General features: G+C 37.3%; 2 protein-coding genes and 1 long non-coding RNA gene across 4 annotated transcripts; 1 reads left to right on the top strand and 2 right to left on the bottom strand.

The window, feature by feature from the left end:
* Positions 1-615: 615 nt before the first annotated feature.
* NUBPL (nucleotide binding protein like) lies at positions 616-85,327 on the bottom strand. The gene is made up of 11 exons (XM_032691329.1): positions 85,255-85,327; positions 84,344-84,491; positions 78,668-78,702; positions 66,181-66,271; positions 54,145-54,184; positions 53,964-54,054; positions 34,228-34,321; positions 21,108-21,193; positions 15,455-15,575; positions 12,303-12,385; positions 616-2,789 (listed from the first exon to the last, which is right to left on the bottom strand). Exons 1-11 carry the CDS (start codon positions 85,285-85,287, stop codon positions 2,727-2,729), a joined length of 885 nt encoding a protein of 294 aa, XP_032547220.1. The 5' UTR covers positions 85,288-85,327; the 3' UTR covers positions 616-2,726.
* Positions 85,328-92,503: 7,176 nt separating this feature from the next.
* LOC116788570 lies at positions 92,504-96,990 on the bottom strand. The gene is made up of 2 exons (XR_004357687.1): positions 96,886-96,990; positions 92,504-96,133 (listed from the first exon to the last, which is right to left on the bottom strand). It is a non-coding gene; the product is annotated as an uncharacterized LOC116788570 (long non-coding RNA).
* DTD2 (D-aminoacyl-tRNA deacylase 2) lies at positions 96,577-107,168 on the top strand. Of its 2 annotated transcripts, none has more exons than XM_032691525.1 (3): positions 96,577-96,684; positions 102,453-102,522; positions 104,546-107,168. In XM_032691525.1, the coding sequence occupies exons 1-3, from the start codon at positions 96,577-96,579 to the stop codon at positions 104,869-104,871; spliced, it is 504 nt and encodes a 167-aa protein (XP_032547416.1). In that variant the 3' UTR covers positions 104,872-107,168. The 2 variants fall into 2 exon arrangements, with proteins under 2 accessions (XP_032547416.1, XP_032547418.1); XM_032691527.1 differs by lacking the exon at positions 96,577-96,684 and adding an exon at positions 97,015-97,176.
* The last annotated feature ends 5,564 nt before the right edge of the window (positions 107,169-112,732 follow it).

Raw genomic sequence — 112,732 nt, 5'->3', positions numbered from 1 at the left:
TGTGGGATTTTCCAGTGTGTAACTGTAGCTCACAGTGCTACAGACTGTAATAATTCTGTGCCAGTAACCCACGATCACAGCAATTTTGCAGCAAGTCTCCATCGCTTCTGAGCAAAGAGCACCTACCCATACACATCAGGAAAGTCAGGCCCTTTTGTTAGGATTACCATTTTTAGAAAACAACTTACTAGTACACTAGGAAATATCACTGAGATTAAAGTAAAATACTGGAGTTGAAAAGAGCAAACAGCACTGTGTGTCAAGTCTATAATCTATATTTATAAACTATAGTTAAATACCATTTTCTCCTGCTAAATCTCCAACTGATCCAAACACCCCCCCATACAACTTACATAAAAGGTTTTATGAATTACAATTTCAAATGTAGTATGTTGACTAGAATTCATTCATATATACTTGACATATATACATGTAATATAAAAAATATGAATATGTGTTTTTATAACATTAAGCAGTAATAACACTCTGTTAATGCCCTGAGAAGAGCTGGGAAACAGTTTTTCAGTTATGAGAATGAGGGAAGTAAAGCAATACATTCTCATTTTAAGTTTGATTTGACCATTGCTACCCTTAAACGCACTTAAACCGACTCTGTACAATTATGTATATTTATTGAAAATGACTGACAATTTTCAACCAATAAATTTACTACATTGTGCAATCCTTCCACAAAACTGTTAACTAAATATGAATTTTCAGAGACTGGCACAGAAACTATGTTTAATCATTAGAACCAGTTTCTTGATAAAGGCATTCAAAATAGTTCTGCAGTTGAAAGATTCAACAGAGCAAAACCACAGTACTTAATTAAAAGGGGAAAAAAAAAGAGAAAAAGGAGTAAAAATAAAAGGACATTTGAAAGCAAATTTCATCCTTCAACTAACCCAAGAAATAATGAGAAAAAAAACAAAAGGGAAAGCAAACAACTATCTATCTGTATACTGACTGTTCATCCAGTCTCAACATGAACTGGATGTCAGAGACATTCAAAAACTTTTTAATAGAATGAAAATAACAAATGCTAACAATTCAGACTATATCACTGTCTTAAATTAAAAACCAGTCAGAAATCCCAGTTTTTCAACTGAAATTTATGGTTATAATATACCAGAACCACCACAGGATTACTTAGAGACAGGTAAATCAGCAATTACGATATGTAAAGCAAAGTGAACAAACAGAGATGAAATTTAATTTTAAAAAATGCTATCAATAAAGTATGAAAGGGCAGAACACAAAGCCAGTTTTAATTTTTGTAAAATATATCAGACAGCTGAAAGGAAGTGAGTATTTTTGTAAATTTACAGGCCTGGGATAATATACTACTGAAATAACTGATCACTGCTATGAGATTGCACGGGGAAGGCTGAAGGCGAAGAGGTTCAGAGATTGACTTGAAGTAAAAAATCCACAGTTTTGGACTATGTAATTTACATATTTACAAAATCACCTAAGCTTGAAATTCAACTCATCATTTGTGCCTAGATTTTCCATGCAAATTGAGTATATATTACTTAAATATTCTTAATGTAAATCTATACCAACTTTTATGCTGTATCACTTCAATAATAAAAAACAATTCATCCAAAATCCTGAATAAGTATTTGGAATACAGGGAAAACCTTGGTTCCTCGGAGGTCAACAGCAGAACTCCCCAGTATGGTTAAATTCACAGTATGGTATGGTTAACATGTATGTTTAAGATACTTGACTACGTAAATGAAAAAGCCTAAATGTCAACTCAAACATCTAATTGTAAATGGAAACTCATACCCTGAAGGCATAATCTTTCACTTCCACACATTAACACAAAAATAAAGATCAAAGGCAATGAAAAAACAAACCAGAAGGCCATGCAGTTTGAAGACCAAATATTTCTTTACTTCAAAAATATATCTTTATATTCAAATTCCAAGTTGCTGCACTGTAGTAGGAATATGCAATCACAAATTTAATTTATCTTGATCATTTGCATTTCCTGTCAAACTGAGCTCAGGCAAAATATCTGGTTTTCAGTGAAGACCTCGGTTACCTGGTCTTCTGTCTGGGTTCATTATAATGCAAAACAGTCAAGAAATAAGCCTCAGGGTCATGTAATCCATTCTTCACTAAACCATGAATTGCCTCATGATTGAACTTGATCTGATAATGAATAAATCTGATCACCATTCACCACAAGAACTCTTCAGAGTATATGTGGAATTTTTTAAATTTTCTTATAAAGTGAACACACAAAAAGTACAGCAGTTGCACAACTGACTTTTCTTCTTAAAATCTTACAGAACTTAAGGTCAGTTTGATAGTTAACCATGTAAAAACTTAACCAAAATTGAAAGAAATTAAGAGTACTGAAAATTTAAGTTTTTAAGCAGGATTAATCCTTTGGCATACCTCTCATCATTCTCCTTGAGTGCAGAGGCTGGTTTTCATTCATAAAAGAGCATACGTGAAAAATGCTTGATGATGGTATAATTCAGCAGTTAAATACTATCTATCATTGTTTGCACACTTCAATCCCTTTGGACATGGACAAGCAATGATTCAAAAACCAGTAAATATCACAATCTTAATTTAATCTCTGGTAAATTAACTCCTAAAGAAGTTCTTAAAACTAAGGTATGGCCTCCAAATTATTAGGTACCAGGACTCTTCTGCATTGGTTGCAACAAAGATGGCTTTTTTTGCAAGTTTCTGTGGTAAATACTTCAAGCAGGAGGCACTGGCAGTCTTCTTACTATTTCCATAGCTATCTTTAGATAGGCTTTAGCCTGCAAAAACAGAAACATATATTTAGCACCTTTCATTTCTATAAAAAGCAACATTTTACATCTCGTTAGTTATCTGTTCTTTCGCACACCTTCAAAGAAAACCAAAGATATTTAAATAAATGGGTTCAATTTAGTCTGTTTTCCGGAAAAATGATGCATTAATACATAAAATAAGTACAAGCATTATTTAAAATACTGGGGGAGAGGGAGTTTTTAAAATTTAACTCAGTTATTATTCTAAGAATAGAACCTGACTGAACAATTTGTCTTTAAGAGCAAACAAAGTCAACAGTCTCCTGGAAGCGTTGAGGAGGAATAAGACTCTTTAGTCCCACAGGTACTATTAATTATAAACTTCCCTAACCATGACAACCAACATGCACCATGCATAGGACAGAGAATCAGAGAAAACAAAAACATTAAAAAAAATTTTTTTTGAGACAATTGATTAATTACAGACTAGACTGCACTACAGAATTTCCTATTCAGACTTTTAAAATGAAAGTATTTTCAAAAAAAGAAATCTTTCCCAAAGACTGAAGTGGGGTTTGGGAGCAGAGGAAGGACTCCTCTCTCTGAGCAGTGGCAGAAACAACAACTGACCATAACCCCCATTCCCCGTCCCCCTGCACCACTGGGGGGGAGGAGGGAGAACACAGAAGGAGGGGTGGGGGGAAGGTGTTTTTTAAGACTGTTTTATTTCTCGCTCTTTGGCTCTTATCCTGTTCATAATATTTAGGTACTATCCTGACTTTGAGTCTGTTTTGCCCATGAAGGTAATCAGTCACTGACCTCTCCCAGCTCTTATCTCAACTCATGAATCCTTTGCTGTTTTTTTCTCTCTCCTCTGTCCAGTTGCAGAGGGAGAGTGAGAGAGTGGCTTTAGTGGGTACCTGGCACTTGGCCAGAGTCAACCCACTACATCAACCTACTTCTCCATCCTCTCAAGTAAGTCTGAATATGGTTCCCATATTGACAACTTTCCCTGTTTTACTAGAAGAAATTCCTACAGTAACCCCAAATGCACTGATCCTTCCTGCCTCCTGCAGCATTCTCAGACAGCTCTAACCATGAATTAGACCTTGTATCCTTGATGAGCCTTTAAAATAGAAAACGAACTGACACATGCCAGAGGTCAGAGCTTGAGGGGAAGGGAGGGAAGGTCACTGGTCTGAACCGGGTGTCAACCTTTTGCAGGGACATGCACTATTCACATCTCCTCTTTTCTAGGGATTGCTCCTAGCATGTAGGGTTTTCTTTTCTGGCACTGCCAGCCCCAGCACCTCAGAGTCTCAGTGCTCACATCACCTTAAAACTAAAGCAGTGTAATTTTCTGAGTTTGCAAGGAAGGCAGACAGCAAGGTAGAATTGTTTTCTCCCATATGCATAACTTTGTGGCAAGAATTATAGAATGAACTATAGAACTTAATTCACAACCATGAAATTAAAACACCTACGGCTACAACTGCAGTGCAGTTGGGTAACACAGCTTGTGTGCAACACCCACCTCACTCAGATACTAATTCCCTGGGTGGTCCAGCTAGTCCCCAACTAACCACTCTCCTAGATAAGATAATGGACTAACTTGAAATAATGTGACTGACTGAAGTCAAGCTGCCTTTGCAGTTAAATGTTTGACTAATTGGTCTAGGAGCACTCCAGGTGGGAATTTTGAACTCTTAAATAGTCCCGCAGGCAGCTCCCACTTTGCACAAATCAATTCATGCATCTTAATGAGTCAATTAACAACCTGCAGAGAAAATCTGGCCCCTTCTAGAGACTGCCCAGGCTATTTTTCTGCTCCAGAGTTGACCAAACTGTACACAGAATTATAAATCCACCATAAACAGACTTGATTGCTTGTATAAATGTTATCCTATGTCAAGATCCCAATAAGCTTAAGATTTTTCTCCCCAAAAATACTGTCAGTGAGTGTCTGAATAACAATTTCCCAGTGTACACTGACTCCTTATTTGCCAAGCAGCTGATCTGCCACTTTGCAACAGGAGGTTCCTGGTACAACTCCTTGTAGCCAGCATGCCAGTGTTACCTAGCCCTACAGTTATCAACAACTGGTCTTACCTGCTAAACATCCCTTTTTTTGTGTTTTCCTAGACCACTACTTTGTCTGTTGCACAGACTAGTATCTCATACATGTCAGTAGAGAATCCTACCAGTAACCTGGCTTCAACAAAAATCAACTGTTTCGAGCCTTAGTTTCCTACCTTTGAACAAATCCTTTAGCTAGGAGTGAGGGCTTGTCTATCAATCAACATACCTGAAAGGTCTAAATGGAATCTTGGTGACTGTCAATATGCAGTACATAAAAACAACTCTACGTGTATTGAATAGTTTCTCCTACTCATGATCTTTTCAACGTGGCATCTGTAGACAGAGAGCACAGTTCAGCTGTTTACTTTGTCATTACTAAGCAAAAGAAGTCAGGCTGCAACTGAAAATGGACAGGGTTTATTATTTCCTTTCTGGGTGGAAAACCAGAAGAGAAAAAGTAAAGGATGAGTTCTTATTCATCACTCACCATTTTCATTTTAATAGGATAAAAGCAAACTTTACAGGTCAGTTATTCCCTTTATGTTTGAAAGCTCTAAAGGAATGGTTTACAGACTTTCTGAAAACCATTTTTTTTGCCGATGGACAACTTTACATTCAATAATACCACAGCGGTTATCATTCTCCCTGCTTCACAAGAATGAAGAAGTGCATAGGAAGACAGTGTCCTAAAATCAGACCAGACTTGTTTATTATGAACACTGCCTAGATGGCATCTGAGAGGAACACAGGGAAGAGTAGAAGTAGAGATGGAAGGTGACGTTCATAGAGTCAAAAGAGCTGCATAACAGCCATGTGAGAGACTGTTCACCTCTCAGACACTGGTACAAACACTGTCAGAAGTGTACAGTTCTTAGGACCTCCAGGGCACAGCCAACGATGAAGTGACTAATGGCAGTATAGATGGTGGAGTAGGAAATGGAGAACTTGCAACGAAGTTCACCAGAAATAGACTGAAAAGTCCTACTTAGCCTAAATAATCAGAGAACATCCTGATTCCTTACTCTGTAATGAATCTGTATTATCGTGCGATAATAGACAGCTAGATTTAAACTGCAAGGCTATTTATTAGCTCATCTAATTAAGTCCTACAGTAATCTTAGAGAAATATGAGACTTTCAGTCATGGCATTTCATTCTCCCTAAAAATCTTATCCGTGAGGGAAGTATGCATCGCTGCTAAGATTACTGCAAACAGACTGCACAGGTCACAGCTGAGACTGCCCTGTTCTTATGGATTGGATTGGATTGATTTGGCTTGACCTGCAGGTTTGCCTTCCACTGAAGTGCAGCTCTTAGCCTGAAACCATCTCACTTTAGTGGCTTCCAGTATCTGGTGCAATTGCCACACAAACACAAAACCCAATTTACAGTCAACAAAGTCAAAACACATAGGACCTGATATGACATTTGCCTTCACCCAAACCACTGCATACAAACAACTTCTGACCAGCAACTGAGAAAAAGCATACTGATACATCACACAGTTGCAGGTCTAGTACGCCAAAGAGTATAAATCCCAGTACCAACATGGTTTCTAACTTCTATTGCAAGACTCCAAGATTATTAAGATGCTTTATCCAGCCATCCAAAGGAGAATCTATGCAAGTCCTCACTGTCTGGAATATCAAATGTTGTGGATGCTCCTATACCTTCAGATACGGAAAAGGAATTTAAATGTGCTCAACTGAGCTGTTAGGGCTTATACTTTACTCATTGCTAAAGGAAGCTAGCAACCATGAGCAACTAATTAAATAGTGACTATCACATACTAGACTTAGCTGCCATCTACATGAAAATAACAGTTGGTAGTTTTTGTTCTTATTAGCACTCTCTGCTCAACCACAGTCCATTTTCCAGTTCAATCAGATTTTTAAACAACTTTAATTTCCATGGAAATTGCTTGCTACTTTGACACAACTCCAGCCTTCAGTGCATGACTGGAGCTGCCCTCTAATGTCTGTATTTTACTGTGGTCAACTCAGAAGGCGCTAAAAGCGTGATGATAAACACAGCTTTACATAAGCTGCCACTTCAGATAAAAGCTTCATGTCACCCAGAGAAATTCTTGATTCCTGCAAGAGGTCCGGAGCCTTTCCCACTCTGTCCTCCTCTGGGCAGTTCTACCATAAGATTCTTTTTTGCATGTACATTGCAGCTTGGCAGGAGTTGCCAGAAGTCTCAGCTCAGAGAAGAGACTTAATGAGACAATAAAAGTCAATCCACACATTATAACATGAAATTAAAGAGGTAGGCAAGTAAGCTGCATTTATGAAACTAAAATCTTAAAGAAAAATCCCTAGTGCTCATGGGAAATTTCCTGTTAATCCTACATAATAGCAGTTGCAACAGCCTAGCCACTCTCTTGAGGGAGCCTCAGAGAGTGATATCCCAAGGTGCCATTATGCATATACATCACTCAGATACCATTACAGACATCTAAAAAGACATCTTGTCCAGAAAACATGGTTAAGTAGAACAGTGCAAATCAAATGCAGCACAGTAACATCCTTCAAACAGACTAACCTACCACTCAGAATTTCCTTCAGTGGAGAGAACCATAAATGAAGTTCTGATAGTGTACTACCTACACCCCGAATGAAGGAATTGAACCTACACATACCAAATGTTACTGTGATCATTCAAAGGAAGCCTTGATAATAAGGCATATTATAAATCATATCATGCAGCCTTCTTTGGGGTTTGCTTTTCTTTAAAGATATTACACAATAGATTGACCACTCATTAAATGGAATTACTGATGACAGCTAAACACCACCAAATATGATTCTATGATTATTTGCTACCAGTACTTCAATTTTTCTCCAACTATTTCTTGCAAGCTTTAAAAGGCTGTACATTTTTACCCTACTTACACATCACCCTTTCACAGAGTTCTACAGGAAAAGTGTTTCTGAATACAAATTTCAGCCGTCTCTTTGGATGACACCACAGTAAGGCTTATAACATTCTGCTCTAATTGAAAAGGGATTTTTAACCAGACTTATTTTGCTCTGTTATGTCAAACTGCGGATGCCTTGTGTCCCTGCTTTCCACCTGACTGGGCTTTTCCTCTCCTCTTATAGATAGTGTGCAATTTTTCGGACTAAAAATCCTTCACCAATATACATGAATATACAAAATCTGCAAGAGGGCTGAATATATTCCACACAGTTAAATGTGTGCTAGATAGTAACAGAACTTCCCTCAAGAAGTATGTGGGGTCTGTATTATATACTGGTCTTTATCACAAACTGGATATGATGACATTAAGCATGTTTTTCAGCCACAGGTCCTGGTTTCCTTGCTCCAGGACAAGGTTAGCTGTTCTATCCAAGTCATAAATTCCTCACCACACTGCGTATAACTTCGTGCACACATGCAAAAGGCTGTGCAATATGGGGATTCCAACACTCTACCTATATATAATTGTGGTGGGGGAAAAAACAGTTTTCCCCCTGAAGTTATAAAATGGTAACCCCCAGGGGGTGGTTTAGCCAATGAGTGCTTCTGCAAAATATAAACATATCACCCAGACCGGAAAAGAAGGTTGTAGTAGTTGTTGTAGTTGGAGAGGTGGCCATGTTCTGAGGCCATGAGGAGAAGGGGCACTGGCTTTGCTTCTTTTCACCTTTCCTTGCTTTCCCAGTATACTCTACCTGATTTTTATGGAACAAGAGGGTGAACTCAGAATTTTTCCTTAATAGATTCCAAATGCTTTCCATAACAACATGTGGCAAAAAACACTAAGGAACTAACTGACCATTATGAGTTTCCTGGAATTTGATTTTTTTCCCCCCAAAAGCAGTCATCTTCTCTATATTTCGTCATGAAGTGTCACTATGTCTTCAACAACGAAGAAGGGCGAAAAGGTGACATCTAAACTTCATTCTTTCATGACTTCTCTGCTTCTTGAATATATTATCCCTGATGAACCTTAGAGGTGTTATCACCTCTCCTCCACAATATTTTTTTTAAACATCTCATTCCCAAGACAAGAAGATGAGAGACAACATCTACTGCTGGCTTCAGCCTCCAGCATGTCTCTTCCCTGAAATGTCTATCCCAACTTTTAGGATGTGAATGAACACACTGGTACAGCAAATGTATTTCGTACTTGTTTGAGCTGCTTCTTCAGCCTTAAGGCAATTGGGACTCTGGTGCTCAACAGTCAAAGACAGCCCGTCTGTTCTACCAAGGTATTAATAATAAATCCACTGTGCCATGAAGGCTGTGGTACACTCAAAAGCTTCTAGCAGGAATTCTGCACAAGATAACCACCACACTCTGGGTTTTGCACTCACAAATGGAAGAGATCTTAGCAACCCCTATGTCTTCTCCCAGTGTTGATGGAGAATTCACTGGGCATTTAAACAACTCATTTGGTGGAACAATGACTGCATTGCAATTAATCATGTTCTGTATGTCTTATCTGCAAGCTTCAGGATGCCTCTTCCAAACACCTGTTTTGCTGCTGGCTCCTTCCCATGGTCCATAGGAGGTTTCTCTACATCTGAGCATAATCAATTTCACCTGGTTTCAGTGACTCCTCATTTATTTTCCCTAATTCTACCTTTTACCCTACTTTTTTCCCCCCATTCTACCATTTTAGTACCATTCATGATTTTCCTTTACTAGCTTTTGCTGTTTAGGAACTCTTTTGTATGTTTGAGTGAACGAAAAAATGAAGCCTTAGGCAGCCAATCCACCTTCACAGCCTGATAGAGGAGAGAAATGCTCAACTAATATCCAGAAGGGTCTGTTAAGTCCTCACTGTTGATTAAACTAAGAAATTATTAGCTTTTTGTAGAGGACCTCTGGTCACTCTCAACTGCTGCATTAGGCTGACATGCGAGTACAGCCATATTCAATTTTCTACAGCACATAACAAAGTTTTGTCAATGAAGAGTGCTAAGAAAAAGCCACAATTTAAACAACTAAGCTGACAGAAACACTAGCATAGGCAATGTTATACCAAGAGCAAAATCATTTTACCAGCACTATTTATTTCTCCCTGAGAACTGCCTCAAGCTTCACCAGAAGAGAACTCCAGCCATTAAACCTTCATTTCTTTAGCTATATTGTCAGCCCTTTCCATAAGTAGATTATTCTTGTGTATTCTGTGCCTTCCCTGAGGAACAACTTTCTAAGTTCAAACATGCACAGTTCTACAAGTAATTTTCTTTTTTAGTTGTTAGCAATTTCTTGGTCATTTGTAAAACCTCTTTTCCACTAACTATATATAAGCTTTAAAATAATGAGTTTACACAACTTTGCTTATACATTTTGAAATTCTAGTGTAGAGTTAGAGCTATACTTTCACATATCTGCAAGGCAAGTTAAACCCCACAGCAGACATGTAAGAAAAAAAAGTATTAACTGGCATATTTTAGAAACACCCTTTATTCTAGGCTTGACAGAGCTTAGAAGGTGTGACAGTATGCTGGGTTTCTAAAAAGTAAATCACCATCCTTATTCCCTACTGTCTGAATCTGCTGGGTATCATTTCAGGTCTATGATTCTGTATTTGATTTGTGTGTTCTAACAAAATCAGCTCAGAATTTTGCATAAAAATCCCCTGCACATTTAAGAGACAAGAGTAGGGATAATTTCAACAGATATTGTTCTCTGTCTGAAAACTTGTGATTGTTCATGCATGAATAGCCACAATTTTAGTTTACTTGAGAAACATGGTGATGAGTGTCATGTATTAAAGATCAGAATCTAACCTTATATGACCTGTTCCACCATCAGTTATGTGCTAAGAATTTAATTTTTCTTCTTTTCTTTTAAAATATAAGAGAACAACAATATTTTTTTCTGTCTTTAAAATGAGAAGCAAACCAGGGATAAAGGGAAATTCTTTTTTATTCTGTAGAGATTAGTGACATTTAAGAAAACCTCATTCTCTGAGAAGAATGATTATCTCACAGATGCAATGGCAGAGAAGGATATTAAAGAGTTTTCCCCAGAGTCACACATATTTGTAAATCTTTATTCCTCTTCATATTTAACTTAATTGCCACAAATGGTGATTATAACCCATCCTTTTGTTATCAAGAATATAGTTCAAGGACAAACAGATGGCAACACAGACTTTGTTGTGTTTTTTTATTTTCAGAATGCTATTCTCCATGTCTGAATTTTCAGATCAATAGTCCAGCAAGCTACAGACCCTTGGTTATTACAGATTTCTGATACTGAGAGCTGTGAGCCCTCCATCTTAGTTTGCTCAGCTGTTTTATTTCAACTTTGACCAAAGCCATGCATCCTTCAAACCTTCACACTGTTGATCAAACTTCCCAGAGAGAAACTACCACATGGATTATAAGGATTCCTTTTCACAAGGACCTGAACTCAAGATCACTACATTACTCCACAGCATGGGCCTTGCCCAGGTCTAGTAAAAATATTGCATTCAATTAGAAATCAACATGCAATAGTGCTGCTGCTTCTCTCTCAAAACAAAATGATGTGTTACAATTTTAAGACTGTCACTGTTCCTCCAGAATCCTGATCAGTGTTATTAAACACTGGATTGACAATGTTAATCCTGTCCTCCCCTTTTTCTTAATCTTCTAAAACACTGGGAAGGAAAAAAGTATTTCAGCATGTGCCTAACAATCATATTAAAAAACGAATGTACCATCGGTACAGTCTACCTTATCTTGAATTAATTCTACCATCTATTATCAGCATTAATCACTTTTTTTCACTATAACATCTAAGCAGCAGTCAAAAGTGAGGCTGCATCATGCCATATACTATGCAAAGCACCCTGTCCCACAGAGCCTGGCAGACAAACTCCAGCAGAGGAGAAAGAAAACACCAGACAGGAAAATGTTACTCTATCAGTATTAATGAAGTTCTGTACGTACAACTGCTTTTCTTTACAGACTTGTGTAATTGACTCTCACCACCTCACCAATTCCTACTTTCCACAGGCAAGAAAATATTATGGTAAATGCACAGAAAAATCCATTTCCTTCTGTGTGTGAATTGCTCCACTTCCTGCTGAAAACAACTCAGGTACTGACAATGCGCAGGTTTTGTTCCAAACATCTTTGGATAGGACCCTTTGACAGTTTCCAGGCTCAGCTACCAAAGGCTCAACTGACAGTTTTAGAGGACCTACATTAGCTGCAAGGTCTCATGAGGCTTGACACTGACCTTCCTCCTCTTGGCATGCCAGGACCTGGATCAAATCTTCATTATACCGAATGATTCAGCCTAATTAAACAAAACCAAACCCACAGAAGCAGAACGGATGACCAGCATTCCAAAATCAAGGGCTTGAGTTACTTCATGATACTACCTTCTTTTATCTTATTTCCTTAAGTTCCATTCCGATACACATTTTTCGAACAGCAATACCAAGAAGCCCTCTCCACTTATTTTCGGAGGGGGGCTTTTTGTTGCTTTAAGTGCAATGCACCGAACTTACAGCATCACTTTGAGGCTGAGCGATCACAACAGGCTGTCCTGAATCACACGACTCCCGGATATTAACATGCAGTGGAATGTCTCCTGCATCAAAAATACCAAGATACACATATGTGAAGATCTAATACTTCTCAGATGTTTCTTTAGAATAGCCCTGAAGGAACTTGATATCAAATTTCAGTTCAGTATATTCTCTGAATTACTTAATCTCCAAGAATTAGCATTTAAAATGAATACTGGCTGCAGTACAGTTTCCTTACATCCATAATAAATAATGCCAAACTATTTTGGACTTTTCATGCTCTGAATAGGAAGGACCATGCATTGTCATTTATTAGAGAAGGCAGGGCTTTTTGCCTCAAACATACAGAAAAACACAGGCTGAGATACAAATTATTTTGCATACATTAAATGAATTGCCTGAGTTTTGGGAAAATGCTCATCATGCAACTTACTCTTCAGCCTATCTCCTCATTGTATATTCTTTTCTGTGCTGTTTTAAGATTTTAATCACTGTTCAAAGACTTCTTTGAATACTAAATTTCCAAATAATAGCATTTGTTATTGCCCTTATTAGGCCTTGGATTCAATTCAAAGGTGGACAGCTATCCAGCTCATTCTTCTTTCCAACAGAAATCTTCTTTATATTCTGTTTTTATAATGAGCAGGGAACTGTCAGAGAGGAAAGGAACATTCTAAAGGAGAATCAATTAGCAGCTCTTTTCCATTCTGAAACATACTTTCCAAAACAAAGATTTCAGCGCTACAAAAAACTTGGAGGTTCCTATGTTTAGTTCACTGCTACATAAAAAATTATAAAGTGAATTGAAGACCAAATTTCTTTCAGTGGAAGACACAGCTACATTTTACATCATGGATGGATGCAGACAGAACAGCCTACCTGAGTTCAACCCTGACTGATGTCAGAAACTGTATTAGTTTAATTTGTACACTTTATCAACATTTATTTAACTCAAATCAAGCCAGTGTAAATTACTGAGGTTCAGTGTATGCAGAAAAAGAAACATTAAAAATACTATATGAAAATTTACAAAGTTTAAGAGAGAAAAAAACAGAATGCAAAGGAAGCAGGAATACAAGCAAAACACAGTTATGGTCACCAAACTTCAGAAAAAAAAATTTCAGAGAAAGAGAGAGAAAAATCAGCAGCACAAAACTCTTTCTCACAAACCTTATCACACTTTCCTTTAGGGAACAATAAAAAGACAGGAGAATCAGAAGTATATGAAATAATAAACTACACCTGAAAGTGTTCTGGCAACTGCTAATTGTCTTCTGTCACAAACAAAAATAAATGAAGTATTCGGTAAAATTAATAGCAGCCGACTCTGAGCAAGTAGAAGGAAAATACTTTTCAATCCTGCACATTGTTACCTTGCGGAATTTGTCAGATGTTAGCTTGTCAGGTTTCAAAGGAGCACTAGATTCTTATTTAAACAAACAGAATAGCCATGTTGCAAAATATAAGCAAAATAAATTTAGAAATAGTAATTTTAAATATATATATTTTATAGATATATATGTAAAAATAAGTTCTCAAGGCTTTGGGGCAGAATTCAAATAACATTGAAATAAAACTTCCATTTGGGATAGATTAATGTAAAATCTGTAAGCAGTAATTCTTACAATACCATATGGTATTATTATATAATGGTCATCCCTGGAAGGAGGAGTGCACTAATCAGATCAAGCACTGTGATTCTAAATTTAACCCTTGAGGCATTATTCTTAATCTTAGTGTGGTCCTTCACTGACAGTTTGAAGTTAAACTTCACTCTCATTTTCTTCATATTATCTCATCTATTCCCTGCTAAATCTGTACATCTCTCACATCACTCCTAATTAAATACAATCACAATCAGTTCTTCCCTCATAGGAAATAACACAAACCACCTATGGGACCAATGGCACGGTACATCATTTGTGCCTGTGTATCTAAATGCATGTTTGATTCAACTGCTTGCAGAGCATTTGCATCCATCCACATAACCAGGACTGCAGAAGCCCCCTTGGGCCCCAATCACAACTCATTATATATTCAGAAAACGAAAAGATAGCCCAAAAGCATGTCTTTAATTATGTGTTGCCTTGCTATCTTATGTCTATGTCAGACCTTGATGTTTCTATGTTGATCTTTCTAAGTGAGCTTCCTGGTTCCTTTTAATGAATTAGCTATGGAAAATCATTGAGATAATTACAGTAATACATGGAAACACATCATTAGTGCATGCAATTATCCCATTTACCAACTTAATTATGTTGAGTTATATTCTTTACTTACAGCACAGATTGAACCATGCCTTTTTAAAATAGCGATGTATATTTTCAAGATTCATGTATATTTTAGCTTATAAGTATGCATTTAATTGTGGCTAATCACACAATCATGGAATGGTTTAAACTGGAAGGGACCTTAAAGATCTCCTAGTTCCAAACCCCCTGCCATGGACAGGGACACCTTCCACTAGACCAGGTTGCTCAGAGTCCCATCCAACCTGGCCTTGAACACTTCCAGGGATGGAGCATCCACAGCGTCTCTGGGCAACCTGTGCCAGTGCCTCGCCACCCTCACAGTAAAGAATTTCTTCCTAATATCCAACCTAAATCCACCCTCCTTCAGTTTAAAGTAATTCCCCCTTGCCCTATCATTGCCTGCCCTTGCAAAAAGTCTCTAGCTTTCCTATAAGCCCCCTTGGGATGCTATAAGGTCTCCACCAAGTCAATATGTAACAACTAATTTAATTTAAATGAAATAAATGAGGAAACATTTATTGACATTACTGGACAGAGTTTAGGTCTGTCCTAAGACCAAAGAGAATTCTTGGTTATTAGTAAAAATTGCTGTATAAGCAATTTCAGGTAATACAGCACACTGATATCAAAACAATTCACGTTCTGTATTGCTGGTAAATACAAAGAGATTTAAGATACAATTCAAGAATTTTCATAATCAGTCAGCATTGCCATTACAAGAATCACAAGGAACAGAGCTTACTACTTATTAGTTCTATTATATCTGAACACTGTCTGAATATAGAGTAATCTAGGATTATACAGTTCTATATTTCAGTTCATGCTTCACACACACCATTCAATTTTTCTTGAAAAATAAAAACATTTCTATATTCTTACCCAAAATATCCAACCCAAGGGTTTTTGCTAGATCTCTTACACCATCAGCTCCAAAGATATGTGTCTCATGCTTACATTTAGGACACTGGAAAACACTCATATTCTGAACCAGTCCTAAAACCTGTTAAAGTAAAGGAAAGGCTATTCAAACCTGGCATTCAAGCACTGGTATTTCCATTATTCATCTCTGACAATAAAGAATAGATTATCAACTATAAATTCACACAGAGTACTCATTTAAAATAGGAATCAGACTCATTAACATCATTATCAGCTCTTATTAGTCATCTCAGTTGCATCATCACTTGTGCATTATTTCAATTTTATCACATTTATACCTCTCAAAGACTAACAGATTTATTTGTAATGAAAAGTACCTCTTGCACAGGCCTATCTTGCCAAGAACCCTCCCTCCAGTATTTCATTTTCAAACTCTGAATACTGGAAGAATTTCCATGCTGTGTTTTACAGTTTTGTACCATGCAGTTTCAGGAAACACAAAATAAAAACACATCATTACGAGGAATTACACAATCAGATATGCTTTTAAGGTATTTTTATAAATTATCCTGTAGGGAAATGTTTTCCAAAAGAACCAGATTTGCTATTCTTCTGAAGAGCAGAAACACATTTTAAAGATCAAACATAAGAAATAGTTATGTGAAACTAAGTGGCAAAAACCACAGCATAACAATCTAATACACACATCCTGGACACCTTTCTGTTGAAGCCAGGTGTTCAACATCATCCTTACAAAATATGCCAAATGAAAATTTGTGAAATCATTCACACAAAAAAAATATTCTTTCACAATATACAATAATGCTAATGACAGCACTGATCTCATTTTGTCCACCTAGTAAACAAAACTCTTCACTAAGGCAGAGGAGAATTTCCAGAAGTGATAAAACAGCATTCAAATGCTACAGGGTGAAAGTTCCTACCCATCTGTTAATTAACACAAGACCTGCTTTAAAAGGTTACATGTTACAATACTTCATTTTCAGATTTATGTGCTATCTAGATATGTCACACAAACTATGGCCAAGTTTTAAAAACGTGAATATATATTTTATATTGTTATTTACTTTGTAGCACTTTGTACTTCTACATTTCCCTGAGCCTTCTAGTTTTGTGCTTGAACAAGCTGGCCTAGTTATTAGAGAAGAAACATAATCACTACACTAATGAAGCATATCTAAAAGGATGCACCAGTGTTCAATGCAACCAACAAATATAGTTATTTAATTAAAAGTAAATGTACAACTCCTGGCACCAAACTTAAAAATAAAAAAGCATGTTATTTACAATATCCTAATAAAAATTTCCTTATCTATAAGCTAAAATTATCAAAAGATGGTCACCTGTTTTTTCTATACCACCATGAGGTGTATTTTCTTTACTTATGTAAAACTCTCAGAGGGTTTTAAGCAAGGAACACTTTAAGAAATAATAAAAACATTAAAAAAAAATTACCCATTTTCAATTTAATACCACAAACTGACTTTCCCCACTTTCTACTCTCTCCCAGAGACTGCGAGAGGAGCAAGAGGAACAAGTTTCTATTTACTGGCACATTGCTGTAGGTAATTTTCTCATCCAGTTCTTAAACTAGGAGAGACACGACATACTACGTGTCCAAGGGAGCTCTACAGCCACAGCCTTCTATGGATGACCATTGAGCAGGCATTCATCCTGCTCTCCTTAAAGTCGAGTCATGGAATTTTCTCTGTATTGGTAAACTGAAGGACACAGGAAGGAGTATGATTTGGCAAAAGAAAAATATTATTTTCACCAGGATACAGGGAAGCCATTTTTGACAGCACAGGAGAAAAAAAAAGATAATTTGAAATGTACACTTTGATTAATTCATTTTCAGGTATCTTGGAGTTTGAACTTTCTGTTGTCTTCAAAGTAGTCACATGACATTTAGAATTCAGCAAATTTACAATCAAAGAAAAAGTTTTGTAGTCTACTATTTGTGAATAGTTAAGGACTATTACAACCATGCTATTAATTCTTTGACAACCTTATAACTAAGAAGTCTTTCTGCCACAGTTAATGCAAATGCTGAAATACAGCTGTATCTCCAATGCTGTATCAGTTTTAGAGGCCTTATTTACTGTCCTTTTTCTTTCCATTTCAACAAACCTTACTAAAAGCAAATAATGTTCTAGCATTACACAATAATCTTTTAGTGTTGGTCCTGTTTGTCAACCAATGAGTATTGCATATTTATTAATACATAAATTATTCTTCCAGAGTATGATTTTTTTTTAATATTAAAATGCAACTTAAAAATACTAACTTCAATACAAAATTTGTGCAAACACACAACTTTCCTGCTGAAGTATTTTTACCATGCATATTTTTGCACACATATTTAAAGAAGGAAAAGAGTTCACTATGATCTTCAGAGTTTTTAAATCTACAAAGTAATGCATCTTGCTTATGAAGTCAGTAATAACTCTCATTTCCCTGCTCAAATAATAGACTTTTAATAGATTCAAAGCAGCTGTTACACAAACTATCCCGTAAGCATGTGAGAATACTATTCCAGTCCTTAGTGAGTTCCTTTTCCTGTACATTTCTTGGCAAACTTGGCTCAGTAATGACATGAAAACTAGTATTTACTATATGAATCATAATGCAGGAGCTAATCTATTGCAGCAGAGGAGAGTATGGTTATAATGCATGGAACTGAATTTCATTTAGTCAAATCGTTATTTTAAATGGTGAAGAGACATCTATCAAGAAATAACAAGAAATGAAGAAACCTTTCATTATGAGTTATCTGCACACAGTTTCTGAATGTTTACATATTTCTTGTGCTTAAGTAACCTTTTGGTTACACAATAAACCATGCCTAAATCCAAATATACTACCTTCTAAGTTAGAGAAAACACAGTAAGAAAATGAAAGCTCTCAGTATTTACACCAGGAGACAATAAACCCACTTAAGTCATTCACTGTACTCAAGGATGGATGGTGCTGAGGTCTGACTTCAATCTGATGGGTTACGGTTCCTCAGTCTGCCATCAACTTCCTACGTAACCATGAGTCAGTCACTTCACACTGTAGTGCTTCAAGTTAACATGCACAATATTTCTGTCTTCCTACCTTTCATCTTATAATGAGCAATTTTTGGCTTTAACATCTGCTCTCGGTATGAAGCCATAATCTTGGCTGGCTACTCTGGATACTACAGATATACCAGAAAGAACATAGCCAAACAAGCAATTTTAGTATAACTTAGAAGGAAATACATAGCTGAGTTTATCTAAGCAGTTTTTTGAAACCTAAAAGATCCACAACGTAACCTTCCAAAAAAGTTGCAGATTTAACTAAAACCCTGTCTTTTTCTTTCAGGGATATGATTGATGAGATAAACCATACTGAACTGAACTCAACTTCAGCAGGTGAAAATAGGCAATTTTTTCTCTAAATACTCAAAGTTACTCACTCTGAGTCACCCTCTGGAATGCAAGAAAACGTTGACCAAACTCACATAATGAGCAAGAATCTTAAAAACTTGTTCTGATAGGAGTCAGCACCACTTAGCAAAACTCCTTCTGTACTGGAAGTGTAGGTGTGCTCCACTGCACAAGAGATGACATTCCTCTTTTAACAACCATGTCCTAGGACTGAAAATTTTGGGCTGTAATCCTGGTTTTAACGCTCTCATTGCCAGCTTTTCATCAGTTCCTTCAGTTATTCTACTTTAATTTTGATATTGTAAAGGACAAACAAACAACATTAACGATTGTGACTTTACTGTGGTAACGCTACATGTGTCATCTGAGTCTTTGATAACTCATGACAGTAGGTATGAGAGGCAGGTGGTATATGCAGACCTATATGTACACGGGAGAGACTGCAGTTCATTAAATATAAAAAAGCGTAATTCTGTAACCTACGTACTCTCTGCTTCTTTGAAAAATAAAATCTTTGCAAGTACTTTTTTAAAGATTTTAGAGATTAGAATTTTAAAGATCAGTCAATTATATAATCAGGATACATAATTTTAGCACAGTCCCACAGATTCCACCTCTTTGACGTAAACCTCAGGTTTGACATTTTCCATCAGAAATTATGTAACTACATTTTCTTTAGATCCTCAGATTTAGCTGACACTTAGAAATGGAATACATAGGCAGGAGTTGCTTTAAAACAGAAGTAAATGATGCACCTGTACTCACGTACATTCAAAGGCAGAATAAAATGAAGCAGCATCATGAAAAAGCCAAGACCTCATGACTGGTTTAAGCCCATTCAAACTCAACATCTGGCATAACAGCTTTACTGGTACTTTCATTTGATTTAACAAGATCCGAAAATTCCAACGAACCAAAACAGATGATACTTAATATCTTATCTACCACTAGTCAAATTAATGTTACCTAAGCCTATCCTAGAACGCAGGACTTTCTTAGAGGCCATTCTCTTCAAAAACATTGAACAAAACAGTCTTAGAAAGCAATCTTGGTAATTGCTCATTAAAACAAAAGCAAAATTCAGCAGAGTGCTGACTTGAACACAATGTAAATTGAAGAAAATTATTTTACATAATTTTAGCAAACCCAAACACAGAACCAAAACAAAACATTCCATATCTTATTCTTCTTTTTTTTTCTTCCAGCAGTAAGTTATAAATGCTACCATATTTTTATTTTGATGCAAATATGCTTAAGGAATAGTTAATAATAGTGAATTTATCAAAGTATTTCTTTTGTTAAGCTAGTCTGTAAATTAAAAAAAAAGGGAAAGCAGTCACTTCAACTTTCTGTTGCATTTTTTAAATTAACAAAGCACTAGCTATGAAAGAAATTTCCTTTCTTAATAAAGAGCAAAAGTAACCTTCACACAGGTAAGCAAGAAATCATCTTTTTCTCTTTACAGTTTATGATAATGAAGCATTTCAGTTTTTATTTTTTCATGAATGCCCATTTCAAAGGAAAAATTAATCTCTACATAAACATACTCTGAAGTATAACATTCAGTGACTTAGATACTTATAGCACACATAGAAGATATCTAGTCAAAGATGTCATCAGCCTGTTTAATATTTTCTCCTAATTGTGGATATTCTTAAATTTTGTATTTCCCAAATAAGCAGGCCAAGATATAAGCTACAAACCACATGAAAAATAGTGATTATACAGCCTTCTACTTGTCATGATAGTCACAGAGCCCTTCAAATGGCAAAGTGACAGTTCTAAACAAGCTTATCTCCCCAAATCTTAAATCTTCTTAGAATATACCAATATATGATTTTTCTACATTTCAAGAAATTTCAGATTTTACACTCTAACACAGACAGTGATGAAGAGGACATATAATGGGGAGATAGTAAGACAGGTTTAATTGAAAAGCACACATTACTTCATAGGATACTCTGTTTAGCAACCTGATCCATTCCACATGATTAAACAAACTGATTTAAAAGAAATCACATATTATTATGACCTCAGCCTAAGAAAAAATCTTTCTTTTCTGTTAAAGCAAGTTCCAAGATATAAGATGGATTCCATTCTTTTAACAAGAATTTACGAAATTCAAATGATTTCTGAATGTTCACCTATTGCCTTATATGAAATTTTTTTTATGTTTTGGGGAAGAAAAATCTACTGATATTTTTAACATAGAGGCTTACAGGTACGTGGACTTTTCTAAACATTTCAGCTCCTTTGCATGCATCCAATAAAGCCACGTCTTGTGGCGTGGAGATGATCACAGCTCCTAGGTAAAGAAAATATGAAATCCCATTTAAATGTGTATTATTAATTATATTGCTAAATATTTTGATTATTTAGTACATACTACTACTTCAAAGTAGTCACACATTTATATGCTTTTAAGGAAGAAAGTGATGGCACGTTTTTTATAATGCAATGACCAAAATAAGAGATAAGATATGAAGTAATAAAAATAATTTAAATATTTTCATCATAACTTTTTCTATGTAGAAACCATTTATATTTTCTAAATGAGAAAAATTATCTACTGTCCTATGACGACGGATAGAAGACAATGCGGTCCATATGCTGACAGGTTGCAGAGGTGGTACTCTGGGAATATCTACACAGTAACTCTCTCATGCCGTAACTACATTTGAAAGCTTTTAATTTAACAATAAGCCTTGTCCTAAAATCAAGAGGCAGCCGCCTGTAATCAGACCAGACCTGGATGCCTTCTGATACAAGCACTGACAGGCACAGTCTTGAAATATGTCACACTAGACACAACACCAGTGACTTTGTAGGAATGGTAACAAAAAGAGGCCAACTCATGCACACTTGCACTAGGTTTGAATCAAGTGTAGTGTTCAGACTGTTCAGACATGGCTACAGGTTATCTGATAATTAGTACTTCCAAGAGTTATTAAGCATATAAAACAGCTAGAGTTCTTTGTCAAAGATTAGATTCTAAACTAAAGTAAGCCTACAGGTTACTATCATATACTGTATTAGTGTATTATTGTATTACTTCTTGATTAATACAGCCTGCAAAAACAATAGAGACATTAGAATATTCCACATCACTTCACAAAGAGCATCTTTTTCCATACGTTCAGGGGTTTCAAATATTATTTCCTCAAAACCATTCATGCTCATCCCTATTTTAGAAAAATGCAACGTGCCAGAGGACATTACTGGTCAGTTAATTAGCTTTGGTTTCACTGTGATCATCTAGTGTCAAAAGTATCTGTTACAGAAAAATGTAGAGTGACATTAAGCCAACCACGAACAGGAAATTTATGTCAAACTTCACACTAACAGCCACTACAACAGACAATTTCAGATGCTTGAGAGAGACTTCACTACTGGGCCTGCAGTTTCCAGTCCTTGGTGTACACAGCAAAGAAAGAGGCAGGTAGATATCCAGAGGCATACAACCTTGGCATCACTGGCAGGGGCTGGAGCACCAGAAACTTTGGCATTCTGAGAGCACTCCTGGCTCTGGCAGCACTGGGACAGGGAGCCCTGCCCCTCATGCCATCCACCTCCTGCCGGGTGGCACCTTGCCTGCCTGACAGCCAGCCAGCCGTTTCCAAACACTGCCTGACAGTGCATTTGAATGTTTTCAACCAGCACTCTTAACCTCTAATTTGTGAAAGAAAAATACTACCTGGCACCTCACTCCTGAAAAGCTGCCAATCTCTGCCTTACATAGTATTATAAACAAATCCAAAAACTGAATGGCATATGTAATGTACCAAGTAAATGCAATTTCCCTATTGTTCGCTAAAACTCTGGCATTCGAATAATTTGCTGGTTTTGCCAAGACAACCTCTTTCCAACAGCATCACAAAGAATAATGTGGAAGCCATTCAGTTACATCCAAGCCACCTTAGCTCCTCATTTCACTAAACACAGGGTTACACTTTTCAGCCAATACTGAAATGTAGGGTTAATTTCACAAAATGAATATACCTTTCCCTAAAAGCACAGGCCACAGCTAAATAATTTAGACTCCTTGAGTTTTCTGTATATTTGTAGAACAAGGATCTTTCAATACTTGGACAAAAAGCTTATAAATGCTTTTTTTTCCAACAAAATTGGAAATTTGTGCCTTATGTGTATACAGTCACGTTAGTTGCTTCACACCTTTATTCACACTCTTCTTTCAAGATGCTGGCTCAGCATTCCCTGGATCTTTGTGTAGAAGCTTACGTGCAGTCTGGTTCATTAGTAATTTTTTTAAGAATCTAACAATTGGCATGGTATGAAGGATGGAGACTATGAACAAAAAAACACCCACTAGGACCACAAGCAGCTTAACTGAGAGCTATTTTTGACTAACAAATTCTCATCCAAAGGGAAAAAGCAAAAATGCCAAAAAGACCCAGTGGCACAATGCAGAGTTTCGGCTGCCACAAATACCAACTCTGTGTACAAAAACCCTCTGGTTTCTGAAATATATGAGTTAAAATTATGCTCATGGACAATTTGCATGGCTTCTTCCACAGATGAAAGCCAGCATGCTCAAGAAGCTGCTGTTGAGGGTGTAATAGATGTTTCTCTCCTATTTTCCTTTTCACTCTGAGCTGGATTACAGACAAAATTTATTCACAGCCAGCTTGTACTGACTTATACCAATGCCCTATAAAGTAAGTATTTTTCTCTTTCTATGGTACAACTGCTAGTCCAGCAAACCCAACCTGAAGTTCAAGAATTCAAATTATTTGCAGCATTATTTCCTTTACTTGCAACTGAATATGGCAAATGAGACTTTTCATGGTGCTCCCCTCCCTGAATAAGTTTGCATATGTTTAATTCAGAAAGTGATTAAAATCATAAGCAAGAAAGAACACAGCCCACACTTTCCTTGCTATCTTGACTCTACACGGTTAAGAGGACTATCAAACAGTAAAGTTATTTTAATCAATAAGGGAATGAAATATGACTGCATTTGTGTACACAGTGTCTCAAAGCAGTACGTGCAATGTTTACAGAAGTCTCTGTTTGAATGAGACAGACTAAGGCTGACAAACTGAACACAGAAACTGCAGAAACTATAATGCTATCACATTGTACATTAAAACATACTACAAATTCTGTGTTTGCAGTTGTGTGCAGAAGAATAATTTCTGTGCCTTGAGCATACTAAGGACATCTAAGTAGAGCACACTTATATTTAACTGACTCATCTACTTATTCAAGCATTCCATTTATTTTTGTAATTTCACTGTATGTCAGTTGACAAAAAGCTGATGCATGTTCACCAAATCACACAGAAGCTGTGGATGGGTAGGGCTGGAAAGGACCACTGGAGGTCATCTAGTCCAACCTCCCTGCTTAAGCAGAGTCCCTTAGAGCATGTTACTAAGGATTCTGTCCAGATAGCTTTTGAGTATCTCCAGCAAGGGAGACTCTACAACCTCTCTGGGCAGCCTGTTCCAGTGCTCAGTCAACCACACAGTAAAGAAGTTCCTCCTCATGTTCAGGTGGAACTTTCTGTACATCAATTTCTGCCCATTACCTCTCTTCCTATTGCTTAGCACCACCAAGAGGAGCCTGGCTCCTTCCTCTTGACACCCTCCCTTTGGCTGTCTATATACATTGATAAGATCCCCTCTCAGTCTTCTCCTCTCCAGTTTAAACAGGGCCAGCTCCCTCACAAATCTTTCCTCATAAGTGACATGCTCCAGTACCCTAATCTTCTTCATAGCCCTTTGCTGGCCTAGCTCCAGGAGCTACATGGCTCTTTTGTACTGAGGAGTCTAGAATTGGACACAGCAGTCAAGGTGAGATTGCATTAGCAAAAACTATGTTAACTGACCTTAGGACACATGATATATAGAGATAGAACTAACAGTATCCTATAATAACATTGATGTTTCCCTTTCTTTTTCAACCCCAGGTCCTCAGTCCTCACAAAAAGAAAGGTGTGCCAACACAGCACATTGGTACTCATCCTTGGGTGGACTGGTGTTCAGGAAATTACAAGCGTTTAAACAGCCTATAATTCCTGTGTATAGAAAATATCACCTATATTCAATGCACCATTAAAGTTTGCATTAGATACTCTGAATTACAAAGCATAAAGTGAAATCTCACCAATCCCTAGCTATAGTCAATTTGTACCCAAGCAAAAACCAGAGAGGTCTAAAAACCAGCTGATAAACAGCAATGTAGAAGGTCTACCTTAGGACGAAAAGGATCCCTATAATATATTCTTTCTTCCCTGTAGTGTCTTTACAGATAGACCTCAGGACCAGGCTAGGTGCCTCTCATCCAAACAGAAGACTAAGGATCCCTCCACACACAAGTATCAGACTGTGTCTTATGTCACCCTCTTAGCAAACAATGCCACCGCAAAAGCTGGGAAGTGTAAGTGACCAGGAAGACTGACACACAGAATTCTGGAGGATAAAGACAGAATAATGAGATCTGCTGACTGACAGGCACTGAATGCTCTTGGCAAGAAACCACATGCAGGCCTCAATGCAGCTGTAGATGGTCTGATCTGAATGCACCACTCATGCGCTTTTTGTAGCTTTTGCTACCTTTTCCAATGCATTAATTTCAAACTTCTAGGTGAGACTTTCCAGTTATAAATAGCCTGGTTAACCTCAATCTTCTCTACAGTGGATCTCTTCAGAGTCCCTCTGACCTTCTATTATATTTCTTTTTACTTCATAGGTAAAATGTGCCTGCAAATACAGATACACTTTGCACTTGAAGATGCAGAAAAAGGTCTTGCAAGAACAAATGATAACAGATAATGATAACAGATAAACTAACGTTAGAAGACTGTTCATCTCCTTGGATAAACTTTGTAAAGAAGTTCCTTTAGTTTTTGTGTGTGACATCTCATCACAACTAGCAACTTAAAAGAACCATTGGTGTGATTTTCCATTACAGGGTCCTCACTTCAAACTCATAACATAGCTCAAAACTTTCCCAAGGGCTGGATCCTCCAGCTTGCTGTGTCACACCTCCAGTGTACTCACTGTTTTCTTTTTGGAGGAGTCATTGAACACCTGTTCAGACAGTGTATGTTTCCAACACATCCTCTCCTGTCCAAGAACTAGCAAGTAATTGTACATAAGGACACTACTACTGACTTGCCCACGAAAAGAGAACAGAAATCTTAGAGCAAGATTCTTCCTTCTGCTAAGTCAAACTGTGAGTGAAACCAATGAGCAGATGAATATCACAAGCTGGATAAAGCTGTCATCCTAAAGCTAAACTGCCCTCATCTAAACTGACTGGTAAGTATTATAACATCCATTTCACACTAGACCACATGGAAAAAGATGTGGAAAGACAACTTTCACTGTGTTAAATGTATTGTTTTGGTCATGGCAAACTGAATACATATGTCACACTAATGCAATTTACAATGAAATATTTATTTAGAGAAGTGAAAACACCGAAAACATTTATAATAACATCTGTGAACAAACACTATCTGCAAAGTACAGGCATAAAATAAAAAGCTACTCCCTCACAGACACTGCCACTTTACACTTTTCCTTAGCCATTGGAATGAGCATTTTCTGCTCTACTCCCTTCCACCTCCTGCTTTCAAGGGCATGTACCAATCATGTCCAAATTATTATGAGGACTGTAATAGGCAAGAGCAAAGTCCAAACAGTCTCTCTGACAAATATGATTTTTTTAAAAAATGAGAGGTCTTAATCCAAAGAGGAGAACTGTGTAAAAGAGTAATTCTACTGCAGAAAAATGACAACAGTGAGACTACTTCAATCAGCTCCCCAAACCACTCTGTTCTTTACCTTTTTCCCCTTGAGGTGGGGATGGTAAGGAGCAGATCTGAATATTTATTTTTTTAGAAGAAATAGCTAGAGGAGAGAACACAGTAGCATTATTCATATAAATTTCTCTCAGCTTTAGGAATTGTCAGCTAAACACTAGGTTCATTTGTTCTTCCTGTTCAGAATGATTGATCTAAAAAACAAGGCAATGGCAGCTAATCTAGTACTTAACAAACACTTAGCCGCTGTTGCCAGACCTCAGAGAGCCTCAGTTTTCAAAGCTGTACTTCACAGCTTTTTTCCTCAATATCTGGAAACTATTTTTCAGGAATGATAAAATTTAAAGAACTTGCACTGAATACTATCCTTTCATCTTCCGCAGGCAATGTGTGTTACATCAATTCTATGAGCCAGGAGTTAAATTTATACTGAAAGAGTATGAGGTATTAATGTGTAAACTCATACTGTATTTTGGTCTCTAAATTAAGTTTACAGAGTCTACTGAGTCTGGCAGTTCATAATGAAGTATCAAGAGTGTCCAAAGCTAAGATACCCCTGACGATAATTTGCATTTGTCAACTACATTTATTATGCCAACAGAAGCAAACTATTTCAGCATGCAAATTATTTTTGGATGAATATAAAGAATTGTTTTAAAATTCCCACTGGTGTGACTAAGGTTTTCTTTGCTTTTCAATGTATCCTAAACCTACACACCTTTCCTTTCCTGCAGCTATTTAAAATATCAAAATACAGAACAAACAAAGAGTAAATCTACATCAAAAGCTGGTATTAAAAATATTTGCCATTCAAAATTAGATCAAGTAAAATTTACTATTACCCAAATGGCTCCCATAAAATAGCTTCAAAAATTTACTGCAATAACTAATTATGTATCTTCACTACAGAAGAAGAAAGCAAGCTCAGAAATGGAGAAAAACATTGTATATTACTGTTAAACTAAAAGGAAAGAAGATCAGATGCGTTGCCACTGTGGTTTGCATCAAAGGAAGAGATACGCCACAAGGGGCAAACAAACACTTATACAAAGAGCAATGACAGAATACTGATACACCTCTAATCTTAAACTGTATGCTACACACAACTTGTACTGCAGCACTGGGCTTTTTTTGATCATTTCTCTTTGGAAAGACAAGAGAACAGCACCATACCTACTCAGCTTGCAATTTCAGGTAATTTAAAAAGACACCTTTATTCAAATCACAATTCTTTCTCATGCTAAATCACACTTAGTTTAATAAAACATCAACAATATTTTTTTTTAAAGCTGATTTCAAATTCTCATTTTACAGTTTTTAATGTTCATTTTTGAAGAAACCATCTAATCATGACCTGAACTCCTTGTTCTTGTACATTATTATATGTTGAGGAAGAATTTGGTTCTCCTGAGTGCACACACACTGCTATAAAATAGCTGTGCAAAGGCTACACCCTGGTCTGTGTGACACTGACATAAATATGCGTAAATAGTTCAGTTCACCAGTTTGGTGTATCACATTACATTAAGAATTTAAAAATGCCAAATGTCTTCAAATTGGTGGCATCCCTCTGCTCTTTCCTGTTCAACGTACATACTTGAATAGAAATAAGACTTCTAATGTTTAATCAGTAAAGATAAAAATTACACTTTTTGGTTTTATTTAAAATTATCTATCAAACCATTACCATCAAAAGAAATTCTATTAATTACAATTCTTTGAAAATTCATATTTGAAGTAACAAAAACTCCTTTAATAAATATTTCAGACTTATCTGAAAAGGGCATTCAGAAAGACTGCACCATTTATAGGATAAGGCAATAAAAAGATTTAAAATCTGAAAGGTGACGAAAATAATCCCCTATATGACTAGCAATGGCAATGCTTCTGCTTTTATGGAACTTGACAGAAACATCAAATAGCATTCACTTTGCTTTCATTTTGCTTATCTTGACTAATTGTCTTTTTTATTCTTATTAAGAACCTTTTTAGAATTTATTACTGTAAGATTATAATAATACATGTTTTGTATGGAAAATAAAAAGTTAATTCCAAAGGGTGGGAAAATCAAGAGCATTGAAATAAAACCTGAAGCCTTTTACCTTTAGGTCTCCTCTACACAGTTCAGTTCAACACTCATTACTGTAATTATTAAAAGATTGCTCATTAAGTTGTGAAATTATTTGGTTGTGTCAGTCAGCTGCCACTGGACAGGTGGGAAGGTGTATACTTCTAATGGTTTTCAATGCCATGGCATCTCAATATCCAAAGAAACTTTAGCAAATGAAACAATTCCAGTATTAACTTGGAACTGATTCTGTCAGTTGCAACAAAGCCTCTAGAGCTGTCAAGCTGTCACACTTCACCAACACAGACCTCATTTTAACGTTTATAATGAAAGGGCAGTAGACACCCTAACTGATTTAAGTCAGCCCCCACAATGCAGCTTCTCCAGCAGAAACACTTGTGAAGGGCTGAGACTGCCTCCTGAACAGAGACGCCCTTGCTGCTCCTCACACAGCCCTTGTACTCTGAAGGGAGAGAATGATAAACTTCTCTCCAGGCTTTAGGGAGGCTTATCCTCCATTTCCAGTAATAGTTATTAATTTTATTTGTGGTTCCTTTATCTAAATAACCAAACAATTACACACACTTAGATGTCTCAATTTAACAAGCCTTATTCTTCATAATTAGTTCACACTATATCTTGATATCGAGCATCATAATGTCATCTGAAACCCTCTGTTTTTAAAACGTTTTAAAAGCTGGAAAACGTGTAAGGATGTTTCTAACTTTTTCAAGCATGCGTGTTCCATACATGATAAGGAAGCCGTTTCTGGCAGTTTTGTTCATGCAAATGATGAAACAGAATAAGAAAGTAATACTAAATGCAAATTAAGTAACAATGGACACAAACAAAGCCTTTTTCTCCATAATGACCCTGGATTTCTATTTGGAAAGCAAACTTGCACCTGAGGAAAGCAGTGGTGGTTGCGCAGAAGTATGTATGACATTTTCAAGTTACCGTATCATTTTGTATCTACTAGTTTGTTGAAGAACAAGTGCAACATGAGCAAAGTTACAGACAATTAAAGAATAATATGCTAAGTAAGATATTCTCTTTAATGACAACTGGAATTATAAGGCATATCTTGTTGTGTTGCTTTTACCAGTTAGGTATTGCTCTAGTCTCTTTTCGAGTCTCTCTTATTGTCAGATGTTGCGATGCTACAGTTTTTGATGTCCCAACTGGGTAAACCCACCCCAAACAAAACATCTTTACCAGTACTCTTTCTCATATTCATACTCATTATGCACAGAAAAATCTGTAAGTGGCTGGCAAAAATATGTGTGCAGGTTTTGTAAATTTATTTAGAGGCAAAATAAAAATATTCTACACTGCCTATCCCTAGGAAGTACAGATTAATAACGAAGAAACCATAATGCAAACACTGTATCTCACATATGCATGCATGCAAATCAAAGAACAACTTTCATGCAAATTAGATAATGCCCTTCTAAATTTACTTAACTAAGATATATATGTTGCCTCTGAGGAAAAACAGAGAAATTATTCCACTAATATCATGACTGTCCAAGGCATCTTCAAAGGATAAAGAAAGAAAGAACAAGAAAACTGGAGAGGGAACAGAATGGCACATCACCAAATATTTTCCACAACAAAGTAAAAGACAACATAGGGCTTAGAAAATATGAATTGCAAATGGTGTCCTCAAGCCAGACGAATTCTGTGGACTGCTCCAAAGATATGATCATCAAGATGTGCAACACTATCTTCAACATCTTTGAAAGGAACTAAGTTGAAGAAAATAAAAGCATGCTAAACAACACCAGGGACTGTCAAAGAGACAGAAACCAAGTAACGAGCAAAAGAAGAAAGCACAGTTCAAGCTGTACAAAAAGAACCCTTGCAATGAGGGTGAAAAATAGCCATAATAAACAACAGAGAAAATTCTTCATAAATCACAAATTCACTGAACCAGTAAGAACACAGGGAATTAAAAATCCTATCACTCCTTGTCCGCTGTATTTGTCTTCATCAAAAGCAGAATACATTTATTTTTTTTAAACTGCAGAAGACTTCAGCAGGCTCAACAAAACAAACTAATGGGAAAGACAAACGTAAAGTGATACTATCACTCCTAATTTTATGAAGTTAGGATTGACAAAGTAATAAGCTGAACTGAACAACTTCAAGAACAATGTGAAGATATTTCAGAATTCAAATCAAAATGCTGTCTTCAGTTAGGAAGTTTTAAAAGCCCATACTTGTCCAAATAAATAAAAAAAAAGCTAAAAACTATGCCAGGAAGCTCTAGTGAAGAGTTTAAAGAGAGACATGGGCAAGAATATATCCCCTTTTATGGCATATCAAGAAAATCTGCATTGCTTGTTGTTGTTTTAAACCTGTTTTCCCTTTTTAAAAATCAACATTTTGTCTACTTTGACTTGCCTCAAAACCTGATTTAACAGGTATGAATACCACAGGTTTCTGACAATCACATGGACAACTAATGAAAACACAGCATAAAAATTATTTACTCTTAATTCTTCACTTTGTTACATCTACACAAGAATGTGGACATTACTACACTTAGCAAAAAAATGCAACTTTTTAAAAATTGTTTTGCCTGAAGATGTAAGTATTATGAGAAAAAAAATTAAAGTTTCTATTTACTGATATAGTGTATCAGCCAGAAGGATTTTATGACCTTCCAAAAGCAGACATCAGCAAAATTCAGAAGAAATACATGATTAAAGTAATTTCCATCTCCTCTTTGTCCCAGAGGACCCAGTGTACCACCACAACCACTTACACTCTTGAAGGCAGTGTAGAGTTCTGTGCGGAAAGGGCACAACAATCCCTTGAAGATCCATAGTCTAATGACCTTTTCTATGTTAAATCAGGACATTTAAGTGCACTGTAGGAAACATAAATTATCAATATCTACTGTATTTAAAAAAACCAAACAACATAATTTCCAAAGATAAATCCACAACTCTTCAATTTCATAATTTTACATGATTTGATGAAATTCTACTTCACCAAAAACTTCTGTACCACTGTCATGTTTCATCTCATTGCTTAAAATACCAGGAGTAAAAGGTCCTCCTGCTTTCTACTCACACATGCAACCTACTAAGCACTGTATTTAAGAAAATGGGTATGAATCAGCTTGCTTTTTATCATATGCTCCAGGTCACAGATAAGCTGAGGCACTAGAAGCCTCCTCTTCTTCTTCTGGGAAAAATTTGTTACATTCTTCATCACAACTCTGTTGATACGCTCCCTTCCACCACTCAACACAATTATAGGCAGCAGAGAGAACCTCCCGTGATTATTAACCATTTTAGGGCAATTATGTTATGGCTGAGTTAGCATTTGTCTAAACATTTGAGTTTTATATGGTAAAAGATTTATATTTTCCTGAACTTGACATCATGGAAGATCATGAGACACCCACACAGCCTTGATGCTAAATTTAACTATTTGTCAAAAAATCTGTCTTCTAGATATATCAGCAACTGTGGTTATCATGTTCGACTGACTGAAGCTGAGACATGCCTGCGTTAAGGAAAAAGCTACAAGGTACTGCCTGACTGATAAAAGACTCCTTTCAATTCTGCAGATGTCAATGTCCTCTTAATGGTTTTGCTGTGAAAGCTGGATGTGTGTCCCAAAACCCACTAGCTCTAGTCCCCTTAGAGATGGCACTGTCTTTTACCTATAGCTCTAGCTAACTCTTTAATCCTATCCTATGAAGCTTTAGAGATTCTTTATTAATTAAACTTATAGACATTCTGGTAAGAGTTCTACATGCAAGTGAAACATTTCTACCAATTTAATGTTTAGTGGTTTCACTTCAGTGTGTTACTGACACCACAGTGCAGAGATAAAGGAGCATTGGAGGGAAACAGGGCCTGTGCACAAGCCAGTCTGCACTCAGAAAAGAATGAGAGCAGCAAAAGATGCTTACATTTCAGGTTTGTATTGACATACTTGGCTGATACCATTAAAACCAGAGCAAGTGGTCCTACTGATGCCTTTTTAACTGAGATTCACAGAATTTTTGGTTGGAAAAGGTCTCTGGAGGTCTTCTACTGGCAACACTAGATAGGGCCAGTTAGGGATTTGTCTAGTATGATCTGGACAACTGGCCAGAAAGGAGATCCCATGGACTCCCTTCCTGGTGAAGAGCCACAGCAATTATTAAATTTCTCCTGAGACTGTTAAGGATTGCTTTCTCTTTTTTACCACTGAGTTCCTAACATTGTTTATGTTTGCTATTGACAAATGTTTCTGTTGAAGTATGTCAGACAGGTAATAAACCATTACAGTCTATCAGACCTCGTGAGATGCTCAAGCATTCTTTCAGAAGCAGTATTTCTAAATCCTGCTGAAACCAATGAGATTAGAGGGCAGCCTACATATGGCAAGATTGATTTGTTGAAGTTTAAACCCCCTCCAAAAAGTCAAATTCATAACACAAGAGGAAAAAGAATGCATTAGTGTATTACAGTGCAGAACAGTTTATCCGAATAAATGTTGTGAATTAACAGCATTTACACCTTCTAACTAAAAAGCAATCATAGAGACAAACTATTTTATTGTATTAGCTTTACCATGTAGTAGGTACAGACAAAGAAAATTTTCTACTACAAAACTTACCAGTTTTTGGCATGACTGTTTTTCCTTCAAGAACTATACTCGACTTCTCAATCTTTTCAAAACTTAGCATAAAAGAAAGTAACGCAACCATAATGCTAACATGTTAAAAATCACTGATAACGTTTTCATCACCACACAACTGACAAAACAATTTCTTAGCATGCTAGAAAGAAAATTAAAAGAATTTTTGACTGGCATTTTAAAATAAGATTTTTCAGAGCTTTTTGGATTTTTTTTAGCTTTTTGTAGATTTTAGAAGTAGTTCAGTAGTAAACGTAGATTTTAATGTACCTGTATAATATGCCACCCTTTAGCACAGTAGTTTACACATACTCAACCCTACTACTCCATTTCATATCAAACCCCTCTAAATTCCTTTAGCGTGTTTAGTCTTCTTTTCAAGGTAGAATTGTAGAAAAAACACCTCTGTTCAAGAACATCACACCCTAGGCCCGAACAACAAGATACCAGAACAGGCAAAAGCAACCTTCAAGCCCAGAACTCTGGAGGAGCTCCAAGGACTATACATGCTGTGAAGAAGAAGAAGATGAGGAAGAAGGGATCCCAAAGACCCCAGACCCAATTCCCAAAGGGGCATGTTGGGGGCAGAACTGGGTAGACCCAGGAGGTAGATAAATCTGGGATTGGATGGACCTTATTATGAAGTCATAGAACCACTGCCTGGGTGCTTGCGTCATGTGTATTCCCTGGGCCTGAGGCCCTGATTAAACGATCTGCTCTTTTTATCCTGTCTTATACACTAAATTGGCCTGGAGTTTTTTTCTCTGTGGTCTCTTTAGGTTACACTACCAAACTTAACTAACTTCAAATCTCTGAAACAGTCAAGCAAAACACATACCTGCAATTGGAATATTCTGTGATACTGAGAGCTGTACATCTCCAGTCCCAGGTGGCATGTCAATTACTAAATAGTCCAGTTGACCCCAGTCAACCTAGAAGACAACAATAAAAATGTATGTGAAGATTTAAGTGTTTTTATTTAAGGCACTTTGTGTTTTAGTACAGTCCTTGTTTCCTCTGACACACAAAAAGTGAACCCAGGACACCTCAAAAGACTAATACTCCAATGCCCTCTTAGTCACTCTTTCAGCACAGGATCAAACATTATTTTTCTAAGAGACATAATCTTTGCTGATCACTTAAAACTATGAGTTCAATTTTACTATAAACTTCATTGGCATCATTTTTTTTAATTATTTCCCCGCAAAAAAGTAGAAATAACTTAAGACTCTTACTCTGCAGTTGCGGTATCACAGGTTAGAAGCAAACGTTAGGTAAAATTCAGGCTAAAAATCAGGGGTTTGTGCAACAAATATGGTTTAGGAATTGTTTCCATTAATTTAAAACTACTTTTGCTTCCTTCTTGTTACTTGTTGAAATTACATATAAATATTTTTCAAATTTTTTCCATTTTGTTGTTAGAAACTTAGAGCCATCACTACTCATTTTCTTCCTAGGGAAAAAGAGGTGTTGGGAGAAAAAAACAAAGAAACAAAACACCCCAGATTTGTTAAATTAAAATCATCAGGTATAATCATACAAACTTACAACACACATAAGACATCGCAAAATAAAAAAAAGTTTGCTAGACATCAAATGAGAGCAACCATTAAAGATATCAGACTCCAATATGAGAATGCTGTGATTACTTATGTTCTTTACTAGGACAGGTTTCCAGGAGAGCCAAATAACTCTTTCTAGAGCATGGTGCACTGTGATAAATGTTCTTTCATAAGAACAGAAATGGTCCTAGGCCTACTCTATATAATGTAAAGTCTAGCTATACTTTGCCTAAACATTTCCCAACAGTCTAACTAAGCTTTGGGAGAGCCTCAAATCAATTCTGACATGGTGCAGGTTAATACCAGTACAATCTTACTAGCCAGCAGTAACATGTAAGGTGTTTCATCTCTGCATTACAGAAGCTTTAGAAATCAAAACCAGATTAAAAATAAAGACCCACAAACATCTCCCCCTCATTTTCCCCTCTACACAGACATAATGCAATTATATGGTATGTTTCTGACTCATACAACATATATAAGATACAACCGTATGAGCTCCTTTAGTACAGGAATATGCCAAACTAGAGCACTGTATTTTACACGTTCCCTCAAGTGTCATTTTAACAGCAAAAAAACAATCAACATTTTGCCAGTGCCCTAGTTATTATCATGGTAATAGTACTAGACCCTGTCAGGGCAACACATTCATTTTCATTCAGTTCTTGTATGGTTGCTGATCTTCTAGGGAAGCACATGCGATGTGAAATCCAGATCACTAACACAATGTGCGCTCCAGGGAGAAATGGAATTTTTCAAGGCAGACTGATGAAGATGGAAGATTTCAGGGCACTTATAAGAAAAGAGGGATGAGGAAGATTAGTTGCAAATTCGAACTTTAAATGCCTAAATTAGGGACTCTCAGGCACACCTCCCTTTCCTCATTTTCTATAAAAAGGCTTCAGGAATACTAAATAGTGCCTAAGACAGTCACGCTAAACAGAAAATGCCATTTATGTCAACCATGGCAAATACTGCACTTTACTTTTTCACGTTTAATATTGATCTAGATCATCTATATGATCTATATTTTGTCAACAAAAATGACATATGCCTAACAGATTTCTAAAAGCAATTAGCATTCATAATTATATATTAATAATTATTTTGAGACTACATAACCCTAAAGAAAGATTACATATATGTGCAAAAATATACATACTGAAACAATCATGGGGTAGAGAAGCTAGTTCATCTAAATAAAAGTCTGTCTTTTACTTTGGTTTTCTTAACTAATCTTGCATGCTTATAATGCCAGATAAATGCCAGTATTTATGAATGCCTCCTTTTCCAGTAAAAATTACTTTGTTCACCTGAAGGCATGAACTTCAAATTTCTATGTTTCTTAATTAAAAATAAACCATTATAAAGGTGACAAATTGAAATTATACAGATGTTAAAAAGTAGTATTTACAACATGAGTAAATCCACATTCCCTGAAGATTCACAACTAAAAACATGGGAATGTTTTTATCTTCTTTTATACTTATCTTCTATAAGTAAACTTCATAAAGCTCAATATGCAAACCCAGATCTTTTGTAATAATCACAACCATTTCAAAACACAAGGTAGTTACAGACAGTTTTAGCTTTTAAAAAGGATTAATTCAAAATACCTTCCTCCCCCATGTCCTCATGAAGGCTGGTCCTGGCATCTTTTGTTAAGTCCAAATTTACAAGTCCAGTAATCATATACTCCTTCCTTAAATGTTTCTATAGAATACAGTGAACAAACTGGATTTTTGCTTTCTGCCTTGCAGCAAGATGCAGTCTGGAAACACAACTATGAGTGGCAGAGCACTGCTATTATTCTGACACAGTTCCTAATAACTGTATGCCAAAAACACTTGCTTCTCAGATATATTCTCAGAAAAAAACCTTGGATGTTGAGTACTTTTAAGCCCTTTTCTCCATGAACTCAAATTCAAGTCCTTTTAAGTACAGCACTGTCTCATGGAGTAGTAAAGACAATCCAAACCCCATCCTTTATCAAAGGTAACTGGAACAAAAACTAAATACACTGGGTTTTTCCCCCAAGCTAAAAGCTGTCTGGTTTTGCATACAATTGCTGGCCCTAACTTTAAGCCAGTTCCTCTTGTAAACAAAGTGACTTTCTGGGCTTGGCCTATAGCTTTTCTTTTCACTCTAACCAGAGGATTTGCTCCTCCAATCTCTTCAAGTATCAGTCTTCTCATCAGGTTCCATGTGATCCTCCAACATACCAAGCACTACGGTTCCCCAAAGAAAATACCTAGACCTACTCCATTACTTTGTGCAACGCTAATGCAGATGACCTCAAACACCAGCGCTCAAAGCCTTTCGTAGGCCTTCTGTTTCGTGGGGAAACACAAATTGCTGCTCAAAAAGTTACTTCCAGAGTTTACCACATACAGTAAAATGGGAGAAAAGGTAAAGAAATAAGAGGGCCTCAGAGCTTCCTGCCTCAAGCTTCCTTAATAAGTGACCCCATAACATCCAACATGCACTTTCTGGATTGTCCTATGAGTAATGATTTTTAATAAAGTTACAACCTTTGGAAACAGATGTTAGTAATGGAATCTTAAGCACATGGTGAATCTCATGGCAAATCTCATTGCTAGGCAACAGGAAAAATGTTAACACATAGTGCAATTAAATTACAATGCTTAATTTATGGCACTGAAAACATCTTAATTCACATATTTTCTTTAAATTCATGGATTCAAAAAAAAAAGAAATGAGCTGTCTATCAAATGACAGACATCGTAATACTTATAAATTTGAGCACAGAAAAATGGAGAAGCTACACCACCATCCCAGCAGCAGTGGAGAGGATGTCTTGCCACTGTGCAGAGTAAGAAGACGACAGGCTTTCATCGCACAAGTTCAGAAAAGGTCCCAGTAAAGATGACAAGGTGCACAAGTATTGAGCACATGAGAGAACTACCCTCTACAAACGTCTCTGAGTCATGCCACTGCTGTGGAGCTGAACTGGTGAAAGTCAGATAGCACACTAGATTGGAAAACCACTCCTCATTAAAACTAATGTTGCTTTTTATTTTGGATGTAGTTAATTCGCGATTTCATTTTCTTCTTTTTCATTTGTAATTCAGGGCAAGAAGGGAGAGCTGCACCACAACAATATAGCCATAATTTCTGGAAAAAACTGAGCTAGTGTTTTTGCCCACTACGGAGTGGTATCCTCTGGACATATGCATTTGCTCAGAGTTAGGTTGGGAACTCTGCACGTCACCCCATTTCTCTCTGTGGATTTCCTCTTTATTTGCTTCTATTCTGCAAGGAGTAGATGATGAACACTGTGGAGTTCAGTTGCTTCTCCGTTATCCTCCCACAGAAGTACAGCAGTATGAAAATCTTCTATTAAACAAATTATTTAACGTAATTTGGATAATTTGTTATAGAAGTGTACATTTCATTTCATGGCTGGGCTTCGTGAACAAAGATTTGGGAAAGGCTCTATCCACAGTGTTACAAGCACAATGGTGGCTAATAAGGCCAATACGAGATAGACAAGACTGGTTGCAAAAGGCACAGCAGAAAGACTCCTTAGGAGGTATATTCTGCAGGACACGATTCTTTCTGTGTTGTCTTTTCTCCTCAAGAGTGATCCTGTGTGCGTTCTCAAAGGAAACAGCAGCGTTATAGATGGTGTGTCTCCAGGCCTCCTGATTGGAGGCCAGACTAGACCAGTTATGCTGATCAATATGGCCAAGGCTGAGATGTTGTTTCAGGGAGTCCTTGTACCTTCTCTTCGGGGTTCCTCTCATGCGGCAGCTGGTGGTAAGTTCACCATAAAGCAAGATCTTAGGGAGGCGGTGGTCCTTCATCCTTGGGACGTGTCCTGCCCAACGCAGCTGTGTCCTCAGCAACATGGCCTCAATACTTGTGACTGTTGCTTGTTCTAAAACAGATGTATTGGTCACATAATCCGAGCACGGGATGTTTAGGACTGTACGGAGGCAGCATTGATGGAAATGTTCTAGGAGTCGCAGGTGGTGGCGGTAGATGACCCATGATTCGGAACCATATAAAAGAGTAGACAACACAATGGCTTTGTAAACACTGATCTTGGTGCTTTTCTTCAAGTGTTTATTACACCATACTCTTTTATGGAGCTTTCTGAAAGCACTATATGCCTTTGGTAACCTGTTGTCTATCTCCCCGTCAATCTTACCATCTGAGGAGATGAGGCTACCTAGGTAATTAAACTGCTGGACTGATTCGAGCTCTGATTGGCCAATGGTGATATGGAGATGATGGAAGACTTCCTGAGGTGCAGGTTGATAGAGAACTTCTCTCTTCTTTAAGCTGACTTCCAGTCCAAAGAGCTCAGCAGCGTCTGCAAAGCATTTCATTTAATAGGAGAAGAAATTCCAGGTCTGTTACTAAATTTCAGCATAGGAGAAAAAAACAAGGGAAAGACATTTTTAATTAAATTTACAATTGGAACATAAAACCAGAGGAGTGGCTTTTTGAAATCTACTATAGCCGTTTATTCAACATCATTAAAATGGAAAGTATAATCAGGCTGTGATATAAAACATTAATTTGAATGCAAATCCTGTTTATATACAACAAATTTACCAAATCAGAACCACTAGTCCTCATGTTCTCAATCAGTTCCAAGAAGTGTCTGTATGCAAATGTGGTAAATGAGCTCAGACTAACAGCATATTACAGTAAATGAGTTCCCTTTGCAAGCAATAGGTGGACAGCAGCTAAAAACCCTGCCTTATAGCATCTGAAATCTGTCAGCACCTTTGTATGTACAGAACTGTTAATATCGTTGTCCCTCTAATGTATACAGTATGTAAAACATTTCAAACCATAGAAATGTAATTGCATTTTCCTTAAGTATAGCATTCATCTTTTTTAAAAAAGGTTTAACTTGACATTTATTGTTAAGCAATGTAATTAAGTGCCATGTGCTTCTGTGTATTTTCCCTTGCTCAGAAACACCACAAATTCTTCTATGTAAATTCCTTTAATCAATCATTCTGTTTATGTGACAATCCATAATCAAAACACCAGATATGCATTTTGAGTAAGGGTTCCAAATAGCAAGTTAAACCCAAGGTAAAGCATAGAGATATAGATGACATTTCTACTGAGAAATGAAGCCTGAGTATCCTCTGTGCATGAGGCAGAAATGATAGAATACTAGCACAGAAGATGAATTGCTACTTGTGACTTGAAATAATACTGTTGTTTCGTTGTTTGGTAAATAACAGAAAACATTATTTACTTGTTCTTATTAAGAGGAATACACGCAGAGTTTCAATTAAGCATTATGCAGGTGCAAACTTGGCAGCAGCCAGCCAAACTCTGAACAGAGGTATCAGAAAAGCATCAAAAGCTACACTGCAGGCAGCTTAAGGTCTGTTCCTGCCAGATCTGTCCTCCTAACTGCTTCATGCGCATATAAATGATTTAGTAGTGCCAAACAGCTGAACGAATTAAAGAAATTACGTTCTTAAATGAAGATTTATATAACTGTTCATATGTATTTCTGTGTTAAAGTATTTCTTTAAAATAAAAAGTACATATTTAAAAAAAAAAAACCCAAACATGTATTTGAAAATATTTCCTTGAAAAATTACTAAAAGATTCTGCTTAAACATACATGGACATTGGGAACAAGTAACTAGCTTCACAAGGTAAGAAAACAGATAATTTAGGAATAGTATGACACATGGCATTTTAATCACATTTTTTTTATTTATTTTCACAAGTATTTGATAAAGAAAGAAGACATTCCCCAGACACAAACCAGAAGATTTTTAGCCCCTGTGGAAAATTTCTCTCTGGCAGTATCATAACAGGATATGCTACAGTGCTTAACACAACTCGACACTTTCTGAACAAAGACAACTGCCCCTTCGACTTGTCCTCTGGTGCTTAACTGACCTCAAAGCCTTGCAACCTAACACCATGAAAAACAGATGCACTGCAACAGTTCAAATTCCCTGTAAGGTATTTCTGAGCAGTCTATTCTGCCAAGTTCAGAGAGAAATTGAGGTGAAGCATAAGAACAGTTTGCTACAAAGACCTCCATAATGAGAACGAAATTCTCCTATTCATTCTCAATATAGACTAAGAGTAACTTTTAGAAATAAGTGCCTCGGAAGAACACCAAGGTTCTGTTCAATTCAACAACTAAAACAGAAACTGGCCTTCTCCTCTTCCTCCCTGATGGCTTCTAATAACATTAAGAACTGAAGGAAAATGCAGTAACCTGAAGTTTCTGTCACCTCCATTTGTATAACCTACGAAACTAAAAAACTGCCAGAAGGCCACAACAAAGACAACCACAATAAGAGGTTATTCTCTGCAGGGTGTTCCAGGAGATGGAGAGAAGGCAGTCAACATCAAGCTTCTTCAGAAAGCCCAGTCAACATCATGTCAGCTTGAAGGGAAGATGAACACAGCTGTGGGGCAGTCTGGTATGTCCACAAGAGTCTGGGGAAAATCTCTGCGGATGACTGAAAAGGAATAGTTCTGATAGAAACTGTATCAGCTCTACCAGGTATAAAAGGCTCAAGCTGTAACTACAAAGAGTTTTTGTGAGATGTGACTCATTTCCCAGGATTTATTCTCTAAAAGATGACAGTTTGAGAGACAAACTTCTATAATGCATTCAGTCTTGAGACTGATCATTGGTCTGCTGCTCTCTCTACCCCTGACCCACAGTTTGCACTACGTAATTTGCAGAAATTTTTCTTCAGAAATACACCTTTCTCTTTTTTTTCAGGTTCTACAACACAGAACTGTCTGTAGTTCAGCTACTCTCATATGACATCGGGAAAATAAATATGGAATGAGGCAAGTGTCTATTCCTACATCTTCTTGGAATAAAATTAAGCACAAAAGTAATATAATAGTAACCAAATCAGAAGCGGGATAGCATCCCATCATCTAATTAAACCAATCACCAGGTAGATACAGCGATGTTACACGTCAACTAAACTACAAATTCTCTTTGAGTTCTCCTTACTAATACACAAAGGCAAAATCATTGTTTCGCTATCAAACCCCAAGCCAACAACACATTTTTCAGGCAGTATTATCAGGACTCAATTTAAGCTTATAAAATTTATATAAGCTGTCTGATTCAGATTTTCCCTACAACAACAACAGAAGGAAATATTACAAGTGTTGGCAACAAATACCAAGAGGGAGAAGCTTATTAAGTCCACTCCCTCTGTATTTCAGCCTATGTTCCTATAATGATGTCAAAAGCTGATATATAATTTAAGACTGAATGCTTAAGTTATGCAGTGGAAAGCAATATTCCTAAATTTCTTCACAAGTTATTTAACTTCCTGAAGCTTTAGTTCATATTCTGGTACAATTAAAAGAAATTATCAATTCCTTACTGGGTACCAACAGACTATTATGGGTACCATTTCATGCCCACCATTGAGACACTGACTTTACATTAGAGTTTAAACTAAAAATCATTAGATTAAAAAGTTCAGAAAATTCTGTTTCTCAAACACAATGTATAACACTTTTTTGTACAGAAAACAGAACTTCCACAGAGGCCAGTCTGAGGCCTTCTGAAAAAGGACTACCCAAGAAAATAACATGATAGATGTTATTCAAGTCACTTAAAATGCTGCTGAAGAAAACCCTCCAATAATTACCATAAATAGTGCAAGAAAAACTAAAATAGAATCAATTAGATGTAGATGACTGAACTGATATATAGGAGATTGGTCTTCTGCCTGGTAAGATCTTATCAGATCTCAAAATAAGTAGCCTTAGGGTGAAACATTAATGTTCAATAATAAAATGTTGGGTTTCCTTTTTTTTAAATAACTTGTTTTTCACAAATATGGATAAGGATTCATCCTCCAAAATTTCTGTACTTAAATTCACAAGCATATCCTCCTCAGTCATGGCATTCAAAACAGTCTCCCCCCTGAAAATGAAACCAGCATTGGAAAACATGTTTGAATTATCTCAGAGCACAACAATCAATAATTTCAACAAGAACTAACAATAATACTGCACAAAATATAGAACCTTTTAACTACATGGGAAGATTCGAGAGGATGACAGAGCATGAAAAAAGAACATAAACAGGAGTATGTGTGAGAGCCAGTAGAGCAGACTCATGACCATGGAACTCTGACTGTGAAGTTGGTATATGTTATCTTTTAAAAAAACTGCCTTTAGGTCAGAAAGGAGCAAGAAAAATTGCATATACGTTGTCCTTACAAAGGGAACACAAAGTGCATTAAAGACACTGATAAGATGTCAAAATGAAAATAAATACATTTCAAAATTGTACACATTTTGCAGTCACACACATAACAGCCACAATTTAAAGATGTACTGAATGTCTTATTCCTAGAGTATTAACAGCACTTACTACAAATTAGACAACAGATAATTTGTGAAAGCATGACATACAGATTGCCAAAATACTGGCTATGCCTACAGAATCATGCTTTTGCATTCACCAGTGTCCTCAGTTACGAATCTGCAACAATGAAGTGTTACTTGTATTCTAGACCCAATTAAAATAATTTGCTGAATGTGCTGATACCATGAGTTTCAGGGACATACAGTGATTACTACCAAGCAAGGGACAATCTTCATATTTTCATTCACTTCCTAGGGTTTTTATTTACCTCCAGTTCTTATTTAATTTCTACAGAATAAGCTGTTTACATCTAGCAGAAAAAGTACTTTAAATGGGTAACCACTAGCTGCATAGTAAGAACTGTATTCCAACAATAGCATTCTGCTAGGAGAACATAATCCTTCTTTTAAAAGATACTATTGATGGACTAAAACACACTAAGAGGAGAAACATCTTTTGCAGCTTCATAAGTAGTACAAAAAAGGAAGGCTTTTTCTTTGTTAGAGAGGGGGAGGGGGGGTGAAAAACCCACGACACCAATCTCTGGTACCTTAAGCACAATTACTTTACATTTGTGTCAATCACTTGGGATGTGAGAAATAATCACTTTCTACAAAGAATACTGGTACAAACCCTGCTGCTATTCTTGGATATCTGCAGTTATTTTCTAGGAGCCAAAGAGACATGGGAGGATAGTTTCAGTGAAGGATCAATCTGTCAGCTTCCAGCAGTCAGAATGCAAGCTGGATTATTAAAAAGAAAAAAACAACTCTGTGCAATCAGTTTTATATATAAATTCAATATTAACTTTAAAAGCTTTTTATATAATTATATTGATTGTTATACACTATGTAAAATTAGTGTGCAATGGTAAACAATACATCAATGTTCAATCAATGTTCAGGGATGGAGAGGTTCCACCTTTGTTTTGATCAAAAAGATGAAAAAGAAAGGCTGAAAAATGGGAAAAAAACATGCCCAAAAAGCAGCTTTGGTGAGCTCCATCTGCACACTCAGAAACAACCCTTTCTGCTCAATCTCCATTGAGCAGAAAATTTCAACCCATTTGGGATCCACACACATTTCTGAGAAAAGAGCAAGTCGTACAAGCCCAATTTAGCAGGCATGCTCTAAATGCACCTACCACTGGTAACACTAAATTCAACACAAAGCTTAGCACTTGTGGCCATCAAAAAACCAAAAGACTTAAACCAAAAACAAAATCATAAAGCCTGTGGTTCTGTTGTTATAATTGCTGCTATTTAATATCATAAGCAGACATACGAGAGAACCTATCTATGAATAGTAAGATGTTTTAATTTCCCAAGCAAGTGGCAACCATGTAAGCAAGAATGCAAAAGTCACAGAAGCAATCAGGACCCTACCTAAGGCCTGTAGGTCAGGTGTTCACCTGGAAAGCTAAAACTTCAGATTAACTGAATTTCCTCACAGATCTGATCATGTCCCCCCTTCACGTGCCTAGTTCTGGTCCCAAGAATCTTGTATCACCAGCTGTAGTTCTGGTTCAGGTTCTGACTGCTGTATGTGATTTCAGGGCACTCTCCTGGGCAGCAGGTAATACAGCCTTAAATGCCAAACTGAGAAAGTACGGACTTTCAGCCCCCATGTCCAGGCTTCCAAGACTGCTACTGTGAACAGAGAAAAAGCCTGTGAAGTTCAACTGAAAGAAAGAAACTAACAGAAGATGCTCAATTTCAGCTTTAATCTCCACTCCACGTAGCTGTCCAATAAGGTCACACTTAGGCGTTGAGATCCAGGACAGAGAAAAAGTGAGACAGCCCATAGGATCTTCCTAATAGCCCTCCTACATCTTCAGTACTGTTTACTTCCAGTTAGTGAACCTACCACCATTGACTTACACCACTAATATCCACTTATTCCACCCCAATCTCTAAACTTTAGCATTACAAGATACAGCACCTATCTGCTAAGGCACTGCCAAAGAGCCTGAAGGTACCTCCAGGAGGGCAAAGTAACCCCCCAGTACCACTGGGAATGATAAATGATGTATTCTTACCATACCAGGTATGTAGTGGCTCCAGGCTAGGCTTTGGTTCAACTTTTCATTCCTGCAGGCAGGGTACCTACCTCTTAGGCACAGTAGAGCAACGCTCACATCCCTTTTTGCATCTAACCTACAACATCCTTATTACTGGATAAGAACAGAGAAAGTAAGAGTGGCATTAGGTGTCTTTATTTTTTGAAAAAGTTCACATAAATAATGGAAGTTTCATTTAGAAAAGAAAACAAGCAGTGCCTGCTCTTTTCCTAGTTCCTCTACCACCAGTATTCCTGTTTAGCAAACACTTCAGATCATGCTTAAATCACTACCTCTTTCTAAGAATGAAGCTGGATGCCATTTAGGTACAAAATTCAAGTCTTTGTTGCAAAAAAACCTTAAACCTCAAAACTGTTTCCTTTAAAACCTCAAAGGGAAAAAAGAAAAGAAACAAGAGAAAAGCACAAAAAGAAAAAAAAATCTAGCCCCAGCACAGCCATTTTGAGACACCATGAGCTCTCTGCCATTTCTTCCTGTCTAGTCAATGAACCCAGCAAAACAGCTTCATGTTTTGTATTTTTGTTTTATGCAAAGGAGGGCATACACATGCATACCTGTGTAATCTGTTTGAGAGATGAGACAGGAAGCAGAGTAAAGAAAACACTCTCGCAGCCTGTTCCCACAGCAGCAGTAACTGCACAGTCATAGTCATGACAGCTGAGGAACCAGTCCAAGAAATGTTTCCTGTAAATACATTCTCACTATGCTCTTAGGCGCTTTTCTTTGCCTTTTTTTTAATCCTCAAAGACAGTTAAAATACATTTACTGCAAACACTTCCAGTACAGCAGTAAGATGTTGGCTAATGGGTTTGTGTTTTTCTGGCTTTCCTAACACTTCTTTCTATGATTGTCAATTCCTTTCAGAGACTATAATCCCTTTTCGTATCAGCTGCTAATGCAAGCCAGTAAAGCAACAGGGATCTGTACGGATCCTGCTTCATTAAGAGAAGAAAGACAAGAGAACAGGTTCTGTAGCTTCAGCTGGAAACAAAAAGAATCAAGCCCATATCGGTTCAGTCACAGCCACCTCAAAACATACAGGAACACTCAAGCCAAAGGGTGACAATAGGAGTACTCTAACTGGAGGGCAGAGGGGTGGAAAGAAGGAGTTTCCTATCATCTCCCACACATCTGGCTGCAGTACATCTCTGCATCAATGTTTAGTTTCTTATCTCCAGGAAGTACAATCATATTCTTTGAACATGTACATGGTGACTGGGACTGGATAAGGCAGCTCTCTCTGGATAGACAGGACCTTTCCAGGTGATTATTAGCATTTGAGTAAATTAGTGATGATTATACAAATTCCTGTAACAGGCTTTTCGAAACACCAACATTGCAGCTGAAGCATGGTGTAGAAATTAGTGCCAAGATTTCCATTGATTTCAACGAGTTCTGAAGGAGAAGAAACTAGTTTATTTGTCCTTTAGTCTTAGCAAAATAAATATAACAAAAACGAGTATAAGAATTTTTAAAACATTCTTTTATAAGGTATGAGTAGGTCCTCTGCTTATCTTGCTCTTGAAACAGTTTCCTTAATTTCACCGATAAAACAAGGGATGAAAACTGACCTTCCTTGTTTTAAATGAAAGCTCATTAAAAACCTCGGAAAAAAAAAAAATCTCACAAGTATTCAGAGTTATTGTTTACCATCTGCCAGTGGTAGATGCAATCTTAGTAACATATTAAAGTGCAATTTTAGCACTGAAAGTTCCGTGTTTTTCCTCTTTTCAAAATATCTCCAATAGCACATCTTGATCTTTCTAAACAGAACAAATACATAATATTTAGGTGTAGGGATGAAATGTCTGATCTTTTCATTCTTGTACTTTAGATCACAAAAATAAAAATGGAAAAGCATTCCAACTCCCTAAGACGCAACTGCTCCTATTGTTCTGAAGAACAGCGATGTCTCAACTTTTTCTTTTTTTTTTCCCCTAACTACAAGGTGGCAGACTTCAGCCTGAACTAACAAGCTCTATGTCCCTCTCAGGCTAAGGCAACTCATAACAGATGAAATAAACAGAAGAAATATTTCTGTAATTGCTGAAACACTGCCAAATTTTTCACTGTGTGACACCTGGTGAGACTACTGTATTTCAGAATTATGCACTGCAAATATAAACACAGCTTTGTAGTTTATAATATAAGCACAGCTTTGTTTAGCTCAATGAAATGCAAACTGTAAATAACCTGCTACTGACTATCTGCCTCAATTACTTGCAGATTGGGTAAATACATGAATATTGTGAAACATATGTCAATTTTGAAATTAGTAAATATCCTAAGATGGAACATGTTGCCAAAACACAAAATATAGAAAAAGGAGAACAATATTAATCTGCATTAAGTATATACGCTTCTGGTACATATACTCTGTGGATACACGAATGAGTGTCCACAGACTTTTAAATGTGTACTAAAAGATTAAAAGATTACAAAAGTTTGAAAAACAAATACTAAGAGTTATTCATGTTTCTGATCCCCTTTGCTACAATTTCCCACTGCAGCATCTCACTACTTTCCTGTCTTGAGAATTTAGTGCCATAATTAATTGGGCAAGTTAAATGCCTTCAATGTTAATCTCTTGATAGAGTACCCTTTCTAAACCAAAAAGTGCTAAAATCCATACTAAAAAAAAAAAAAATCATCTGGCTTCACTGCAGTGCGCTTTCTTCCCTTGCTCTTTACATTTACAATAAGAATAAATTGCAGCATTGATTCACTATTACTATTCTGGGCATCCTTTCAATTCATTTAAAATATAGGTACAAAAAATCAGAGCCATCAGCTTGTTACTGTTGTCTTCCTCCCGACCCAATACGTGCCATTCTCAGCTAAATCCCATTTTGCTACTCCCTCTCATCCACTAATACACTCTCACTCATTTTATACTACTGAGACACAGCTTTTTGCCCACACTTATAATGCTTTCATCTTTGACATTTACCATGTAAGTGACAAAACACAGTAAAATTGGAACTTTCTGCCAATTTGCTCGAGAATGGATCTGAAAGATAACAAGTTTTTGCTATCCTTAAAATCCAAGGCTTGCACCTATTATTTTAAGACACTGGCAAAGAGTATGAAGGTCAATCCAGGAGAGAAAAATAATCCCTCAGATAGTACCACTGGAAATACAAGTGATGTATTCCCACCACGCCAGGTATGTAGTAGCTCCAACCTAGGTTTTGGTTTAACTTCCCATTCCTGCAAGGCAGGGCACCTGCCTCTTAGGCATTGCAATATTCAGTGCAGCAATACCGATGTCCCCTTCTGCATCTAATCTACAGCAGCTAGAAAGAAAAAACAGACTTCTTTATTAGTGGAAAAGAATAAAAGAATGGCATTAGGTCTCTCCTGTAGTCCATATTTTGAAATTTTCCATGTAAGTAAGTACCACCACTATTCCTATTTAGCAAACACTTAAAAACATGCTAGCTTTCAAATTCATGTCTCCGGAGTCCGCTCCTGAAATCATTCCTGCTTGCCTTTCTGCTAAAAAACTGGTTATCAAAATTATTCTACATATGTAGCTTGTTACTTTAAGGTGCTTTTTTCTACCATCTTCAAATTTTTCTTAGTCCAGTTCAGACTGTAAATTATGCAGGGCTGACACTGATAGCAAGATTTTTAAAAAGAAAATAAATAAATCAACCTATCATTCTCCACGCACTACAGAGGACAGACAGATGTCTTAAAACTGAGTTTCACAAAGGTCTATATCCTAGGCAGTAAAGTACTAAAGCCAATGCAAAAAAAATGTGAGACAAAAAAGACAGTACATGGACACAAACAGAAGCCGAAGGACAACTCTTAGCAAACCATACTAATCAATCAGGCAAATGGCTCAGCATGTAGTATATAACTGCTTTACTGAAAATGTTCTTGTTGTGTATTTCTTCCAAATCAAATATACATTATTCCTCTTCATTTGGAAAGCTTTCTCCCTAGTTTTTCCATTGTTCTGTTTGTAAAAAATGTATTTACACATAGACATGTAAGATGGTGCAAAACTGTGCAAATTTACAGGATGAAGAATTTATAAGATTTAACACAGTGTTATGAATACACATGCCAAACGAGATCAGACTGATGTGTACAAACACCATGTACAGAACATTATGCTGCATAGAATGCGTCCAGTAAAACAGTCAATTGGAGCTATTTTACTGAGTATAAATACACTTGCTCTCAATACCTTATCCATTTTTATCTTCCCATGTGCAGCATTAACATATAGCTAAATAAACCACATTTAAAGAAAATTTGTCCCCAAATCCACATATGCAACCTTTCCAATTTAAATGGTGGAAAGAAGAATGCCAGTAACTACATATACACTTCTCAGTAGCAACTGCACATAAAAATTTGCTAATATGTCAAACAAAACCAGCATTGAACATCTGTAATTTCCTCTATAGAGATCAGTCACTTCAGACTGATCAAAAACTCGAAACAATACAGCCTCCATAGTCTTTGTTGTCCAAAATTAAATACTACTACTATTTCCAAGTTAATTTAATCCCAAATCTTTATACATAAATTTTTACTGTGCCATTCACTCAACTGTTGCTTTTATGGCAGCTTTCTCAGAGAGGCTCTTGAAATATCCCAGATCTCACAACCCACAGTCTGCTCACTTCCTCTCTCCCGACCTTTTGGCAGAATAATTGCCACAATATACTGCAAGGCATACAGCAGGATTATGCCTGCACCCTTCTAATTGCTCCTTTGCCACTGACCCGTCAAGATGTCCTCAGAAAAAAATGAGAATGGTACTAGAAAACTTACCATACAGACTGTATGGGACAGTGGTAATGACTATTTGAAATCCTTGTCACAAAACCAGTTCAAATCAGAGAACAAGTTTTGCTTGCTTTCTTGTCTTTTTTTTTTCTTTAATAATCTTTATATTTCTAAGATTCTTAGCTGTCTACTTGATACTTATTTCAACAGAGCTTTTCAGACACATTACTGTTCAAGTACAGGCTTTAGGTGACTCTCAAAAAAATTCTATCTTTACTGTACTTAGCCTAAGGTTAATCACTTCCACAACAAATACACGAAGATGATACATTTTGAGGTAGCTTGTTTAATCTGAACCCAATACCATAACACTGAATCAAGACACACAGAATGAAGGAACAAGTGCTAAACAGGGCTAGGCAAAAGAGTAGGCAGCTTCTGAAGTGTATGTGAAGTGAAAACTGAATTGAAAAAGCTCAGTGCTATAGATGACACTGGAGAACAATCAAAACTTCCTTACCTGGGCTTATATTATACCTTTTGAGAAAAGAACTACCTTTTAAAATTTAAGTAAACAAAAAAATACTCTATCTCACCTAGAGACAAGTAAGATTCAAAGGAAGTGATAACAGAGGTGAAAGAATTTTTACATGAAGATAACTGTGACAGGGAAATAAGAAAAGGTAAAACACAGGTAAGTGACAAAGATCGCCCTGCAGTGTAAATGGGTCTACAGTACATCTAATTATGTTAACAAAGAAGTCACTTCTTAGCCACAACAAAATTTTGGATAATTTCAAGGCATGTAAACTAGAAATATATTTAATGGAAATAATTATGATTATGTTTATACAGATCAAATATTCTATTACTGTTCCTAATTCACTTCTGCCACAGCTGAAAAATAATTTCCTTACGTATTTCTTGTCCTTTCAACAACTTGAAATCATCACTGTCCTTCTTTTCCATTGACCAATACTTTTGTTATAGAAGCAGTATGCTATATATTTCCATTTATATACTAATTTGACACAAACACATCAATATATAGGTAATTTATGTAATATAGTATTCTAAACTGTTAACTCTATTTTGTATTATAAGGTATATTTCCTTCAAATTGTGCAGAAGGAAAACAGTATGATGTGTTCCAGAAAACCACTCTTACTCAAGAGATATGGATCACCAGTGAAACACCAAGCATTACTTTTGGTCTTCAACATTATTGCCTGTTATCTACCAGTCTGACACCATACAACACAGGAACCAAGGTACCTTCTCAGATTAGACATGTTGCAAAAGGAGAGCCTAGATTTAATTTAAAAGTGACATCTTATCTGAAAAGTGACATACAATCTGGCCCTATGAAAGTAGAAGTGACAAGAGACAATAATGAGGTTGGACTCTACACTGTGCTGAAAAGCCATTCACGTACCAAAGAGGGACAGATATATGTGTTATTACAAAGAGTGAGGTTACATGCAGTAAGTATATAACAAAGTATAACATATATATTTAACAAATATATTTTCCAAAGCAAGAATTTCAGAAATTTAAATAGCTTCCAAGTAAAAGAAAAGCATTTAAATACTCACTACAGGCACAGATCAATTAAGAGTCAACAAATCCTCATAAATTAATCTGGAAGCTGAGAACTTCAAATGCTTTATTGCGGTATCTGAAGCATGATAAACTATGGAAAACAGATTTGTTCATATGGAAAAAACCAAAGACGCATCCAAAGTTATTTACAGAGTAAACACATAGTCTTGATGCTCTTAAAACAAATAAAAAACCTCTACATCACCTAACAAAAAAAAAAATTATAAAATACCAAGAATTATTCTAACACAGAAGTCTAGGAACCTCTGTGTTTTCTATCTGGCTGAATTAATTATTTTAAGAACTTAATATTTTATCAGCTTGCCTGAATGCACAGGGGCCCCTTACACATATATTATCCTACAAATCTAGATTAGGGAACTAATTTAAATGGTTTCTATGCAGCTAATGAGACAAAGCAGCTATTTCTTAAAAATATGGTTTTAGAAAGTTAAATACAAGCCAAAGTATTTTACTCTTAGAAGCAACTTTATCCGGTCAAACAAAAGTTAATAGCTAAGACCAACCAGAACAGATAAAGAAAAAACAAGAAATTTCAAAGTCCCCAACAAATCACAAAACTACTAATATAAAATGGAATGACAGTATCTTTAAAAGCATCATCACATGCTGTCGCTCTCTCTTGGTTAGGTGTCCAAGGTTATAAAACTATTGGTCCTACAGTTAACCTCTTCTTGAGACTGACTAGTAGCTACGCCACAAGGGAGAGTACAGCTTTAAAAATAAAATAGCATGTCTCAGTCTGGAAAATGCATTATTTCTTTTCTAAAAACCATCTGTACATCTGATAGACCTTCTGCATTTCCCTCTGATCTATAAGCTTCTTTCTTTGAAGGAGTAGATTCAAACAACCTTTTCCAGCACAAATTTAAGACTATCCTGGTCATCATGCAGAAGCAAAATGCATGTGGGAAGAAATTTAGCTGTAAAGCCTTCTTCTTTCAGAACTTAGGTTCCACTCTCAGGCAAATCAGCGATGCCCTGAGCATTGATGGACTTATCTCGTTCCCACAGCACGGTCAGACAGCGTGTATCTGCATCACTGGTTGCTAGGGAGCAACAAGCTCATTACACGGCATCATCCACACCCTCCACAAGAATGATGGCACAGGCTTCCCACCTGGGGATACCACTGACTGAAGTAAGGGTACTGGAGTGCCTGCCAGCCTTCAGTCTCTCAGGGCTGAGCATGCCAATACAGCAGGTGCTAACTTTAGCTCTGCCTTCAAGGCTTTACATTCTGGTTTGGTGAGCCTGGCCAGTGCAATGCAACACACAAAGAGGTCAGAACAGCCTTCCACAGCTGTTGCCATCATACCCCTTATTTTTAGAAGCCAATTCTAGACAAAGATGTTCCTCTCAAAATTTTGGCTTTTCTGACTAGAGCAATGAGTGCCACTATTCTAAAATCCATGTTAGAGGAGAATTCTGTAAAAATGGAAAAAGGCTGAAAAAAATATTCTTTTCAGTTGTTAAAGGAACATAAGACTTGTAGGCATTTAAAGAAGACATACAGAAACCTTGTGATCTCCAAGCTGTAGACATTAGATCCCTAAAATGGATGTCAGCTGTGGACAATTTGGGTCACTTCAAAGTCTAAACACACAACCTTAATGCATTTTTTCAGCTGTTTGTCTCATTAGCACTTCACAGATCTATTCACAATAAAAGAAAAAAAAAATCTGTCAAAAAAAATTAAAAAGCCACCCTGCTTCTACATGCCAGGAAATTTATTAACTAACAATCTATCTGCATTTTCCTGTACTTGTCATATGTCAAATGCCATCTAGGAATTCTTAGTGCTGGTGAATTAACAAGCACATAAGGGAATACAGCTGTAGATATGCACAGATACCTATACATTCAAGTCCTTAGGCAACTTCAAAATGCCTTTTTTTTTCATGCATAAAGAAACATAAAAAGGAATGAGAAGGCAGGCAAATTGGGGCAATTCACTCATCAAATGCATGTAACAACAGCTCTATTTGAAGGGGATAGGTAAATGCAAAAGTATCAACTTTCCCTGTTACCAGAAGTTAAGAGTAAATTCTTAAGAATTTATGAAGACCAAGATACGAAAATGCTCACCACTAACTTATGAAATAATGTCATGGACACTCATGTATCAGTTAAATATATTTTAAAATAACTGATTAGTTTGAAACATAAATATGTACCTAAGTCCTTACCTGTCTCAACAATTTTTCAACAGCTGACATTACCATGAGCCCTCTCCACACAACCGGGGCAGTCTCTTCTATCAAGAAACCCATAGACATGCTGAAACAACAATGCAAAAACTTAAGCTTTCCAGCACAATATCAAGTGTATCTGAAAAGAAGTTTGATTTAAATTAAAACATATGCTCACCATGCGATTCCATAGTTCTTAAGGGGCCTCATTAGATTTTCTAAAACAGAAGCAAACAAGGGTTTGGTTTTTTTTGAAAGGGAGTTGGTTTTGGGTTTTTTTTAAAGAAATACGCTTATGCATTTTTTTATCTTTTAAGAGCAGTTTTTCCTCTCTTCTTAAACAGTTGTCTGTTTTTCCCTCTCACCCCTTCAGTATACATTTACCTATCCTATACAAGAATCTGACCCCACTTTTAATTAGGTTGTTACATTTTACTGATACCATTCATCTTTTGCCAAAATGACAATTTATTTGCCCATAATATAATGTCACTTTGTGCTGCCAAAACCAACTTGATCTATTTTCATGAAATCCCCATGCTGTGAAGCATAAATTCCCTACTAAGCAGCCTTCTACTTTTGCAATACTTCACTAAACTGAGTCATTTATATCAGAACAAAACCAAAGTCCTACGACATGATGGGATTTAAAATATTTTTTTTAAACTGTGTTATTCATCAATCTCATGAATCAGAAGAACATTCCCATTAACACACTAGAGTTTCGAGAATTTATCTCCTTCTGTTAAGTCTGCTTTGGAACCCAGAGTAGAGGTACTAAATAAAGACACCCTAAATTACACACTGTCAGCAGCTCAAGGAAAGAAGTCCTGGATTTCTTCAGGTTGGTAGTAGTCTGCAGACTTCTAAAATTTCTGTAGGACAAAAGATGCTTATTTGAATATTGCAGAGGTAATGTCCTTGTCATGCTTCATATTCCTATGCTCTCAGGTGTCAAGAATAAAAACAGGGGAGGAAATGCTGTAATTGTACTGCTGGTAAAGGGGTAAGCAAGCAGAAAGTAAACAAAAGGAGAGAGCATTCAAAACAAAACATTGCAAAAGCCAAAACTCCTCTTTATAGTCTCTGCCACCTAATTCCACACCTTATCTCAAAATGGCACGCGCACACATACAAAAGAACAAAAGGAATTTTCTTTGGTCTAGCTGACGTCTTTTAAGAGCATGCACAGACAGGAACCAGCAGAAAACAGAAAGAATACTTTAAGCAATAAAAAAAAATATTATTTGACAGAAACCTTTTATGCACCCAAAGTGAAATAGATAGACTAAAATAAAAACAATGTGAATGTAATGCAGTACATTCAAAGCTGAACTCAAAATTAAAAAAAAAAAAATCAACCAAAAGCACGCAAATTAAACAGCTAAACTCTACAGATGAAAGCTTTCAAGCAATCAAGCAAGTGGGCATTCAAGACATGTAATTTTGTAGACATACAGTTGAAAATAAATTGGATGTTTTGATTTACAAATCAAAAAGAACAAAATAGGAAGCTAAACAAACCACTTGCATGACTATTGCATTCAGAAATGAGTATGGAACTATTATTGGAAAAGAGACTGGCTTGGACTGATACACTGTACCGGTGCATAGAGCTCTTTTTGACTTGTGCAGATCTTCGGTGTTTTGTCAGGGTTTCTTTTGGTGGCATTATGCTGTCTAACCAAATTTCTAGGAACCACAGTCTTACTTCTTCCCCTGCAGTAGGACAGTTTCGTTATGAAGAGGTTGATTACATCTGAACTTCAGCCTAGAGCCCTCTCTGCTTTGGTGTCCTTATAAAGAACATATACATTGCCACAAGTTAGAAATATTGACAGAAATGACTACGTATTTATCTGAGAGGGTTTTAAAAAAAGTATGAAGAAAAAAGTATCTGCAACAGTATATATCATTGCAGATTCACAGTCTCCATTTTTTACCATGAAAAATTTTAAGACAAAAAAATGAAAACAAAAAGGGGAGGCCAATTTTTGATGTTCAGGAACCAGGAACGGGAAAGTAAAATGAATGGAAAAGATATATTTATTCTGGAAAGTTTATCAAAATGCTAAGCCACTTCTCAGTTCAATCCAACTGCTCTGCACTATGTCAGTCAAATATCAAGAGGCTAACATCTCAACATCCACTACCTGCATGGACTATTTCTTCTGCAGAGAAACTACGTACACAGCCTGATCTCACACACGTTCAGAGATTTCCCTTGCCTTCACTTTGGTGGGTAAAACAGGAGAGCTGCTGTGCGTAGACAAACACCGATCTACAGAGCAACCAAAGGGGCCTCTGTTGTTAAATCTATCTCTCTCAAATCTCAAGTGCTTCAGTGGGCTCTGGTAATCACCCTTGTCTCATCAAAAGCAATAGGCCTTCCCTCTCCTTCTTCGCCCTGGGACTGGTGAATATCTTCTAAATCATAACACGCAAAGAAGATTTAGCTTAATGAGATCTCAGTAACATCTCAAATTCCCATTGCTTTGAGAGTATCTTTCTCTGTTATCAGAGGCCTTCCATACAGCTCCAAAAAGTGAACACACAACAAAACAGATTTCTTAAAATCACAACACACAGCAATACTATGCCACCTATGCCAAGAGATCAACGAAATAGCCTTATTTACAATTTTCCAGTAAGCTTGATGGCCCTAAATAAAAGGATGCTGTGTTTTCTCTGAACATACAAAATTAGATCAGTAAGATCAACAGAGCATCTTTTCTGACAGAATAAAAGTAAGGCACTAGAAGAGGCAGACATGCAAATCTGTAACAGCATTATAGCAGATTGCTGATTAGAAGATCTCTAGGACTGGTCTGAAGGTTGGATTGTTACTCATATGGGGAAGAATGACATTGATGTAATGAAAATGGATCTTCTGCATTTAGGAATTATTTTTTACTAAGCTTTTTTTCCCTCCCAAAAAACATCAAGCCTTGCAGACTATCCTGCCAAGGTAACTGAGTTACTCCACTCCTTCTCTGAAAAGGCTGACATAGCTGTTCAGTGGTGGCCATGGATTAGTACAGCACAGAAAGTAGGTACAGAGCTATATATATATAATTTTGGCTCAGATAATTAAATTTCTTCATAGTAGCTTGCATGGTGATATGTTTTGGATTTGTGATGAAAACAGTGACAATAACATAGAGATATTTTAGTTATTGCTTAGCAGTGCTTGCACAGTGTCAAAACCTTTTCTGTTTCTCACACCACCCCACCAGTGAGCAGGCTGGGAGCACACAACGAACTGGGGATGGGACACAGCCAGAACATAAGATCCCAACTGACCAAAGGGATATTCCATATCACATGGCATCATGCTCAGCTTATAAAGCTGGGGAAAGAAGAAATACGTAGGGGGACATTCAGAGTTATGGAGTTTGTCTCCAAGTAAGTTACAAATGATGGAGCCCTGCTTTCCTGGGGATGGCTGAACACCTGCCTGCTCATAGGAAGTAGTGAATTGATTCCTTGTTTTGCTTTGCTTGTGCATGTCTGGCTTTTGCTTTCCCTATTAAACTGTCTTTACCTCAACCCATAAGTTTTCTAGGTTTTACCCTTCTGGTTCTCTCCCCATCACTCTCAGGCAGCAGCTACCAAGTGCTCAGCTGCACATCAGGGTTAAGCTACAAGGAGCCACTTCGATTCTTGGCTTAGTTTCAGAAGAGGTCTGTTGATGGATACATTAGAGCAAGCAAAAGCTTACTTTTAGTCTTATAAAGCAAGTAAAGATAATTATTCCAGAATACTCCTCCTTAGGAGGCATTATACTGTTTAAGAAAAGCAAAGGTATATTATAATTATTAAATATTAACATAGTGGATCATGTAACATCCTAGCAAAGGTATTTTGAGCTCACTGACTCAATGAGCAGTAATGCAGAGGAGCTGCTTTGAGTTTTCAAGTGTCTGAACTACAGGGTAGGTTGGGATTCTTTTACCACTTCAAAGACCAAAAAAACATCCAAACATGAGAGGAGAACACTAGAAGCCCAGATTTTCCTCCCTGTTAAAGATTTCCTATTATACTCAGCTATTTTTGGAACTTGCCACTATAATGTAAGATCAGAAACTTTCTATAATTCTTTCTAATAATTATTTTATTTAATCTTTGTCTTCAATAAATCTTAATATTCAAAGTTACCTGTCTGTCCTAACTGGATTTTGGTCATTAAGCAGCAAAGTTGCTGCTTTAAAGTTCTTCTAGCTTCCCTAGCTAAATCTATGAAAAAGTAGAACATTTGTACTATTTTCCAGTTAAAAACATCCTCACTGCATGTACATTTCCAAATGTTTCCAAAGACACTACCAACATCAAAGTTTTGCGAGCACAGACACTACTGCAAGCTCCAGGCTACGCTCTGAATGTGACTGTTCCCTGATTCTTAATTTTTATACAAGCCCTGTTTCTGTAACACTCATGCACCTAAAATGAACATTTTTACCTAACAACATGCTTCTAAGATGGGAAATTATTATCTCATTTACAGATGATGGAACCAAGATTATTCAAGAATCCCGTGGATCTGGAGACCTATGCGGTGTTCCCCTAGGTCAGATACTCTAATAGAGCCACAGCTCTACTTGAAGCATTTCCAGCATTGGAAAGCATGCAGTGAACAAGTAACAAACACCTAGGAGATCTGAACAGTTTAGGTGCGTTGCTGAAGTTACATATTTTCACTTGAAACTCCCAAATGCATCTAAAAGAATTTAAACTTTAAAAAGCAAACTGAGGCACAAACAGCACACATTAGGAAAGGCTTAGAAAGTTACACTACATATTGCTCACAATACCTAAGTCTCTGAATAACATTTTAGCAGCATTTAAAGCAGCAGCTTTAAAAGTGTATTTCTGAATTTCTCATAAGTTTAAGTACTCCATCTTTTACAGCACCTTATTTAAATAAAACCCATACTGTAACTCCTCTGCATATATTTATCAGAATTTGAGCAAGCTGATACTTCATCATAGTTTATACAAAAGCTACAGGTTCTGCTGCTGTTTGCACAGCTCATCATTAGCTGGGTTTTCATGACAAATTGCTATTTCCCACCTCCTCACATCTTGGTGACAACTCGCTGCCTGAAACACAGAAGACATCTGGCACACTGAAACACACGGTCACCATGCCAGTCAGACAGAGACACTGCAGAGCAGTCTGGGGTCCGGTACGTTAACCCAGATTATCTGACACAAACTCAATGTGCCACACATACAGACAAGCTGTAATAGGTTTTCAGCATGGTCACTTATAAGATTTCGAAATATTTTGCATCATCTGGATTTTGATTGTATACAATTTCATATCCTGCAGTGACTACAGGATACCATCACAATCTAACTTAGGACTCCAACACACACAGCATACATCCAACATAGTAATTCTCACATGGCTGTCACTACATACAAATATAAGGAACTTATTTGCTGTTTATTTTGAAAGTCACCTCCCAAGGTCAACATCCTGTAAAGGGAGGATCCAGGTTCCAACCAAGGACACAAAGGCTTCAGACTATATAGGCTTTCCAGTATCAGGAAGGGGACAGAAGTAAGAAAGTGGTGGGAAAGGAGGGGAAAGAAGGGGGAAAGAGAAGAAACACTGGACAGAAAGAGTAACAAAATGGTTGGCTTTACTTGTGTAAATACAGATGTCTCCTGCCACCCTGGATGCCTTAGGGAGCTGAGATCTGTACAGGGCTAGCAGATTTGGCAGAGGGCACAGGAAGAAACCTGAAGGGGTAGCAAGACAGCAGACACCATATCCACTAGCAGTACTAGTTTCCTAAGCAAAGACAACTGAATTCCACCCTCACTGTGATAAAGAGGAAAGAAATGCAGCAGAGGGAAAGGGAATGAATAGCAATAGGGCTGTAGGGTATCCTGCAATAAAACACAGAGACACCAATCTATGTCAGAGGGTAAAGGATGCTGTCACCAAAAGGTCAGTCAAAGTCACAAATTTTAAATCCTTGTTTTAACTGTTTGTGCCAGAAGTCCAGAATATTCTATGGTAAGTGACAGACTAATTGAGACTTCAAGCTTGATTTCACACTGTATTATAAGTTTACTTGCAGGATTGCCCCAGAAATACTGCAATTTGTATTTTAAGCTTGAAGAGCTCCACACAAGGAAGGCTGTGATTGCCCATTACATTCCAGACTAACAGTGTTATCTAACCATGAACACATCACAAATACTTAACCAAAGCAAACTAGTAATGAGACTTCAGGAGCATTATTCCATGCCCGTTGTTCAATTTCAAGAAACATACGCATAATGAAATGCAGCTTTTCCCAAAAGATTTGGTTCTCATATTTACGGAGTGTACCAGTCCTCTTACCTGAGCAGGTTTTCTACTTTCTTTCCTCCTGATAGACTGCAGAGGAAAGAAAGCTTTGTAAAAGCTTTTTCATTAACAGAAGAGTTTAGCAGATATGACTTCATCAGTCCTATGTAAAAGCAAAAGGACTAATTGCTTGCTGGAAGACTATACTTCAAAAGCAAGTCGCGATTTAGTCACATCTTTGTTACATTTTAAAGCAGCACTGACTTGTTAGGTTTAAAATAGTAACACATGACTAGTTTTAAGTATCATGCCACTACCTTCCATCACAAATGTCTTTCTTAGAATTGCTAAAATAACTCACATTTTGAAATGCTCTCAGATCCCCATGGAGCCAAAACAATTATTTATAGTGGATCAAAAGCTTTATCAGACTAATTTGGGTGGGTCCTTTTAGTTCATTATATCCACAAGGAATGAAACAGACTAACCCAACACTCAGTTCAAGGTATCTGTCCTGACACACAAAACCTCTGGGAAAAGCTCATGTCATCTGAAGCACTGACTTGCTGGTGTGACAGGGGGACTGCCCAAGTCAGTCACGTAACAGGGTGACAGACACCAGCAGTGCAGAACAGGGAGCAGCAGCAATCCAAGTGGCAGACATTCACTACACATTACCTTCAATCCAAGACCTAACTTCAAAAAAAATTCCAGTTAACTAGGGACTTTAATTGCTTTCAAAACAATACTATGAAACTCAATACATTTGAGTCAATTCAGCCCTTCTAGGTTTAACATTGTAAGCAAGACCCAAAACCAAAAGAAATTTAGGTGAAAAGACATGGGAGAAAAATCAAAGGATTATATGTAATTGTGCTGATTTTGGGTGAGATAGTTAATCTTCTTCATAGTAGCTGGTATGGGGCTGTGTTTTGGATTTGTGCTGAAAACAGTGTTGATAACAGAGGAATGTTTTAGATACTGCTGAGCAGGGCTTCCACAGAGTCCAGCTCTTCTCTGCTTCTCACCCCAACCCAACAGCAAGCAGCCTGGGGGTACTCAAGGAACTGGGAGGGGACACAGCCGGGACATATGACTACAACTGACCAAAGGACTACTCTACACTATATGGCATTATGCTTAGCAGATAAAGCTGGGGGAAGAAGAAGGAAGGGGGGATGTTCAGAGTGATGGCATTTCATCTTCCCAAGTAACCATTACCCAGGATGAAGTCCTGTTTTCCTGGGGATGGCTGAACACCTGCCTGCCCAAAGTGGTGAATGAATTCCTGGGTTTGCTTTGCTTGTGTGTGTGGATCTTAGTTTCCTTATGAGAGTGAGTGAGTGGCTGTACGGGCCTTAGTTGCCAGCTGGGGCTAAACTCTGACACTGGACACTGATGACATAGATTAAAACTACAGTAAATTTGTCGATTCTCTACCTTAAAAAAAATGTGTTCCTGTGTATATTAAATATTTCCTTTAGCATTTCATATGAATCTCCTCCTATATCCTTCTGTGATTTTATTCTAATTTCATCACTTTTAAGGTGAAGTTCTGTGTACTTTACAAGATTAGGACTATCAACTAAAGCAAAGAGATGTTGGCTTTTAAACTCCTACTGTGTAGACTGTCACTTTTAGCCTCTGGTCTCTATAGGGATAGGATTAAACCATTTTATTTTTCCTATTTTTGATATATTGTGCTTTATTTCTCTATTCTGGAAAGCCACGCCATTGTACTGCAGAGAAGGAAACAGGGAGAATACTGCAAGAAACTTAGAGAGGAAAAAAAAGCATGAAAGTGAAATTGCAAGGTAAAAATATTGAGAAAATTCAGATTTAATGACAGTCTTTCCATTTTACTTCTAGCAGAGAAGAGCAATGGAAACATTTATTCCTCTGAAATAAGCAAAAAGGTAAATGCGTTCAGTGTACCAAAACATGATTAATTTCTTTTGTTTATTTATGTACAATGAAAAGTGCATCTATCATGTTCCTATAATAAAATCATTTTGCAATTTAATTCCAATTTTTGTGTAAGTTGAACCAAATAACCATTTGTATCTTAACGAGTAAACTTCATAATATAATGAATATCTGTTAATAATCCATATCAAATCACTTAGAATTACTGCACTGCAGGATTAACAACATGAAGAGTAATACAACTCCACTTTCAAGGACTTCAAATGTATTTTTTCAGGTCACAGTGTTTCAGTAATTTATACTGGAATAGTATTTGGTAAAATTTGATTTGCCATTTATCCAAAAAGACTGCTCTCAGTAAGAGGCTTTAGTTACTACATTACATTTTTATCTTATACTTTTTTGCCCTTTTTTTTTCTAATTGTATAATTTATGTATAATGAAGAATAAAATTTTAAAAAATTAATCCCCTACAGGTTTTTTTTTTAAACAGCAGCTAACAACTGTATGCACTATAACTAATTCCTTGTAGAACTGGGTATCTTCCATCTCCTTTACCTTCAAAGTAAAGATCATCAATTTTTGCCAGAAGTGAACTCATCAATAGCTGTATTAAACCAGTTGAGGTTAATTGTTACAGGTTTGAAGGCAACAGTCAAGGTTCAGAATAAAATATTTAACACTTAAGTAGTCTTCTCGCTTTCAACTACTTCATCATATATGGAAAAGCCTCCAAAATATAAACCACAACTAATTACAACATTCTGAATTACTATTTTGTCCCATGTAAGACACATGGGACTACTCTACTTCAGCCATCCAGATAAACTGGGATAAGACATTACCAAAAGTAAAACACAGGGTTTCAGTTCAGACTTCTCTGAAAATAGAATCAATAAAGGATATTATTAGACTATATACAATCTAAAAAACACTTGCTCGCAAATCATGAAGTAGTGTCAATAGCAAATATGACTTTTTTGAAAGAATCAATCACGATGCAGTGCCATTGGTAGAGCATGATAAAGACAACTTGGAGACCTCAAGCTATATCTTTAAATTTAAACTCTTATGCAAGATCAAGAAACTTCTTCATGATTACCACAACAAATATGCTACATATATAACATTTTTTCTATTTAACTATTTCACTCCAAATTTTCTGTTTATAACCCTCAAACAGATGCACCACAATCTCTTTATATTCCAGCAGACATCTTTAAACAGTCACAACTATTTTAAATAGTCACCTTCTCTTACAAGAGTCTGCTATTACAATCTAAAGAGTAGCAGACATGCAAATGTACCCTAGTGAAAAAATGCAAGTGTCCATTTCTGTAGCTGCCACAACATTATATAGACTCAATGGGGCCAGCTACAAACACTGGTAGCTTTCCCTCAGAAATTACTTTTCATTCTAAATTTTGAAAACAGATACCCACTACTGATCTTTTGAATATACCATTTTATTAAGAAACAGAAGAGACACTGAAGCTATCATAAAATGAGCAAAGGTTTGAAATACTAAGAGAGCAGTCAACTGTCAAAGATTTGCCCAGCAAAACCTTCATAATCATTTAAGCTAACTGAAGAAACTTATTTATCTGGCAAAATGGCCATATTTTTTTGGCAATATAATCGTTTTTACTCTCTGCCAACTAGTTTAAATGGCAGATTTAAAAGAAAAAAAATATGCAGTTCACTAAGCCAGAAAACAGCTTTTCAGTAAATTATTTGGGAAAGAATAAATGCTATTGTTACTTGTGTTATTAGCATTGCCCTGTGTATACATTGTAGCTGATGTTAAAATTTATTCCATAGTTAGATAATTCCATTAGCTAATTAAATTCAGTTGTGAACTTATTAACCAATATTTCTCTGGCCATTTAGCTAAAGTATTTTGAATGACAGCCTATTAAATGTTAGCAGTTTCCAATGTACTACAGCTAGCAAAATTAAATTAATGGAGTATCTTCCATTTATAGAGACTCTCCTCAACAAGAACTCCTAATTCATTTTGAATACTTAAGTAAAAATAGCATAACCATACTAATTTCTATTCAGCAGTAAGAGTTACTGCATGGACTTATTTTGTATTGTACCAGGCATCTTTAAACCCTTTTCAACTGCTCGTGTGAGAAACGAAATAGAAATCAAAGACTGCAGGAGCGCTCAGAACTTCCCAGGATTACTCTACAGATTCATTTTCAAATCCAGGCCTCACAATGAAGACAACATTAGACATTAAACATATTTTTTGATTGCTATGCTATTAAAAATGTTTGTAATTGACTTATTGTTGTGTAGACATAGTTCATACATACAAGTTACACAGAACTGCCTGGGCTTTCTCAGTTGCTATGCAGAATTTGTTCAGAGCTTGTTTTACTCTAGAAAACATAGTAACAAATCAGAAGATAACACTAACCCTCATTATACCAAAATACAAGGGTCATACACGTTTGTGTATCTATACATACATATATATACATATACACATTTTATATATATATATATATATATATATCTCCACACACCTACGATGGATCATCTCTTTGCGAGCTTATTGTATCTGTCACTCATTAAAGGCATCCTTGAAGTTCACAATTTAAGTTTCCTACACCATCCACATTCCAATTTTCACAATTAAACCATCTTTGACAGCACTTTCACCAACTCAAGAGTTAAAAGCGCACAGAGAAGTGAACAAAATCCCTGAAATACAACTTCTATCCTATTATCATTCATACCAAATTACTACATGTCTCTCTCAGCAGACTCGTGTAATGTGTCAAGCTTTTGAAAGATACAAATTCATTTTTCTGTCAGGTAAAAAAAAAAAAGGTATGTTCTTTAAATCCTGATATTTACTTGTACATTCCACATAGAACTAGAAAGAATATATTTTAGTGATCAAAATGTTAGTGCTTAGAAGTCAACAGCAGCAGCTTCAGTTCAGGAAAATCCTACAATTTTTTTCTATTACATTGAATTCTGCATTTTTTAACAATGCTTGAAACATGCTGAGACAAAAGCTCATAGTGAATTCTCAGCTGTTTACCGAAATATCTACAGTCACTGAAGCAAAACTGAGTTGCCCAATATCTGAATATACTCTTAAGTTCTTGTATTCCTAGCAAGTTCATTTGTATGATCATAAGAAAATTGAAATTTTGTATGGATTCATAAAATACAGAGCAAAATGACTAAGAAGTTCTAAGTTATCTAATCAATATTTCAGACAGTGAGAGAAAAAATTGGAGAAACAAAAGTCAATGTCACATAAAAACAAAAAGAGATATATGAACACGACAAAATCGGCCCTTTCGTGTTCATACTGCACAATGCACTTCAAATGCAAAATTCATAGTAAAAAAATCTTCCTTATTTCTCTCAAGACTCTCCTACCTCAATTTATGTTTCCCCAGAATTCTTCCTAGCAGAAGGAAAAGTAGAAGTTTTATCTATGTCTTTACCTTCTGCACTGCATTCACACACACACAACTTCAAATTACTCAAGTGGCCTAGCACGTTTGGTTGAAGAGAGATCAAACAGAATCATTTTAGTGACATTTTGTACAAGCTCCTGTAATGATCCTTCTCTTATTTCTTTTAATGTTTTCTTTTTCTTTGGATTATTGGGTTTTGTTCTTTAATTGAATGTCATCTATTGCAGGATATTGTACAGCAAGTTTAAAACTACTAAATAACCTTCCTTTCCAGATGGCCTTTCCAGTGTCTACAGTAATAATCCATGAAACTGCCAAAGTCTGTGGATTAACAAAAAATAAGCCCCTGAATATGCTCCCAAATTGTACAAGCTAGCTCTGAAAGCAATCTCAATACTATATATAAATAAACAAATAACTCAGTCTTCTGTTCGCATCCCTTCTGTGCCACACCAAGGAAGCACCACTGAGTGGATGAGTGGACCATGCACATCCCTCTACAAAGAAGACAGGAAGAAAAATCACTTCCACTTACTTGGTGTTAATTCAGGGTTTCCTTTTAAATTCATCATTTTTGGAATTGAAGGTCCATATATGTCTGCATCAAGTAAACCAACTTCTTTTGTCTGTGTAAGGAACAAAAAAAAAAGGAATTGTCAAAACATGTCTTCCTTTTTGAATTATTAGCTGAGCAAAATTCAAAACTGCCCATAGAAATAAAAACAGGAGCTTGATTTTAGACATCCATTACCATTGTTTCCTTTCTCTCTAAATTGCAGTTGAAGAATGAAATATAACAATGTCTACAAGTTGGGTAAGACATCTTTATGAAATCTAGATTCCCAATACACAGAATCCTCACTTGCACATTTTCTTATTTACATAATGTAGACCACAGACTTTATATTACCAAACATTATGAACAATGTTCTCTCTACTCCACGTACATTTATACAGAAATAATATTTTAACTTTTTTAAAAAGTATCAAATTTTATCGTAAAAAAAACCTAAACCAACAAATTAGGTTTGTAAATATATTCAACTTTATACAATTTTAACTTTTGCAGACATTCTGAAGTTACTGAAACGCAAGTATCTGAAATTAATTAAGCAGGCATAACATTTTAATCAAATATATTTACACAAAAGTATGCTAAAAATGGGTTTATTCAGCTACATATGGTACATTAGGCAACAAACTTTAAATAAAAATTATTTCAACTATGTAGTCTAGACTTAGAAGAATTTTTTCTGTATTCATTTTTATAGATATACATACATATTTTGTGGAAATTAAAACTATTTTTCCTACAGATGGCAAGACACACTATGAATTACCAAGTTCTGCAAATTAAGTAGTAAAGAGCAAGCCCTTTAAAGTGCTGAATGTCAAGTTTCTCTAATATAAAAAATAACTGTATTCAACATTTTGCAAAATTGCAAACAAGTATGTTTAAAAGGTTAAGGCAGCAACAGGAGCTTTTCCAACACTGCCAAATCAGACTTCCCCTGCCAGTGTTTGTGGGCTTCACTTTTTGGATGATGCTTTCCTAATTTGGTATCTTATGTTAAGCCATTTTGTTATCACAGTTTTGATGGGAAAGATAGAAAGATAAAGGTTCAGTGATAACTATTGAGTTTCTGGTTAGAAGAGGAGTGAAACAAGGCTTTTAATGCAAGTATACAACATCTTTACCCTTGAATGGAACTTCTAAACATGAAGTACATTCTGTGGCATCACAATCAGTTTGTTTACTGTAGTTTTTTAAACGAGAAATGCACCTGGATTAAAAACCTGAGTATTGAGGCCACTGCTACTAAATAAATCTGAATTTCAATTAAGATAAGGAAACTAACTCATAGAAGACCAGACAACTGAGAAGCAAGATGGACACTTGTTAGTACAACATATCATAGAATCATAAAATCATTTTGGTTGTAAAAGACCTCCAAGATCAAGTCCAACCATTAACCTATATGTAATAATTTGAGTTTCTGGGCATTGTTCTTCTGTAGAGGTTGCTTTCTTTTTTCCTTCTCTTTTTTAAAGCTGTTGATATTGAATCCTGAAGACACCCTTAACAGCTCAACAATTTGCAGTGTTAAATTTACCCACTATAAGACAAATGTACCTTAAATTTTACAACTAAGATGTGAAAAAAAAAGTATTAACATATTTTATCTACTATTTACTTTGAAAAATAAGTTTTTACTACAAAAATCAACCACATTTGGGTTCAGTTGTTCAATGTACTTTTTATTAAACAGAGCAAAGCACATGTAATTATATGGATTATTTAATTTAGATTTTTTAAACATTTTTTTCTTTATAACATCTTGTGAAAACTACTAGAAAAAAGTTCAGGAGTTCCTCTAAGAAATTATTCTACTTCTTGCCTACTGCATGAGAGCTGTGATTTCAAAAACATTGAAAAGACCCGTTTTTATGTTAGACTTCAAAGACATCAACAGAGCATTAGAGTTTCTTTGTTCTTGTACAAAATGCATTATTTTAACAGATTAGAAAGATTCACGACCCAGCCCCTTTATCTGTGTTAGCAGCTAATCCAACCCATCAAAACATCATCTAAGGGCTGTGCCACCTAATTCCTTCCCAACAAAAGTAAATATTTGTTGGAACACCTACAGTGTTTTACACTTGACTGACATACTTTCCCTCAATTTTTTGAGGGTTCTCCCCACCCCCAGCATGGATTGTGACTATGCACTGACTGGCTACAATGATCTCACAACTCACTACAGTTTTATTTTCAGCCTAAAGGGACTGAAGATTTAAGATGATCTAAATTAATTAGACTCATTTTATGACCTCCTGGACATAATCAGGTCTTCACCAGTACAGGCCACTTATTCCTAGGAGTCAGCAGGAAGGTATCTACAAGTGCACAAAATTTCCTGAATAGATACGAGCGCACTGGAGAAAAACATCTTTCAATTACCTAGGAAGACTTTCCAAATTCAGCTATTACTCCAAATTACAAAGTTGATCTTTGTTTCAAGCAAATACAATAAACCTGACAGTTTCTCAAAAAAATGTACACACTTTCTCAGACGTAAGGAAAGTGCCAGTTTCTGACATGCACTGTTTGTGTTCATGGATATGGTTCAATAAAACTGTTGTCTTCAAACAGAAAAATAATTAACAGATTCTCGAGTTTCTACAACTCACGTTTACAAAACCACAAGTGTTCCTGTAAGCGTGGTGCTTTCTACTGGATTATAGGAGAAAGGTCCTTTGGCAAATCTTTAAATCACTGGCAGAACCTCACTAAAGATAGCCTAAGGCAGGGGGTTTTTTCTTCATCAAGCAATTCAACATGTTAGGTAAGAATTCTTACTGCCTAAAAGTAGCAGCTTATACACAAAGCATTGGCCCAATAAGCTATGGGTTTGAGTTTTGTTTCTCCCAGCTGCCCTGCTTTTGCAGTATCTAAGCATCCCTAGAATATCAATAATAACCCTTTACTCAAGGTTTAACTATCTTGGAAATACATTATGGCAGTTACCAAGGGATTTTTTAAGGCAGGCACAGCACAGTCCAGATCATCTCTTCCAGCATTTACGTTTTAAATGCCCAAGAGAAGAAATAATATGCACACACCTGGATGCTACAACATGAAACTGTTCATCAGAATTACCAACACCAGATACTTCTCATGCTGACTGAAATCAGATGCATGTTACAATAATTAAAAAATTAAATTAAATTTTAATAAATTGTGTTTCCCCCATATAACCCACACCTCATATAAAACAAGCACATCTTTCAAAGCATTGCTGTATTAAAACAAATCCTAAAAAACCAGGCATAACATCAGACAAGGCAAAAAAGAACATCTGGGCAGAAGAAACATTACAGGGGATTACAAGCAGAACCAAGAAGGCAACTTAAAATAAAAAGAGGGGGGAAAAAAAAGCTCTAAGATTCTTCTTATGCCCTCTGACATTATTTTCATATGCATATACATATCATTCTGACGCTGAATTTTTTTTTCTTAAGTAATACTAGTTATACAAATAGAAATGCAGTACATAAAGCACATTCAAGCACGCAGAACTCCCCCTGCTTCTAAGTGTTTTTCAGAGCAGTGCATACATCACTGCTACAGCCACCTTTGGCACTCTGCAGGAAAAGGATTCAGGAAATAAAACTTCACTATCTTCTTATGGCTGCATTTTCTCCTTATAAACGTGTTTCTATCCTGTGCTATTAAACAAACAGCATTCCATCTCTCCAGACAACATAACAATAACCAAGTTCAAAACAGTTGTTCTCAAGTTAACATTTCTCCTTTTCCTTCCACCTGCCCAGCTGTGGACGAAAGTTTGAATCAATCTTCAAGTTAACTACACTTGGAAAATACTTTCTAGAGACCTGTGTATTTTTGTTGCTTTACTGCAAGTTCTAAGCAGCAGTCACAAGTATTGAGGCCATGTTGCTGAGGACACAGCTGCGTTGGGCAGGGCACGTCTCAAGGATGAAGGACCACCGCCTCCCTAAGATCTTGCTTTATGGTGAACTTGCCACCAGCTGCCGCATGAGAGGAACCCCGAAGAGAAGATACAAGGACTCCCTGAAACAACATCTCAGCCTTGGCCATATTGATCACCATAACTGGTCTACTCTGGCCTCCAATCGGGAGGTCTGGAGACACACCATCTATAACGCTGCTGTTTCCTTTGAGAACGCACACAGGATCACCCTTGAGGAGAAAAGACAACGCAGAAAGAATCGTGTCCTGCAGAATATACCTCCTAAGGAGTCTTTCTGCTGTGCCTTTTGCAACCAGACTTGTCTATCTCGTATTGGTCTCATCAGCCACCAGCGTGCTTGTAACAAATGTGGATAGAGCCTTTCCCAAATCTTCATTCGTGAAGCCCAGCCATGATGATGACTGCAAGTTCTAAACAGCTTAAATTCTCAAGATACAACTGACTATGTAACCATTCCCATATGATTTAATCATGTAATTCCTGGCCACTGGAAGTTACTTTGAAAAAAAACATACAAACTAACACATACAGAATTATTGTCTTCTTCATGCAGAATAAGAGCCTTATCAAAATCCCATCAGGCAGAGAACACAATATTAAAATTAAGTATATTGTCGGCACACGAAAACACAAAAGTACTCTCTTGTTAGCAAAAACTATACTTAAAAACTCAGAAATGGGCACACTTACCTTCTTACTAATGCTTTTAAGATTCCTCTCCTCTCTAGATAAACACTCTCTAGCATAGGCTAACTACCACTAGGATTTGCTGTTTCAGCAGCACTGGTACTGGCTGCCATGGTCTCATCTGATCACTGGTGAGCTTAAGACCACCAAAAAAATTTACAGAATAAAGGATTGTGATAAGGAACTATAATTCCTCTTCATCTTCTGCTTTTACATCATGGACTACATACTTCTTTCTACTTCACTACCATTTATCTTCTCAGCAAGATATTAATGTCCCCATTGGACCTCTCTAAAGATTTCTGACAAACATTCAGCATAACGTATTATAAGTTATATAATCACTGCAGCTCTTAACCCAGTACCAATACAGTGAAGTTTTCATTGCAATTCAGAAATTTCTCTCACCTACACAAGTTTTCACAGTCACCAGGTAGAGATTCTATATTTACAAGAAACCAAATGCTACGTCAATAGATGAAGATATTCTTGCATATATCCCTGAAAGATGACAATTCCAAAGCTTCCTTTTGTGCAGTGTACAAAATACAGGCATAGAGAACCTCACTAAAGAGATCCTTTCCTTTACCTTCTCTGGCAAGTTTATCAATATAATTAAAGTTCACTTTAGTCCTTGAACCTGGCCACTGCTTTGTGAGCAAAACAATCAAGATTTGGAAGACAGCTGTATTCTAAACCAACAATTTTCAAGCTCTGAACTCAGTTATAATTATTTGGGGGGAAAAAAATAAAGTTGTTGAAGGCCATATTAGACAAAGTCCTGGCAGAGAAAGGTCTTGTAAAAAACCCAGTAAATTCTGCCTCCTTTGCTTTTCCTCATGCAGATTAGAAAATATTCAATTGCTATTATGTTTATTCTCTTAGGCAGGTAAGTTTTACTATACACAATCCTTGTTCAGATGGCATAAGTCCATACTCATGACAAAATGATCCATATCTTTTGTCCTCTTAGCTATTTGAACAGACACTTCAGAACTGTTTAGTTTCTCCCTACACTTTCTTTATGTAGCTTCCCTTTTTCGTCTTTCAGGGAATATTAACAATGAAATCAATTACACTTTCCAGTATCAAATTTTCAACCAAATGCAACCAGTTCTATTCACATATCACAAAGGATCCCTCCCCACATAATTCTGTGTGCAGAGGAGAATATGGTGATATTAATTTCTTCCAAGTTGCCAAATGCTTTATTGAGGAACAGACCTGATTAAAGACTTCATACCAACAGAAAGAAAGAAAGGGGAAAAAAAGAATAAAGAAAAAGAATTAAAAAAGCAACTCAAGAAGCTGCTATAAATAGCTGTTAATCAACATAGCCTACGTTACTGCTAAGCATCCAGAGACTCTTTGACAGCATTAATTTCATTTTTGCTCATATTATCTGAGACTTTTTCCATACTTGGTAAGGCATATGTATCCCCACTGGATGTTAGTGGATGGTATTTTACTTTGAAGTAAATTCTGCAGCTCACCAGAATTCCCTGGTGTTCAGCCTGGGAGGGATAGAGGCACAGGTTAATGAGCTGTCGTTTTTCTATATGGTGAAGGCTTTCCTACACTAGAAGTGCTCCCAGCATTCAGTAGCTGCAGTCCATTCCAAAGACACAGATTCCAGCTTTGCTAAGTGAGGGTGCCAGTTATTTTAAAGTTGGTGCTCTTAATCCACCACCAGGACTCTCAATTTACCCTTTTAATGTCATTATAGACTTAGAGCTAATCCCAAACTGCAAGCAGCAACACACAGGACAAAAGGGAACTTAAATCAGGATAGACTATGGATTCCTCATTTGACATACTGACACAATGAATAGCCATCTTTTAATCCCTAATTCTCCAACTCTTTCAGCTGCACACAATATTTAAGTGCCTAGCTGTAAATTGGATTAAAGCCAAAAATGTACCACTGCAGTTTCCTTGCTCTCTATCCTAGAAACACAAACTTGCTTTAAACACTCGATCTGCTACTGGTTTAAAAGTCCTTTTCCTTCCATAGCAGTCTACATTAGCTCCTACTCAAGCTTCTTAATAATCAGATACCAGTAATTCAGCCTTGTTTGGCCTTCCTGCACATTATGTATCCCATTTAAAAAAAATCAGTATAGCACCACCGAAAAACAAATTACCAAAACATAATCCTTAACATTACCCCATCTCTACAAGATGCCTCTCCACTTTCACAGCATGTCAAATTATTACAAACATGCTCCATCTTTCACATCAGTCTCTGTGATATTCGCACTTGGCTTTCAATGACTTGAAGACTAAGGATGTAGGTATTTAACTCTACAGGCAATATTTCATAACAAAAAAAGGGGAAATTTTCTTCAAATTAAGCATATAGTTATCTAATTTAAATAAAACATTTTAAGATGTCTATGTTTTAAAATATTTTTAATTTCACTCATGTTTTACTTGAAAAACAGACAGATTTTTAAAGCTTTATTCCCTCATTTTCTCAGCTGATGTAGAAGCTGTCATTGCAAAATAATCCCAATTAATTCTAACTAGCATCTCCACCTTTATTGACACTTTATAGCATTAAGAAACAAGCATGAAGACCTTATCTACAGCAATTAAAGTCTGCTAATTCTCTAAGCAACAGAGGTAGAGATGCCTAGACAACAAACCCTAATAATTAGAAAAGCTGCATAGGAGGAAGACAAAACAGGTCAAAACCTGCTTTCACACTACGATTACTCAGTGAAGGAGCCTATTATTGTCCTAATTCTTTTAGATTTGTTTGTCCTCCCACGTGGATTTTTTCCTTACCAGCAAGAAATGTATATACATTGTGAAGTCATCTATGAATGCAGCAGTCAAATATTACCCTGTGTACAAACAGCTTAGTTACAGGAGCCAAATATTTGGGGGGGAGGAAGAAAGCTGGAATGTAAAGAAAGTAAGCTGGGTGGCTTTTGAGCAGTTTCAAAATGTGTGTTTTATTAAATACACGTTTCAAAGAAATTAAAATTAATTTTGGTATCACAATACTGAATTCCATGAAGGCTCAGCTCCTCGCTACGTCATTTCTGTGCTGTAACTTGCCATATATGTATGACAAACTTCTTACTCGCCTATGTGTATATTGGGCAGATATCCATGCGAGTTTTCTGGTTTAAAAAGAAAAGAAAACTACAGTGGGTTGTGCCATTTCACAGCGATGGCGCCGCAGTTTCCCCCCCGTTGCCGCCCCCTCACGACGTGCCCGGCCTCCCGCTGCCCGCGCGCCCCCTGCCGGCCGCCGCCTCCCCGCGCGCACGGACACGGACCCGGCCGGGCCCTGCCGAAATCCCCGCGTTGCTCAGCAACCCGTGGGCTTCCTTGGGAACGCGGGCCACTCCCCGAGCTCAAATCACCCCTGATGCATCCCAAATTTGGGTCCTAGTCTGCATGACCCCGTAATCCCTTGGCGCAGAGCTCGGCTAGAATAGCGAAAACTGCTGCCTTTAACCACGTGTCCCCACTACTGCAGGCAGAAGCCACTTGCTTCTGCTTACATGCTAACTTGTTCCATATGGTTTTACTTCTTGCTCCTCTGTCCCTCACAACAAAAACATTTCATCCTATAATGAAAAATGTAAATCTTCCTGCATCTAAAAGGCAAGTCAAAGGAAATCTGACTGAGGAGCTTGCCTCATAGTGACAGCACAAGCATACAGCCTCCCAACTGGATTTGTGCCATCCTTAGTCATGCACAGCTGGTGTTTGCTCACTAAAATACTCTGTTCATAAACAAGCAATCTCTACCCTATTATTGCTGCCATCTATTAATTCAACTTGTTTCTACTATAATAAATCGTCTCTGGCCAGGCAGCTTTCATAAATAGTCATTCTAGTCTGAATATGAATCGTCCTGGCACAAACCCCAAAAATTCTTCCCAAGCGCTCCTAGGGGAGCACAACTGAATGCTGATACATCAAAAGAATGAAAAGAATCAGCTGTCAAACTAAGAAAGCAATTAAAAACAGGACACAAGGGTAAGACTTTAAGTTATTTCTTAACACAAAAAGAACATTGTATAGATTTATAGGCCTTGGTACAAGCCCAAGAGCTTATACATTTCTTAACTAATCCATCTATAACAGGTAACCCAGGGTACCAAAAAACTAATATTCCAGGAAGACATAAGAGGCTGTCCTGCTTATTTTCCCTGGCTTTGAATCAAAAACCAAAATCAAACAAGGAAAAAAAGAAAACCTCTCCAAAACCCCTACTCTGTCTTGGACGTGGTATCTAGGCATCTAAATGAAATCCAGTATTGAGTTATTTACTCTGTAACCATGAGGTAAAAATACGCCAAACAGATTGAAAACCACTATGCAAGACTTAGAACTCCCGAATTCTAATCTCAGCTCTGCCAATAACACCGTGCGACCATGACAATGTCCAAGCCTCTGTTGATGCCCTAGTATTTCAGACAATCACTATAATAACTGAAAAAGCTTCCATATTAAAAAAAAAAGTCTATCTATAGAAACAGCAGGGTTTTGGTTTTGCTTTTTTAACTATAGAAAGCAGACATTCAAGAGAAGAGGGAAGGATGCTTTCTTTTATTAAGAGGACAAAAAATCCTTATGCTTTGACTTTTAATCTTCTAGTTTGACTATCAAACAAGACATAACAGCTGTCACTGAACACAGCAAGAATCTACTCTAATCCAGTCTCCTCTGAAAGCATCTTCTACAGATCACCCTCGCCTGAAAACAGTTGTTCTCAACAGTCTGTGACCTGTATTATCTTAGAAAAAGAACAGTTGAGTTACAAACATAGAATTTATAATGCAAACAGACTGTGTCTAATGAAGGAAGCACAGACCTTTATTGTCATGGTGATCTATCTTCCTCCATGAATCGTTTTTTCCTCCTTTAAGCAGTACATCAAGTCCAAGATCAGTTTCAATAAATCTGTATTTTGCTTATAAGAGATATAAGGACTGTAATAGGTTGCGGGGGCTCCTGAAGCTCTGATTTACTCACATAATCATTACTGCTTCCTCTGAAAGAGACTAACTTAAAAAAAGCAGTGAAGAGAAGAAAAACCATGGGAAGGTAATCCATAATCAGTAGTTATTAAACGTAAAATGAAGGCATCCACTGCTGTGTATCTGAGGATAAAGAAATTCACTATAAACTTCAGCAGGAGGCACCAGTGGACTCTGGGGAAAAAAACTCCTTATTTACTTCTGTATTGGGTCTGACTGAGCTGGAGTTCATTTCCCCTTAGTAGCCCTCACAGTGCTGTGCTTTGCATGGGTAGCTAGAAGTGGATCAAGGACTTGATGATCTCAGAGGTCCTTTCCAACCCGGCTGATTCTATGATAACACACCAGTGTTTCGGCTTCTGCTGAGCACAGCATCAATATGTAACGTTCCTTCCCCAGTCAAGGGCAAGATTCTGGGAAGGAGCACAACTAGGCCAGCTGACCCAAACTAACCAGAGGGATATTCCATATCATATGATGTCAGCTCAGATATAAAAGCTTAGGAAAGGAGAAGGAAGGGGGGCATCCATTGTCTCCAATGACTGCCTGCTAAGAAACCATTATGAGTCACTGAAGCCCTGCTTCTCAGGACATGGTCGGACATTGCTGCTGATGGGAAGTAGAGAATAAACCTCATTATTTTTCGCTTCGCTTTTCTGCACACAAGTTTTACTTTTCTGCTTTAGTAAAGTGCCTTATCCCAACCCACGAGTCATTTTCCATATTATTCTCTCTTCCCTTTTCCAGCTGGGAAGGGTAGTGATAGAGCAGCTGGGTGAGCACTTAAGGGCATCCAGCCAAGATCAACCCACTACAACTTCATTCGCCATAACAAAAGTGATCATTGCAATGACCTCTACAATTCAGAGCACTGGACAATCCTAGCCTGGAACAAGATCCACTTCAAAAGCCTGAGATACTCACTTCAAAAGCCTGACTCACAAAATTAGTGAACTGTAATCAATGTGAGTACACAAATCAACACACCAGTGACTTCAAGGCCAAAGTTTAAACATAAACATGATGTACGCATCATTATCTCAAAAAAACCCAAAACAAAAACAAACAAACCAAAAAAAAAAAACACACAAAAAATATATTAATGCATGAACAGGCAAGAGAGAGTTGAGTTTATTCAATCCACCTTAATTTCACATTTTCTAACTTGTAACTATATCAATGCACAATTTCACCCAGGTAGCAGCTTGCTAACTTGTGACCATCGGTTCATGCAAGTCACAGCTGTTTCATCAATTTCAGCTCCTCTTCATTGATTAACATGCACCAGACACCGGCCTGCGACTTCAGAATCGTAACATCAGAAATGGCAGGCGCATTCTGCGTTTGCTTAACTTTCTTGGCTCAGTTTCATTTAAAATTAGTTCTCAGTCTCTGATTTGCCACATAACTCCAGCAGTAACCTCTTCAATCATTCTAGGCTATGGTCTCTCTTATTTGTGTGCTTCATGAGTGTTTTAATGGGCTACAGAAGTGGTATATCACATTATTATGTTTAAAGCCAGATGCTTAACTCCTAACAAAGGGCATAATCCCAAAACTTGTGTATGTCAGAATTACTAAGAGATGCTTTATCTCCCTGTTCGAAAAGTATCAGACACAATCTTAAAAACACATAAACTGGTACCGAAAGTTATGTGCAATTAGTTGCCATGATTTCCATGGAGCTACTCAATGGCCATCCAACAACAGATCACATTGCAGGCTCACATTTGTTTAACAAAAGTATTACAGCAAACGCCATGTTTTAAAGTTAATTAGAAGAAACCGTTCAAGCAGTTTTGCTTTCAAGATGACAGATTTCTCTGAAATCAAATTACTCCAACAGCCTATTTAAAACACAGAATTAAAACTGTAAAATAACAAGATCAGATGCCATCACAAACAGTACATATTTCATTTAACAGCTTTAAACACTCTTCTTATTAAGTGAGTTTATGGAAATTTCTTTTAACTTTATACAAAATTCCTACAGAAAGTGTGCAGATTGCATGTAAACCTCACTCTTTCTACCTGTTGTTTTCTTTTACTCATCTTTTACAACATTAAAAAGATGCTACGTTTATCTGATTAAAGTAGTTGAGGATCTTTCTATTTCATGTTTTATGAGCACAAAACTTGCATTATACACTCTCATTTAGGAAATAAGGTTTGCTTCTGAGTATACATGTGTGGCAACAAATGTGCACAATGGAACTACCCCCAGTCTGTAGCAGCAGGTGGACATAATGAACACCTGTGGTTTTTACACTTGAATGGTTCCCACCGTCTATTTATAGTCCAGGTAACAGTTTGAGCAATACCAAACTGGGGAATGATAATTTTTCATTAAAACAAAAAGTATTTCCAAGCTTTAGGGAAGATACATAGCCCTTTTTTTTCCCATAGCTGTTTATATAAAGTATTTTTATAATAATTTCTCCAGAAAAACTAAATCTTTGGACCTATATTTTTGAATCAGTGTTCTGAATTGATAGAATTTAATTATCTGTTAAGTGTCTCTAACCTGCACAAGCATCCTCTACTACATCTATACATTCTTGTAGAATTGAAGTTGAACTCAGTAACACACAAGGGAAAGGACACAGCCAAACCAAGAGAAAGGATGAGATCTACTAAGTAGATGGTACTGACAAAATATAAACAAATTAACAGAAACTCAGAAGTCCACCAAAAACAAATAAAGAAATTAACTGTCAGAGTAAATACATTTAATGTATGTGACTGCCCTCAGCAGTAACCACTTGATATATGACACACATTCCACATTAAGGCTGATAATTAGATGATTACCTACCGAATCATTTGCTGCTAAGGCGAGGGCTATATTTACTGTAAGAAAGAGAAAAGAGAAAAAACCAAAAAGATTAAATCCGGGAAAACTGAATTCCTAAATATTCAGAACATCATCACTACAAACATGAGAAAATATAATATAAATACATGACACTTATTTAATAATTGCATCATCATCTTGGTTCTTAGCTTCTTGCACCTCTACAATATTTTCAGTTTAAGTGGCAGCAGCACTCACATTTCAGTCCACATTTGTTAACAAGTGAACAAACATAATCTGCAAAAACTTGCAAACTCTTAAGTTTCTAGAGGACACTGCAAAATAAAAACAATCTCGGTATTTTGCCAAAGCACAACATTAAGGAAAAATTTTTGAGGTACCCACTTCTGAATCGTGGACGCCGTACTACAAAACTAAATTCACCCTGTCACTGATAACCTTCACCCTTCACTGGTAACAGTGTCCAGTGAACTTTCATAAAACTAGAATTTAGGTAAGTATTGGCATGAACTATTAAAGCACAGTGACCAGAAAGATGATATCACTATTATTGATTTCTTGTGATATATTGAATATAGATGTTTCCTGGAACAAGGTGCAAGGTATGCTTTTCACTTGATTGTTATGGCAGAAAACAAAATCACATCTACCTGAAAGCAACTGTAACAACTAAAGAAACAGACAAAAAGGAATGAAGCAACTAAAAAGACTGAGTTTGTTTACAGCTTTTATATTTCCATCAATACTTAATTCCCATAACTAAAAAGCACATACAAGAAATGGTATCTTTAATGGCTCACCACCTTCAATTATATTGGAAGACCTCCCAGAAGCTTCAGTATAAACAAATAGTAATTTTTATAATGCAAGCAGTAACATGTTTTAGGAAAAAAAAAACCCACACACCACAAGAAGAAACCCAACACACACAACTCTTTCTTGGCTAACATCTTTTGTTTTCTTTACATATTGCTGTTTGTCAGTCCACACAACCTCTCAACAAAGGTAAGCTGCAGTCAGTCTTGTTCTACCAGAAGAGTATAATGGTTCTGAGAACAAGCTGGGAAGCCAGATTCCCATCTGGAAGAACTTAGCACTGAGAAAGGTAAGCTCCTTCAAACAAAATGGTCAGGGCGTTAACAAGGACAACTGTACAGCTTTGTCTAAGAGGCACACAGCCTCTCTGTTTACTCCTAAGCTAATAAAGCACATAGATTTTATTCTTCAACTTGATATTTAAACATAGGCTTGATTAATTATTCCCCAAATCAATCATGGGAAAATTCATCTTCTGAAAGTTGGAGACCAATCTACAAATCACAGATAAGGGGAAAAAACAAGCAAACCAACTTTATTATCAATAAAAAAAGAAAAAAAAACAAATCAACTGCAACTCATATCTGAAGGAGGACAGACACTGTCTTAAAAATCACTTCATACATCTATCTTCTTCTTACACACCTTTCATGTGTGAAAATTAATTTATGATCCACAATGCTTCTTCAATAAAAAATATTTGACTACTGAAGGGAAAGAAGGTAAACAGTATAGCACGTAAACCTAAGTTTTTTAGCAAGATATCTAGCTGAACACTTGATGTTGAATCCCAGCTGAATCTTGCACTCCCTTGTATTTGTATTACTGTCAGTTCCAAGAGGGGGTAAACATGCAGCATAGGACCTAACCTGACCCTAAACATTCATATTGGCCCTAACTACTAAGCTCCTATAGCCAGGAGTGCAGGAGAGCAAGGCGGTACATGCCAGAAAGTCTATACAACTTCTAAGCAGGCAACTTCTAACCACAGTATCCACTCATGGGTTTAGCACTCATGCTAAACCAGCAGCTCCACCTGCCCACCAGTATCAGGAACGATGCACAGGTTGACCCAAGTTAGTCTAATCCAACCTAAACCTGGCACGAAGCCTTGGATATTGGGAAAAGGTTCTTCACTCAGAGGGGGCCTGGGCACTGGAACAGGATCCCCAGAGAAGTGGTCACAGCACCAAACCTGACAGAGTTCAAGATATATTTGGATGATACTCTCAGGCACAAGGTGTGACTCCTGGGGATGGTCCTGAGCTGGGCCAGCAGCTGAACTCTAATGATCCTTGTGGGTCCTTTTCAACTCAGGATATTCTATGATTCTAGTCTTCTTGAAATCAGCACAAGAGTGGGAAGGTTTATTACCATGTACTTTCTAATTTCCAAATTCAAACTGGCCCTAGGAATAGCACGGTTGAAGTCTCAGAACACCGAGCTAACAACACAAAACTTCTTGGTCCAAAATCAGACGTATATAGAACCAGCTGAGTGTGCCTGTATCTGTGACATGGTCAATATACATCATCAATGAAATATGTATAGATAATTTAGATGAACTCTGAAAGATAGCTTTCAATACTTACGTCTCAACGTAAGCGCCATTTAGAAACAGAATTTATCAGAATATTTTAACATGTAGAGAAGGCCCAAAATCAAAAAAGTTTCAATAAGAGTATATCCTACATGCAGAACAAAAGTACGCAAGAGGAAAAAAAAGTTAAAACAGAGTTAATATGACTGAGATAATGTCAACACATGGTAAAATGTATGAGCTTTCCTGAACAATACTAACAAATCTCAGCCTGTTAGTCTTTGCTAAAAATGTCTGAAGGCCTACATAGTAAGTAGTTTTATTTTCCCCAAACTTCAGGATTGTCAAAATGTGAGCAAGAACATCAGTCTCTCATTTTATTTTACTTCCACAGCTGAAAACAGCAAGACTTCCAATAAATAAAAAATGCCTCTTCTTTCAAGACCACACATTGACCTCTTCTCATGCCAGGATCAATTTTCTTCAGCACTCTCATCTTCAGGCTAATGCAAAACAAGGAACAGAAGAATAAAAAAAAAAGAAAAACCACAAACCCTAAACTTTGGCCAGATGGAGTAAATACAGAAGGATGCTGTTAAAAGACAGCAACTTGACAGGAAAGTGACAGAAAACACAGGAAACAAACAAAGAATCCAAGACTTGTACTACACAAAAAGAAACAACAACAAAAAACAACTGTAGCATTTAAACATGCATTGAAAAATATTTTTCCTACAACACAACTGCTTCTAATCATTGACTGCATTGATCTCAGAAGACCAAAAAGCGCTGGAAGCAACAAAGAATACAACAGGAAAGCCAAATGCAACAAACAGAAAGAGTTATTCAACAGGTGAAGGAATGGCCCTGACAAAATTGACCAGAATGCAGATCCAGAGCAATTAAAACATTACCACACTGAGAAAAACAAGAAAAAGAACCCTGATAGGCTTTCTGAGATACAAGCAGTAAGACTTTTTTCTGTACTGCTTTAGGAATTAGAGGTGCTTACTATTCTCTTTTCTTTGAAATTCCTGCTCTCAAAATGTGTCAGCAGAATTGTCCCCAAACATATTTCCCATAAACCTCAATTACAAAGAATATAATTTTAAATACATAATTCAGTAATGGTGCCATACAATACTTTTGTTTATACTAGTTATCTGATCTTTCGTTGTCCCTCTGAATCATTAAATTTATTCTCATTATAATAAACAAGAATATGGATTTTTTCTCAATATTATGAATTAATACATTCATTAAAAAAGGCTGTCCAATACAGCTACATTTGAACGGTTCATTTACATTTCTAATCTCTTATTTAATGCTTGTTGAACCCTGATTTTTTATTTTTAAATGCACGGGAACAAACTCTCTCCCAGCTTTAAGTATTATTTATACATATGTTATATTTTATGTAGAAATTACATATAGGTGCCAGTTAGCAGAACTTGAATTCACACATTTGTTTGCAGATACAAGAAGAATAGTCTGAATTTACTGTGCAAATTATGTTCATTTTGTAAACTGTTGACAGACAAACAGTTATTTGGTATTTTACCTGAAACAACCAGACCATGAATTATAATGATGTACCTTTTGGTTGATGGTTAAGAAATGCAAGTGTTAATTATTTTGCATGTCTTTGTATAGGTATGTGTATCCTATGTATAGGATAATAGATAAATAGATTTAAAAAAAAAAGGAAATTATTTTTTTCTAAGTATAGTTACTTTTAGTACAGGTATCATGTTTGTCTGTTCTAGTATTTATTATCCAACAGTCCTTTTCAAGCACAGCTGAAATACAAAACAAAAAATGGTAAATTAAAAGCTATATCCATCTGTTATTCTCAACAACTGGACATGAACAGTAGACATCATTCAACTAAAGCATGACTCTTCTCCAATCTAGATGCTAAGAAAGAGATCTTTAAACAAATTTCTAACACTTCACACAGACCTTTTCAAAGAAGTTTACCTTCAGTGTTACAGAATCGTAGAATGGTTTGAGTTGGAAGGGGCTCTAAAGATCAGCCAGCTCCAAACCCCTGCTATGGAGAGGGACACCTTCCACTAGACCAGGTTGTACAAAACCCCATCCAACTTGGCCTTGAACACATCCAGGGACAGGGTATCCACCACTTCTCTGAGCAACCCGTTCCAGTGCCTCACCACCCTCAGAGTAAAGAATTTCTTCCTAACATCTCATCTACATCTCTCCACTTCAAGCTTAGAACCATTCACTCTTGTCCTATCACTATCTGCCCATGTAAAAAGCCACTCTCCTTCCTTTTTATAAGTCCCCTTTAAGCATACTGGAAGGCTGCTATAATGTCTCCCTAGAGCCTTCTTTTCTCCCAGTTGAACCACCCCAACTCTCTCAGCCTGTCTTCACAGCAGAGATGCTCCAGCCCTCCGATCACCTTTGTGGCACTCATCTGGACCCACTCTAACAGGTCCATGTCCTTCTTATGCTGGGGGACCCAAACCTGGATGCAATGTGACCATCCAGCCAATTCCTTATCCACCAAGTAGTCTGTACATCAAATCCCAGTCTCTCCAGTTCAGACAAAAGGATGTTGTGCAGGAGAGAGCCAAATGCTTTACACAAATCCAGGGAGATAACACCAGTCACTCTTCCCTCATCCACCACAACTGTAACCCCACCTTAGAAGGCTACCACAGTTGCTGGCATGATGATTATTTTTCCATTTTGCCATCATTGTTTAAGTTCAAGAAAATTTCTGCAGTACTGGTAACCCATGAATTATCCTACCACCTAGGAACTGCATAGTTAGAGAACAATTAATCTAAAACCTAATGGTGGAGTAGGCAGTTTTGTGGTTTACAACTACTGTTTCCTCTTTTGTTTATGAAACAGTTATATAAGTAGTTGAGAAAATTGGACAGTCCTGATTTTGAGCCTTTCTAAATATTAGTGTCCTCGACAGAGCACATGACCATGCTCACACAGCAGAGAGGCACTGTACAGGCACACCTAAGCTGCTAGAGGAAGTGCCACCACACTACCATATGATCCCATTCACCTCAGCTTACATCGCCTCTTATAGCAGACTGTCTCAGGACACCACTGCACTATTAGATACTATTTCAAAGCTGTCTGCTCCATTTATATCTTATTTAAAGGCAAGACTTCTGTACCCAAACAGATTCTCAATGGCTGCAATGGGACTTAACAGAGGTAAAGGGCAGCGTTAGTGGAACCAATTTACAAGCTAATGACACAAACATCCAAATATTCTTTACCAAGTATTAGAAAATGTGCAAAGTCAACAATTAAAAAAGGTCAGATCTTACCTGCTGTTGTTGATTTTCCAACTCCCCCTTTTCCAGAAGCCAAGACCACCACCTGCTTAACTCCTTCTATGGGCTTCTGCTTTGGCAGCCCTCGTGACAGGATCCGGGCGCGTCTGTCCCCAAGAGAGTCGTCCCCGGAGCTCGAGGACTAACAAAACCAGAATGCAAGTAAATGGTATGCATCAACATGCAGCTTTCGCAGAGCTGACAAGAAGGAACCCACCTGCACACTGAGAAATTGTCACTACTAGTCCAAAAAAACCCTTTGGCACTCGGGCTCTCCCAAAGGGAGCCTGCTTCACACGGCGGGCAGGGACGGGGCCCACTTAAAAGTAACCCCAGTCGCATTTTGCTTAGACTCAAATATGATCGATCTTAACATCTAAACTAAAAGAAAAAAAAAAGGAGGACTTGTGTTGAAATAAACCAAAGCCTTTAAAAGTCCTTTAAAAGTCGAAGCTTTAAAAAAAGAGCCCAAACCTAGCCGTCTTTTCTGCACAGTTGTTTCAGGCACAACAAACACGGCAAACAGCGAAGCAGCAGGAACGCGAGGTGCAGAGGGCAGGCGGTGCCGCACAGGCAGCTGTCCCGAGGGCCGTCTTTGCCCGCCCCGAGCCGTGCCCCAGGCATCCTCTCCGCCGCTCCTGCGGCAGAGGAGCCACACGCGGCCCCGCGGCAGGACGGAGCGAGCAGCCGAGTGGAGCATCCCCGCGGGCAGCGTCCCACCTGCTCCCGGAAGGTACAATTACACCGCCAAAGGCGGTGAGCGCCGCGCTACTCCCTGGGAGTGGACTCAGATCCACGCAAAAAGCCGGCAGACCCCATCTCCCTCTGCCCAGCCCGACACTGCCCTAGACCTAGACTTAGACTTCAGCGACCGCATCCCCTCCCGCAGGGATACTGCTGCCGAACTGGCCACCGCAGGACACGGTCCGACAGGGCATCCACGGAGAGCCAGACTACGGCGGTGCCTCCGCCTGCCGCCCTCCGCAGCGCGCCCGCAAGCACAGCCCGCCGCTCGGCCGCTCCGCTCCCCTCCCGCCCCGGGCGGACGCGGCGCACGGCGGAGCTCACGCCTCACTCACCGCGGAGCCGGCGAACGGAGCGGTGCAAGCGGCGGGCGCGCAACCCGGACCGCACGACGGCGCTGCCGGAGCCCGCCCGCCGCCGGCGGGGAGGAGGCGGGCAGCGCCCCGCACCCAGCGCCAGGCGGGACCCGCCATCCCGCCGCCGCCCCGCCCCCGGCGCGCTGAGATGGCGCCGTCTGCCCGCGCCCCAGCCCGCCCCGCGCTCCGCCCGGCACAGAGCCCCGGAGCAGGCGGTGGCGCTGGCTGGGCAGGGGAGAGAGGGCGGCTTGCTGGATGTGAGAGTTTGGCGCTGAGAACTGCTGCGGCCCCGGACTTGGGTGGAAGAGACCCAGGTCCTCCCGCAGAGAGCACAAGCGGTGGCACTGTGAAGCAGCAGCACGGAAGGCGGCTCCCTGCCTCTGTCTGTAAGGAAAATGGGGCCAAGGGATCAGCACCGAGTGACCACACGCATTACGAATTGGTTCGGACTTGCTCCTTATAATGCTGTACTTGTCCCCGCAGAGGGTCGTTCTGGCGCTCTCTGCAGCGCTCCCTCGGCCTGTCGATGCCTTCTGAGTTCTCATCTTGGCCCGCAAAATAGTCGGCCGAGAGCCTGGTCCTGTCTTGGTTTGTATTCTCTACAAATATATATATATCCCATTTTCTCCTTGGGGTCATTAGGTAAAAGAACAAAGAGACCTGTAGCCAAGACAGATGCCACCTGTTTGTTTTTGTTTGTGTTGGTTTTTGTTTTGTTGGGTTTTTTTTAATAATGCTAATATTGAAGCATAGAATAACAGAATGGGTAAGGTTGGAAGGGAGCACAGTGGGATATCTGGTCCAACCTCCCTCCTCAAGCAGGGCCATCCGAGAGCACATGACACAGGACTGCATCCAGAGAGTTCTTGAGTATCTCCATTGCGGGAAACTCCACAACCTCTCTGGGCAATCTGTTCCAGTTCTCAGTAACCCCACACAGTAAAGAAGATCTTCCTCATATGCAGATGGAACTTCTTCTGCATCACTTTCTGCCTGTTGCCTCTTGTCCTATTGCTTGGCACCGATCATTGTTCTAGTCACAGTTTCAGTTTTCCATCCAGTTTACCCTCTCTCAGTAAAAGTTTCATCAAAACCACATTTCTGTTCCTTATATTCAGTGAGATTTGTTTAAAGCTTCAAGACACATCATCTATTGCTTCTCTCCCATTTACAAGGCTTGCATCCACTTTGTGGAAGGAAATTATCGGTTTGACATTATTTGCTCCTGACAATTCCATGAGCAATCCTTATTCATCTGAGTGGTATTACAGAAGTAATTCCAGATCTTGGCAGTTTCAGGCCATTAGTTTTCAAATAAAAAATACAGTGTAGATAGTGTCTTCTCTTAGTATCTTTTGTAATATGTAATGGATCAGAGGATTTTACATCAGTTTAAAGCATTATTATGATAAAAATGTCCTCTCTTTCATAGTAAGTGGAATTTTCACTACTATTTTAAATGTTATTTTTTGTCTTTTATTATTAAAAGCACTAATCAAGCATTTTGCTCAAACCTACACTTTTCCAGTGCTCAGCTACAACACATAAATTATAATGATAAAAATATTTTTTTTCCTATGCTTTAAGCAATTCTCATATTTTGCATAGCCAGCACAGACACCTGAAGTGGTCAAATAGTTTCCCAATAATTTACCCTACTGTCAAACCAAAACACAAATGAATACTGAAAATGAATAAGCCATTTCATTTTGAAACTGCAATGTAGATCTGCCCTGAGGACCTTTTTTTCATGGCAAAAACATGTTACCTTTTGCATTGCAGGAAATTTGCATAATTGTTTTTTCTACTTTGATCAGTTGGGGGCAGTGTTAAAGTGCAAAATATTGTGCATTTCACATAAATGGAATTGGTACTGCAGGATCATTGGTAGGAATACACTTTAGATATGCATCACTTCAAAGTCTATACAAAGAAAAGAATATGGCAAAACATTCTATGAGATACTGCTTAATTTTGAGAATAGCTCCAACACTGATTGGAATAATCCCCAAATATTTTCGTGGGCTTGCTTTTTTTTGTAAAGCTGATCTAGCACAAACTGAAACTGAGCTAACAATTCTCAATATTTTTAGTTTTAATCATTTCTTTTAGCATTGGTTTGTTAATAGTAGGATAGCTAATATGGCAGTAAGTTGTATTGAATGTAAATACAAAAAATAGGATTTGGCCATTAGAAAGGAAATCAATTTACTCAGCAATAAAGGAGACATTTTCAAAATACCTTGACTTTAGTGGAATACACTGATTGTGGTTTGACTGAGAAGTGTTTCACCACCTCTAATAATTGTGAGACAGTTTTACGGATTATACATTTCTCATAATTGTTCTGGGTGTCCCGTTTAAATTTTAACACTACTAAAACACAGCTAAAAAAAGAGCATATTATCAAAACCGTAAGCTTTCGAGGCTGATGGAACCCTGTGTTTCCATTCTCATTTCTGGATGTTTGTATAGTACCATATTAATAATATAGTAAGTTAAAGACACACTGCAAACTCTTTCTCATATGAGCCATCTATTTTGGTCACAATTTGAACTAGAAACCATATTAAAGAGTGGCTAAAAAAATGTTCTTCGAAACTAAGGGGTCATTTTAGCTTCATGACCAGGCCTGTAATCTTTGGCCACAAAGGTATACCACTGCATGCTGGAGTGAGTGTGTGGCATGGGGGGGGGGGAGGGGTGTCTCAGATTCTGGGGGGTTTTTTCCCTGGCTGGTTGGCCAGCCCTGGCACCTTAAATACATTTAAAATGCTGATTTTTAATTTTTTTTTTGTCCACATGGTGATAATTACTTGGTTGATGAAGAAAGGAATTCTTACATAGTTAAATTTTAGGCCAGTTTTCAAAGCTCATGTGATGGACAATGAGGCTGATGTTGCATGATTAAGAAATATAGATGAATACATTAAATTATTAGATAGTTTTCCACATATTGTAATATAGTAAAATAAGATACAATGCCCTAAAATATGGCACTTCTGGAGAAGTGAGGAAAACCCTCACTGTGATTGCATTTTAAAAGCTAGAGACTGTTTCCATCTGAGCGTCAGACTGCTAGAGAGCAAGGAGGACACCTGGGGTTAACACATTCCCTTTTTTCCATGCTTTTTTAAATTGGAGTTGTTCCCAAGTTTTTTCAAAATGCCCACTGGTGTGAGTTCTTTGCTTTACCTTCGCTATGCTCCTTGTGGAAATTAAAGCAACGTCCAGGCTGCTTTACTTCATGCTGAGACACTGATCTGGTCCTACACAGATCAGCATCAGCTTGACAAAGCTTGTGCATGTGGACTTGGTGTCATACTTGGGGATAACAGGCTCCTGATGTATCAGTAAGGCACATCTCACAAACATGTAAGTAGGGAATTTCAGGCCTTAGAGGAGAAAACAACTGCAGGCATATATGAGGAGAGTCCTTACATCTCACACTATTGCCTCTCATTCATTAGAATTTCTCTTTTAATGTCTTTTTTCTGCTAGGCTTAGGCAACAAGGTCAACATCACTGATAACAGAGGCAGTTGTTGCAAAGTAAATTTGGACCAAGGGATTTTAACAGATTCTGATTTCAAATATCCACACAAAACAAGGGAGGTTTACCTGTGCTTTCTTAAAAAATATTACCTTCCTTAAGAAGAAAAACGTTCATTATATATGGCAGTGCTTGAAACTGTAACATCTTAACAAGCACAATGAAAACACAGAAGAAACAGTAACAAGTTCTTCATTTTTCTTTATCAGGTGTATTACTATCTCCAATAAATATAAGACCACAAAAGTAACTTCATCAGATGCGATTGCATTGCCAAACCTTAAACTGAGAAAAAAATGCAACTGTCTAGTTTGGTTTTGATAAATGAGGAAGAAGGCCTGGCAGAATTGAGACCAATTTAGTTTGTATATTGCTTTCCTGTGGACATTTTAGTCAGTGCAGTCCTTCACAGTCAAGAAGAGATAAAAACCTTATTTAAATTGGCACTAGACTCTTCTGAAGTCAGTCATCAAGTTCTTCAGGCTCATATTGCTTACTACAGTAACAGCGAAGATGCAGCTGATATTACAGCAATTTTTCCCACCTTAAGGAAGTGGTGCATAAAATTAAGAGTTTTATTTTGTTGAATATGCTCTTCTGTAACAAAGCTACATAATTTTTCTCAGGTACCTGATAGATAGCTATTCCTTGCATGAATGGAATTAATTCAAATTAACAGTGTTTCCATACTTGAAGAAAACACAAAATCAAAGGTTTTGAAAGTATTCCTAATCTTTGCCATATATTTCACAAACATTGAGGGAAAACTGGCATTTTCTTTCTTTTTTCCTATTTTTTTTTTCCAGTGATGGAGATAAATTGCAATGATAAGAGTCCCGGGGCAGAAAGAGTCCTCTTGTGTTAGACATTGTACAAATACAGAATAAAAATGATGGTCACTGTCCTAAAGGCTTCAGTAAACCATTTGTCACCACTGATCTGCGTCACAGTGACATTCAGCCACAGTTTCTGAAATCATTTTAATTCTGCTTTTCACTCATTTTTCTCAGTAATGAGCTTGTGTTTCACAGGAAGCATTTTTGTTAACATCAGAACCTTGAGCCTAAATGAGTTCGTGTAGCAAATTAATCTTATTTGACCAATGAGGCTGATTGAAACATTACATCAATTTTTACTTGTTTCGGTGTTATTATTTTTAAAATCTGGTTAATCTAAATCAGTTCAGTTTTGTTCCATGGCCATTCAATGCTTATCCCATAAATTCCAGTGCACAAGCAGTGCAAGGTATTTCAGAAGGGCACTGATGCACTTTGGGTGCATATGGGTGACTTACACAATATGGACCACTTACACTAGCAACTTGCTCCAGAGGTTGGTGTGCAAGGATCAATCTCCGCTGAAAATAAATGGGATCTAAGAACACTTATTGTGTCTGTGCAAACTGTTTGAAGCACTATCACATAGAACTGTGAGGCGCTCCACCACTGTGGAGCCAGAGCACCAATTCTTGGAACACAATCCTCTGATTAATCCTCAAGTGCGAAGGTAAGTAACTCTTCCTCAGGGTTTTACATTGAGCCAGAGGTTCTTAACTGGTTCTTAACTGCTGAACCAGGCCCAAAATTTTTTTGTTAGTGAGACCTGGCCAAAAGTATGCCAGAAACCATTGCACTGGCCAAGAATATTTCCTGCTATTGATTCTTTCTAGTACAGATATAGCCTAGAGGTTTACCTGAAATTGAGCTCAATCATTTTCCAAACTCCAGAGTGCATTAGTTAGATCTGTGTTTTCTGTAACAGGAGCCAAAATGTCATATTTGTGCAGGAATTTATTTGTGGGCACAAAAATGAAGGATTTTTTTAATCTGGATATGTCCCTCATTCAGACTGTTGTTATGAAGACGATTATTTTTTGTCCTATGGGCAACAGAGTATCCAAGGAAAGATTAAATATCTGTGATATTAAAATATCCCAAGTTACAGAGTAATTGTTTTATCCTGTTAATCATAAAAATGTATGCCTCCAGCAGTTCTAAGAATTATCTGTGAAATAAAAAGCTCTTTAAGAAAAAGCTATACCAAATATCATTTTTCTATTCCTTTATAACATCAAATATTGAAGATAAAGTCTTTTACTTCCACTCTGTGGCAGCTATTTAGCACCTATTGTAAAAGAAAGAAACTGTGACTCCCTGACAGTTTAAAAAAGCAAAAAAGAAAGATTATGCGAAAAATCTTTTTATCCTTGTGGTGTTTCTGAGGTATCTAATAATAAACTAATAGCAGCACACCAAATGAGCTCAGAAACATGCATTAAAAAATCTGTGCTTTGAGAAAGTGTGAAAGTTAAAAATTAATATACAGTTCTTGACACTAGAAGCTCTTTGACATGTTAAGCTACATTGGAAGTCAGGAAGCCACTTATTTCTTACCATGTGGTCTATTATCTTATTTGATTCCACGGGTAGTCATTAAAATTTACAGTCTTTTATTATGTAGCTCACTGCATTAAACATCTGCTTTTTCCCCCCAAGATCACCTTCTATGTAAGTTGATTAAAATAATAAAAAGATTATATATATATATGTATATATGTATATATATAAATAAAACTATTGTATTAACTGAAACAAACAATCAAAAACCAAAGGCTGATGGTAAATTAAAGTCCTACAGTTGCTATTTGTTCTAAGGGGAGTAAGTTCCCAAAATATAATTTTAAGAAAAGCCCATATATCAACATCACTGTATCAGTATATGATGGTGTGCTATGGTACAGCATTGCATTGCAATGTTCTCACACTGAAGGGAATAAAATGCCAAAATCTGTCAACCCTGCTTGGCTCACTGAGCTCTGGCAATCTTGTTGAACTCTGCTGCAAAAGAGGTTGCTGTGTTCTGGGAACAATAGCTCCAACAACTGATAAATGTCAGACCAAGCATATAATTAGCATGTCCTCAAACTCACCGAGTTTTAGCATGACGCATGGCAAAACAGCACTTGGGATGACTTCGGAGGTTTGCCATTCAGAGAATTTCCTAATGACCTATCATCTGTGTGCATGCTCTCCTGACTAACTAAGGATCAATATGCCTGAGGGGAAAAAATGATTAGGAGCTATGACTCAAGGAGGAAGCTTTTGGCCTGAAGCTGTGGTAAGTTTTACCTTGAAAGTCATCCATATAAATAAAAAAAAAAAAAATGACATGCAGCCTTATTGTGCCTCATACACAAGAGTAACTGGAGGGAAGCAATCCTCCAGGTACAGAGAGAATAATAAATGATCTCTCATACTGTTTGTGAAAGGAGCCGAAAAAGCCACATCTCATTCCATGTACATTTTTAATAACATGAGGCTTTATGCCAACACTCTGATAATTTTACATATGTCATCTATTGAAAACATGGAAGCTCAAGTTTCAGCTCCTAGAAGATATTGACACATTTCTGTCTACAGCAACATCCTCACATTATCATCAAAATTTCTCACTGAAGATGAAAAATAAAGGGATTAACTAACAAGAAGAGATGCAGCAGTGCCCAGGGAAGAGAATAGATTTTATTTCCTTTATGTGGCAGGGGCCATGCATAACAGAGGCCAATAACACATGGGCTGTGGAACACAGCAGAAACACTTGGTGAGGAGTCAGATTCTGCACCAGACCAACCCTGAATAGGACAATAAAGAATGTACGACCTGTGCTCCACTGTGCCTAATCTAAATACCTGCTCCATCAGAAGGAACCCAGTTTGCAACACTCCTCTAGTTTAGTCAGGCATGGGTTAGCTCAGTGGCTTGAAGCAAAGCAGAACCACTGCCTGTTGTGCTGCCAGAGCAGTGCCAGGCTCTGCACTGCTCCACACAGTCAGCAGCTCCACACAGTGCACAAGAAGCTAAAGCTGACTTTGATCAAAGCTGGCCTGAAGTAAGCAAGTACACTGTGTGTCTTATTTGGATACTTTTTTTCCCTTAATAGATCCAAATTCTGCTTCTCATATAGAAAGACAGAAATTGTACCTGACTGCATTCACGCCAAATCAGTTATTTTGTTCATAAATTTAATTAATTTTTGGTTACTCTAACACATTTCAATAGCTGCTTAGTAATTGTATGCAGGACTAAACAAAACACTAATCTATTTTTAATAGTGTATTCCATTTTTGCTGCATTCTTTAAACACAGATAAAATCAACTGCTCAAATCACAGAATTTTACTTCCACAACAGGAATACCAGCTTTCCCTGTAAACAATTCTGACCTTTGTGGGAACATTAGGTTAGCTTGGCTGGGAGAGCTAAAGAGGTGTACCAACTCTCATGCCACAGAACTGGGGCTGAAGAAGCTTCCTCAGAGCTATGTTGCAAACCAGAAAAATAAAAATCACATTATCATCTCTTCCTCTCAATCATCTTACCCCAGAAGTCTGCAATGGTTATTTTGAATGCTAAACAGATCTGGAGGTCATTTTGGAAGGCAAAGTGAGGGACAGTCTTCACTTTATGTCTTCTCTGGAAGCTGTATACAGGCACTGTGCAATACTTGTGATCTCTGAGTGACAGGACTGCTACTCCATCTTATTTCTGCTGCCTAACTTGTACTAGGGAAACTCTTTATGCCCTCTTTGCTTTCCTTATTTAAATACCTCCTAGGAAGGAGGATGGTGGTTGGGAGGCAGACGTTTTTCTGACCTTAATGTCTGGACAGTGCTTTGAATAGAAGAATTCAGTACTAAACAGTCATCATGTGTCTTAGACTGTAAAATGATTCTAACATCACCAGCTAATCCTCTCTGCAGCTACATCACTGTTGAGCAATATCTTGTCTCTTTCAGCTAATTGGCATTTCAGCTAACAATTCTGAGGATTTAGAAAACTTAATTGGGTCTTGAACTAGACTGAGAAACCCGCTACAAAAAATAATCACCAAATGTAAGAGTCAAAGAACCCACTCGTGCTATCTGTGATGAGGCAAGTAGCTCAAAAAGAGAAGCAAAATAACTTAACTGGGAGGAAAAGAGAAGAAAAATGGATCATCATCCAAACGAAAGTGAGGGACTTGCCTCAGTTCAAGATGTAAGATCATAAACATCACTTCAAAAACAAATCACACTAACATTCTGAGCTGTCTTGTGGTAGCTTAAACATCTTGGACTAAAGATATGCATTTTTTTTTTATTTCTTTGAGGGATTGACCTGTTGTTTCAGTATTGGTGTTTCAGACACCATAGACAAAGGAATAACATCCCGGATACATCTTGTTCCTTCAAAGGTCCAGTCAGCTACTGCCCCTGCCAAATGGTATGCAACACCAAACTTAATCCTAACAACAACAAAAAAACATCACTAGGGAAGAATTCAATCACTTGTGATCGTTTTGGTACTTAAAGACCTCTAGCATTTCATCCTCTTATCAAACAGGAGAAAGCCAAGTCCCTGCACAGGTAGAGCTCCCAGCATCCAACCAACTCTTGACAAAAGAATTCATTCCAAATATGCATAGAATCATAGAATATGCTGAGTTGGAAGGGACCCATCAGGATCATTGAGTCCAACACCTGGCCCTGTGCAGGACACCCCAAGAATCACACCATGTGCCTAAGAATGTTGTCTAAACCCTTCTTGAACTCAGACACAACCATTCACACAAAGGGTAAGAAAAAACACATGGCCACTGAAATTTGCAAGACTGCAATCTGCACCTCTGAAAGAGAACTGATGTGAAAATAACCACAAATATCTTCTGGGTACCATTTCCAAAATACCTACTTTCTGCTCCAGTGACAACAGGCAGAGAGGATACAGGAAATATTCTAAGTCAAATCCAAAACATGTAAAAAAATGTCTTTATATAGTAACTGATAAAAATATCAATATATTTTATGCATGGATATATTCTTTAGATGCCAAGAAGTGTTCTTCTACACAAAATCCACAATCAAATTCACACCTAAAATTTAACCAACAAATTTACTATCATTCTTTGGCATACAAAGAGAGGCCCTTAATCTAATGATCGACCCTTAAGATTAAAAAAATTCAAGATGTGACGAATTAATTTGGCTTCCCAAGGAAAATATTACATAATTCCTCCAAGAATCCATGAATAAATGATGATGTCAAACAATTTTTTCTATGTACTGTTTCACAGGCATTTGTGTTGAAACTTGCACATGAATAAATGTTCGCCATCACATCCTGGTGTAAGTAATGGCCCTGCACCAAAAAAACAATCAATACCCTTATATATTAATATTCCTTTATAATCTGATTACATAATTTGCTCAGACTGTAGTAAAATCCATTTTACTTAACAATCCATTTATATTGCAAATATATATGGAAAACCTCTCTCATTTTAAATGGATTTCTACCTCATTAAACTCTTCTTAATGAGACTGGGGATACAGCTTTCAAGTAAATGAACAGAAGGTATTTTAAATAAAATTAGTTTAGTTTAAATAAAAACAGCTCATACTTTACAATACCCTACAGCTAGCAAAAATGAGCTACTTTATACACTAACCACCTAGTGCAATTTCCTGCTCTTCCATGAAGGTTTGCTTTGGGAAGAGCAACCTCACTGAACACCCATTAAAGAATCTTATTTTAAAATGACAGACAGAAGATGAATATATCCCTATGTGTGATATTGACTATTCACAAGTGCATATTGACCCTTGCTCTGCAGTAGTAATCTTTGGTAACCTTAATCTATGATTGAGGCCAGGTAGTAAGATTCAGCTTCTTACTCACACTGCTACATATTAAATATTTTTCTTCCTTTTTTTAAAACATAATTGTAAAAATAACAACTTGTCTTAAAATTAAGAGAGATGCTGAATTCTTCATCATTTTATCCTGATTTCAATGAAGCCAGCATTAGTCAAAACTTGTCTCTGTCAAAATCCACAGATGGGAGGAAGACACAACTCTTCCAGTTTTGGAGCTGTTCAAGGAGTATCAGGCTGTGTAGCCCAAGATCTGGAAGATAATAAAAGAAGCAGTTACAATACTTTAGTGGAATCTCATTTCAAAACTATGCACTTTTTCCCCCAGATGATTTTAATCACTAGCTATTAAGATCCCTTTTAACTGCATTGATGTTCCCTCTGCCTCAATGCAGTATCATTGAAGATAAATGATCCAACTTGATAGATTCTTCTCAGTCACCTGAAACACAAACATTGTTTTTAAAGAAGTAACAAACAATATTCACCTTTTTTTTCATGCATAAACTATACAGTGTATTTCACTTATCACAAGCACGTAACGTTTCCCCACCAGAAGACAAGCAGATCTGTCATTTCTCATCAAAACAAGAAACCACTTCCTGGTAGCTGACGGGCATGGCAAGTTCAGCTGTAGTAATACTTTGATTCGTTCTGTTCCAAAGGTTGTATCCCTGCTGCCAGCCCTCCCCACAGACGTCACTGGCAGATCAGAAGCCCCTACTTTACCTCCGGCAGAAGCTCGCTCGCCCGCCCGCCCGCCCGGCCCCTTCCCGTGGCCGCACCCCCTCTCCCGCCCCGCCGGCCCCGCTGGGAGCACCTCTCTTGCGGTGCCGGGAGGGCGGGACGCGGGGCCGCCCCCGCCCCCAGCGCTGCGGACCCGCCATGGCGGCGGCGCGGCCCGCCCGGGCCCGGGCGCTGCTGCAGCAGAGCCTGTCCGCCCGGCTGCAGGTGCGGCCGCCCGAGCGCGGCACCGAGGCCCAGTGGGTGGAGGTAACGTGGGCTGTGGGCCGCCCCCTCGGCATCGCCCCTTCTCCGCTCGGCTCGGGGCCGCTCCGGGCCGGGCACCGGGAGAACGCTCCATCCCCCGAGCGCGTGCGCCGCCGGGAAGCGAGGGTGGCGTTTATAGAGATTTGAGGAAAATCCCCCGCCTTCCTTTTCCGGACTTAGCTTCTTTTCAGACACCTTTCTCACGCTATCCCTGGTTTTCGCTCTCGAGCCCTTTCCTCACCCTCTCGTCATCACCCAAGGTTACGGTCAGTCCCTTCAGCGGAGTGACTGAGCAGCGCAGCAGGCTGAGTGCGGTGCACGGCGGTTTGTCCCTGCTGCTCCTTCCCTTTCCTTGTGCTCCAGCAGAGGTTTTCCGCAGGCTGTAGTCCCTTCGGGGGCATGGCTGCTCAACCACACAACACCTCCTTCCCCTCTGACCGTGTTGTTCCTTCTTTTCTTGAATACACTTTCACAGAGGCACCAGAACCTTGGCTGGTGGGCTCAGCTGCCGGCTTCGTTTATTGTGTGATAGTGTGCACTTGGAGAGGAAAGGGCAATGGGGCTATGGTAGCAGTAGTTCTGATGTTGGGGTTTTTTTAACAGACCATTAACTAAAAAGGAAATTTAAGGTGTAGACAACTACACAGGTTGGGGGAAATGTATTTTCCTCATATTCCTCCCATGGTCTTCTGCTGGGAGAGGTAGGTAGCTGTGCAGACTCTTTGGGCTAAGTGCTGTGCATACAGCCCGGGGCTCTTTACCAAAGCATGAAGGCTGCCCTGTGGGGTGCACTGTCCTGCTGTAGTTGTCACTGTTTATGGGTTACCTACAGTAGAATAACTCATCTACGTTGGTGTCAACTATTTAGCCCTTGGGGTTCTTTTTGTTTTGTCTTTTGTACTTCTTAAAGACTGCTGTAACAGAAGAGGCTTAATGCTGTCACTCACATAACTTCTAAAAAGTAAAAATTGTAGCATGTGTAAAGGGTTAATGAGTTCATTCAACAAATCAGAAAAGAGTTCACTGTTTGTCTTTCACCTTAACCTTAAAACTTCTCTCTCCTTGTTCAGAAGGGGCAGATGGATCCATAAGACCTAGTTTCTGCAGCATGGTCTGGGAAACCAGGATGTTTGGCTGAAGTGCATCTGTGTGTATTGCAGCATAAATTACTATAGGAAAAATAAGCTATTTCTAGCTTGCTAATCTCAGAAGTAGTTGTACATCTAGTACAGAACTGTAGTTGTACATCTACAGCAGAACTGTAATTTTGCTGTCTATCTTTTAAACTGTCTGAAAAGAGTTTGAAGTTGTTATAGTTGAGAGATATGAGTAACTCTGTTACAAGGGGGTTTGCAGTTTACATCTCTTATTTGAAGTTTTTAACAGATTCAGCAAAAATCCCTGGGAAAGTAATAGAAAGCACTAAAGCACTGCAAGAGATTTGGGTGATCTCAGCAGCAGATTATTTTTTGGACATGAACCTTACTCATATTTGTCATGGGTACTTAGGAGTCTTTCTTGGCTACCTTGGGCTTTTTAATAGAAGTCACTATGCAGGAAAAAAAAACTGGGAAGTGATACTTTCTTTAGTATGACTGCTGTAGAGGTCGTTAGAAGGAAATTGCTGCTGATGTTTTGTGGTAAGGTAATGTTACTCCCTATATATGCATGTCAATGCAAAAATAAAAAATACAGGTCTCATCGACTACTGCTTACATGAACCAGTGTGTTCCTGATGTTTTATAACAACTTAAAGTAGGTCCTCACCTTGAGACATTTCTAGCATACTATAAACATCATATTATGTGGGTGGCTTTGAATAGCTTCTGAGCTGTAGGAGACCCCTGTAGTTACTTTAGGAGATTCAGAGCAGATGTTCTTTATCCGCAAAAAGGTTGGGAGTGTACTCTATACTTATACATGAATCACTGCCTTCATTGTGTTTTCATGATTGAGTTTTTCGGTCCTGTTGAGGATTACTGGGAATTGGATGTCTTGTTTATGGAGAAATGTTGGTTAGATAGCCTCCATAAAAAGCTAATGTGTACAGCAAAATACTTAGAAAAAAAAAGAATTCTCCTTTTAAAGGTAGAGTGGAAATAAGGTGTGGTTTGGTGTATTTCACAACTATGGGGGAAAAGAAATGTAAAATGAATATTCAGCTAAAATGAAAACTGCCTTTTCCTTATCATCTTTCCCTTGATTTGTCTTCTGGTTAGTATAGCAAAAAGAGGTGCAAAGTACCAGGCACAGACTTGTTCTGTGACCTGTGGCAGATGATGTAATCTCTCTTTGCTGCAGCTGAATACAAGAAATATGAAGAAATCTTCCCACAGGGTAGCAAATCTAAACTTGAAGTGGAAATGTCAAAGAATAATTAATGCAAGTTTCACAAACTGGCTTTCTAAGGATTAAAAGTATCTCTGTTTTCATTATCCACTGCAATTTCCTGGGGGGAAAAAAAAATAAATGTAGAGTTGAGATAATATTTTACAGAATATATTTTGGTTTTCCTAATAATATCCTGAAAAATTCAGATGGATGTATTTAGTAAGGAGGATGAGGAATGAGTCAGTTATTTGTTTTTTCCTGCAAAAGAGCTAAAAAGCAGCATTTGGAAGCAGCATTGCAACGGCTGGCTGTACGGCCTAAGGGCTGGGTACTTCAACCCTTCATAATTCAGGTTGCCTGATCTGATGATTACTTAGGACTGTTGTATAATAAATGCCAGTGTTGCAAAGTGACTTGCTTTGCTGGTTTATTTATGTAGGCACTTGACTGATAACAGTAAATCTACATAGAGCACAACTTCCCTGTCCAGCTGCCTACGTGTCACTGTGTAAGTTCTTGCAGTGGCTGTTTGCACATCAGTGTGTTGACTATATGACCATCTTATTTGTGTTATTTTACTTGGCTTTTTGTACTATGAAGAGCAGATAGATTACAGGGGACCTTCAGCAGTGGCAATGGTTTTGCTTTGATTCAAAAGGTTTACACGTTCCAATTTGTAAGGTAACACATACACAGCTATTCTTTCCAAGAATGCCAAGGCAGCGGAAGGATTAAAAAAAAAGGTTTATTTCAGATGCAAGGACGACTACTTAACGATGCCGCACACACTGGGCCCCAGGGTAAAAAAAGGCAATGCCCCACCTTCTCCAAGGCTTTTTCTATCTTCTCTCTCTTCTCCCCACCTCACCTCTGGCCCTAGGACGCCTTGTACATGTGTGCAAACATGTTATCTCTCTGCATACCAGAGAGAGAGAGAGCTTGCTCCCAACTTCTCCCTGCAACTTTCTCTGAAATGCTGAAGGAAGGAAAAAAAAAAATCTAACCTGTTTGAGAAGGCATTCTGCAGTCTTCCTAAGCGAAACAAGTTCTGGCTTTCCGTTAAAAATTCTGCACAATTGCACCTATCCTTACACCGTTCCTTACATTGGTGATGAGCAAAAGTCTCAGGACACCTGAAACACTGATACAAGATCAGACTGATACACATTATTAGGTTTGCTCTTGTAATGTCATTCCATTTTACTCCTTCTATTGAATTAAGAAACAGAGTAAGAACAGAGTAAGACCTAACAAGAGGTTAAAACATGGCTGCACATGTGTTGAAAACAGTGTTCAACCACAGTTTTCAGTCATAGTTGAAACCATAAGTTTCAGCTTACAAATACTTGAATGGTTTTTAACTATGTCATGGTTGAGAAATGGTCTAGAAGACCATAAACATGCAATAGAAATAGAAACATCCTCTGGAACCTTTAACTAGTCTCTGAATTGTCTTTTCATTTAACCTCCTGTATCTCTAATTTTCCTCAATATGCATGTTTCATCTTGTGATAAATTGGATATTCAAAACCAGGCATCATATAATGATAGAAGTTGGAAAAATGATGAATGTTGTAACTTAATCTTTAGCTGTCGGGCCATAGGACTTGCAGGGGTCACTTTATTTTCTCTTTTGTCTCTTTAAATGAGATGTTTGCAGAATATTGTTACTTCTGTGAGACTGTGCAAAAAAAAGACTGTCACAAGTCCCAGAAATAAAATTATTTTCTGTGATGCATGCTATATCATGGCATCACTTATTTCTAATGCCATGGTCAGAAGTGTACAATGTAAATGCATTTGGCCTATTTTATCACAAACATATTAATTAGTAGGTATGTGTGCATTGTTATTATCTATTAATATCCTCACCCTGGTCTGTTTCTGGAGTTAATATTTAGCTAAACATGTAAGGATGTATAATGTTTGGCAGCCTGCATTTCTCTCTTTGAGCAGATGGTTTGAAACGTCATTTGAGGTTCAGGCCATCAAATTTGTTACAGTGTTTATGAAATATGGCAGTCATTTGGGAACATGTATAATATTCTCTAGTGGTCAAAATGAGTTTTGAAAGGAGCCATTTAAAGCGTTTGAAAGTTTCTCAGCATGTGACATTTTGACTACAAAGAGCATTCTCTTTTTTCAGAAGTTAGTCACTAAAAACATAGTTGAGAAAGCATAGCTTTTCTTAGCCATTGCTGTGAGCATTTTGTTTAATCTCTGCAATAACAAAGGGATAAAATCTTATGTGTATAGCTAAGTTTTCTTAACCAAAAACCTTTATCTTTTAGAGAAAAGGGCAAAGAAAAACAAATAAAAGAGAGGAAAAATTAAATAACGGTATTTTTTAGAAACTCTTCACATTTCCTATCTTTTTGCTTTGATAATGTTGATTAGTGACTCCTTCCTGTCCCAATCTATTTCACATCTCTTCAGTGGTATTTTGTAAGCTGACATCTATATTTCTTGTAACAAAAATATTAAGATACTCATTCGTGACAAAGCAGTGGGGAGGTTTTTTTATATATTGTATGTCTGTGGATATTGTATGCCTTTCGGGGGTTTTTTCCTGAAGAAGTTAAACCATTCAGGTGTACTTCTGCATTGACTGCAGAGCCTACCAGTTTGTCTTAATAAAGCACAGGTTATTGCACATGCATACCTTGAGAACTAACCAAGAGAACAGAAAAGCCACACAAGAATTTTCTTATGCTTTCTATTCAGTACAGACCTAATTCTTCCCTCACCTACATAGTTCTTACAAGTAGTCTCTCTGAATGCTAAGGAAGTGGCATATCCTTTACTCTATGGATTTATCAATCAGGGGAAGGGTTCTCTTTCACCAGTAAGATATTACACAAGCTGATGAATAATATTTTGGACAACTTAATAATGTTCTGAACAACTTCACAGATGTTGGTCATCGTATTTATATCTTTAATTATCAGACTGTGTGGTTTTTTTCAGAATTATGTTGTGCTAGATTACTTTTAACACCAGAATAAAATTCAGTTCACTGACAAGTCCTGTGGTGTTTGTTATGCTTCATAATTGGAAATAAACTTGAAAACTATTTTAGCCCTATGTTTGATAGCAAAAAAAAGCTGAAATTATTTCCTATGCTGGATTTAAGTACACTAATTCATCTTGTCACCTTGTCTGTGTTAATACTTTACACTGTACATTTCAACTAAATTTGGCATCACATGGACCTAATAAATTGGCTTACTTGTATGTAGAAGCATTGTGCAGATAATCAGTATATACCTTATAAGCTTCCAGAGCATGTAAACTTAATGTCTGAAGCTATACAAAATAACTAAAATTATTCTCGTAACCTTTTTTTGTCGTGTTGTTTTTTGATTTTTGATACCAGTTTTTGTAAGTATGCATTGTGGACAATGAGAAATATTGACATAGGTTTCTGTAATCTTTTATAGATCCAAAGAGGGCTTGTTATCTACATATGCTTCTTCAAAGATGCTGATGAGGATCTCATTCCAAGAATCGGTACGATATAACCCTTCTAAATTCTTGTATTTGAAAAAGAAGAAAAGCAGTAGAGGCAGAGAAGGCAGCAACTATTTGGACAAGTAGAAGTCAAGAAGCCATGAGATGGCATCATTCTAAATCAGTCACCTGCCTAAAAGAACAGTTTGGTCTGTCTTGTTTCTTTTGACAGTTATCCTTGCCTCTCACTCTGTCTGTCTGCTCAGGACTAACTTAGAAAATCTATTCCCATGATGATAACCTTCTAGGAAACAGAGAAAATGCTGCACCTGCTATTTAACATATTACATGTATCAGGCAACAGGTTCAGTCCAGGATAGAACTGAATTTCAAATAGTTCATGGCTTGATTTGCTAAGTTTTTTGACCCTGGTCACACTGTATGTGCAGAATATTTAAGATTACAACCAGTAGAGGGAGCTGGGTGGATGACTAGACAGTGTCCTTCTCATCTCATTTCAGTAGTACTATATACACTATTAGCCTTTTTAGTGCAGTTTTCTGGTTCAAAAGTGATAACAGCAATATCTGCAGTTCTTGCCCTCTTTTCCACATGCATCTTAACATTTACATAAAAGCAGAGAAGATGCTGTGGATCAGGTCAAATGGTAGTGATTTCTGTCTTCACCCACTGCTGTTTTGGCTTGATTTTTTTTGTTTGTTTTTGGTTTGTTGTTGGGATTTTTTTCCCGCTTTTATGTCATTTCTTCTCCCTCCTTTCCTCCATCAGTAGCACTGGATCACCTGGAAAAATATGTGATGCCATGTATTCCAGATAAAAATACCCCTTTTCTTTTCTGTGGCTGGCTGATATTAGTGATTTGGCAAAAGGTTGTGTAATGATAGTCTATTCCAGGCTAATGGCCGGGCCCAGCAGTGCACAAGTACAGGTGCTATTGAAAATGCTGAGAGGAGGTGCTGTGGGATTCTCCTTAGTTTTGGAGGGCACAGTCTTTCTGAGATGCTAAATAAAGTTGAAATATTTGGGTGTATATAAATCTATGTGAAAATTTATTTTGCGCTTGTGAGAGTTTCATGAGAATGTTACTTGAGAATAATTACATTTCCAGCTGTGGGGCAGCTGAAACAGGCCAGAAAAAGAAAGTTCTGTTTCCTATGAGGAGATTCATCTATGACCATCCTCCTCGAGTGCCTGGTTTACAGCATGTTGTTCCTAAATATATTTTGAATCTGTTTAAATGCGTGGTTTTGGTTCCTGAATTACAACTCAGCTCTTTTTGATTTGAACAACATTAAACATGGAGGCATAACTAGTATCCTCACAGCTTTTACAGAGTTTGAGGAAGTTTTGGGGTAATGATTTGATTTGTTATAGAAACATGGAAAATGTAATGTTAGTAAACGTAAATGCATTGATTTTATTTGCAAGTTTATATTTTCTGGTTTATAAGGCAAATTGCATCTGACCTTCCTGCCCACTTCCTTTCTCAAAAGACAAACTGGCCCCTGCACATCTCTAAGTGGAATGCTGAAGGACTCTCACTCTATTTGAGACCGAACTGTGGAGCTGTGCCTTCAGCACAGATCATTGCTGGGTCCTGCTGCAAACTACTCCAACCAGTGTGAAAAGACAGTCAGGGCACAAAGCTCTCCAAAGTGCACTGAGGATGGTGTTGTCTCCTACAATGTGTAGTGTTGTGCACATGCTGCCTATTTGAGTATCAGAAAATTTAGTAAGGGCCATTATGTGCACCCTTCTCTGGGTTCTTTTGGGGGTGTCAAACTAGAATCTACTTGAGGATTTTAGATAGCAAATCACTTCCCCCAAAAATAAAACTTTAGACATCTGATGTTAATATACATATCCTTAACATTCCTCACAATACTCAGACATATTAGTTGGTTAATAGTATTTATTGACTGTCCATGTTTCATTTAGTTAATAAACAGTTTCTTTTACTTGAGTAGTTTGTCACACATCAAAATATTTTTTGAATCTTGTTTATGATGTCCTGTTTAATTTACTTCAGTTATACTAACTCTTATTTTATTTTTATTTGCAGTCAATATGCTGTTGAATGTTAAATTAAGTGAAAATGAAAATGGCGAGTTCGTTTCTGTTCTTGATTTACCAGGCGATGTACTTATCATACCTCAAGCTACCCTAGGCGGTAAACCAAAGGGAAGAAAGATGCAGTACCATGCAAACATTGAAAAAGAAAAAGGGTTGGAACTTTATTCTCAGTTCGTGACTTTGTGTGAAAAAGAGCTGGCTGCCAATTCCAAATGCATGGAAGCAGGTGTTCATGTCAAGCATGGCACATACGGAAACAGGCAGGTGTTAAAACTGGATACAAATGGACCTTACACTCATCTGATTGAATTTTGAAAAAATAAATTGTATCTCAGGTACAGTACTGGTGTCTTTTTTTCCTCCTCTCCTAAGCATTAATGTGCTTGAATGCTTTGGGAGATAGATACAGTGTAAAAAGGGCTTTCACTCGTCTGTACTGGTGTTGCCAATGCCATTGAATACAAGGATGCCTGAGACTGCTTTGCTATAATGAGTATGCATTTTATGCTCATATGCATCTGAAGTGTGCTCAAAATAATTGTTAATATTGATCCAATAATTTGAAAGGTTTATTAACAAGAATGGGGTAATGCATTCATTTCTTACTAAAAAATAATGAAGTATTTCATGTATAGCTTGAGTAAGTGGTTTATAGATTAGAAAAAAGAATACTGTAAATGTACTTATGTTTCCAGATTTCCTGAGTCAGTTTTTGCCTTTCTGTTTTCTAACTATAAAATGGCAATGCTTTCTAACTAGCCAATATATAGAAAACACAAAATCACTGAATTTTTAGCCTTTTAGAGAGTAGGTACTGAATAAGAAAGTCCATCCTCCTCATCGAGAGTGTGTAGGGGTGGAAGACTTAAGGTAGTACTGGGCTGATCATGGGCTATGTAGGGAAGAATAAGTGAGGCACATCAAGAAACCAGCAGTACCACTGAATTGCTTTCTTGAAGTTTGCGTTCTGAAATCTCTGATGTGTTTTGATAGGCTGCTTGCTATAGCTTGGTCTGTGTCCTTGTTACTGCGGTCTTGCTGTCTACTCAATTCTTTCATAACAGAGCCTCAGGAAAAGAACAGAAACATTCAAATGAAAACAAAAGTAAAGATGGTACATTGTATGCAGCCATCTCATTGTTCCCACTGCCCCTATTGCTTCCTTCAGGCTTTTCGTCTATTGAATCTGCCAGGCAGAGACTAGTTTTTGTTTTATAGACAGTGTTGGTACATTTGGGGCCCCATTCCCAGCTGACCCCCTCTACAGTACTGTTATAAACATTATTAACAGATGGGGTTAAGAAGCTATAATGGGAAGTTCTCTCTTGTAAGGCAGTAAGAACAGAACAGCTATATTAAAATGTGGCAAATTCAAAACTGATTCAAATATGCTTATCCTGTGAGTCAAGTTTCTTACTGCAGCATTATGGCTTAGAAGGATTCAAAGTGAAATTAGACATTTATATGGTTTGCAGTAATTATCCAAAATTGCCATTTAAATAACAAATTATTTTGGAAAAGACCTAAAACCTCATGGATGATGGGGTTGCCAGCTTGTACAATCCTAACTTGTAGGTCAGTAGTTACAAAATTCTATCCTTATTTTTATTTTTTAAAAAAACATTACTGATTGTGTAATCTGCAGACTCAAACTATGTCATGAGAATTACATTTTTTTGAACAGATACAAAGCTTGTAGTTTTGATAAGAGAGTAATGAGATTTTTTTCGGATTACATAATATATGATTAATAATTACAAAATACATAAGGATGTTGAATTCCTGGCAACTGACACTCTCAGAGTTGAAAGAAACCATTTACACAAATGGCCTGGAAATATTAGCTATTAGGTCCCAAATGATATGTTTATTCATTAATAATTAACAGTTGTGATAGACACAATATGAGTTATGTTCTCAGTTCCTACTAGCAACATTTAACTAAGATTGTCCTGATGCGAATAACTAATAGAAATTCATTTTAATCTGTGTGTGTGGTAAAACATTTTTATTCCTCTTTCTTTTGGAAGTCAAATCCTAAAAAGTGCTGACTTTACAGGACTTTCACAGACTTTACAGGAATTGTGGGTATTTAATATATCTCAAGAATTTGTCCTTTGAGGTATAATACGAAGTCTGCAGTTTTAAATTTTTTTCCTGTCTCCAGAAAGATCTTTGGCAGCCTGGCAATTCATTCCCTATATTTCAAGAACTCTGTGAGTTCTAAGAGGGATAGGTTTGAAAATGTTTAGTGAAAAACAGACTTCAAACAAAACTCCACCTCATACTATCTCTCATATAAAGCACATAAAATCGAATATATATTTTGGTTGTTCTTAGGACCAGACAGAACTCTAGAATTTCTGTTACAAGGTGGATATTTTTGCATTATCTGCCCATTTCTGATTTATTTTTGTAACCATCTTGGAATACTGATTTCTGCTGTCTTCTGCTCCAACGATTGGCAGCTTGTTGAATATTGTGCCCTTTGTACTGCTTTATTTATATCTACTATTGATTCACAATCCATTTACTGAAAGAAGCCATTTCTGAATAACATACTGGACTGTACTGATGAAAAAATCAATTAAAATTACTTTTTGAAAGCCAAATGTTCATTTCTTTCTACCATGAATATATACTTTAAACAGATGACCTGACACTGCTTTAAATAGTTTCTATTCTGTGACTAGACAAACCCTCAAATAATTGTCCTGTTCTATACTTATAGACCATCTATTGGAAGATGCTTAATATTCCCCACTTCCTTGAAATAATCTATAAAGTCAGGAGTCATCCTTATGCTATTATGCCTTCAATTCAACTGTCATACAGTAATTCCAGTATCAAGGTTTTGTGACCTTGTTTGCAGCGTACACACCCAGTGTGTCTAAACTGAATGTGTGTGGACTATGAACTGGGCTCATAAAAACTTACTAATGCTTTCAGGTGCAATAGCTTGTTTTTTAGTCAGCAGTATTCCTGCTTCCTTCCCATGCCTTTTCTGGAAAATTTTACCTTTGCCGTTACATACAATACGCAACATACAAATTTACAATATACAAATATTAATCCAGAATTGGAAGTTAATAAACAATATGTAGACCAGTAATACTAATAACACTGCTGCAACTGTATTGCTATTGCTAGGAACAGTCTGTAGGCTTTATCACAAGTGTTACAAGACCTCAGGATGGCTTATCACACATGCTTTATCTGAACTTTCCTTAGTCTTCTCAGAGCTTTGCTTTTACTTGATTTAGCTGTAACAACAATTTTTCTAAGGGCAGGGGACTGTGGCTGATTTGTTTTACTTTTGCGTTGTACGCTGAAACAGCAGTTGTTATATAGATATTAATACTAAGTAGTTATTCTGTGTAGAATGATAATTTTATGACTCTAACATAATGTCACAGTGTACAAAACAGCACCAGCCTTGAGAAGTGAAGACACTGACAGCAGTGTAAAGTAGAGGCAGGGGATGGTAAGAGATGGGGCACAGACTGTCACTGGAGTCCCCAAGGCTATAAACTTTCCAATGGTCAGTTAAAGAAATGCAAACCTGGAGCTGGGCAAGACTAGTCTTAGGGGTAAAAAAGAGAAGAAAGAATGGGTATTTAAGATGTAAAGAAAGCAAAATACGCGGTTGCGGGCCAGTAAAGAAAAAGCAAGGTGTAAAACTTTATTAGAAAACATGTAAAATAGCCCCAGCTTCTGTTTTCCAAAAGAAGTAAAAGGAGAGGAAGAAGAACAAACCATAACACCAGCATCATACTTCTGAAGGCATAGGACTCCAGATGCTGATAATCCACTGTGCTGCCTCTACCAGATGGAAGCCACGTGAGGTGAAAGGGTAAGCACGACACCAGGAAAAGGGGTAGGTATAGGTACTAGATGTGGATGCATAACGATTTTAAGCGTAGTATCATTATTGAGACTCTTTATACAGTTTTTTTTATTTTTGTTTCCTTTCTTTTTCTACAATAATTAGATTTGGACTGAAAATAATTCTTTGATTAAATTGCTAAGGTTGCAATTATAATAGATTTGGTGTGACTTTATACATAGGGTGGATTTCTTGTTGCCCATAGCAAGATTTTGCACATAACAGTTTCTGCAGACAATTGCTTCCCCATGTTGAAATGGCAGCCACTTGATGGCCTGCTGGATGTTAGCCAGCCTTCGTGGTTCTTTTCAACAGGTCCTTTAATGCAGCTGTGATGTCTGATCTCATTTACCACAAAAGCTGCACAAAAGTTTCATTCTTCATTGTGACTCAATGCAACCACTGCTCTTTAGCCCCTCTTTGAATACAAAATCAGTTCCTCTTGGATTTATAAGTATGATCTGGTGAACCTCAATCTCACCTCTGATATAAAAACAGCTTCTTTGGCGAAGGAGGTATGAATCTTTTAAGCTCCATTATTTTTTGCTTTTATTTTCTATTAGTCTCTGCTATATGGACTCCTTCAAACACATAATGTTTCTCTTCTTAAGCTGGAGTAGCAGTATGCCATAGAGAACTAGAGTGGTCTCCAGGCATTACCTGAAGTCTGTCACCAACCTCTGTTATGACTGGCCTCATTTCTTAACTTCTTAGCATCTCAATTCTCATCTAATAAATGGATATTTTATTTTTTTTTTCAGTGTGTTGATCCTTAAGACTATACGTTGAGCAAAACAAGGACCATCACTCAGTTTAGTGTATTCACAGCACAGTGGGACAGTACTGGGCTGTCTGTAAGATCCACCAGTTGCTTTATACTAGAACTCAGGGTGACAATTGCTGGACAAGAACAGAAAGTAGAGCTTCCTCCTTAATATTTTTCTTGGGAAAACAGCATCTAAAATTTGAGACTCTCTCTCAAGAATTTAGTGAATTTAGTATTTCCTATTTATTCCTTCTTGTTTTCTTGAAGCTCTTTGAAAGCAACACAAAATTTAGGAATCCCTACAAGATTCTTTTACCAGAAGAGCAATGCAAATACAGTTGAAAAGTAAACGGTATATGTGGTCAAGAGAAAGAAACAGCAGTTAGAGTAGCCCAAATAGTTTGAATGTATTGCACATTTTCTATTTAAACCAATGCTGGCTGCTAGTTCAATTACTGCCAGTGTGCGGCTTTGGGTAAAGCAATTTTCTGCTCCACTTTTTCCATCTGTGAGACAAAGAAAGAGTGAAAACAAGGGAAAAAGAGCTTTAAAACCACTAGTTTTTTTCTCTTCACTAAAAGCAAAAAATCACCTCTGATCCTCCTTTTTCATCAGAAGGCAGTATGCTTTCACCTCTCTTCACCTTTGTTGGAGCTACAGGAATTTGCCTTTCACTACCTCCTGCTTATGCCTCTGCCTCACAAATGTGATTTGAGCTAACGTCCACAGAGCACTTTGACTGCCTCAATGAATGGTGTGGTATCACTGTAAATAACACCCCATAGTATTTCTAAAACAGGGATGATCCAAACAGCATGGAAAAGCAAATAAATGGCATTCCTGTTGTACTGTTCTTGTTCATATATATTTATCTATCTTATTGCTCTGAATTTAAGATTGCTTTCTATTCACTTTAATTGTATTTACCAGTGTAAGTGCCACAATAGATGCCCTATTGCGTCAGTGTGTATTAAAAATGTGCAAGTAAGGAGCTTAAGGCCATTTAGATATGCTCCATTAGGAGAGATTGGCAATAAAGGTTTTGTATTAGCAGTGAAAGCAAAAGGGTTTTGGGAGGCTTTAGTATTTAGCTGGCAATTCATCCCTAAGATCTAACTTTCTTATTTCCCACTTCCATTTTGGTAGCTGTATCTAATATTATCTAGGCCTGCATAATACTTTTATTTACATTTTAGGATTAAAAATAACAGCAAGACTGTGTAATTGTTTGGCAGGAATTCAGGCCTTGCATTTTATGACAGTACGAAAAGCAACTGTTGGGAATAAAAAGAAGTATAGCAGTATTGTAGCATAAAATAAAACTATATATTACTTTTGATATTCAATGTGTAAAAAAAGAAAGATTTGTACTTAAGACATTGCAAAAGCTAGGACATGCCAAAATGTATTGGATTCTACATGCCCCAAGAAGGGAGCTACTGCAGGGAACTGAACGTTTCGCTTTCGGGATTAGAAATACATAGTTACTGTCTCAACTGAGGGAGCAGGCGTGGACAGACTTGGATGCTAAGGGTTGCAGCAGTTCTAGAACTGAGCATGTTATAATGTTTATAGGCAGATTAATAACATTAGATTAAAACCAAATGTAAATTGCCTGTAGCTGATGGTGTAACTGTTCACACATTCGGAACTTAATTGTCTCACTCTGTACTTAAAAAAATAGTATGTTGACTGTATAACAAAATTGCAAACAGAAAGTAAAACTAAATAGTTAATCTTACAATTAATCTAAAGACATTCCTTCTTAATTATTTTAAAATGTCATGGAATTTGGCTTTTTCTGCTATGTAATTAGTTGGTGATGTTACATTCGCTTCAAATCAGGCCCCTAGTCCTGTGATTCTTAGTCATGCATGGACAGTCACACTAAATTCAAAGGAATACATTCTTTTTTTTCCTCTAGAGTCATTGAGGATTATAAAGCTGAAAGAAGGAAAATATTTAGCTCAGAGGCGTATGCGACTGCATAGATATTCTACTATGTCTGGAATTTGTATGGCAGAACTGATTCATGCTCAGTCTCCCCACTTCAGCAATGTAGACTAATGAGAAGACTAATCAGTAGGTTTGTGCATTTCAATTATTTGCCAGTTGCTTATTTTATTAAGTAATTTGCTGTTGAAGCACAGGCAGGACTAATGGGGAAAGGGAAAATTGAATTAATACATGGTGAATACATTTAACTATCCTATTTTTTTTCTGGTTTAGAACAAAATACTGTAAACTTGCATGACAATTTTTTTTATTTCAGATGGAAAAGGGGAAAAATAAAAATAAAAACAGCATACATAATTGCTGAAGTAGACACTAATTTGAATCAGTGCACTGTTAACATTGTTGACCAATTTAGGAAAAAAATCATAATAAAAATCTAGGTTAGCCATAAATTCAATAAACACAGACTCTTACCCTCATGTAAACACTGCTGGCACAAAGTCACCCTAAACCTGATGTACCCAGAGATGGAAGGAGTGTCCTGCTTCAGTATCCTTTGTTATTCCAATTGAATCATATCAGCTTAGCATTAACAAAGCATTACTTAGATCTGATATCATGTGTTCAGAGGGTCTGGGAGACATAATGCTTAGGAAAAACTGAGCAAGACTTTACTTCTTAATGAGTGATATTTTGTTTTGCTCTATGCTCATGTAACATTCAGCATTATAAGATACTAATCTTGGGTGGGTCCCTACCTGCTACCATAACAGAGTGAATAAAAGACATAGTAATGATAATAACAGCAATAATATTCCAAAAATTATCCTAAATTTGGGGGTGCTTATTGTTTCTGGGTTAAACATGATCAATTCTTCACAAATATTGCCAGGTCTTTCTGTTACCTCAGGGCTGCCAGCCAGAGCAGCCTTTGTTTTTCTGGAGTTCATTATGGAAAATGTCATAACACCGACAGTCTTTGAATATAAATTGTTCAGCTGACCTTTCTCACAAGTGAATTGCAGATCTTTATGAGTAGCAGCAACTCATCTCCTAATCAAAATGAGGTTAACCTAGCAAAGAGCTCTTTCCTGGGAGTGTACGTTATTTTCAATACCAGGAGTTAACACCTTTACACCAGTAGGAGTTTGTAGAGTTGATTTCTGTGAAATATAATATGTAAATAGTTTCCTGCTTCAGGTATGAGGCATTTATTTATTCTTCATTACCACATCCATTGCCAGAATTTTTTTTAAAAGCATCAGTGCTTATGTTTTTTTTATCACAGTCAGTTTAGTAAAAATGAAACCAGTGTCCATATATGGTAACACAGCCTGGTGCTCGTGGCATCTATAGCACAATGTAATCGGGCAGTTCTGCGTACACTCCTTGAAATATTTCTCAGCAGTATCATCTGCATAACTGAATACAGATGTTCCCAGAGGATCCCACTGTATATAAACCTTATATGTTGAATCTATTTGAAGATGAATGCAGAAGTTTATGTAAGGGTTAGACACAATTTTGGCTCATATGGTTATGTGTCCTGGGCATTATTCCCTCCCCAT

This window comes from Chiroxiphia lanceolata, chromosome 6 (assembly GCF_009829145.1).
Source record: "Chiroxiphia lanceolata isolate bChiLan1 chromosome 6, bChiLan1.pri, whole genome shotgun sequence".
Lineage (NCBI taxonomy): Eukaryota > Metazoa > Chordata > Aves > Passeriformes > Pipridae > Chiroxiphia > Chiroxiphia lanceolata.
Note: the sequence above shows the minus strand (reverse complement) of the source record. Positions and strands in the feature narration are given on the sequence as shown.

Bases quoted from the DNA above. Each gene is read 5' to 3' on its own strand.
- DTD2 (XM_032691525.1), top strand. From the start codon at position 96,577: ATGGCGGCGGCGCGGCCCGCCCGGGCCCGGGCGCTGCTGCAGCAGAGC. The intron at 96,685-102,452 runs GTAACGTGGGCT...AATCTTTTATAG, and splicing joins CCGAGGCCCAGTGGGTGGAG to ATCCAAAGAGGGCTTGTTAT. The intron at 102,523-104,545 runs GTACGATATAAC...TTTTATTTGCAG, and splicing joins GGATCTCATTCCAAGAATCG to TCAATATGCTGTTGAATGTT.
- NUBPL (XM_032691329.1), bottom strand. From the start codon at position 85,287: ATGCCCTGTCGGACCGTGTCCTGCGGTGGCCAG. The intron at 54,185-66,180 runs GTAAGTGGAAGT...CTTCTGTTTTAG, and splicing joins AAACCCTGAATTAACACCAA to AAAATCTAATGAGGCCCCTT. The intron at 2,790-12,302 runs GTAAGTTCGGTG...CTGTTTTTGCAG, and splicing joins CTCAGCCTCAAAGTGATGCT to GCTAAAGCCTATCTAAAGAT.